The sequence below is a fragment of the Sorex araneus genome, chromosome 4 (assembly GCF_027595985.1).
Source record: "Sorex araneus isolate mSorAra2 chromosome 4, mSorAra2.pri, whole genome shotgun sequence".
Classification (NCBI taxonomy): domain Eukaryota; kingdom Metazoa; phylum Chordata; class Mammalia; order Eulipotyphla; family Soricidae; genus Sorex; species Sorex araneus.
The window spans coordinates 204,787,168-204,924,684 of NC_073305.1; the positions used below are offsets into that span (position 1 = coordinate 204,787,168).

The 137,517-nt window shown below is 55.1% G+C and overlaps 6 protein-coding genes across 11 annotated transcripts; 1 reads left to right on the forward strand and 5 right to left on the reverse strand.

The window, feature by feature from the left end:
* Nucleotides 1-6,920: 6,920 nt before the first annotated feature.
* Nucleotides 6,921-23,882, reverse strand: STX4 (syntaxin 4). Of its 4 annotated transcripts, none has more exons than XM_055136216.1 (12): nt 23,560-23,882; nt 23,271-23,372; nt 23,055-23,154; nt 22,862-22,936; nt 22,134-22,204; nt 19,951-20,059; nt 19,804-19,880; nt 18,577-18,714; nt 16,685-16,795; nt 16,198-16,412; nt 15,923-16,032; nt 6,921-7,078 (listed from the first exon to the last, which is right to left on the reverse strand). In XM_055136216.1, the coding sequence occupies exons 1-12, from the start codon at nt 23,587-23,589 to the stop codon at nt 6,936-6,938; spliced, it is 1,281 nt and encodes a 426-aa protein (XP_054992191.1). In that variant the 5' UTR covers nt 23,590-23,882; the 3' UTR covers nt 6,921-6,935. The 4 variants fall into 4 exon arrangements, with proteins under 4 accessions (XP_054992191.1, XP_054992192.1, XP_054992193.1 ...); XM_055136217.1 differs by lacking the exon at nt 6,921-7,078 and adding an exon at nt 11,475-12,738; XM_004615961.2 differs by lacking the exons at nt 6,921-7,078; nt 15,923-16,032 and adding an exon at nt 16,512-16,607 and having other exon boundaries at nt 16,274-16,412; nt 23,560-23,877.
* A 14,277-nt stretch (nt 23,883-38,159) lies between these two features.
* Nucleotides 38,160-56,906, forward strand: STX1B (syntaxin 1B). The gene is made up of 10 exons (XM_004615893.2): nt 38,160-38,449; nt 47,077-47,151; nt 47,384-47,483; nt 47,569-47,643; nt 50,243-50,316; nt 50,619-50,727; nt 50,886-50,959; nt 53,273-53,410; nt 53,504-53,614; nt 53,873-56,906. Exons 1-10 carry the CDS (start codon nt 38,420-38,422, stop codon nt 53,951-53,953), a joined length of 867 nt encoding a protein of 288 aa, XP_004615950.1. The 5' UTR covers nt 38,160-38,419; the 3' UTR covers nt 53,954-56,906.
* Nucleotides 54,854-60,053, reverse strand: HSD3B7 (hydroxy-delta-5-steroid dehydrogenase, 3 beta- and steroid delta-isomerase 7). Its single transcript, XM_055136219.1, has 7 exons — nt 59,970-60,053; nt 59,526-59,696; nt 59,174-59,329; nt 58,820-58,928; nt 58,561-58,660; nt 58,228-58,390; nt 54,854-57,934 (listed from the first exon to the last, which is right to left on the reverse strand). Exons 2-7 carry the CDS (start codon nt 59,689-59,691, stop codon nt 57,501-57,503), a joined length of 1,128 nt encoding a protein of 375 aa, XP_054992194.1. The 5' UTR covers nt 59,692-59,696; nt 59,970-60,053; the 3' UTR covers nt 54,854-57,500.
* Nucleotides 60,054-60,552: 499 nt separating this feature from the next.
* On the reverse strand, nt 60,553-88,362 carry SETD1A (SET domain containing 1A, histone lysine methyltransferase). 2 transcript variants are annotated; one of them, XM_055136202.1, is made up of 19 exons: nt 87,197-88,362; nt 86,287-86,451; nt 86,001-86,096; nt 83,266-83,536; nt 81,634-81,755; nt 81,048-81,277; nt 79,953-80,790; nt 79,045-79,830; nt 78,452-78,628; nt 78,032-78,119; nt 77,397-77,554; nt 77,008-77,095; nt 74,465-74,806; nt 64,383-65,426; nt 63,636-63,808; nt 63,449-63,559; nt 63,201-63,320; nt 61,427-61,564; nt 60,553-61,350 (listed from the first exon to the last, which is right to left on the reverse strand). In XM_055136202.1, exons 2-19 carry the CDS (start codon nt 86,434-86,436, stop codon nt 61,177-61,179), a joined length of 5,106 nt encoding a protein of 1,701 aa, XP_054992177.1. In that variant the 5' UTR covers nt 86,437-86,451; nt 87,197-88,362; the 3' UTR covers nt 60,553-61,176. The 2 variants fall into 2 exon arrangements, with proteins under 2 accessions (XP_054992177.1, XP_054992176.1); XM_055136201.1 differs by lacking the exon at nt 87,197-88,362 and adding an exon at nt 87,032-87,168 and having other exon boundaries at nt 61,177-61,350.
* A 1,647-nt stretch (nt 88,363-90,009) lies between these two features.
* Nucleotides 90,010-98,431, reverse strand: ORAI3 (ORAI calcium release-activated calcium modulator 3). The gene is made up of 2 exons (XM_004615891.2): nt 96,443-98,431; nt 90,010-91,831 (listed from the first exon to the last, which is right to left on the reverse strand). The coding sequence occupies exons 1-2, from the start codon at nt 96,668-96,670 to the stop codon at nt 91,184-91,186; spliced, it is 876 nt and encodes a 291-aa protein (XP_004615948.1). The 5' UTR covers nt 96,671-98,431; the 3' UTR covers nt 90,010-91,183.
* A 78-nt stretch (nt 98,432-98,509) lies between these two features.
* On the reverse strand, nt 98,510-118,733 carry FBXL19 (F-box and leucine rich repeat protein 19). Of its 2 annotated transcripts, none has more exons than XM_055136212.1 (11): nt 117,868-118,733; nt 116,719-116,919; nt 115,129-115,272; nt 114,955-115,041; nt 114,660-114,878; nt 114,133-114,165; nt 112,395-112,906; nt 102,801-102,964; nt 102,547-102,708; nt 99,043-99,261; nt 98,510-98,953 (listed from the first exon to the last, which is right to left on the reverse strand). In XM_055136212.1, exons 2-11 carry the CDS (start codon nt 116,893-116,895, stop codon nt 98,775-98,777), a joined length of 1,896 nt encoding a protein of 631 aa, XP_054992187.1. In that variant the 5' UTR covers nt 116,896-116,919; nt 117,868-118,733; the 3' UTR covers nt 98,510-98,774. The 2 variants fall into 2 exon arrangements, with proteins under 2 accessions (XP_054992187.1, XP_054992186.1); XM_055136211.1 differs by having other exon boundaries at nt 114,004-114,165; nt 117,868-118,731.
* Between the last annotated feature and the right edge of the window lie 18,784 nt (nt 118,734-137,517).

Below are 137,517 nucleotides of genomic sequence, written 5' to 3' on the forward strand. Positions count from 1 at the left end.
TGTGCTCAAGGATACCTCCTGGTGGGACTTGGGGGAACATACAGGGTTCCCAGGATCCAAGACAGGTTGCTGTCTGCAAGGCCTTACCCCTTGGACCATCTCTCCAGCCCTGAAGCTAATTTTATTTATAACTTCCAGAACTATAAAAGAACAAAGGGGGGCTGGAGCTATAGCACAGCAGGGAGGGCGTTTGCCTTGCACGCAGCGGACCCGGGTTCGACTCCCAGCATCGCATATGGTCCCCCGAGCACCGCCAGGAGTCATTCCTGAGTGCAGAGCCTGGAGTAACCCCTGTGCATCATCGGGTATGACCCCCCAAATAAATAATTAAATAAAATTAAAAATAAAGAAAGAACAAAGGGGGGCCTGCTCTTGGAGCCTGTATTCTGGGAACACACATCTAACCTGTTGTCTCTGCTTGCCTCTGTCCCCTCTGGAGAAGCTGTGTTCTCTGTTGAACACGTATTTCCCTCTTCCTCTCCTCTCGCATCTGTCTTTTTGTTTGTTTGTTTTGTCTTTTGGACGACACCTGGTGAGGCACAGCGCTTACTCCTGGCTCTGTGCTCAGGTATGACTTCTGGTGGTGCTCAGGGGACCATATGGGAAGCTGGGGATCAAACTCCGGTTGGCCACATGCCAAGTTAGCACCCTCCCCGCTGTACTCTTGCTCCAGTCCGCCTCTCATATCTTCCTTCCTTTTCTTTCTTCCTCCCTTCCTCCCTCCCTCCCTCCCTCCCTTCCTTCCTTCTTTCCTTCCTTCCTTCCTTCCTTCCTTCCTTCCTTCCTTCCTTCCTTCCTTCCTTCCTTCCTTCCTTCCTTCCTTTTTTCTTTTCTCTCTTTCTCTCTTTCTTTCTTTTAAACTTTAATTAATTAATTAATTTGCTTTTTGGGTCACACCCGGCAATACTCAGGGGTTACTCCTGGTCATGCATTCAGGAATTACTCCTGGTGGTGCTCGGGGGACCATATGGAATGCTGGGAATCGAACCCGGGTCGATCATGTGCAAAGCAAACACCCTACCCACTGTACCATCGCTCCAGCCCCTCTCATATCTTTCTAAGCAAGTTTCATTCAATAAAAATGACCCGGGGGCTGGAGCAATAGCACAGCGGGTAGGGCATTTGCCTTGCACGCAGCCAACCCAGGTTCGATTCCCAGCACCCCATATGGTCCCCTGGGCACTGCCAGGGATGATTACTGAGTGCAGAGCCAGGAGTAACCCCTGTGCATTGCCGGGTGTGACCCAAAAAGCAAAATAAATAAAATAAAATAAAAATGACCTGGCTTCACTAAATATAAAATTTTAAAAAGACATGGTTTTCTTGTGTGTGTGGGGGTCACACTCAGCAGTGCTGGGGGCTACTTCCGGAATACCATGTGAGACTTCAGCATACGGCGCCTGCACTCCGGCCTGGGAGCATCCCTAGCCCTAAATGCATGTTCGTTTGAAGCTACTAAATTTATGGCGACTTTATCCCAGAAATAGGAATTGAAGACAGTAGGAGTGGGTTAGTTCTCAGAGTGTGCCTGCAGCTGCTGGCGCCCCAGCACTCATTCTTCCAGAAAGGCCTTGCTGCCAGAAATAGAGCCTCAGTCCCCGAGGTTTGTGCGCGAGAAAGCTGCTCAGGGTAATGAGTGTTATTCTCAGCATCCTTTCAGCTGTTCGTGCCTCTGTGACTATATTCTGGCCACTGGGTTCCGAGCAGAATTTGTAGAGTTTCTGCAGTTTAGGATAAAGGGCAAGCTAGTGCCTTTCCCCATCGTGCTTCACGAGGGATTCACTGGAAAGTGGCACCGGCCTTTCTGGACCAGGGAGCCATTCCCCAGAAACAGGACAAGGAGGGGGCTGGAGTGATAGCACAGCGGGTAGGGCATTTGCCTTGCACGCGGCTGGCCCGGGTTCCATTCCCAGCATCCCATATGGACCCCTGAGCATGGCCAGGGGTAATTCCAGAGTGCAGAGCCAGGAGTGACCCCTGAGCATCGCTGGGTGTGACCCAAAAAAGCAAAAAAAAAAAAAAAAAAAAAGTAAGTAAAGAAACAGGACAAGGAGATAATACAGGATTAAAACATTGGGTATTTTATTTAAGTAGTCCAAAGGCAGGGCTGGAGCAATAGCACAGCGGGTAGGGCATTTGCCTTGCACGCGGCCTACCCGGGTTCCATTCCCAGCATCCCATATGGTCCCCTGAGTACCACCAGGAGTAATTCCTGAATGCAGAGCCAGGAGTAACCCCTGTGCATCGCCGGGTGTGACCAAAAAAGCCAAAAAAAAAAAAAAATAGTCCAAAGGCTAGATGGCTCAGTGGCTAATTTCTCCCGCCTCACAAGTGTGAGAACATGAGTTCAAGCCCTAGCGCTGCCCGAGTGCCCCGGGACTGCACCTCGAAATCCTGCTGTCTGGGACCCCCAGCAGCAGAGCAGAGTGTGCAACCTCCAGCACACAGGGGGAAACGCTGGGCTGGGGATGTGGCTCACCACTTGCCCTGTGTATATATTGCTCTAGCCCAGCCCTGCAAAAAATAAATCCGTAAATAAAGGAAAGATCCCCTTTGGCAACGCACATATGCGAAGTTTAAAAGAGAACGTGGGGGCTGGAGTGATAGCACAGCGGGTAGGGCGTTTGCCTTGCACGCGGCCAATCTGGGTTCGATTCCCAGGATCCCATATGGTCTCCCAAGCACCACCAGGAATGATTCCTGAGTGCAGAGCCAGGGTAACCCCTGAGCATCGCCGGGTGTGACCCAAAAAGCAAAAAAAAAAAAAAGAGAGAGAGAGAGAATGTGAGGGGCCCGAGAGGTAGTACAGTGGGAAGGGCACTGGTCTTGCATGGAGCCAACCCAAATTCAATCCCTAACATCCCACAAGGTCCCCTGAGCCTGCCAGGAGTGATCTGAGTGTTACACAGATCCAGGAGTAACCACTGGTGTGGTCCCCAAACCAAAAGAAAGAAAAAGCATGTGTGACCCCAGGCAAGACCGTGAGCCTCGCGGTGACCCCTGCAAACACTTCAACCAGAACATGCATAATCACCACAACGATGGCAGAACCACCTCTGCTGAGCACTGCCCACAGATGCATGACCCCGAGGGAGCACTGCAACAAAGTGAGCGCAACTCCTGCTCACTGCAATGATGGCGACAATAAGGGGAGCAGGAAGGGGCCAGAATGGAGCCCAGCCATAGCGCACTCACCTTCCCATGGACCCCCCCTGAATTTGCTCACCACAGAGAAATGAAGGAGTGGGAGAGGGAGAAAAACATTTTTTTATTATTGATGAGTCTTCATGACTTGATGCAAAGACCCATCATACTAACTTGCATTTTTATGCAATTATGCCAGATTGGTTTAGGTCTGTTTTTCATGCAGTTGGACATGAAACAGTTTGTTTCTGTATACAAACGGGAGACAGAATTACCATTTGCCATCCCTCAGGCTGGGGCTGCTCAAGGGTGTCCTTCTTGCAGTGAAGGCAAGTTTAGGCTTTCCTTCCTGGGGCCAGAAGGCGGCTCAGGGGACTGAGCACACGCAGCTGGGATCAGTCCCGGATACACAGGTGGGGAGAGACAGGGAAACTTTCCTTTCCCTCTTTGTTTCTGTTCTGGCCCCACCTGCTGATGGGGGGTGGGGGGGAACTCTTCCCAACTTTGTCCTGGGGGTTGCTCCAGGGGGTCAGTAATTAGGGGATCAAGCAGAGCAGTGGTCTTCCCAAGCAAAGCATGAGCTTCAGCCCTTTAAGCTCCCTCCCTCCCTCCTTCCCTCCCTCTCTCCTTCCCTCCTTCCCTCCCTTCCTTTGTCAATGCTCTTTATCAGCACTTTATCAGTGCTCAGTGTTTACTCCAGTCTCAGGAATCACTCTTTTGTTTTTTGGTTTTGAGGCCACACCTGGCAATGCCCAGGGGTTACTCCTGACTCTGTATTCAGGAATCACTCCTGGTGGTGCTTAGGGATGCCAGGGATCGAACCCTGATTGGCCGAATACAAGGTAAACGCCCTACCTGCATAATTATCACTGCAGCCTCCTCTTCCTCCCCCCCACCCCGTTTTCACAGTTCAATTCTTTTTGGTTTTGTTTCTTGTTTTTATTTTTATTATTCTTTGGTCACACCCAGCGATGCACAGAGATTACTCCTGGCTCTGCACTCAGGAATTACTCCTAGCAGTGCTCAGGGAACCATCTGGGGTGCTGGGAATCAAACCCAGGTCAGCCACGTGCAAGGCAAACACCCTACCCGCTGTACTATTGCTCCAGCCCCTGGTTTTGGTGTTTGGAGCACACTTGGTGCTTAGGGATGATTCCTGGATCTGAAGTGCTACAGGGACCATAAGTGTACAAGGGTAAAAGCCTTCACCCATATACTGTCAGGTCCTTGACAGTTTTTGGTTTTTATTTTTGTTTGTTTTTTGCACCTTTTGGATCACTCCCTAAGATGCTCAGGGGTTATTCTTAGTTCTGCACTGAGGATTACTCCTGGCGGTACCGGGGGACCATATGGGATGCTGGGGATTTAACCCGTGGCTGTGGGTACAGGGCTGATGGCCCTGGAGGTTCCACTAGTTGTTTTTTTTTCCTTTTGGGCCACACCTGGTGATGTGCAGGGGTTACTCCTGGCTCTGCACTCAGGAGTTACTCCTGGTGGTACATGGGTGGACCATATGGGATGCTAAGGATCGAACTTGGGTCAGCCACGTGCAAGGCAAATGCCCTATTCACTGTACTATCACTCCGGCCCGCAGATTCAATCCTTGTTACCACAATGTCCCCCACAGACCTCCAGGAGTGACTCTGGAACACTGAGCTGGGAATGACCCAAAACCGAGTATACTATCCACCAAAAACAGGAGAAAGATCATAGATAAGACATGAGAGTAAATACCGCTGAACAGGGCACAAACATTCAGACCTAATGGTTATCTGGTATGCCAACCGTCGCTGAAAGGAAAGAGATCTTGATAAGACCAGCACATTGGGAAGAGAGCTTTCATTAGTTAGAATCAAATTATGCTGCACCCCAAAATCTCAAAGGCTTGCAGTAACATGTTCTGTCACCCTTCTATGTCTCCATGGGAAAACTGGAGGCTCTGTTCTATATCACCTTCATTCCAGAATATGGTCTGAAAGAACAGCCTCTCCCCCAAGGAGAGGAGAATGAGTTGATCCCATGATGGCTCTTAATGTTCTCATTCCATTAAAACAAGCCCAAAGCTGACGTCATTAGCATGGGAGTATAGAATCTTTTAGAATGTTGCATGTGTGAGGTCCTGGGTTCAGTCTCTAGCATTGCTCAAAACAAAAATCAACCCAGACCCATAGTGAACTAGAGGGTCCATGTTTTAGTAGGGTGATGGGGCCCCATAGGGAAAACCAAATGTTTTCAAACCGTTGTAAACATTTCTCCAGTCTGCCCTCTTTGCCACAAAGAGTGCCTTTGTGGTCCAGAGTGATAGTACGACAGGTAGGGCACTTGTCTTGCACGTGGCCAACCCAGATTCGATCCTCAGCACTACATATAATATCCTGAGCTCTGCCAGAAGTGATCCCTGAACACAGAACCAGGAGTAAGCCCTAAACACTACCAAGTGTGGCCCCAAAATAAAACAAACAAAGCAAAAATACTGCCTTTGTGTTTTTCTGCCTGCAAAATAAATGCATCGCTTTCCCAAAGGAGTCTGCCCAAATTACCCTCTACTCATGGTATCTCTGTCTCTCCCTGTCTCTCTCTGTCTCTCTCTCCCTCCCCCCCCCCCTCTCTCTCTCTCTCTCTCTCTCTCTCTCTCTCCCTCTCTCTCTGATTTTGAGCCACACCTGATGATGCTCAGAGGCTATCCTTGGATCTGCACTCAGGAATTACTCCTGGTGGTGCTCAGGAGACCATATGGGATGCCAGGGATCAAACCCAGGTTAGCCACATACAAACCTTACTCACTGTACTATTATTCCAGCCCCTCAGAGTGTCTCTTTATTGCATCCAATGGTGCATTCTCCAGACCCAGAAATCTATGACTCCAGGTAAATAAATAAGCCATGTTCTTTCTGCCACCATCCCACAGTCTATCTTCATGTCTCTGAGGGAGAACAGGGACATCGTGAGAGAGGCCAGCACTTCCGTTCAGAAGGAAGAAGGGAGAAACCCTGCAGTCACGGTCCTGAGTCATTATAAAATCCTGAGAAGTGGGGCTGAAGCGACAGCACAGCGGGTAGGGCATTTGCCTTGCACGCAGCTGACCCAGGTTCGATTCCCAGCATCCCATATGGTCCCCCAAGAACCCCAGGAATAATTCCTGAGTGCATGAGCCAGGAATAACCCCTGTGCATCACCGGGTGTGACCCAAAAAGCAAAAAAAAAAAAAAAAAGAATCCTGAGAAGCCCCCAAGGACGACTTTGTCCCTCCCGAACAGTCCTGCCTGTGGACTGCTCCCCTGGTTCGTTCTCCTCCAAGTTCTTGCTTTCACCCTTAGCATGGCCCATTGTTTTTCCTTCATTTATTGAGGGGGGTGGGGTGGATGGGGTGGTTACACCTGGTGAAACTCGGGGATCACTCCTGGCAAGGCTCAGGGGACCATATAGGGTGCCAGGGACAAACTCGAGTTGGCCGCGTGCAAGGCAAGCATGCAGGGCACCTTACTGCCACACCCTCTCTCAAGCCCCTCATCCTTTCCCTTTTTTCTCTATGGCCACTTGAGAAGACGCTGGAGGTCACAGCTTCCTCAGCATGTTTCTTAGTCTCCTTCATTTACCCAGACATTTGGGGACCCTTAAAGGCATACTAAGCTTGAATGTTCTTTCTTTCTTTCCTGCTGAGGATCAACTATATATATGGCCTTACACACATGAAACATGTGCTCTACCTTGCTCCCACACTCATGACTTAAAAATACTCAAACCAATGTCTCTTTGGTCTCCACCTCAGAAGCAAGAAGACAAAGTGGCTGTCACTGTTCAGAAAATGTCATAGGAGCCAGAGCAATAGTGATACAGGGAGATACTTGCCTTGCACGTGGCCAATCTAGGTTCGACCTCTGGCATACCATATGTTCCCCTGAGCACCACCACCGGGAGCATTGCCTGATGTGGCCTAAAACAAAATAAATAAAATAAAATAAGAAGGGGAATTTGATAAAACCTTTTTTTTTCTTTTTTTTTTTACTTTTTGGATCACACCTGGCGATACACAGGAATCACCCCTGTCGGTGCTCAGGGGACCATATGGGATGCTGGGAATTGAACCCAGGTCAGCCACGTGCAAGGCAAATGCCCTACCTGCTGTGCTATCACTCCAGCCCCTTAATAAAACATTTTTTAGGGACCAGAGTGATAGTAAAATGTATAGGGCATTTGTCTTGCACGCAACTGATCCATGTTTGATCCTCAACATCCCATATGGTCCCCTGAGCACCGCCAGGAGTAATTCCTGAGTGCAGAGTCAGGAGTAACACCTTAATTGCCGGGTGTGACCCAAAAAGTAAAAAAAAAAATTTTAAAAAATTTAAACATAAGGTGTGACAACAATCCACACAGGTGCTGCTGCTGTGAGTGCCGAGAGCACCTGCGGCGTGTGGCACCTGGCAGGAAGGGACAAAGGATACCTGGAGCCCCGAGGAGAGCAGAAACAGCATCTGGCATGCAGGCTGAGACCCCCGAGAACCGTGTGCTGAAGAGTCAGGCCCGGACTCGGAGGGGGAACAACACCTGCCACCGGGACAGCTGCTGCAGCATCCTCCGCGTCTTAAGGATCTCAACAACTTGTCGTGTGAATAAACATTCTTGTGTTTTGAAAACTTAAGAAAAACATAATGTATGACTTTTGTGGGGGCCAGGGGGAGGGAGTTGTATTTATTTGATTCTGCTAAGTTCTATAATTCAATTCTTTTCAGGCATGCCTCTCTCTGCATCTATCTTTTTTGTCTGTTCTCTGTTTTGGGGTCACATCTGGCTTTGCCATCAGGGATCACTCCTGGTGGGCTTGGGGTGCCATGAAAGATGTCAAAGATCAAACCTGGGTCAGCTGCTTGCAAGGTAAATGCCCTACCCGCTGTACTATAGCTCCAGCCCAGAGCACCACTCTCCCCTTAAGATTTAATTTTTGGCAAGCAGAATCTACTTTTTTTTTGGCTTTTTGGGTCACACCCGGCAATGCTCAGGGGTTACTCCTGGCTCTGCACTCAGAAATCACTCCTGGAGGTGCTCGGGGAACCATATGAGATGTTGGGAATCGAACCTGGGTCGGCCGCATGCAAGGCAAACACCCTACCCGCTGTGCTATCACTCCAGCCCCAAGAATCTAATAACTCTTTTGGGAGAATTACACCTTTCATCTCTTCTCACAATCACCTTAACTTAAAGGATTTATTAGGAATCATTCGATCAATTCAGAGTTTTATACAAAAAGTATGAGAGACAGACTGTGGAGGGGGGTTGAAAAAAAAAAAGTACGAGAGGCAATTGATGAGGCTCTTGCCACAGAGATGAATACTTTTCTCTCTTGTTCTTTAACCACACCCAGCAGTGCTCAGGGAATCATATGCAGTGCAGGAGATTCAAATCAAGTTCATGGTCACAAGTGCATGCAAGGCAAGCGCCTTAATCTTTGTGCTATCTTCCGGCTCATGTAGTTGAGTTTTTTGTGGTTTTTTTTTTTGCTTTTTGGGTCACACCCAGCGATGCTCAGGGGTTACTCCTGGCTCTGCACTCAGGAATTGCTCCTGGCAGTGCTTGGGGGACCATATGGGATGCCGGGGATCGAACCCGGGTTGGCCGCATGCAAGGCAAACACCCTACCCGCTGTGCTATCGCTCCAGCCCCTCATGTTGTTGAGTTTTGATCAACTATGTGAATTAAGGGCCTTGTTAGCCAAGTTTTACCTTTTATTAATTGAAAATGTAGATCACTTGTCTGGAATTTCTCTATTCTCCCTTTTTGCATGCTTAAAAACGGGCCACAATGGGCTAGAGAGATAGTAAAATAGGTAAGTCACTTGCCTTGCAAGTGTTTTAACTGGGTTTGATCCCCAAATATATGGTCCCCTGAGCATTGCTAGGAGTGTTCCCTGAGCACAAAGCAGGAGTAACCCCTGAACACTACCAGGTGTAGTAAACAAACAAAAAACAGGGGGGAATGGCCAATTACTTCCTCATATCTTCTTTTGCTTTTTTTTTTTTTATCTACACCCAGTGGTGCTCAGAGCTTTCTCCTGACTCAGGAATCACTCAGGATGAGTTTGTGGGACCAGCTGGACGCCAAGGATTGAACCCAGGTAGGACACATGCAAGGCAAGTGCTGTAGCCCCAGCCCATGTCATGCCATGTCTTAAAGTCACTTACAGACATACCCAATAGCAACCAACACATGCACCGTGATACCCCTTTTGCACTTTGTTGTTCTTTTATGTTCTTTTTTTTTTTTTTTTTTTTTGTCCACTGCCTCATGCTCATTTAGTCATTATTTGGTTTCTTGATTATTTCCAACTTCCATTTAAATCCAGGGCTTCACCACTGCCCACACACAACACCATCACTATCTAGCTCCAAAACCAATACACATTATTTCAGTTTAGTTTTTATTTTAGTATTTACTATATAATTTATCTGTCACTGCCACTGTCATCCTGTTGCTCATCGATTTGTTTGAGCGGGCACCAGTAACGTCTCTCATTGTGAGACTTGTTACTGTTTTTGGCATATCCAATATGCCACGGGTAGCTTGCCAGGCTCTGCCGTGTGGGCGGGATACTCTCGATAGCTTGCCGGGCTCTCCGAGAGGGGCGGAGGAATCGAACACGGGTCGGCCACGTGAAAGGCGAATGCCCTATCGCCCTATCACTGTGCTATCGCTCCAGCCCATATAATTTATATTAGCATAAATTAGTATTTAGGGTTTTGTTGTTGTTGTTGTTGTTTTTGCTTTTTGGGTCACACCTGGCAATATACAGGGGTTACTCCTGGCTCTGCACTCAGGAATTACTCCTGGCGGTGCTCAGGGGACCATATGAGATGCTGGGATCAAACCCAGGTTGGCCGTGTGCAAGGCAAATGCCCTACCCGCTGTGCTATTGCTCCAGCCCCTAGTATTTAGTTTTTATTGTTCTATAAAGTAGGTTTGGGCTTATTATGATATGGTAACAATTAACTTCCTTCTTCCCTTCATTCCTCCCTCCCTTCATTCTTTCCTCCTTCTTTCCTCCCTCTGTTCCTCCCCCCCAAAAAAAAAAATTAACCTCCGGATATCAGTGATCACAAGAGCGGTTCCTCACATAAATAATTTTGGGCCAGCCCCGAGCGGCCCCACACGAACAGCTCCTGGACGATCATGATCCTGGAGGCCCACTAACTAATTTTGGAACCCAGTGGCTTCTTGCAGAAATGCCTCTAGACTGTGAACTAAGCTACAGCCCTGTGCCACCCCCGGAGGGGAAAGGTTTTTGTCTCTTGGCCTTTCCTTTCGGCAGTGTGGTGACTGCCATCTTTTAGAGCCCATTAAACAGAGGTACGAGCTTGCAGTGACCTGACTTCTGTTAGAAATTTCTCTGGACTTAATTACTAAGATACCAGAAATCCAAAACTTCATATGCTCTTCATTCTCAGCAATGGAAAACAAATGATCAAATGATGCCTTTTCGGCAGGTCTGATTGTTGGGGGAAAATTCCAAATAATAATAGTGAGTTTTCTGTTGAAATACTGAATGTAATCAAAGTAAAGGAGAGTAAAGTGAAAATCATCAGCCACACAAGCGGGGTGGGGGGGTGTAGGATGGGAGGTATACTGGGGTTCTTGGTGGTGGAACATGTGCACTGGTGAAGGAATGGGTATTTGATCATTGTATGACTGAGACTTAAACCTGAATGCTCTGTAACTTTTCTCATGGTGATTCAATAAAAAATAAAATTTAAAAAAAATTTGGGGCCAGGCTGAAGCAATGTACAGCAGATAAGGCTCTTGTCTTGCATACAGCTGACCAGTGTTCAGTTCCTGGCAACCCAGATGGTCCCCAGGAGTGATCCCTGAGTACAGAACCAGAAGTAAGCCCTGAGGTCAGTCAGGTAAGGCCCAAAAACAAACAAACTTTTTTTTTCCTTCTTGGGTTACACCCTGCGATGCTCAGGGGTTACTCCTGACTATAAGTTCAGGAATCTCTCCTGGCGGTGCTCAGGGGACCATATGGGATGCTGGGAATCGAAACCGGGTTGGCCGCTGTGCAAGGCAAACACCTTACCCATTGTGCTATTGCTCCAACACCAAACAAACAAACAAACAAACAAATTCTAAACTATAGCTCATCTCGTGATTTTAATTCTGGGATCCACGTTAAAGTCTTTTCTTTTTTTCTTTCAGTTCTTGGGCCACAAACAGTGGTGCCCAGGTGTTATCCCAGGCTCTGTTCCAGAGTGTCCCATGGCAGCACTCAGGGGGACCATATGTGGTGCCAGGGATTCACACCAGGCTCATGGCAGAGGGGGAAAAAGAATGAGAAGTGACCAGAAAACTTACAGGTGCCTCAAGCTTTATTTGGAGTGGTATATGTCTACTCACATTCAATGAGCCAATAGTGTTAAATAGAACATGAACATTTAATCCTATTGTTCAGGGCTCAGCAGGAATATTTTTCTGCTTGGACCTTTCTCCTGTGGGGCAGAACCACCAGTGTTTATCCACTTCTCCTTCACACATACCATAGCCACCGGGAAGGTCTGGACTCAAGGTGGACAACTCCTGGACAGATTTTTTTATTTTTTTTTGCTTTTTGGGTCACACCTGGTGATGCACAGGGTTAACTCCTGGCTCTGCACTCAGGAATTACTCCTGGCAGTGCTCAGGGGACCATATGGGATGCTGGGGATCGAACCCGGGTCGGCCTCGTGCAAGGCAAACGCCCTACCCGCTGTGCTATCGCTCCAGCCCCCAACTCCTGGACAGATTAATGTAGCCTGACCTAGAGACTAGATTAAACTAGTCTGGTCCCTGTTCAACCGTGAAATACTGAGTGCAGGAGGCAGGAAGGGGAAAGCGCTGTGGGCTGAACCGAACCGTGGCTGCAACAGCTCGGGGCAAGGCGCACCCAACCAACATCCTGCTCCCTAAAGGTTGGTCTGCGGCAGCCAGGACATGTTTCCATGGAAAACTCTTCAACTTGGGTTGCTTTCTCACAGAAAAGGGTATTGCCACAGGACCCTTGTCTGCTAGGTCACCTCCAAACCTACCCTCACCTTTTCAAAAAACTTCCAATGGTCCCCGCACACCACAGGAAAGTTCACATGAGCCCACCTGAGGTCTCACTTGCACCAAGCCATCTCCTCCAGGAGGTTCTGGACAGCGTCCAGGGTCAGAGAGGTGCAGTGCTTCCAGGCCACGGGGCACGGGGCCACGCAGCTGCGCTGAAGTAGCCTGTTCCCGGCAGATTTCAGAGTCTCTCGGGTCCCAGGAGGTGCCCTGGGGCTGCTGTTTTACTCTGAAGGCAGAGGACGAGTGTGGGCAAAGGTGACCCGCAGAACAAGAATCCACCAAAGATGCAAGCCACAAAGCAGGAGAGGCAGGACCAGGGGACCCAGAGGACCCAGATCCAAACCGGTGTTCCTTTCCCTCAGGGTGCTCTGGCCCTGGAACTTCCCGATCACTCGTGGAGACCTCCAGACTGCCCGCGGAGACCTCCAGACTGCCCGCATACTGCTGAGAACGAGGAGCTCATCCATCCGTGAGCAGGGCAGGTGGCCAGGGCGTCGGTCCCTTCCCAGTCTCCCGCAGCTGCAAATCAACGGTGAGCGGTGGGGCCCAGCCACGTTTTTTCGCGCAATTCCCCAGTCTGCTCTCCCCGCCAGTCTCCCCAGCTCACAGCTTCCCGGCGTGTCCAAGGCCCGCGATCAAGAACTGAACCGCCTTTGGACACCGCGGCAGCAGATTCGCTGAGGCCCCGCCCACAGCCGCAGCCTAGTCCCGTTGCTATTGGAGGGCGCTCAGCCCCTTCCGCTCCGCCCCACTCCTGCTGGCCAATCGGTTTCCAGTTGCGACGGCCCTGCCCCCCAGCCCCGCCTGGCGCAGGCGCCCTGCAACTGCCACGCCGGGGTCACTCCAGGGCCACCGGGAGGCCTTGCCCCCGGCCCTGGACAGAGGCGGAGCAGGCTGCTCGCCAGTGGCTGCTGCCTAGTTCTGCTCTCAGGCCCTCCGCCTCCCCCGCCCCACGGATGGGCGGGGTCCTACACGGTGCCAAGGATGTCATTGCCCTTACACGACTGGCCTCACGCGGGCATCCACGTGTGTGCTGAAGCATCTGGGGTGGTGGCAGCAAGGGGGCCTGGGGGGGTGGAAGGTGGGAAGGAAGCTGGCGGCAGGCACCAGGTCCTGGGCCGAGCTCAATGCCAGAAGTGAGTCAGGAGTTGCTTAACTCTGAAACTGAGTGGCACCACATCTTCGAATTTTGAAGTCCCAAGTTCAGTTCTGTTGCCTCCCTATATGCCCGAGAGCTTGATCCTGGCTCTGGGGACCCCTGAGCCTGCATAAAAGGTGCAGTTTCTAGTACACTACAATCAAGAGCGCAAGCACTCCAGTCATTGCAACAACAACCAACAATAAAAAGGAAGAGAGCCCGGAAGAGGTTCTGAGTTCACAAGGCACAGCATGGCCCCCAAACGCTGCTAGAAACTCGAAGCAAGAAAAGGGAAAGTCTGGGACACGAGCCATAGTACAGTAGGTAAGGTGCTTGCCTTGCCCATGGCTGATGTGGGTTTGATTCCCAGTACCTCATATGATGGTCCGTGGAGCCTGCCAGGAATGATCCCTGAGTGTAGAGCCAGGAATAAAGTCCTGAGCACCTCTGGATACAACCCCCCACGAAGAAAGAAAGAGAGAAAGGGAGAAAGAAAGAAAGAAAGAAAGAAAGAAAGAAAGAAAGAAAGAAAGAAAGAAAGAAAGAAAGAAAGAAAGAAAGAAAGAAAGAAAGAAAGAAAGAGAGAAAGAGAGAAAGAGAGAGAGAGAAAGAAAGAAAGAAAGAAAGAAAGAAAGAAAGAAAGAAAGAAAGAAAGAAAGAAAGAAAGAAAGAAAGAAAAAGAAAGAAAGAGAGGAAGGAAGAAGAGGGAAGAAGAAAGGGAGGAAGGGAGGGAGGGAGGGCTAAAAAGATGGTACAGATGGTTAGGTGCTTGCTTTGAATACAGTTGACCCTGGTTTAATTTCCAGCACCCCATATGGTACCCTGAGCCTGCCAGGAATGAACCCAGAGCCAGGAGTAATCCCTGAGCACTACCAGGAACAGGTCAAACCAAGATTTAACAAAAAAAAAAAAAAAAAAGGAAAGGAAAGGAGGGTTCAGAGGTAGGGCATTTTGGGGCTGGAGAGATAGCACAGCGGGTAGGGCGTTTGCCTTGCACGCGGCCGACCCGGGTTCAAATCCCAGCATCCCATATGGTCCCCTGAGCACGGCCAGGGGTAATTCCTGAGTGCAGAGCCAGGAGTAACCCCTGTGCATCGCCAGGTGTGACCCCCCCCCAAAAAAAAAAAAAAGCAGAGGTAGGGCATTTTACCTTGCAGTGGGCCCAGATGGCCCAAACCCTCCAGAAATAATCCTTGAGCGCAGAGCCAAGAGCAAGCCCTGAACACCACCAGGTATGGCCCCAAAACAAAATAACAACAACCAAACAGTTAAGGAGGAACTAGAGAGTTATTACAGGGGGCAAGGTACTTCCCACATACATGACAAACCTGGATTCTATCCAGGGAATGGCATATGGTCCCCTGAGCACCATCAAGGGTAATCCCTGAGCCCAGAGCCAGAAGTAAGCCCTGAGTACCAGCAGATGTAGCTCAAAAACAAAAAAGAAAAAAAAAAGAAAAAAGAAAAGAAAAACCAGCAAGGATGAGGCTCTTCTGCCTCCCTTCCTGGCCTGGCAGTCAGCCCCAGTCCCTCTCCGTCCCTGGCTCCCCAACTGAATTCTGGTTTAAAAGGCATTGCCGGGGCCGGAGCGATAGCACAGCGGGTAGGGCGTTTGCCTTGCATGCGGCCGACCCGGGTTCGATCCCCGGCATCCCACATGGTCCCCCAAGCACTGCCAGGAGTAATTCCTGAGTGCAGAGCCAGGAGTAACCCCTGAGCATCGCTGGGTGTGACCCAAAAAGCAAAAAAAATAAAAATAAATAAAAATAAAAATAAAAGGCATTGCCTGGGGGCTGGAGTGATAGCACAGCAGGTAGGACGTTTGCCTTGCACGCGGCCGACCCGGGTTCAATTCCCAGCATCTCATATGGTCCCCGCGCACCGCCAGGAGTCATTCCTGAGTGCATCAGCCAGGAGTAAACCCTGTGCATTGCCGGGTGTAACCCGAAAAGAAAAAAAAAGGGCATTGCCTGGGGCTGGAACAATAGTGCAGGGCACTTGCCTAGCACAAGGCCAGCCAGGGTTCAATCCCAGTCATCCCATATGGTCCCCTCAGCACCGCCAGGAATAATTCCTGAGAGCCAGGAGTAACCCCTGAGCATTGCTAGGTGTGTCCCCCCTCAATAAAAAAAAAAAAAGAGGCATTGTCTTGGGACCAGAGCAATGGTACAGCTGGCAGGGCACTTGCCTGGCACACAGCTGGTCTGGGTTTGATCCCCATTACCCCATACTGTTTCCAGGGCCCTGTCAAGTGTGATCCCTGAGCTCAGAGCTGGGAGCAAGCCCTGAGCATCACCGGTGTGGCCCAAAAACCAAAAAAGAAATAAACAAAAAGGGCATTGCCTTTTTCTAGGCACATCACCAGGCCTGCTGGGTTTCCCTCTCTCCGGCAGCTTCTTCCCCCCACCTGCTCCTGTAACTGGCATCTCACCGGACAGGGCACTCAAATGGGGCCGACAGGCCCTACCCGGGCGGCTGCATCCACACGAGTAGCTTCAAGTACTGGTCCTGGCGTCTTTTCCTCTGGGCTGAGGAATGCCCACAGTTGCCACACACAGCTCTCACCTGGGTCACCCGGCCCGGCCGGTGTCAGGGTTAGGTATTCTCGGCCGTCTTTCTCCAGAACGGTACTGAGCCTGATGCGGGGGGTGACCGTGGCCCCGGCCTTCCCGTTCCTGTTGGAGAGCAGAAGGGCCATGCCAGTCTGCTGCAGTGCCGACCGCAGCCCCCAAGCCTGTCCGGGCTGGGCCGGGAGGCAGGGAGGCTGGCTCCGGCCCCCCTTCCAGGAACACACATGCACAGGGGAATCTCCAAGCTCTTTTTTTTCTTTAATTTCTTACAAAACCACATGTCCCAGCCAAAGAGGACACTGCAGGCGCTGCCCTAGGCATTGTGATCCAGGCGGGGAGGCCCACAAATGAACCGCTGCTAAGCCCAGAAGTGTCTGCCTCTCTGCACAGGGCCAGAGTGAGGCAGGGGTGGGCTGGAGGCTCTGGCTTGCCTGCCCCGGCTGTGGGAGAGAAAGCAGACCCGGGGTCCCTGGAGTTCTCAGTGCCTGCAAGGGAAGGAAGGAGAAGAGGGTCTGAGGGGAGGACAGGCTGGGGCCGGGCGTGGGGCAGGCCGGGGGGGAGGGGGGCAGGCCACAATATCTCACCAAGAATGGGTGACGCTCTCAAGTGAATGAGACACTAATGATGACCACCAGAATGAGGACAGTGATGGACACACAGATGGCAATCAACAGTTTCTTCTGTGGGAGAGGAGGGGGTCAGGGAAACGCGGGTTGGGGGACGGCCCGGGGGCACAGCGCGAGGGACGGGCACTCACCTTCCGCGCTTTCTTCTGGTTCTCCAGCGCCACCTTGACGTGCTCCTGCCCGCGCTCCACGTAGTCCGCTGAGCTCAGGATGTTCTTCTCAATCCGGTTAATCATCTCCCCCTGCCCAGAGGTGGGGGGACAGTCAGGAGGGAGAGGACTCAAGGACGGGGCCCAGTAGCTCCTGTCTGCACACCCACGCCCCCCAAGCCCCCAGGCCCCACCGACTGAAGGACATTCCCGGCAGCAAACTCCACACCAACAGAGTTCTGGGGGCGAACCACACTCCTCAGGCGGCTACCCGCCCCCCTCTGTCACCTGGTCCCTTTGGCCTGGCTCCCTCGTCCCTTGCAACCTCTATGTGCAGTGGTGGCTGAGGGGCCTTCCAAGGGTTTTTCCATTCCCTCCAATTCATGCATGCTTCTAGGCCCTCCCTATTCCTGACTCCCCTTGGCACCGCCAGGTCATGATGTGCCAAAGGAAATTCCTTCCTATGACTTCCAGCACCAATAAGCCAGGCCCGCCAGCTTGGGGCTGGGGGACCCCTCATCCTGTCCAGCCAGGCTCGGGGGTGGCAGCCTCCCACCAAGCCTGGGGCAGACTGGAGGGGCTCGTTGTGAGCGGCTTTTAGCAGCCTAAGGGTAGACCCCAGGGGAGTGGCGGAGCTGGGGCTGGGGCGATGCCTGGAGGAGCGAGTCGGAGGGTGGGGTCTGTCAGGAGGAGGGTGGGGTCTGTCAGGAGGAGGAGGAGGGTGGGGTCTGTCAGGAGGAGGAGGATGGGGTCTGTCAGGAGGAGGGTGGGGTCTGTCAGGAGGAGGATGGGGTCTGTCAGGAGGAGGAGGAGGGTGGGGTCTGTCAGGAGGAGGGTGGGGTCTGTCAGGAGGAGGAGGAGGATGGGGTCTGTCAGGAGGAGGGTGGGGTCTGTCAGGAAGAGGGTGGGGTCTGTCAGGAGGAGGAGGGTGGGGTCTGTCAGGAGGAGGAGGAGGGTGGGGTCTGTCAGGAGGAGGAGGGTGGGGTCTGTCAGGAGGAGGAGGAGGGTGGGGTCTGTCAGGAGGAGGAGGGTGGGGTCTGTCAGGAGGAGGAGGGTGGGGTCTGTCAGGAGGAGGGTGGGGTCTGTCAGGAGGAAGAGGAGGGTGGGGTCTGTCAGGAGGAGGAGGATGGGGTCTGTCAGGAGGAGGGTGGGGTCTGTCAGGAGGAGGGTGGGGTCTGTCAGGAGGAGGAGGAGGGTGGGGTCTGTCAGGAGGAGGAGGATGGGGTCTGTCAGGAGGAGGGTGGGGTCTGTCAGGAGGAGGATGGGGTCTGTCAGGAGGAGGAGGAGGGTGGGGTCTGTCAGGAGGAGGGTGGGGTCTGTCAGGAGGAGGAGGGTGGGGTCTGTCAGGAGGATGGTGGGGTCTGTCAGGAGGAGGGTGGGGTCTGTCAGGAGGAGGGTGGGGTCTGTCAGGAGGAGGAGGAGGGTGGGGTCTGTCAGGAGGAGGAGGATGGGGTCTGTCAGGAGGAGGGTGGGGTCTGTCAGGAGGAGGATGGGGTCTGTCAGGAGGAGGGTGGGGTCTGTCAGGAGGAGGATGGGGTCTGTCAGGAGGAGGAGGAGGGTGGGGTCTGTCAGGAGGAGGAGGAGGGTGGGGTCTGTCAGGAGGAGGGTGGGGTCTGTCAGGAGGAGGGTGGGGTCTGTCAGGAGGAGGAGGATGGGGTCTGTCAGGAGGAGGATGGGGTCTGTCAGGAGGAGGAGGATGGGGTCTGTCAGGAGGAGGGTGGGGTCTGTCAGGAGGACAGGCTGTCGGGAAACATGCGACTCCGGGGTCTGGTTCCATGTGGGGAGCTGAGGGCCAAGGTAAGCCTGACGAGGGAGGCTGAGGGTTGCGGGGGTCATGGCAGTGGTTCTCACCCAACACGGGCGCAAGCACCCACCTGCATCTCCACCTCAGTAGCGAGGAAAGTGAAGATCTCGTGCAGCTCCCGGATGCTGCGCTCGAGCTGCTGGATCTCACTGTGCCGGGCAGAGATCTCGTTGAGGGCCTGCCGAGTGACCTGCGTGTCCTTCAGGATCTGCGGGGTGGATGGGATCAGAGCAGCAGGTCAGCAGCCTGGAGCCATGCACCCCCTCAGTCCTGGAGCGGGGACTCACGCATGGTCGAGCACGCGCCTGACGCCAGCACTTGCGAGAGGCTCTGGCTCGCTCAATACCGCAAAAATAAGTAAATAAATAAGGGGGAGGGTGGGTGCGAGACAGCACAGAAGGGCGGGGCACAAGTCCTGCATCACGGTCCCTGACACCGTCCCTCGTCCTGACCCAAGGGGCCCGATCGCTGACGCTTCCACCTCACATCACTCGGTCAAGTACCTCTGGGAATGGCCCCCACTTTCCTGAGCACCACTGGGGAGTCCCCATTTTTTTAAAGAAAATAGGCGGGGGGAACCAGAACATATAGAGGTTAAGGTGCTTGCTCTGCATACAGTGGACCCTGGGTCGAACTCTGCACTCATGGGTCCCTTGAGCACAAAAGTGGGAGTAACCAAGCACAGTGGGTACGGCTCAAACATCCGTCCACAATGAAAATTTAAAAAGACAAGCAGAGGATTCGCTCAAGGATTAGAATGCCTGCCCTGAGAGCACAGGTCAAATCCAGGGTGCCTGACCTGGGCACCATCCCGGCAGCTTGGCTGCTGTGAGCTCTGGCGCCGCCACCAGGTGTGCGCGAGCACCACCAGAAGGGTGCAACTCTCGAGCACCACAGCCAGGAAGTGTGGCCTCTGGGCACACTTATGTGAACTCCACAGTGACCCTGAAGTGTGACCCCCAGTGAGCACCACAGCCAGGCCTGAGTGTGACCCGATCCCTCCCCACCCCCATCTCCCCAAGGACAGTAACAACCTCAACAAGAGCAACAACGAAGGGAAGAGAACTGCAAAAGAAAAGCGGATGGGGAAGATGGCTCACGCGCCCGGGAGGCTGGCTGCAACCCCCAGCACCCCGTGGTCTCCTGAGAAGCACCTAGGGCACCCTCAAGCATGGAGGCACGGGTAACGCCTGAGCATCACCAGGGTGTGGCCCAGACACCAAAGCCCCAGAAGCGGGAAGGGTGCTGGCGCTGGAGTGTGGGGTGCAGAGGGAGGGGGCCGGCGGCGCTAACTCACATTAGACACGAACACCTCGCTCTGGCCGCTGTCCAGCATCTGCTCCAGTTCCTCGTCCGACACCATCCCGGCATTGGCTGTGGAGGGGAGACACAGGCTCAGCGTGGGCTCAGCTGCCCGGCCCGGCGGGCTGGACGCGCCACTCACTGATCTTCAGCTGCCGGCGAATGCGCTCCACGTTCTTCTCCCGGTAATCGGACTGCAGCGCGTTGCACTTGTTGATGAGCTCCACAAACTGCTGGGACAGGATCCCATGCTGCGGATGCAGAGCACAGGTTGGCACACCTCGGTCCCGGCCTGCCCTGGGCCTCGGTCTCGCAACAGGCACGGCAAAACAGCGAGAGCCGTTCAAGTGCCCACAGCGGAAACCGGAAGGACTCACCTGTTCCCTCCAAGGCAAAGCCAAGCCTTGGCAGGCCTCGAGACCCTATCTGACCTGCCCTCCCCCACTTCCCCTCTGACCCTCCCAGGTTCCCGCCTTCCTCCTGCCACGTTGGGCTCCCCACTTCCCTCCACAGGGCACACCACCATCTCCGTGTAGCACCTACACTGTTCGTTCCCCACAAAGGCCTCAAGTCTTCCCCACACAGTAGGAGCCCCCAAGAATTTTTTTTTTTTTTTTTTTTTTTAGCATTTGCTGAACACCAGCCTCAATGCTGAGAGGCATGCAAGAATGCTCAGACATTCATCTGCTGAGGCTGTTCGGGCGCTCAGCCTCCACAGGCTCCCCCGGAAATGCCCTTTCACCCCGTCTCTCCTCCTCACGCCTTACATTGCCTATTTCTTAACAGTTCCTTCCTCAGAGTCCAGAGCAATAGTATAGCAGGTAGGATGTTTGCTCTGCATGCAGCTGACCTGATAGCCCAGGTTCAATCCCTGGCACCCCATTCCTGGCCAGGAATGATTCCCGAGTGCACAGCCAGGAGTAAGCCAGGAACACAGCCAGGTTGAATTCCAAAACCACAGGCCACGATAGAAGACATCATATGTGCTTCATTATCAGCAACAGAAAACAAATGATCTAATGATGTCTTTTTGGCAGGTCTGATTGTTGTGGGAAAATTCCAAATAATAATAGTGGGTTTTCTGTAGAAATACTGAATATAATCAAAGTAAAGAGAATAAAGTGAAAATCATCTGCCACACAGGCAGGGTGGGGGGTAGGTTGGAGGGTATACTGGGGTTCTTGGTGGTGGAACATGTGCACTGGTGAAGGGATGGGTGTTTGATCATTGTATGACCGAGACTTAAACCTGAAAGCTTTGTATCTGTTCTCATGGTGATTCAATAAAAAAATTTTTTAAAAAAAGTTGATTTCAGGGGGCTGGAGCAATAGCACAGCGGGTAGGGCGTTTGCCTTGCACGCGGCCAACCCGAGTTCAAATCCCAGCATCCCATATGGTCCCCTGAGCACTGCCAGGAGTAATTCCTGAGTGCAGAGCCAGGAATAACCCCTGTGCATCGCCAGGTGTGACCCAAAAACCTAAAAAAAAAAAAAAAAAAAAGTTGATTTCAGAAGACAGAGCGATAGGACAGTGGGCAGGGCATTTGCCTTGCACATGGCTGATCCTGGTTCAATCCCGACATGCCATGTGGCCCCCCCAGTTGTTACTGCCAGGAGTGACTCCCGAGTGCATAGTCAGGAGTAACCCCTAAGCATCACCAGGAGTGGCTCAAAAAACAAAATCAAAACAACAAAAGAAGATGTTGATTCAGTGACCTTCCACCCTGGGAAGTTCCCTTCCTTCTTAAATTCTGCTCACGAGGCAAAGATGTTCAGGTCATGTGAGCAGGGAACCTCCCTGTCATTTATGACTTCTCCCTCTTCTTCCCTTGGCAGAACACAAACCATCAAATTCACCCTGAGTAAAGCCTTTTCTACTCTTTTTTCATCCTGGCTACTACAAAGACTGTCTCCACAGCCAAGTTTGGGTCTGGGAAGGAGCAGATAGGACACGTGCTTTGTATGTGGCTGACCCGTGTTCAATTCCCAGCCCTCATATGGTTCTCCAAGGAACTCAGGAGTAGCTCCTGAGTACAGAGCCTGGAGTAAGCCCTAAGCAGCTCCATGTGTAGTAAAAACAAATAAAAAACAGTCAAATTTGGGCCATGTTTTCATTGGAACAAGACAGTTCTAGAAGAGCAAGAGTCAGAAAACCTGGGTTTTAGGCCTTGGGTGCGGTCCCAACTTTCTCTTGTCCTATTGTTTTCACCTGAAAAATCATCAGATTGATCTTGATGATATCTAAATACCCTTCCTTTTTCCCTTCCAACATCTAATGATTTACAGAGAAATTGCCGAAATGCCCTAGTTCTGGGAACAAACTTACTTGGGTTTTTCTCATTCTCGTGTTGATTGAGTTATAGTTCTCATCAGCTTCCTCCTTCTGTGGTTCTATGGCTGTAGGAAGACACAACTGGTGAGGTGGGGGTTTAACCTGCAGCTGCTGAAAATCGTTTTCGGACCAAGGAAAGGGCAGGATTGTAATCCAGTGACACACAATAGGGAGGTGCTACCTTCCATAAGATCCTTCTAAGAAACATAACTTGTCACAAATGACCAATTCTGGGGCCGGAGCGATAGTACAGTGGGTAGGGCGTTTGCCTTGCACATGGCTGACCTGGTTCAATCTCCGCATCCAATATGGTCCCCCAAGCACCCCCAGGAATAATTCCTCCTGAGTGCAGAGTCAGGAGTAACCCCTGAGCATCACTGGGTGTGACCCAATAAGCAAAGTAATAATAGTAATAATAAAAGACAAATTCTGAGTCTCTAACAAAGAGAAAGTTAAATGTTCTTTATAAGTATCAACAAATTCTCACAAGTATACAAAAATTTCCTAACAAAATGTTTGTTTACACAGTGGACAGAATTATAGGAATGCAAGAGTTCACTATAAAGAAAGGAAGCATGGAAAGTCCTATGTATTGGTAGCCAAGTAAGGAGATCGAGACCTGGGACTGTTTTGCGGTCCAGGGCTCTTTCTGGGCACACACCAGGTGTACCAGGACCTGGGCAAAACCAGAGCGCAGGAACTGTGAGGTCCTAAGAGCTCACCCTTCAGCTGAGTGCGAACCTCCCTGCCCAGCTGTTTGATCTCTTCTCGCAGATTCTGCAGGTCCTGCTTCATACCTGAACAAAAGAAGACTCTCAAACATCATACACTCCCCACCACATCTCCCTGGCCACCACTGCTGTGGAACTACAATCCCCACAATCCCTCGGGGCCAGCACCCAGCGCTCCACTCACTCTCCTCGGGAAGGGGCGTGGCCAGGATGGTTATCTGCTGCTTCTCCAACTCCTGGACTTTACTCTCCAGCTTGACCATAGTCTGCCGAATTGTCCGGACCTGAGGAAGGTGACCGTGACGACTGGAGGAGATGTGGAAGTACTCCAGACTGAGCTGCTCCTTGACTCCTCCACTCCAGCCCCCTCATGAATCGGGGCCGTGACCCCACCTCTTACCTTCTGGAAGAACTCATCGTCTGGGTTCCCCAGTCCTGCGGAGCCCGAGTACAGCACCAGCGCCACGCGCTCCTTGTCCTCATCATCCGAACTGTCATCCCCCTGCCAGGGCCAGGGTCATTAGCATCACTTCCCTGCTTTCGCCCTCACCCCACAGGACCACGGGCTTCCGGCTCTTTCCTTCCTGGCCCTCGGCCATCCCTCTCAGGGAGGGAAGACCCCCGAGTCCTGCGTTCCAGCCAGACCCCACCCCACCCGTCCGACCCAGCCCCGCTGCCCGGCTTCTCACCTGCCTCAGCTCGCGGGTCCTGTCCCGCATGGCGCCTGGCGCTGCTTCTCCCTTGCACCGAGGCAGGAGGGCCTCTAGGTCCTAACTTGGGGACGCCGTACCCCACTCGGAGCCTGACACTTCCCTCCGCCCCCGCTCCGCTGATTCCCAGATTCCCAGCACCCCGCGCCGCGAGTTTCAGCGGCTCTGTTCCCAGCACCATCCACAATCCATGGGAAGGAGTCGGCCGCGGGGACCCCCCCAAGATTCCACAAGTTGGATTTCCCTTTTCTTGCCCCCCTCCCGTTCCCGGAGCCTCGGCCCCGCCCCCTCTGGGATGACCCGGGGCATGCGCACGGGGTCGCGTCTCTTCCCCGCCGCAGGCGAAGGCGGAGGTCGGAAGTTGTAGCGCCCCGAACGGAAGCGAACCTGCCAGGAAGCTAGAGCCCGCCTTCGGGCCGGAACTGTGGCGGCTCCCAGCGGAAGTCTCGCGGCCAGCCGGGGTGGCAATGCGTCATTCGTACGTAAGCCGAGATGCTCTGCGTCTCACATCACCCCATAGCGCGCCCCTCGCGTCACGTGACCGGCAGACCCAGCTCGCGGACCACTGAACGTGATGCTGGGACTGTGCTGTGCCGCGTCGCTGTCAACTCCGTTTCTGGAGCACCTTTCTCCCCACGACGTTCCCAAGCTCCGCCCTCACAGGGCCGCCCCGAGGCCTCGGGGACGGGGTGCTGCAGCAGACAGCTCCCTGGCGACCTTTGGGGAAGGGGGGGCGGAAGGACACTTGCTGAATTGGGCTTTAAGAGGAGACCTGGAAGGGAAGATCCCAGGGCCCAGGGGCGTGGGCCGAACCGAGGACTTCGGATTTGGGGCTGTCAGCATCATGGGACCTTGAAATTCAGAAAGGAGTCCATCCACCGTCAGAGAATTGCAGGGTTTTGCCGGCAGACACTCCGGGGGTGGGAAATGACCTCACCCAGGCAGCAGGCTCGGCTCCCGCTCCTGCGCACGCTCGTGGCGCAGCCTCTGCCAGGTGGGCGGCTGGAGCCCGGCTCCTACGCTGCAGCCCCGCGGCCCGCCTCGCTTCCCGCCGCCCCGATAGCTAAGCAGGCAGCGCGGGCTGAGAAGAGTCTCTTGTGCCCCGAGTCTGACCGCCCACTTTCACCTGCGTCTGCCCCCCAACGCCCACCCAAAAAGGCTGCACCTCGTGGTGGTGGGCGGTGAGCTCTGCTGGGCTTGGCTGTTCTCACCAGGATCCCCAGCGCGCGTTTCAGTACCTTGTCACTGAAAATGGACAGAATTTGAGTCTTTCGCGTCTATGGAGATACAGCTCCTGGCTCCTACTAGTCTTCGCCTTGAGCCTGTCAGGGCCACTCCCCTCTCATCCTGGCCCTCTCCTGCGTTTCTCAACAGGGGCCCTGTGCAACTACACGTGCTGTGCTCCCACTCTCTCCCTCTGTTGTATAGGAAGGGTCCCCAAAGATGCGGAGGGAGCCCTAGTGCAGCTGGAATGAGCATCAGATCTCCTGGGCCCGCAGGCTCTTCCAGGAGCTGCTTTTGTGGTGGTGGTGGTTATTGCTTGGTTGTTTGGGGGGCCACACTCAGCAGTGCTGAACCAGGAGGTGCTGGGATAGACCTAATCTAGATGCAAAGCACTGCTGTACACACCTAGCTTTCTACTCAGCCATCTTTCTGGGGTACCACTAGGAAGGTTCAAGTAAGGGAAGAAATAACCCCTCTATGCTCTGGTAAGAAAATGTGTATTCCAGTTACTGAGCTGCAGAGAACTTCTGAGAACACATGACTTCCATCAGGAGACCCAGGTCTGATCCCTGGCATAACTGTCCCCTGAGAAATGCCACGAGTGACCCCCAAGCATGAAGCTGGCGTTACTCTGAGCACCACTGGGTGTGTCCCCACTCCAAATTGGAATAAAAATAGTAATACCAGGTCTAGAGAGATAGTACAGAGGGTAAGGTGTTTCCTTTACTCACACCCAACCCAGGTTCAATCCCAGAACCCCTTTGGTCCCCGGAGCTCCCTCCACCAGGAGGAGTTCCTGAGCGCAGAGCAATGAGTAAACCCTGAGCATTGCTGGGTGTGGCCCCCAAACCAAAATAATAATAATACGAGGCACATTGTTGCTAAGTAAAATGATACTGTGGAGTGACTAGAACAGTGCCCGGGGCAGAATGAGTGTTATATAAGATACGGAATGTATTATGTCATGGCACTGATGACAAGTGGACTTTGAGGGTACAGGCAGCCTGAGGGCCGGCCAGGAATACCACGGGGGCTGCTTGCCAGGTGTCCTTTCTCCTTTCCATCTCCTGAGCCCACTGTGAAGCCAGCAAGTACGAGGCTGGCAGCCCTGCAGCTCCTGTACATCTGTCATATTTCCACGAGGATCTGTCACACTGTAGATGGTGCTCATATATTTCATGTCTTGTCTGTCTGCTTTCCACCCCTCTAAAAGGTGAGCTCGTTCACTGCTGGGTCTCCAGCACCGACCGCCATGCCTACACTAGTAAGTGGGGCCATAAATATTTAAGATCAACATTCTGTCATCTTTGGGGCCAGAGTGACAGTACAGCAGGTGGGGCACTCGGCTTGCAGGTGGTTGACCCTAGTTCCATCTCCAGCACCCCATATGGTCCGCTGAGCTCCGCCAGGAGTAATTTCTGAGTGCAGAGCCACGACTAACCCCTGAGCACTGCTGGGTGTGGGTCCAAAACAAAACAAAACAAACAACATTCTGTCATCTTCATCTGATGGAACTGTGCAGGAAAAGAGCAAGATGGGGCCTAGAGCAATAGTACAACAGATAAGATGCTTGCTTGAACACGGCTGACCCAGATTTAATTTCTGGCACCTTATCTGGTCTATTAGCACTGCCAAGAGTGCAGAGGCAGGAGTAATCCCTGAGTACTGCTGGATGTGGCCCCCAAAGCAAAAAGAAAAAATAATTTTGAAGAGTAGAAAGAACAAAGAAAACATATTTTATGGCAAGATTAAGTCATAGTTATCTTCTCAGGGAAAGGCCTTTGTGGTAGAGTCTAGTTGTATTATTACTGCAACAGGGTTTTACCCTGAAGGGCGGAGCTATCAGCCTGATATTTTCATTGACTAGACTCAATTATATTTTTCCAGTATTTGTGAAAATTCTTGTTAAATGTAGCAGGGAAGGCTGAGAAAATATCTCAAAGGGCTGAATGTACGCTTTGCATGCGGGAAACTTGGGTTCAATTCCCTGCCCCCAAGCAACCCTGAATATAGAGCCCTGCATACTGTGGACGGAAAACAACAAAAGAAAAACCATGGAGGGGCTGGAGCAATAGCACAGCGGGTAGGGCGTTTCCCTTGCACTCGGCTGACCCAGGTTCGATTCCCAGCATCCCATATGGTTCCCTGAGCACTGCCAGAAGTAATTCCTGAGTGCACGAGCCAGGAGTAACCCCTGTGCATCACTGGGCGTGACCAAAAAGCAAACAAAACAGAGCAAAACAAAAAAACAGAGTAACAATGAGGAAAAGTGAATTTCAGAAGAAGGCACCTTTTATTTATTGTTGTTACTTTAATTATTCTGCACTGCTGGAGATAGGCAAAACCAGTGTCTTCCCCAGAGGTATATCAGGGACTGTTGTCATTGTGTCAGGGGGTGTTGGGTTTTAGGGCCTCATCTTGTGGTGCTCAGGGCTACTCCTGGCTCAGGGTCACTCCTGGGGGTATACAAGGGACTCTATGCGTACTGGAGATTGAACTAGGTTCACCGCCTACAACGCAGGCACCTGACCCCCTGTATAATCTCTCTGGCCCCTCCTGAAGTTTTTATTTTGAGCCTCCTAAGTGGTACCCCAGAGGTGCTGAGCCCCTCCTGGTATTCTCACCCAACCAAGTCTCGGGGGTAGTGCCTGAGAATTTTGCAATTTTTATTTGTTTTTGAGCCACACTCAGAAATGCTCAGGGCTTTCTCCTGACTCTGTTCTCAGGGATTACTCCTGGCGGGCTCAGGGAACCATATGAGGCGTTGGGATCAAACCCAGGGCACTTGTGTACAAGGCAAGCACCTTACCTGCTGTACTTTCTCTTTGGTCCCATTTCCTTTCTTTTTTCCCTTTTTGGGTCACACCTAGCGATGCACAGAGGTTATTCCTGGCTCATGCACTCAGGAATTACTCCTGGTGGTGCTCAGGGGACCATATGGGATGCTGGGAATTGAACCCAGGTTGGCCGAGTGCTAGGTAAACACCCTATCCGCTGTGCTATCACTCTAGCCCCCCCCAGTTACATTTTTTTAATGGATAAATTCTCTCTCTTTCTCTATTGTTGTTTCGGGGGGGGGTCAAACCCAAGGTCTTCGGCATATAAAGCTTGTATTCTACCATGAATTGAGAAGATGAGCTTCATTTCTAATCTCTCTCTCTCTCTTTCTCTCTCTCTCTCTCTCTCTCTCTCTCTCTCTCTCTCTCTGTCTCTCTCTCTCTCTGTCTCTCTCGTTGGGTCACACCCAGTGTACTCGGGTTACTCCTGACCAAGCTCAGGGGATCATGTGGGATGCTGGAGATCAAACCTGGGTGAACCATGTACAAGACATGTGCCTTTACCCACTGGACTATCTTTCCAGCACCCCCATCCCCTCTTTTTTTTGAGGGAGGGTCACATCTGGGTGTGCTGCTCAGGGTTTAGTCCTGGTTCTGCACTCAGGGGTCACTTCTGATGGTCCTGGAGGATCATATGTGATGCCAGGAATTGAACTCGGGTTGGCCGTGTGCAAGGCCAGTGCCCTACCCACTGTACTATCAACCCCCCAACACCTCTTTTATAAAATTTTTCCTTGAATTTATTTTTTTCCTTTTTGGGTCACACCCGGCGATGCACAGGGGTTACTCCTGGCTCTGCACTCAGGAATTACTCCTGGCGGTGCTCAGGGGACCATATGGGATGCTGGGATTTGAACCTGGGTCGGCTGCGTGCAAGGCAAACGCCCTACCTGCTATGCTATCACTCCAGCCCCTTTCCTTGAATTTTTATACTGCCTTATTGCTTTAGAGCAATTGGATTAAACCATACATAATCATCTTAATTAAAAGGTTGAAACAGTGAGGCCAGAGAGATACTACAGCAAGTAGGGCCATACCTTGCATGCAGCTGATGGAGTTAGATCCCGGGCATCCCATCTGCCCCCCAAAGCCAGGAGTAAGTCCTAAGCAAAAATCTCAGGGATGAGTGCAATAGAGATGTTACTGGCTCCCGCTCAAGTAAATGGATGAACAACAGGATGACAGTGATACTACATTATTCACTGTATCACTGTCACTATATCACTGTCGTCCCATTGTTCCGATTTACTCGAGTGGGCACCAGTAACGTCTCTATTACACTGAGCCCTGAGATTATTATTATTTATTATTATTAATAGATTGTTATTTATTTATTGCATTAACTAAGATCCAAAGGCTGATAAAACATGCAGAAACAAGATCTCCCATTGTGGATGAAGATAAAACTGATTTAGCTTAGATAATATTAATCAAAATTATAAATGTGTATATACTCTTTATTTTTGGGGGGGATTTAAGACCACACCTGACGGTGCTTAGGGCTTAATCCTGGCTCTGCATTCAAGGATCACTCCTGGCAGTGCTCTGGGAACCATATGGAGTGCCAGAGATTGATCCTGGATTGGCTGCAGCAAGACAAGCCCCCCTGTCTGTTCTCCAGCCTTTATTTTTTATTTTATTTTTTTTTTTTTTTGCTTTTTGGGTCACACCCAGCGATGCTCAGGGGTTACTCCTGGTTTTGCACTCAGGAATTACTCCTGGCAGTGCTTGGGGGACTATATGGGATGCCGGGGATCGAACCCGGGTCGGCCGCATGCAAGGCAAACGCCCTACCCTCTGTGCTATCACTCCGGCCCCTGTTCTCCAGCCTTTAAATGCAAATATACTTTGAACCTGCAATCCCACTTCTAAAAGAATCTATCTGAGAAATATTCCCACTAGATCCATTTGCTACTATCACTTTAAACTACCTCAATACTTTTTTTTTTTCTTTTTGAGTCACACCCAGCGATGCACAGGAGTTATTACTGGCTCGTGAACTCAGGAATTACTCCTGGCAGTGCTCAGGGGACCATATGGGATGCTGGGAATCGAACCCGAGTTGGCCGTGTGCAAGGCAAATGCCCTACCCACTGTGCTATCACTTCAGCCCCACATACATATTTGTGTGTGTATATGTGTATATATGCATATATACATATATATAAGCATACAAAAATCAACCTTTAGCAACATGTTAGTGATCTCTTATATAAGGGCTTAATGGCCCCTGGGTGAAATACAACAATCTTCACACTCTTTCCTTTTTTGGAGCATTTTCAGTGGTTTTTAATAACAAATAATGCAAAATAAATTATTTCAGTTCTGCTTTGGGGCAGAGTTGGTGTTTGGGATGGAAACATCCGAAATATGGTGGTGGGATTGGTGCTCGAATATTAAATATAATCAAATATTGTGAACTACTTTATAGTTTTATATAAAAAAACTAAAAAGAGAATTTTAGTTGCCATATCTATACATGGATGAAATGACACATATGTCAATGTTATTCATTGGATATTATTTGCAATATGTCAGAAACTTGCCCATTGACAGTTTTGAAAAAAGAATGAGGATATTCTTTTTTATGTATAAATATTAGAATGTTTCCAATATCGTTTGTTAAATATTAAGGTGTAAAATGAGCACATTATGCCACTATTGTATGAGAAAGAGTGTGTTTGGGCGAGAAGTGACATAAGGACAGTCATGGATCTTGGACAATTAAGTGGTGGTGAAGGGGCTGGAGTGATAGCACAGCGGTAGGGCGTTCGCCTTTCATGTGGCTGACACCTGTTTGATTCCTCTGCCCCTCTCGGAGAGCTCGGCAAGCTACTGAGGGTATCTCGCCCACATGGCAGAGCCTGGCAAGCTACGCGTGGCATATTGGATATGCCAAAAACAGTAACAAATAAGTCTCACAATGAGAGACGTTACTGGTGCCCTCTTGAACAAATTGATGAGCAACTGGATGACAGTGACAGTGAAGGGGCTGTAACTCTGTGTACATCAAAACCACAAGCCTCAACATTACTAGAATCATATAACCTAAACAACAGCAAAAGAGAGTGTTCATGTATCTGCTTGTATCCTTATAAAGAAATCCTGGAATATTACATAAGAAACTAATAGGGATGGCTCTCTATGCTCAATTTCCAAGGAAAGGTGGTGAGCATATTGGGAGAATGCATTGTTTCACTGTAAACTTTTTTTTTTTTTTGGGCTTTTTGGGTCACACCTGGGAATGCTCTGGCAGGGGTTACTTCCGGTTCTTCACTCAGTAATTACTCCTGGTGGTGCTGAGTGGACCATCTGGGATGCCGGGAATCAAACCTGGGTCAGCTGCGTGCAAAGCAATGCCCTACCCACTGTGCTATCACTCCAGCTCTCATTGTAAACTTTTTATATTTTTTTCACCATGGGCAAGTATTGCCTATCTTAAGTAATTATATCAAAGAAATAATAGTAAATGGTACCTTTTTTTTCCCCTCTCTTTTGCTTTTTGGGTCACACTCAGTGATGCTCAGGGGTTACTCCTGGCTCTGCACTCAGGAATTACTCCTGGCGGTGCCCGGGGGACCATATGGGAAGCCTGGGATCCAACCCGGGTCGGCCACGTGCAATAGTACAGCCCTACCCGCTGTACTGTTGCTCCAGTCCCATAAATGGTACCTTTGAATAACTTTACCTTTGAAAAAAATAAAGGAATCCACTAGCCAACTCAAAATTCTATAAGGAAACACCAGAGAAGGGGGCTTACATATTACCAATTTTTCACAATTGGAGTCTGGAGTCTGGAAGTCGAGATGCTGAGGTCTGGTTCTTGGAGCAACTCTCATCACGGTTTTCAGGCTGCACCTTCCCTCTGTGAAGAGGGACGGAACTGAAGAAAAATCCGAGAGGGTTTATTCCCTTTCTTATCTTCTCCTTTCTTCGCCTTTTTTATTTTATTTTATTTTATTTTATTTTTGCTTTTTGGGTCACACCTGGCAATGCACAGGGGTTACTCCTGGCTCTGTACTCAGGAATTACCCCTGGCGGTGCTCAGGGGACCATATGGGATGCTGGGAATCGAACCCGGGTCGGCTGTTTGCAAAGCAAACGCCTTACCCGCTGTGCTACCATTCCAACCCCCCTTTTTTTTCTTTTCTTATTTTACTGCATAATTGTTGCCACTCCATAACCATCACACTCCGGTTTTACAATCCAAAGACTGATTTGTAACCCTTTAAAAAAACTTCACATAATGATCATACTTCACGTTTTTTGGCAAGAGAAAACGGTGACATAAAACCTGCAATGATCACATGGTGAAGTTCACATCATAAGCCCATCAGGGTTCTACCCACAAGGACTAATTATCTTCTGTTCTCTTTCCTCTTTGTTTGCTTGTTTTATTTTGGGTCACACCTAGCAGTGCTTAGGGATCACTCCTGGTGGGACTCCAGGAACCGTATGGGGAACCATATCGAAGCCGGTCAGCCATGTGCAAGGCAAGTGCCCGACCTGTTGTACTTATTTTTCCAGCCCCAAAGTTTTGTTTTTGGTTTTGGGGCCACAGCTGGCAGTGCTCAGGCTTACTCCTGGCTATGTGCTCAGGGATCACCCCTGCTGAAGCCTGGGTATCATGTGTAGTGCTGGAGATCTAACTCAAGTCAGGTCAGTTACATGCAACTGAGTTCACCTGAGTCCACCAGGAGTAATTCCTGAGTGAAGAGCCAGGAGTAAGCCCCGAGCATCGCTGGGTGTGGTCCAAAATCAAAATCAAAAAACATGTTAAAAACAGCCTGAGAGAGGTCAGCAGGCAGGAGTGCATATTTTGCCTCTGATCCCCGGCACTATGTCCTTTGTGATCTCCAGGCACATGAGATAGGACCCAAAACCTCGAGAAAAACATGTAAATATGTTGTTCTTTATGAAAGAAAACTTAATTTTTCCTGAAAGACATTCAGTAAAATCAAATGCGCTGATAAACATGTAATTGGTAGAAAGATTCAATACCGTACTGACATCGGTTCTCCCAAAATACATCATCAAAGTGGGCACCATGACCCGGTCTCTGCTGGAGACGCGGCTTCCGGTGGGGAGGGAAGGGCTAGAACGGGCCCCAGGACGCCAGTCAGCACAGGAATGATTCAGTATTCCAGGATTCTGTCTTGATTGTCCCGGCTCCTGCCTTAAGCAAGTTATTTAAACTTTTTCGTGCTTCATTTTATCTATAAACAAGGGTAATAATAGCAGTGTTCCTTGACACCACACACAGAGAAAATAACAGCAGAGTATCATGTAGTTGTGAAGATTAAATAAATGAACGCAAATAAGCTCCTTAAAACAGGGCCAGCGAGAGCTCAACCAGCTGCATGCAGGCATTGAACACGGGGGGGGCGGGGGGCCAGGTTCAATCCCTGGCACCACATGACTTCCCAATCCCCTTGGGAGCGACCCCCAAACACTGAGTCAGGACTATCCCTGAACACCATGGGGTGGCTTCTCCAAACCAGAAAAAAGGTTTGGGCTCTAGTGATAGTACAGCAGGTAGGGCATACGGTCCCCTGAGCACTATCGGGAGTGATTCCTGAGCACAGAGTCAGGAGTAAGCCCCGAGCTCCACCAGGTATGGCCCCCAGAAGCAAAAAAAAAGTACTTATAACGGAAGTGGGTACATGATAAAGCAACTATATAATAATTCACTACTACTTTCATTTTTATTATTGGGGTTTTTTTTGGGGGGTGTGGTTTTGGGTCACACCCAGCATTGCTCAGAGGTTACTACTGGCTCATGCACTCAGGAATTACTCCTGGCGGTTCTGGGAGGACCCTATGGGATGCCAGGGATAGACCCCAGGTCGGCCGTGTGCAAGGCAAAAGCCCTGCCTGCTGTCCTATCTATTGCTCTGCCCCATATTATTGGGATTAACATCATCTTCCTTTTAAAAGTTTCTGAGGCTAGTTATTCAAGTCCATGCTCTCCCTTGAACACGTATCTCACTTGCTTGCCTCTGTGTTTCTTTGCTTGCTTTTTCCACTATGGAGAACCCCATGTTCTGTCTTGAACACACAATTCTAAATAAGTTTCAATAAAAACTCCCTTGCTTCACCAAAAAAAATTAAATTAAACAGGTAGGGCATTTGCCCTGCATGCAGCCGACTCAGGTTCGATTCCTCAGTCCCTCTCAGAGAGCCTGGCAAGGTACCGAGAGTATCCCGCCCGCACGGCAGAGCCTGGCAAGCTACCCGTGGCGTATTCAGTATGCCAAAAACAGTAACAAGTCTCACAACGGAGATGTTACTGGTGCCATTTGAGCAAATCGATGAACAACTGGAGATGACAGTGACAGTGAATAAATAAAAGTTTGTGAGGAGCTAGAGTGGGTACAGGAAGTAAGGCATGTTATTTGCATGTGGTGGACCTTGATTCCATCCCAAGCACCATCAAGTATCACTCCTGAGCAGAGAAGCAAGAATAGTCCCTGACACATGGTTTCTGAGTCCCTGACACATGGTGATTCAATAAAAGAATTAAAAAAAAAAATAGTCCCTGAGCGCTACTTGGTGTGGCACTCCTCCTCTGTCCATAGGAAGGGTTTCTGACTGTTTGAACGGGCTCAGAAAGAGTGAGGAGAGGATGTGTAGCTAAATTCCAGGGTTCTGGGGTCAGAACCGACAGTACAGCTGGTAGGACATTTGCCTTGCATTCAGCCAACCCGGGTTTGATCCTCCAAATCTCGAATGGGCTCTGAGTGCCATTCCTTAGCCCAGAACTGGAAATAACCTCTGAGCGTCATCAGGTATGCCCCCCTGCAAAAATAAGATAAATTCCAGGAGCCTGAAAACAAAACCTGTAACGGGAAGTGACGGCTGAGGGTGAGAAGGCTCGCACAGCAGAATAGCAGTGCTCACTCCCAGCTGCTGGAACTGAGTCTCGTGTGGCAAATGGCTGCCACGCTTGTTTCTCGGGAATCATCACACTGGGACTACGAGAGCCCATTTCTTTTTTTTTTTCATTATTTGGGTGGGTGGGGAGGATGTTGAGATCACATCTGGCTATGCCTAGGTGTGATCTAGGTGATTACTCCTAAAACCCCATTATCTTTTCACTATTAGTTCTTTTTTTTTTTTCTTTTTTGGGTCACACCCAGCGATGCTCAGGGGTTACTCCTGGCTTTGCACTCAGGAATTGCTCCTGGCAGTGCCCGGGGGACCATATGGGATGCCGGGGATCGAACCCGGGTCGGCCGAGTGCAAGGCAAACGCCCTACCCACTGTGCTATCGCTCCGGCCCCTCACTATTAGTTCTTTTTGCCACACCCAGCTGTGCTCAGAGATCACTCCTGGCATCATCTGGGGTGCCAGGAATTGAACACAGGAGGCAATGCAAGTGCCAAGGCAAGTGCCCTACCCACTGTCCTGGCCAGCTCATCTTGGGCCTGCCAGGGAGGGTTCTGAGATGGGGTTTGCCTGACTACACTGATGCTTTAGAAAGGACACTTGAGCGGGGAAACTCACAGAAAGCTGGTGTGTGGCCAGGTGCTTCCCCTCACGGGGTTATTGGGTGGACTTTAATCACAGAGGGGACGAGCCCAGAAACCACTGAGCAGAGAAAGGAATGATCATGACCATTACTGGTACATTGCACGCACCTGTGTCCCCCTTTAGCACTGCGGCTAGATTGGAGTTGCAGACATGCGTGGAAGCAATTGTTGGTTTTGTTTTGAGGCCACGCCCAGCAGTGCTCAGAGGTAACTCCTGGCTCTGTGCTTGAGGGGATTTCTCCTGGAGCTACTTCAGGCCCCATGTGTGGCTGAAGATCAACCTGGGCCTCACACACATGTGCTCAACCTATTGAGCCATCTCTCCAGAACCCATTTAAATATTAATTGAGCACCTACTACGTGCCAGGTGCCATAGTGCCATTGGAGAACCAACAATGATCCTGCCTTCAAGGAATCTATTTTCCTTGTCTTTTGTGTCCTTTTTGTTTTGTTTTCAGGCCATACCCGGCTATGCTTAGAAGTTACTCCTGGCTTTGAACTCAGGAATTAACTCCTGGCAGTGCTCAGGGATGTTGGGGATCAAACCCAGGTTGACGCTTGCAAGACAAATGCTCTCCTCACTGTACAATGGCTCCTACCCTCTTATAAGTCTTTTATGTTTGGGAGTGTTCTACTCATTCATGTCTTCAGGAGTGTGCATGTGTGTGTGCATGTGCACGCGCGCGCGCGTGTGTGTGTGTGCTCATGTGCATCATCACTTTCCCATCTTCAGTCAGACTTGGAGCGAACAAGTACTTTGCTAGGGAGAAGCAGACATGAATAAGGGCCAGTCTAGCCTCACCGGCCTTTGAGGGACAGGCCGGAACATCTGGTGTTATAAGAACGGGGCTGGAATCAAAGGTGCAGGAGAACCTTAGCTGACCTGGGGCCCTGGGGCCCTTAAAGGGCCATCCTAGGTCTTCGTTTCCTGATTTTTGGTTTGTTTGGGGGCTAACCTGATGGTGTTCAGGGCTTACTCCTGCTCTGTGCTCAGGGGATATATGTATTAGCAGGGATGGAACGGGGCCAGTCACATGTAAGGCAGGTGTCTTAACTCTCCAGCCCCTGTGTTCGGAGGCTGCTCTGGGCTCTGTGCTCAGGGGTGTCTCGGGAGAGTACTCGGGATTGTATGTGGTGCAGGGATCAGAGCTGGGTGGGCTGTGCTGTGCTGTCACCCTGCCTGCATCCTTTATTTTTTTTGCTTTTTGGGTCACACCTGGCGATGCACAAGGGTTACTCCTGGCTCTGCACTCAGGAATTACTCCTGGCAGTGCTCAGGGGACCATATGGGATGCTGGGAATCGAACCCAAGTCGGCCACGTGCAAGGCAAACGCCCTACCCGCTGTGCTATTGCTCCAGCCCCCATCCTGCCTGCATCCTTGAGAGCAGCCGAGCCCCACTGCAGTTGTGGGGTGACGGGATTTTGCTTCGAGGAGAACCTGGGGCCACTTCCAGTGTGTTCCGGTGCCCTCTGAGCGACAAGCAGACAAAGATGCCCTCTCTGGTGGGCAACAGGAAGAAGCACGGTGGGGCAAGCAAGGGCCCTGCCCATCAGAGTGTCCGGCTCGGGGCAGGTGTGGCCTTTCAGAAGTAGGATCTGGTTGCGATGCAGAGATGTGGATCTTGTGACCCTGAAGGTGACAGAGGAGAGAAAGATGGGGTCCAGGAGGCCTGGGGTTAAGGGGACAAAAAGGGGTCTGGAAGGGGTGGGGAGACATTCAGAAGTTGGGGTGGGGGCAGTCTGGAAGTCAGGTGGGAGCCTTGGAGAGGAGGAGTGGAGGAGAGGCGGCCACCAGGATGGCTGTCTGGGACAGATGCGGGAGGCAGAGAACTACCGAGTGGTGAGTGGTCAGTGGCCAATGGACTTGGCATCCAGAGATGACTGGATGTGGGGCAAAAACAGGTTCAAGGGACATTTGTGGGGTGCCAACTCCCCACGTCAGAATTGAGATGGCGTGGAAGTGCAGCATGGAGAGTGGACATTAAAGAGAGGTGGCCCCAACACCTGCAAGCGGCTGACTCTGATTCAAGCCTCCACACCACACATGGTCCCCGGGGCACGGCCAGGGGTCTCTCCTGAGCACTACCAGGTGAGGCTCCAAAACCAAAAAAGAAAAATAAAGAGAAGGATGCCGGCTGCTGGGACACTCAGGGGCATCCCACTTCCCATCAATAAAAATTTGTCAAAGGTGGGGGCTGGAGCGATAGTACAGCAGCGTTTGTCTTGCATGCAGCCGAATCCTCGGCCTCCCCAGCTCCCCAGGAGTGATACCTGAGTGCATGCAGAGCCACGAGTGAACCCTGAGCACTGTCGAGTGTGGACCCTAAAATAAATAAAAAAGAATTTATCAATTGTGTTATACATGAGACCCTATCATGAACATTACTGTAAACCGCAGTACCTAAAATAAGTTTTTTTTAATCAAAAGAAATAAATAAAATTAAGAAACGAACGGCGGCGGGGGCTGGGGGGGTAAGAATGTCAGCGGTGGAGCTGGGCCAGGAGGTGCAGTGGTGAGCGCCAGGTCCCCGGGGCTGCAAGCAGGGCTGGGAACCCGCCGCCAGCAGGCCCGGCCGGCGGCGACCAGCCCCGTGTCCTTCTCGCATCCCCAAACCTCCGGGAGGGTCAGTCCTATTTCTAGTGTCCGAAGAGCCTGGGCACCCGCAGCGCGCCCCCCGCCCCCAGACTCCCAGGCGCAGAGCGCACGCCGTGGCGCCCCCCGCCTGCGCTCCCCAGGTCGCCCCTTAATTCCTCCCGTCGCCCTCGCCTCCCGCATCTCGGAGCCGCCCGCATCTCCGCCTCTCTCCGCATCCCTGGGCTCCCCGGGCTCTGCCCTTCCCCACCCCGCTCGGGGCCGCTCCGTCCCCTCCCCCTGGGCCCCCTCCCCGGACTACAAGCCCCAGGCGCCCCCAGCCCCGGGGCTGCGCATGCCCCCTGCTCCCCGCCCCCTCCCGGCCCCCCCCTCCTTACCTCCCTCCGCCCCCCTCCCCCGCGCTCCGGCGCCCGCATCCCTCCATCCCAGCCTGTGCCGCAGCCGCATCGCCACCGCAGCCCCGGCACAGCCGAGAGCGGCCCAGGCCTCTGCCCCTGCCCGGCCCCCGGCCCGCCGCCCCCGCCTGCGAGCCCCCCCTCGGCAGCTCCGGCACCCCCGGCGCCCCCAGACCCGGCCTCCAGCACCTAGGCAGGAGGCAGGAGCAGCAGAAGCCCGAGGAGGACGAGGAGGAGGAGGAGGAGCCGTCGCAGGATGAAGGATCGGACTCAGGAGCTGCGGAGTGTGAGCCTGGGGGTGGGGGCGAGGGGGGGGCGGGACCCCGACATTTGGGGAAGGGGGGGAGGCTCGGCAAGAGGGGCCAGCTGGTGAGAGCGGCGCCTGGCCGCAGGGGCGCCCGGGTATCTGGAGGCACCTCACATCTCCAGTGAACCTTTTGGGGACAGTGGCTGGAAGAGGTTGGAGGCCATTAAAGACACAAGGGGGCAGGAGAGGTCTCCGGCCCTGGACACCCCGCATTCCCGAAGGGGCCCCGGGGTCGAACCTGGGCGTGAGCGAGGCTGCTTGTCAGGTGGGGATTGGAGGGGCCGAGGTGCTGGAATGGAAGGATGGGGGCGGTGACTGGGCCCCGGCCTGGAGCAGGACCCAGATTTGGGGCTGCCGTGGGGAGGGCCCAGCCGGGCGCAGAGCGGTGAATGGAGAGTGTGTGTACTCATGGGTGCGCCCCCATCGGGAGGAGGCACTCGCCCAGCCCAGGTGGGAGCTGGGGGTGCAGAGAAGCCGCGGTTCCCGGCCCGGCCGTGGAATTGGGTTGTGTGGTCCGGACTCTGCTCTGTTGGGGGAACTGGGGCACCCCAAGGAGTCAGCCAGCCCCCGAGGGCCCAGCCGCGGGACTTGGGCCCCCGTGGGTTGCGTGGGGTGACCGGGAAGGGGGTGGCACTGGCCTCTTCGATGAGGGGCTGGGGCAGGGGGCCTTGGCAGGGATGGTCTCTGGGATGCTGGGGAGCCCCGGAGGAATGACCCAGGGCCCAAGGAGGCAGCCCTGGCGGCCGGCGGGAGCTCCTGGCTGGGGTGTCCTGTTAAAGGAGGTGCCAGTTCCAGCCATGCCCTGAGGACCCTGATCTTGACCAGGAACCTGGGGGTGGTTCCTCGGGGGTCATTAGCCCAGTTGACAAATGAGGAAACTGAGTTTCAGAGCTAGGCAGGAACTTGTCCAAGGTCACCAAGCAAATGGAGCACCAGGCCGGGAGCACCAGGCTGGGAGCTAGGATTTGTGTCTGCCCAGGTGACAGGTGTCTAATTTTTGGGCCTGTGAGAAAGAAGTCTTGACATGGTGGGGGTGGGGGGGGAGGTGGGCAAAGACCCCAGAGTGTGAGGACAAGAGGAAGGCGCGTGTCTGCGGGGAGATGGGCTGGAGAAGGAAGGAAGGAGAGAGTGGTGCTTGTGGGAAGGTCTTTGAGATTTTGAAAATGTTCAGATTTGCTTCTCGATTCAACTTCTACAAAATATATGCTGAGGCATTGGGGAAAATGACACTAATAAAAAGAAGCAACACTCATGAGCTAGACACTGTTCTGAGCATTTTCTACCAAGGTGGGTTCTCATGGCAGCCCTCGGAGACTGGTGTTACCCCATTTTATAGATAAGGAAACTGAGGCCCAGAGAGGCAAAGACTCCTGAGGCGAACAGTGAAGGAGAGGCAGGTGGGCTCCAGCTCCCCCTTCTCTCACATGCCCTTTCCATTTCCAAATCTCCTTTGGAGTAAACTGAGGCTCAGAGCAGTTAAACAACTTGCTCAAGGTCACAGAGTTGGCAAAGGAGGACTCAGATGTGACCCTAGAGCCCCTCTTACCAGCGTTCTTCCCTGCCCCCCCAAAAGCTGAAGACTAGGAACCGGGTGAGGTGGTGGGAGAGTGGGGTGCAACTGAAGAAAGTGAGAGGGGGAGACGAGTTTCCCTCTGAAGGGGTGGGGGACCCCCGCCAGGACGCAAGCGCTCCCGTGTGATGGAGCTGCTGGGGACAGCCAGGTGGGGGTGGGGGTGGGGGGCGTTGAGTGGATGCTGCTCTGTTAGTCACAGCTCAGGGGAACTGGAGATTTGGGAGGGGGCGGGCGGGGCGGGCGGGAGCTGCCAGGAGCCGGAGTGATGCTCTCGGGCCCCCCGAGAGCTGAGAGGGAGGCTGGGCCTGGGAAAGGCGTGTCAGGGAGTCCTGACTTTTTTTTTTAATTTTTCATTTTTGAGTCACAGCCGGCAGTGCCCAGGGGTTACTCCTGGCGGGCTCAGGGGATCACGTGGGGTGCCGGGGATTGAACCCAGGTCGGCCACGTGCAAGGCAAACAAATGCCTTCTCTGCTGGCTGTGGATGAGGCCCAGGGGCCCGTGTGAACTGACCGCAGAGCTGTGGAGGGCAGATTTGGGAGTCAGACAGCCGGGTTCGAATCCCAGCTTTTCTTTCCATGGCAGCTGGGTCAGTTGCTGACCATCTGCTCCTGTTTCTTCCCCCCCCCACACTTTTTTTTTTTATTTTTGGTTTTGGGACCATCCCCGGCTTTGTTGGAGGGGAACCCCCAGAGGTGCTGTGGGCAGAGCGCCCAGGGCTAAGCTCTCACCCCAGCGCTTCAGGCTCGGGACTGCCCAACCCTCTCCCCCCCGCCCCCACCCTCTGCGAGTTCCTTTCTGTGTGAATTAGAAATAGTAGTATTTGCTTCTTGGGCTGTTGACGGATTAAAATTAATCCCCGTGAAGTGCCAGGAAGGGGGTCTGGGGCCCAGCGCTGCCCTACAGAGGGTCACTGCCCCGAGGACCGAGGACTCATTTGTATCTCTTGAGCGGGGTCAGTCCACCGAGGTGGCAGGATGTGACTGATTGACTTTGGGGTCAGGGCGGGTCAGAGAGGTTAGCTCACTTGCCCAGGGCCGCGTGGGGCGGCCAGTGGCAGGTGGGTTGAACTGTCCAAGTCAGCAGGCATGTTGAGTTGGAACGTGGTGTGTGTGTGTGTGTGTGTGTGTGTGTGTGTGTGTGTGTGTGTGTGTGTGTGTGTGTGTGTGTGTGTGTGTGTGTGTGTGGTCAGCTGTATATTGTGTCCAGGATCCCAGGAGTGGCGGGTTGGTGGTTGTGGGCACACGTGGGCTGACGTGAGGCTGGTGGGAGCGAGGCCAGGGCGTATAGGGGTGGGGGGTGTCGTGTAGTGAGGGGCTAGAATCCAGGCGCAAGGCAGGGCCCAGGCAGCCACCTGGGTGCTCAGCAGTGAGGGCTGAGAGGGGAAGGGGCGGCCCCCCACCTTTCTATCCAGGTTCACCGAGTGCTCCCCGCTCCCACCCCTGCCCGAAGGCAGGCTCTGTCTACACCGCTGTCCCCATCATGAATCCGGGCCCTCCTGGACTGTGGCACTGGTGACTCCTTCAGGATGTGGCTCAAATGTCACCCCCTGATCAGCCTCCCCTTGCCCCACTCCTCCCCGCCCCCCGGGGCTGGCTGCCACCCCTCCTCGGAGACAGGGCCTTCTGGCGCCTGGGTTCGCTGCCGTTTTCTCGGCACCCGAAGACCTTGGCACAGACCCCACAGCTTTGCTGGATGCGTGAATGACTCCGTGGGCCCGGGGAGGGCGGGGGTGAGATAGGTGGGGATGGCAGGTGGGCAGGGCTGTGGGGAGAGGCAGGCGGGCAGGCGGGGGCAGGGTCAGAGACAGATGGTCAGGAGCAGGGGGTGAGGCGGGAGCAAAGGAGGCCACACCCCAGCACGTGTTCGCTGCGCACACGCGCTCCGTGCACGCTTACTCCGCGGCTTTTCGTCACCTCCCCATCTCGCCCCACCTCTGCTTTAGCTGCGCATATTATCCCCCTACCCCCGCCAGGCCTCCCTCACTCTGAGGACCCCTAGTGTTTCTGATGTGGAAGGCCTGGGCCTCGGCGGGGTGTCCTGAGGAGGCCACACTGAAGCTGGAGACTTGGAGGAGCCCAGGGCGGGGCCGCTCCTGGCGTCCTCCCTGCAACGCAGAGCAGCCCCCAGACTCAAACCCAGGGGCCTACTCCTCACATCTGTAGGCTGTTGAATTTTTTGGTTTGTTTTGATTTGGGGGCCACAGCCGGCTATGCTCGGGCTTACTCCTGGCTCTGTGCCCAGAAACTTGCGGGACCATATGGGGTGCCGGGGATTGAACCTGGGTCGGCTGCGTGCCAGGAGAGTGTTCTACCTGCTGTACTGGCGCTCCGGCTTTGACTAGTTAATCTTGGACGAGTTCGTTCATCTCTCGGCGCCTCACTTCCTCCCCTGTCAAATGGAAATAAGAGCAATGCAGTGGCTTTTCATCCTTGGGACACTTTCTTGGCCCCCAGGGGATGCCTGAGCTGTGGAGGACCAACCCCCATAAATATAGACTTTGTTTTTTCCTATATGGAATTTTATTAGGGGGCCAGAGAGCGTGTACAGGAGGTGAAGGGCTTGTTTTACATGCATCTGACCCGGTTTGATCTTTGGCGTGGAATATGGTCCCCTGAACCCCGCTGGGAGTGATCCCAGAGCACAGAGCCAGGAGTAAGCCCTGAGCACTGCTGGGTGTGGCCCCCCTCCAAAAAAAGAAAAAAAAAAACAAAGAAAATGTTTAACTAGGTATGAGATTAACAACAATGCTGCTAACAAAATAGAATAAAACCATTAGAACGAGACACTAGTAGAGGTGATAGAAATAGAGTCTGGCTCACATCTTCTTGTCTGTGTGGTTTCAGGGATCAAAAAGCGCGAGGCGTGCTCTCGAGCTGGGCAGCACCCAGCCCCTCACCTTATCTTATCAGACCTAAAACCTCGTAACCATGTAGATAAGGGTTCAACTGAAACCTGGGGTTCAGTTGGAGGCGGGTTCCACTGAACCCATGGAAAGCACCCCTCTAGCTGGCACGGCTGTCGGCTTCCTGGGGCAGCCGTGATGGTTAAACTGAGCCCACGGGTCTCTCTGCCTGTGGATTCTTTTGCTCTTCATTTGCAGGAAGCTGAGGCTTGAACTGCCCTGATGTCGTTGTCAAGTGGATTGAGCGTTTGACCCTCAGCTTCTCTAGTCTCACTGCCCTGCTTTCTTGCAGGCCGGCCACCTTCTCTCAGTAAGTTTTAGGATTAAGGGGGCTGGAGTAATAGTACAGCAGGGGGGGCGGGGGGGCACTTGCCTTGCACACCTGAGTTTAATTCCAAGCATCCCATATGGTTCCTCCAAGCACCACCAGGAGTCAGCCCTGAGCACAGAGCCAGGAATAAGCCCTGAGCACTGCTGGGTGTGGCCCAAATTTTTGGAAAAAAAAAAAAGTCTTTTTTTTTTTTTGCTTTTTTTGGGTCACACCCGGTGATGCACAGGGGTTCCTCCTGGCTCTGCACTCAGGAATTACTCCTGGTGGTGCTCAGGGAGACCATATGGGATGCTGGGAATCGAACCTGGATCAGCCGTGTACAAGGCAAACGCCCTCCCCGCTGTGCTACTGCTCCAGCCCCCAAAAAAGAAAGTCTTATGATTAAGTGCTATGGAGCTGGGGTCCGAGGACCATCTTAGTTCACAGATGAATGGGGGCACAGAGAGGCATGACCCGCCGAGGGTCACCCAGTTAGTTGAGGAGGTGTGGCTGTCTGGCTTCCTGCCTAGGTTCTTCTGCAGCCCGGCCCCCCTCACTGGTCTTCCTAACCCTGACACAGGCGTTCAGGGAGCCGCGGGGCCAGTGGGGTGCTCAGTGCCGGGAGGAGGCCGGTCCTACCAGCTGTCCAGGCCTTCTCCATCTACACTTGCTGTGAAGCCTTCGGCGAGTCAGGCAACTTCTCTGAGCCTGTTTCTTCCTCTGCTTCCCTGGTGGAGCAGGGAGTCGTCTGCCGTCACCTCCCCCGGCAGTGCTCAGGGCTGCTCTTTACTCCCGACTCAGTGCTCAGGGGACCCTGCAGTGCTGGCCATCAAACCCAGGGCTCCAGGATGCAAAGTGGGTGCTCAAGGTCTTTGAGCCCCTCCACCGGCCTCATTCAGCGCTTTCTCTGGAGATTGAGTCCTTTTGCTGCCTGGACTCGCTTTGCTCTGGGCCCCGCGTGGGGATGGGCAGGCTCGATGCTCACCTTTCAGCAGACACAAAGGTTGAAGCTCAGGGGAGAAGCCATGTGGCCTTCTAGTTGCTAATGCGTGACAAGTATTATTTTTTTTTTCCTCTCTACCTCAGTTTCCCCACCTGGTAAAGGGAACTATAGTAATATCTGCTTTGGGGCCATTCTTAGAACTGACCAGCTATGTCCAAAGAACAGACACTGGCCCAGCGCAGGGCCCAGGTGGCCTGAGGACCAGCAGCTTGGGTCTCGAGTACCAGTATGTTAGCCGAGGGCCCGGCGGATTCCAGTGAAGATGAAATCGGGCTTGAATGCCTGACCCATCCTAGGGGCTGTTCAGGGATCATGTTTTGCTTGGTTTGGGGGTGGGGCACCAGCGCCTCACCCAGATGACTGGTGTAGGAACTGGCCTGAGAAGGAAAATCGCTGGGGATCGTGTGTGGTGGGAGAAGGGGACCGGCTGGGGTCGAACCTTAGGAGGGGCTGTGGGGGACCAGGGCTACGGTTCAGGGTAGGGACACTGACACTTGCCTGTGTGAGGTTGTGGCACGAGAGAGTGAGAGAGAGAGATGGAGAGAGAGAGAGATGAAGGGAGGGAGGGGAGAGAAAGGGAGAAGGAGAAGGAGAGGAAAAGAGGTAGAGAGAGAAGGAGAAAGATGGGGGGGGGAGAGGGAGAGGGAGAGAAGGGGAGAGGGCCGGAGGGGAGGCCGCATGTCCCCACCTGTGCAGGGGGGTGGCATTGGTCCCGCCTGGGCCAGAGCCGAGGATCAGATTGGGTTACAGGTGTAAAACCGTTTGTGAGCCGCGGAGATGGTGAGCGTGCTGCAGTTATTATTCCAGCTCAGTCATATCTGGGCCTTTTGACCTTTTTTTTCCACTCTCAAGGACAGGTGAGGGGCCGAGAGCTAGTACAGCGGGGAGGGCGCTGGCCTCGCACATGGCCCACCCGGAGTCAATCCCCGGCACCCCAGAGGACCACCGGGAGTGGTCCCTGAGCCCTGCCAAGCGTGGCCCCAAACCAGAAAGCAGATGGCAGGGCAGGTCCCCTGCCCGGCAGAGCCGCTGGGGTTGCTGGGGAACACTGGGAGAGCGGGCCCTGCCGGTGAGGAAGGCGGGGTGGCCGGAGCTGGGAAGTCCCGGCTTCTGTCCAGGAAGGCCTCCTGGCCTGTTGGCGCTAGACTGAGGGCGGGGGCGCTGGTACTGGCAGGCAAAGGAAGGATGGGGTGGGGGTGTCTTTTGGCTCCAGGGAACCTTGTGGTGGGGGTGGGAAGGATGGGTCCTCAGAAATGAGTTGGCCTCTCAGCATCTCTCCAGCCACAGCCTGCAGGCTGGCCTCGGTCCGGTGGGGGCTGGAGAAGCCCTGGGTGGCCCCCAAGGTCCCTCTCTGCCCCCACCCCAGTGCCACCTGCCTTCGGGGGCAGAGGGGAGCAGAGGTGATGGGAGCTCTGTTTCTGGTGCTCTGGGGCTCTCCCGTGCCCAGGTGTGTTCTCTCGGGGAGGAGCGAGTGTCCGCAGCGGCCGGGGGGTGGGGAGGTTGAAGGGGGCCCACCGGAGGCCCCATAGCTCCCGGCCCATCTGGCCCCGTCTCGGCTCCGGCGCAGACTTGTCTGCACCGAGTCTCGTCTGTGTGTGCTCGTCTGGTTCCTGCCAGACACCTGGCAGCCTGGGACCCTGTTCTGGGGGCACATCTCCCTTTAGATCCTGACCAGCTGCACCCCCGGGAGGCGCCGGGTGGGGGTGGGGGAATCCTGTCTGAATTGGGGCTGTCAGGAACCAGGGGGAACTCTTGAAATTTCCACTGGGGCCGGTTCGAGCTCCAGATGTAATTAAGCTTGACGTGCGCAGGTCTTGCCCTGACTGTCCGGGCCGGAGGATATTCTTGAGGCAGGAGTTTGGGACTGGGGAGCTCTCCCCGCCCACCCCCCCCCAGTCCACCATCACCCCCCCTCCCCCGCCGGCATCGAACCAGGCACAGGCCTGGGGCTCCAAGAGGCCCCGGGGAGCGGGAGTCGGAGTGGCCCCGCCGAGCCCTGTGTGTGGTGGCGCGGCGTCTCTCGGCGTGGGTGGCCCGCGCCTATTTCTGTGAGCCGCGTGTCAGCCCCCTCTGCCGTGTCACCGGCCTGTCTGGCGGTGGCGGTGGCGGTGTGGGTGGGTAAATCCCTTTGTGTCTCTGAGCCCTGGGCTGGAGGGATGAGCAGCTGCAGGTTGCAACTGGGAAATCCAAGCAAGGGAGAGTAGGTGGGTGGGAAGCGGGAAGCGTTGCCCCAAAAGCCAATGAGCCTCGAGCGGCAGCGGGGGGCAGCAGCGGGGCGTGGGAGGGAGGGAGGGGAGGGAGGGCCCGGTGCTCATCGCTGGACCTCGCTGACCGCTCTGGCAGTGAAGTGAGCCGGTACGGGGAGTGTGGCTGTCGGGGAAAGCTGGAGGGGAGGGCAGGGGAGGGCAGGGAGGCCTGGGCCAGGGGTGGGGTGCAGGGACAGCACCCCAGCACTCTCGCCTGAGCCCCCTTCAGGCGCCCCTCCCCGATGCCTTTTTTTTTTTTTCTTTTTGGATCACACCTGGCAATGGATAGTGATTACTCTTGGCTCTACACTCAGGAATTACCCCTGGCGGTGCTCAGGGGACCATGTGGGATGCTGGGAATCGAACCCGGGTTGGCCACCATGCAAGGCAAACTTCTTACTCCCTGTGCTATCGCTCCAGCCCCTCCCCGATGCCTTTCGCTGGTCCCCTGGGAGGTGTCCTTTCCGGCGCCTCTGCCGATCCCCGGGGTTTGTTCTGACTTCTCCCGGGCCCTCGCCCACCTGAGCCGGCCCTAGGCCGCTCACAGGCGCCTCCTTTCTTGGCTCCCCAGGCAAAAGACAGCGACGATGAGGAGGAAGTGGTGCACGTGGATAGGGACCACTTCATGGATGAGTTCTTCGAACAGGTAACTCGGGCTCTGGCCCAGCCCCAGCCCCAGCCCCAGACCTGCACCAACTCCCCACCCCCGCTCGGCTGCACTCCCCGCCCTTACCCTCCCTTCTCTCTACTCTTGCCCCCTTGGCCTCGCATCCATCCCTGTGGGTCTGGTCAGTTTCCCTGAACTCTGGCTGAGCCCCCCCGGAACCTCCCTGCCTGGCCCCACGACTTGGGAGGCTCTAGCGGGTTTGCTGCCCCAGGTGGAAGAGATCCGGGGCTGCATTGAGAAGCTGTCGGAGGACGTGGAGCAGGTGAAAAAACAGCACAGTGCCATCCTGGCCGCCCCTAACCCCGACGAGAGTGAGTGCCCGCCGGGCGGCGGCGGCGGCAGGGGCGGGGTCCCGGCTCCCCCAGCCTTCTCACTCGCCCCTGGCCCTCCCCTCAGAGACCAAGCAGGAGCTGGAGGACCTCACTGCAGATATCAAGAAGACGGCCAACAAGGTCCGGTCCAAGTTGAAAGGTGAGGAATGCACCCCGCCCGAGCCGCCGCCGCTCAGGAATGTCTGCACACTTCCTGGAGCCAGATTCCTGAGCAATGAGGGCTCCCGAGCCTCACATTCCTCCCCGGGAGAGAGCTCGGTGACAGGGACAGGAGGGAGAGGGTTTCTGCTCAAATGGCATCTGAGCGCCGGGGAGTCAACTCCGTGGACTGGAGCACAGGCGTCACACGCAGCAAGCGCCACCTGTCCCCCTCTGGGAGCAACGAGCCACGGGTAGCTCCTGAGCACCACTGCCTGTGGTGGTCCCCAAATCAGACCAAACAACCCCCCCACCCCCGCCACCAAATCGCATCTTAATAGGATGAGCCACTGTAGACATCAGTGTCCGAGGGCCTTCAGTTTTGTGATGTCCCCGTTTCCCCCGAACGGGCGCCAGGCAGAGCCCAAGGACCCAGTAGGTGGGCTCGGCAAATGCGACTGAATTGGTATCCTCGGCTCAGGACAGATTGGACTGTGTGGCTGACATCAGGGGCTGGCAAGCTTTCAGGAGGCCCTGCCAACTGCTCATGTATTCGCTCTAATTTAGGGACTTGGGTGCTGGTAATAAGCACCTTCCCTCAAAGCATTGTGGGTTGGGAACCTCCTAGTCTGCTGCTGCCAGGGGAGTCTCGGCGCCGGGCGCTCAGCTGCAGGAAGCATTCGCTGAGCACCTACTCTGTCCTGCTGGCTGGCCCTGCGCACGCTGACCTTGATCCAGGAGGTGACAGGACACCATGTTCCCCTGGCCAGGAGGCCTTGAAAGCTTGTGAAAACAAGCCCTTTGCTCTCAGGAGAGTGAGCTAGAATCCATGTGACCCAGTGACCCTGACTGGGAGCGTGTCACGTGCAGATGCAGGAAGGAGCCCTGCCTCCATCGTGTCATTCGGACAGTCACATGCCACAGCCTCTTCTCTGGCACATGAGCAAGGGGGTCGGTGCTGGCTGTCCCTGCAGATGCCCCTGGTTCTGTCCTTAGCATCTGCTGCTCCCCTGAGGGGGTCTAGCCCTGATCATCGCAGGATGTGGCCTCAGTTTCCCATAACAAAAGGGAACTGATTGCACAGCTCTTTCTTCACCTCTTTTTGGTAGGAAAAAAAAAATGTTTTTTTTTTTTTTCCAAATAAATGACATCTTGGCACCAGAGCAGTCGCACAGCAGGTAGGGCCCTGGCCTTGCAACGCAGACGACCCAGGTTCTGGCCCTCGCACCCCACCAGGAGTGAGCCCTGAGCACCACCCGTGTGGCGCCAAAACAAAAACTAGAAATCAGTGAGATGTCACAGGGGCCTGGCGGTGGCTCAGCAGGCAGCAGCAGCTCAGACGTCACATGCGGCAGCCCCGGGTTTCAACCCTGGCACCGCCCAGCGCTGCTCGGAGAGGCCTCCAGTGCGGTGCCGAAGGGCGGAGGCCCAGAGTCTGTGAGATTCGCACACAGCGGCGCCCAGTTTCTTCGGGCCGAGCCTTGACTCCACCCTGTCGCTGAGCCGGGCTCTGTGGTCCCAGGGCCTGGATGAGGAAAGATGCCGGGAGAGCGACGGTCCCCCTACAGGCCGCCTCCTCTTCTTCGTCTTCCTCCTGCGTGTGCTGGCACAGGCGCGGGCTGCGTGCGTGACCTTGAGTCAGTGACTTGACTCACGAGCACCTCAGTTTGAACCTGCTGTAAACGAGGCTGAGGTCACCGAATCCCACCTCTGTTCTGGGGAGTCAGTGCGCCCTGCAGACATCCTCCCTCCGGGCCTGCTGAGGAGCCCCCCCACGTCTAGGACCCGAGAGATTGTGCCTCGCTCGTTCCCGCTGTGGCAGGGGCTGGGGGCCCCTCACTGCTGAGACCGCGGGCGGTGGGGGGGTGCCTGCTGCTCCCAGGGAGGAAAAGGGTGTTTTCAGGAATGGGCTGCGCCTCCGGCGGGGAGGGCCTGGTGATTCATCGCTCTGCATCTTCCCAGCACTGGCGCACGCGGCTGTTTTGGAAAGTCTGAGTGATAGGTGGCAGGAGGGCGTGATGCAGGAGCCGGAATCCCGGCTCATCTGCCGCTTTTCCAGGACGTCCTCTAGCAGTGGGGATTCCCTGGGCCCGGCTCACCTTTGCAGGGCTGGAGATGAGGCTGCTGGGACACCTCCCTGCTCAGCCTACGGCTCTCCTCGGGAGGGGTGCGGGGAGGCCGGGCCCACCTGGGTGTGTCTGGCCCTCCCTGAGACATCCCTTGGCCAAAGTGGGAGGAAGTGCCGAGTCCCCACCACGGGTGGGGGTGTGTGTGGGGGATGGGGCCTGTGCCCCCCCAGGGGTTCGGGCAGGAGATACCGCCTCCTGGACTTTCAAAAACTCAATCCTGGCATCAGAACAAAGCCCCTTCCACGTAGGGGCTGGTCCGCTGTCCGTCTCCCCACCTGCGTCGGACGGACCCTTTCCCCGGAGGCGTCCTGACCCCACTCCCTCAATCCCGTTCTGTCCGTCCTGGCCGTGGGTGTGACATGTCTTCACCTGCCTGGGGATTCACCGCCCGTTGTCAACCCTTCATCCGTCCCAGCCCCCCAGCCCCCGTGCCTGGGGTCTCCTGCCCATCCCTCTGCCCTTCTCCCACAGCGATTGAACAAAGTATTGAGCAAGAGGAAGGGCTGAACCGCTCCTCCGCAGACCTGCGTATCCGCAAAACCCAGGTAGGAGGCAGGGCCCCGTGAGAGGGCCCTTGTCTTGCATGCCCCTGACCCGGGTAAAGTCCCCAGCACCCCCGTATGTCCCCGAAGCCTCCCCAGAAGTGACCCCTGAGCAGAGCCAGAAGTCCTTCCAGAGGAGGGCTGGAGCTCGGGGGTCGTGGAGGGGTGAGAGGAGAGGGGCTGTGTCCAGATTCGAGCAGAGGATGGAGCCTGGTGGCGTTGGCCTGCTTGGGGGAGGCTTGAGGTTGGGGTCTTCAGGAGCGGGGTGCACTGAGTTCGTCCCCTTTCCCTTCCCCTCACCCCAGCACTCCACCCTCTCCCGGAAGTTCGTGGAAGTAATGACCGAGTATAACGCCACGCAGTCCAAGTACCGGGACCGCTGCAAGGACCGGATCCAGCGGCAGCTGGAGATCAGTGCGTGACCCCGTTCTGCTGCTCGGTCTGCCCAAGCCCCCCCCTCCCGGCCAGACCCTCCGTGTCGGGAGCCTGCCTGGCTGGGGGCAGGAGGGGCTCCGGGGGGAGGGTGGGCCCCTGGCCAGCCCCGCCCAGCACGGAGTCCTTTCTCCCCACAGCCGGAAGGACTACGACCAACGAGGAGCTGGAGGACATGCTAGAGAGTGGCAAGCTGGCCATCTTCACCGACGACGTGAGCCGGGTCGGGGGGGCAGATTGGGAAAGTCTTGATTTCGGTCCAAGACTGCGGACTTGGGTCTCCCGTGTGTCCAGGGGGCCAGCAAGGCCTCTGGGAGCAGTGCCCAGGGTCATGGTCACTGCTACGTCATGTCATCCTCCACGCAGTCTGGAGAGGGGACAGATGAGGAAATCTGCCGTCTCGCCACCCCGCCCCCGGTCCCTCTCAGGGCGAGTGACAGCTGCAGCTTCACCCTCTGCCCACAGTGAAGATCCTGAAGATTTCAAAACCAAGCGGAATAGTTTTACTGGGGCAGGGGGCGAGGGAGTGGAGTGGAGTGGGCAGGGCCAGAGAGATGGTGCAGCGGGGAGGGCGCTTGTCTTGCATGCCGCTGACCTGGGCTCAGTCCCCAGGACCCCAGTATGTCCCCAAAGCCTCCCCAGAAGTGACCCCTGAACAGAGCCCAGAAGTCAGCCCCGAGCCCCGCTGGGTGTGGCTTCCAAACGAGACAAAAACAAAAGTCACGGGAGCACATGTCTGGCCCATGTATGACCCTGGATTGCGTTTCTCATCCCCGGCCGAGACCCGGTGACACCCCGCCCCGCCAGTGAGCGGAGGCAGGAGCTGCCCTCGGCTCCGAGCACTGTGAGGGTGGCCCAACCCAGACAGAAACCGGTGTGTGTCGGGAAGTTTCGCTTTGGTTTCGTCTCACTTGGCTTTACCGACATGCAGCGTTTTCAGTTCCTTACCCTTCCGCCTCATCTCTCATGTACGTGGAGGGGCTTTTCCCCACCAGCAACTCTTTCTCTTTCTGAGACGTCTCACCTGGCCTGCCTCACTCTGCTTCTCTTTTTCTCCTTCATGCTATGTCCTTATTAGTATAGCGGCCTTGTTCCCAGCAGTGTGGCTGTTGATACTTTCCGTGTACTGTTTCTGCCCCAACCCTTACTATATGCCAGTGTCCCTCCTCACCTGTCCCACTGTCCCCAGGTCCCTTCTTGTCCACCCCCGAGTGCCTGGGAATCACACTGTGTTGTCCGAGTCCAAGGTTTTATTTTCTTTGAGTTTGAAAAGCGCTTTCTCTGGTTTTTGTTTGCTTTGGGTCCAACTTGATGGTGCTCTTGACCTACTCCTGGCTCAGGGCAGAGGCCTCACTCCTCGGGGGCTTGGGGGACTGTATGGGGCTCAGGCTCAAACCCAGGCCAGCGCCCCACCCGCTGCACTATGGCTCTGACCCCACTCTCTTCACTTCTTTTGTTTGTTTGTTTTTGGCTTTTTGGGTCATACCCGGCAATGCACAGGGGTTACTCCTGACTCTCGCACTGAGGAATTAACTCCTGGCGGTGCTCAGGGGACCATATGGGATGCTGGGAATCGAACCCGGGTCGGCCACGTGCAAGGCAAACGCCTCCCCCCACCACCACTCACCGTGCTATCGCTCCAGCCCCTCGCTCTCTCTGCTTCTGCCGCCAGAGTGTCTCTGGAAAGGGCTCTGGGGCCCGAGGAAAGCAGGGTCAGCCGCGGCTTCACACTGTCAGCAAGTTGTTCTTTTTTGTCAAATTAACTTTGGCAAAATGAATTGCCGGTCAGTTAGCCTGGAGCTTCCACAGCTGCTCTGTTTGGGCCCGCTGGCCAGGGAGTGGCGGAAAGGACAGCACACGCCCTGCCCACGGGCCACCATCACGACAGCAGGAACCCGTCCTCAGTGCCGAGTGGGGGTCGGGGCGCCGCTCCCAGAGCTGCACAGTGCTACAGACAGACCCTCGGGATGTGATTGGAGTCAGGGGAGGCTCCCTGGAGGAAGAGGCTTTGAGTTGGCCTTTGGGGACCAGAACCGTTTGGACTTGGGGAGATGGGCAAAGAGCACCTGAGAGACTGACAGGGGGGCTGCCGAGTCTGAGCCCCCGCCACCGTCAGAGGAGGGTGGGGGGCGGCCTCGCTCGCTTGAGCACTTTGCTAATTCCCCTTCCTCCTGGCCTGTGGGTTCCATGGCACAGAGGGAGGACCCCAGTTGGGGGGCTCTGGAACCCTCTCTCTTCCCCGGGCACCCTAATATGTGCAATAGAGGAATCCCGAGGTACATGTCACGGTCCTTTTTGTCTAACACGCTCTTGGGGGTGGGGGGGGCATCATACCCACTTCGCTCTCACCCCACCTGGGAGAGGCCACTGTTAGAATCCAGGTGTTCCGAGGGGGGGCATTGGGGAAACTGAGGTCCAGGGAGATGTACAGTTAGGACCCGACAGCCAGATCCGAGCAGACTCGGGCTGTGGGATCGGGCTTGCCGGGAAGGGTGACCTGCCGCTGTCCCCGTCCCCGCCACCCTAGATCAAAATGGACTCACAGATGACGAAGCAGGCACTGAACGAGATCGAGACGAGGCACAATGAGATCATCAAACTGGAAACCAGCATCCGGGAGCTGCACGACATGTTCGTGGACATGGCCATGCTCGTGGAGAGCCAGGTACCCCGTCTACTTCGCGTGCATGGCGGGCACCCCCCACGCCCCTCGGGCCCCTCCTGACCCCGCCCCGGGCCTCCCTGTGCCCATCTGCAGGGCGAGATGATCGATCGCATTGAGTACAATGTGGAACATTCCGTGGACTATGTGGAACGCGCGGTGTCCGACACCAAGAAAGCTGTGAAATATCAGAGCAAGGCCCGGAGGGTGAGCGGGGGCCGGGGCCGGGCAGGTGGGGCTGGGCCTGGCCAGGGCCCAGGTGAGTGATGGACTGTGGTGCGAGCCCCGAGCTCTGGCGCTGACCTCTTCCTTTTTCTGTTTTCTCTCCCCGCTTCCTTCTCTTTCCCTCACTCCCCCTCCCCCGCCCCCACCCGTCTGTCTCTGTCTGTCTCTGAATCTCTTTCTTTCCATTTCTCTGTCACCTTCCACCACCCCCCCACCCCCCATCTTCCTTTGTGCCTGCAGAAGAAAATCATGATCATCATTTGCTGTGTGGTGCTGGGGGTGGTCTTGGCGTCATCCATTGGGGGGACGCTGGGCTTGTAGGCCCCCCACCCCTTCCCTCCCCTCCCCCTCCCCCACTACATTGGGAGCAATACCCCCACCATCCTTTTCACTCCATCCCCTGCTCCAGGCTCCCCCCTCAGACAGACCCAGGCAGCCCTCTGTCACCCCTCAGGCCCCGGTGTCCCCGGCCTGCCCCTGCCATGGACCCACCCCGGCCCCGCACGTAGATAGCAGCAGGCGTGATTCCACATGCACACCAACATGCATGCCGCCGGCACATGCTTGAGACGTGTGGACACCTCAGCGTGTGTGTGTACGTGTGTAGACGTATGTGTGTAGAAGCGCCCAGTCACCTGCCCTGCCCCCCCCCACCCCGAGTCCGTGTGTTGTCTGAGCTTCCCCGCTCTCCTGGCGTTGTGGTGTAGACCGTATTCACTGAACCCTGCCGTCTTCTGTGATAGGGGTGTGTGCGCGTGCATGTGTGCGTGTGTGTGGCCACGGGTCTCCGTGGCCGGTTTGTGGACATGGGATTTTTGTGTCTGAGCGTTTGAATCAAATGCAGCCGCCCTTCATGCATGGACACCTTCCCTCCGTGTCTGCTGCCAGCGGGGCGGGGTGTGTGGACCGCTGCTCACATCCTCCTCCGAGGATCCAGCCGGATCCGACCCCCAGGCCGTGGCGGACCCTCCTGACTTGGGCTCCACAGGAGCTCAGAGTGTCCTGGGGACCATGTGTGAGTGTGCTCTGAGCCCCGTGAGTGCAGCCAAGGTGAGTGGAAGGATCCACATGTAAATAGCTTAGCGTGGCCTATATATATGCGTGCTTTCCCCGAGCGGTGGCGTGAGGACGCGTGTGCGTGAGTGTGCGGGACGTGCGGGAGCGTGGGTAGCGCGGCCCCCCCACCCCATCGCATGCACTGGCCCTCTGTTTTGGGTGGGAAGAGAAATCTATATTTCTATGTTATCTGGAGTGCTTGTGCGTGTGTGTGTGCGCGTGCGTGTAGAGGCTTCCTACATAGCGTGTCTGCCCCATGTGTTTGCACACACACTGTTAAGGTTCATGCCCCCTCCAGGTGGGTTTCCCAGATTTACCGGCCCCTGCCCCTGCCACCGGCGGCCACACACACTTGCGCCATCTTCATTGTGCCACAGTAGCTTTCTGCCCTGCGAGTCTCAGGGGTCTGGTGCCCACCGGGCCACATGCTGCCTGGCTCCGCTGTGCTCTGAAACCGGTGCCTCTCAGCGTGCTCGTGTGTGCCAGGCGAGGAGGCCTGGAGCATACGCCCGCAGCCCCGGGCTCTGTGCCCCCCTGGGAGGGCGTTCCTGGGCATCCAGGCTGCCCGCGGCTGATGGGAAATCAGCGCGTTCCTGCCGTGCTCCAGCTCCCGGGGAACCGGGGGAGGCCACGCCGGGCCCGCCGCCGCCGGGTGCTCGGGGCGCTGCTGCAGCACTTGCTGATTGCACAAGTTCCAGAGGGGCCTGGTGGCCTTGGCCATGCGGGCAGGCCCTGGACACGGCCCCGAGCGCACACCTGCTGGGGCCAGAGCCAGGGTAGGAATCAGGCCTGCGTTTCTGACGGCGAGGAAAGGCCGCCGCTCCCCGCTACAGACCCCACACACACGGGAGGCGGGGAGCGGACACTGTTGGACACCCAGCAACACAGACCCCCAGCGGAAGCCTTGAGCACCACGACAGGAGTCTGCCTTGCCCTGGGTTAGGCGCGGGTGTGCATGGGGGAAGGACGGGGCTGAGGCGGGGGTGGGGGGAGACTGTGCAGAGTCCCACTTCATGTGTGTGCATGTTTGCTAGTGTGAATCTGTGCGAGTGAGACCATGGAGAAGTGACCTGGAACAGAGTCCTCGTTCCTGTCCTACTGCAGGCTGTCCTGGGGCGGGGGGGACCTGCCCGTCCATCTCCAGAATGTCCATCTGCAGGACAGGAAGTCCCCCCTCGTGTCTGACTGCAGCCCTTCTGCCCCCATCTCAGGCTTCCCGGGGGACACCAGAGCAGGTCCCACCCCACCCCCGCTTTCCTTCCGGCCTCCCAGCCAGGACACCCTCTCAGGCCCAGGTGTTTCCGGGTCACCAGGAGAGGGCAGAGGCCGGGACGATGCTGCTCCCCCCCACCCACCACCACCCCCAGGTGTTGCGTGTGTAACCGCCCATCTCTCTGGGCCTCAGTTAGACCAGAGGCTCCCTGAGGGTCTGCCTAGCCCAGCTTTCTACTAGGCCCGCACATCGGAGGATGTGTCTGCTTGTTGGTCGCGGTGTCTGTGCCTCGTGGAGTGCTGCTCGGGGCTGGTGTCTCTTGCATGTTCTGGACAAGCGTGTGCGACCACCTTCCAACCATCGACCCCTGTGTGCCCTGTGGGTGGTCCGGGCCTAGCCAGGGCTCGCTGCCAGCCCCCCTCCCTCACTCCCCTCTCCCCTCCACCGCCCCCCCCCCCTGCCCTCGCCCGCTCTCATGAAGCCACCGTGATTTCCTCCCTGTGCCTGCGGGGTGCTGCACGCTCCTGCCACCCTTCCGAGCGTGCGGACCTGACCCGTCTCGGCACCCACCTGCCCCCAGCTGCCCCGCAGAGGACTTGAAGGTGGCCCCAGCGCCCTCCCTCCCACCCCACCCCTGCCCGCTGTGCAGCCCTGTGCGTTGGCGTGTTTCCGTGTCGCTGGCGTGTCACGTGATGTAGCCGTGTTTGCTGACCTGAGCCCCTGCCCCTTCTGTTTCTCCGTTGGTTTCTAGAGCTCTCTCCCTTTCCTCCCCAGAGGGGACAGGACTCCTGGGGCCTGGCCAGGGGCCCAGAGCCAGGCCTCCTCCTCCTGTGAGCCCTCAGAGTCCCATTTCTCTCTATTGGTGACCAAGTTGCAAATGGATCAAACAGGAAAACTCTGCCCCCTGCCCCAGCCTGCATGTCCTGTCCCCGGAGCCCCCCCACCCTAGCCCGGGCCGGGCCGGGCCCGTGGGACGGGAGAAATAGCAACCAATCCAACAGCGGGTGTGCCGTGTACTCACTTCCTTGTCCCCGCGAGGGACGGGCGCCGTGGTGGGGGGTCTTCGCACACGGGGGAGGTGGCGCGAGCGGACAGGGACCGGGCAACGAGGGCCTGGGTCAGCAGGTTTAATGCCGGGCCGGGAGAGGGACTGACACGGCATCTTCAGACAGTCCCTAAACGCTTGCAGGAAGGGGCACGAAAATATGTGCGTCTCCTCCCGGAGGGCGTTGAAGGGTCCGTCTGAGGGTGAAGAATGTCTCCGGGTCCGGAGAGGGTGAGCACCGAGCGAGGAGGCCGGGGGGCCTCTGCCCTCCCAGCCCTGGCCCCGGTCCGGGGGGCGAGGATGTGGGCGGCAGCCTCCTGCCCTCTAGGCTTTATTTTATTTTATTTATTTATTTATTTATTTTTTTGCTTTTTGGGTCTCACCTGGCGATGCACAGGGGTTACTCCTGGTTTTGCACTCAGGAATTACTCCTGGCAGTGCTCAGGGGACCATATGGGATGCTGGGAATCGAACCCGGGTCGGCCGCGTGCAAGGCAAACGCCCTACCCACTGTGCTATCGCTCCAGCCCCGCTGTCCTCTAGGCTTTAAGCGCTCAGGGGCCTGGGCTGGGCCGCGCTGACCGGTCCCCCGAGGCCTGCACCCAGCGGATGGTACGAGCCCGGCTGTCCTCCCAGGAGAAGAGAGGCGTGTAGCCAAAGTGGCGCTGAGCCTTGTCGGTGCTGACGGTGAAGGTGGTGTTGGCCATGGCCAGCGTGTAGGGGTTCAGCAGCGGCGTGTAGAGCAGCAGCGGCCGCAGCAGCCACTGCAGGAGGGCATTGAGGGCAGCCAGGATTATCAGGAGCCAGTAGGGCAGCAGCGGCCGGGTGCCCACCAGCTGCAACCCACAGGGCCCCAGGAACTCCATGTTGAAGTCCTCGTAGCTCTTATAGGGCGACTTGTCGTAGCAGAAGTACACCTGGCCCCCCATCAGGGCGGGTCGCCGCTCCAGCTCCCGGGCCGCCAGCACGTGCATCCAGGCCACGTTGCCTGCCGGGGGAGGGGAGTGCCCCTGAGTGCCCCTGGCGCCCACACAGGTGTGTTCTGGCCAGCCCCGGAGCCAGCAGCTCCCCTGCCTTTGGACCCCGATAGCGCCGCTCATAATAACTCCAGCCCCAGCAACACTCCCGAGCTCCCGGGCCGGTCCCTGTGATCCTTGTTCTCTGGGGCTTGGCCTCCAAATGCCACCACATAGTCATCTTGACTCGAACTGGGTGCCCTGAGTTCTCTGCCCCTCTCATCCCCCAGCCACAGGGCCCCAGCCTGCGTCACGCGGGCCTCACCCACATAGACCCGGCCGTGCTCCACAGACGCTGGGATGGCCCGGAAGAGCCGCCCCCCCATGCGGAGGCCCTGGCTGTAGAAGTCCTTTATGATCTGGTGTCCTTCACCGTAGATGCCAGTGGGGCGCAGGGCACATGTGACCAGGGGCAGCCCCCCACGCACCTAGGAGCAAACAGGTCGACGGTGCTAAGACCGAGAAGCTGGTGGACACGGCCTGCCTCCGCAGAGACAGCGCTGTCTTCTCTGGCTGGACAGAGCGCAAGACGCGCAGAAGCCAGGCCGCTGGGCCGGCCCTGCGTAGCCCTCCTCCTGCCCCCGTCTCGCAGCCTCACCTTCCTGCCATTGGCCTCCAGAACCAGCTTCTCAGCTAGGGACTTGCTGCGAGGATAGGGGTGTGAGTGGGCTACCTCATACGGGGTGTCCTCGTTGCCCCTAGTGAGGAAAGGGGAGTTTGGGGCACTCCTTGGCCGTCGGAGCAGGCACACAGCCCTCTGAAGTCTGGCCCCGCAAGGGAAGTCCAGTGCTGTGGGGATTAGACTTGGGATGAGATGGGCTTCTTCGAGCACTGGGGGAGGGGGAGCCTCGGCTCACCTGTAGAACGGATGGCCTTTGTTGTTGGGCCCCAAAGCTTCCATGCTGCTCGTGTAGACCAGGAACTGTGTTCCGGTCTGCACACAAGCGTCAATCACATTCTGTGTGCCTGCGAGAAGGCAGAGCGTTATCTCAGCCGAGGCTGGCCCCTCTCCCTCTTTCCCCACCTTTCCCCAAGTCGGACTTCCTTCCCAGATCAAAGGAAAAACACAGCTGGGCTGCTAACAGGTTCAGCAGCTCCACAATGACGGGAGTGCCGCGCAGGTCAGGCACCGTGGGGCTGGACAACACACAGCCAAGCGACGTCTGGTCGGGAGTGGGAGTGCCACTGCACACAGCCGGCGAACGCCTCACCCTGCACGTTGATCTCATGGATGGTTTGGGGACTGGCCTTCCCAAACACGTCCACGAGTCCGGCTGTGTGGATGACCACATGGACTCCAGCCATAGCCGCTGCCACCTCATGGGCCTGGGTCACGTCACCTTGGATGGGAGTCACCAGCACAGGTCCTGGTAGGAAGTAGGGGCAGCCAGAGGCAATGTCAGAGCGGTCAGCTGGCCAGCTGCTGGGCTCAGCCGACACCCTGGAGCGCCAAACTCCCAGTGTGACTCATCCGTCCCATGCATGCTGCCCGGGAGCAAAGCAGGCTCTGTGGGTTCCACAAGAGGAGTCCGCCCCATCCCGTTCCCTGACCGCTGCGGTTACCAGTCTTCAGCTCCTCCAGCCAGGGACCCAGATGCAGGTCAAAGACCCTCAGCTCCTGCAGCCGCGGCTCCTGCTGTAGCAACAGTCGCACCACGTGCTCCCCCAGGAAGCCACAGCCACCTGTGATCAGGTATACCAGCTTCTGGGGTTCTGCAGAAACTGCCATCCTGGCTGGAGAGAGATGCAGCTCACCCAGGTCGCCTGCTGCCACCCACCACCGCCCCTGTTCTTCCTAGGTGGGATCCCGGGAGCAGTGACCCGCGTCAGGCTGCAACCGGGTACTGAGATAAGGTGATCAGACTGTTTGGGTTGCTTCTGAGGTCAGGGTTTGAGTTAGGAGGGAGGCTTGGGGCGATGAGAGGAGTAGGGGAGAACAGGCAGAGGTGAGCAGGAAGGGCTGGGTCCAGGTTCAGAGGCTTTAGGCTTTGGCATCACCCTGCCTACCTGCCACCGTGGTCCGCTGTGGTCCGGAGCGCCCGCACTGGCCGCAGGAGAGGCCTTCTTTCTGTCGCCGCTCCTTCCGCTTGCTCCGCCCTCTTGACCAGGAACCAGCCTCCACCCCCCCAGCTCCAGTTTTGCCCACAGCTCCCCCTGGTGGCCATTCAGTATAGTCTACTGGTGGTCCGTTCCTGCAATGAACCTGTGCGAAGGTGCAGAAGGGGCCAGGAAGCCGGGGTGTCCAGGGCCGGGTGAGGCCTCGGGGCAGGTTGGTGCAGGGTGACCTCACTGCCACCGAATGTCAGCCCTTCCCTGTTGCTGGGTCCTTGCAGTGACCAGGAGCCCAGCACAGCTGTGGTTCTGGGAAGGGAAGCCTGACCTTGGCCCGGAGCTGGCTGGCCTTGGGGGAGTTCTGGATGTCCCAGAGTGATGGTGACTGAATCTGCGGTGCTGGGCTCTGACCCAAAGCCCTTTTACCCACCCCAAACTTCAGCCACCCACTTCCTCCACTCTTCACCTGCCCACCCCTCATTCCATCCCTCTCATTCCCAAGGACACCGAGTCAGCACTTTTTTTTGTACAATAAAGTTTAATCACAATTATAAAAATGTGGCGTTGGGTTTGCACTATTAACATATGTACAATCCAGCCCATCAGGAAGGTCCGCCACCCACTGGCCTGGCCGAGCTGGAGCTTCCAGACAGCAGTGGGGGGGGCGACCCTCGGGGTCTGGCAGAACAGAAGAGGCAGGGTTCCAGGCACGGAGTCCCTAGGACTGGGGGCGCAGGGCCCCCCCCAGGGGGAGAACATGGCCACTGCCCCTAGAGACCCCTTAGACTGGGAAGGGGTACACGCTGGGCACAAAGGGAAGTCCCCATTAACACAAAGCAAGAGGCCGTGCAGCCCCCCAAGAACAGGATCTGTACAGGCCGGCACCCCAGGTTTCCACAGGAAACAGCTGCTGGCAGCTATGAAACATTTACAGCTTCTTCTCCGCAAAGAAAAAAAATTAGGGGATAGGTGGGGGGCGGGGGCAACAGGAGGGTAGAAGTTGCCTCAAGGGACTGAGCATCCCTCACTGGGCTCGGGGCCCCCAAATTTGTATTTGGAGGTGGGGGTGTGTGGGCCCTGCCAAGCCCACCAAGTGGGGGCGCTGGGAGCTCCGGGCACCAAGGAGAATAAATAGGGGGACGGGCACCAGTCCTGCCCTGCCTCAGTTGAGGGAGCCCCGGCAGCTCTCGGTGCCGCACAGACACGGGATCTTGTTGTCCTCCAGTGGGAACTTATAATCGTAGGTGATTTCCTCGTCCACGCCGATGGGCTGCTTGGAGTAAATCACGATCTTCTTCTGGGACTCAATGGTGATGACCTTGGCATAGCAGTTAGGCTGCAGGAGGGGGGCCGGCATGAGCAGAGACCACCCCCCTCGGCCCTGCCCCGCCCCCGGGCTGCCCCCTGCGCACCGTGCAGCAGTGATTGATGAACCTCGCCAGGTTGCCACACTTGGTGGCATCGATGATGGTGTCATGATCCACGCGGAACAGGTAGCTGCTGCCGATGCCCTCCTGCACGTAGCGCTTCTCCCGCATGTCAGCCACCATCTGGAGGGGGACACGGGCGGGGCCTTTCCCTCAGTTTCCTGCTCAAGCACGCCTGACGCCCTGCGCTCTCATGAAGAGATTCCCATGGTCTCATGGAGGGTCAGCCTCCAAGCACTAGGACTGGCCTGCGTGCTTCCTGCGTGCTTTCTTATGGCACCATCCTCTGGCCACCATTCTGCTCCTGCCACCCCAGGGGGGCCAGGGGAGCCTACAGTGCCACTGGGCAGAAGCCGCAGTCAGACTCTCCCTGGAAATGTCTAGAGCGGACACAGTAGGCCCAGGCAGTGATGGGATCCGTGACACTCCGAGACTGCACCCTCCCCCCACCGGCCCACCTCCACCGCGTGTGCAGAAAACGGTGTTAATTCCCGATCCAGCGGTGAGGACCCTGGGTGAGCTCGCTCCCTCCCAGACCCCCCTAGCCCAGAGCCACCTCAGGGCAGCTGTCAGGCCCCTCTAGAGTTCCCAGGCCCTGACACGAACCTGTCCTGCCTGCCTGTACCACGATCTGCTCCTCCTGACTCCCCAGCTCACAGCCAGCCCCACCTGCCTCCTGCTGCCAACTGGCCTCGCCTCCCTCTCCGGAGCCAACTCTGCTCCGTTCTCGCAGCGACTCTGCACCCAGGCTGCTCCCCGGCTGCCACAGCCGGACCAGGGTACCCCGCTGTCTGCTCTAGCCCTCCTGGGGCTCCAGCTCTCTCCAGCCAGGAGTTTCACCTCTCAAGTGCTCTCCTGCTTACTGCCACCCAGTCCCGCCCCCCTCCCCTCAGGTTCGATTTTACTAATTACATTTGCAGGGACCAGAACAACAGGACAGCAGCTAAGGTGCTCGCTTGCATACGGCCAACCATGAGCAATGCTGGGTGTGACCCCCCAAACAAAACCACTGTAGCCAGCCATTCTCCAATCTCTTATTGCTGCCATTGGCCAAGTTCTTCCTCTTTGCCCTTCTAAGACTGTCCCACCCCCAAGTCTTGGCCTACCTTACAGTGGAAACACGCTTCCCTCACTGAGCCTGGAAATGAAGCCTTCAGTCCGGCTTAACCCCATCGTGATCATGACTGCCTGCCCAAACGACCCTTTTTCATACCAAACACCACCATCCTCATCGAGTTTGCTGCTAGCAATGTCTAGCTCCCCACTGATTTTTTTTTTTGCGGGGGGGGGCCCACACCCAGCGATGCTCAGGAGTTATTCCTGGCTCTACACAACAGTGCTCAGGGGACCAAACAGGATGCCTGGGATCAAACCCAGGTCGGCCGTGTGCAAGGCAAATGCCTTCCTCACTATACTATCGCTGTGTCTCCCCACTGAAGTTCTTAAAGGGAGAAAGTGTTAGTGGTGTGTTTTGTGAGATAATTAACACCTAATTAACTGGAACCCATTACTGTTGAGGGAAGAAAAGAAAGAACATGCAAGTCTCACTGCGTCGGCGCAGGGGGGATATGGGACTTGAGAGAGTTTCCCAAAGTGGGTGAGATCACCTTGTAGGGATGACTCGAGGGGCGGGACTGGGACTATCTGGGGGGCATTTATTTGCTCCCTTAAAGAAGGCAATTTCCAGGGGGACACTAAGCCAGTGTCTTCTGGAAAGGGGAGTCTTGCACATGCGCATCAGAGCAGGAGCGGCCCTCACCTGGCGGATGTTCTGACCCACGTACTCGATGACCATCTCATCAGCCGCGATGGGCTCCATGGCAAACAGGCCCCACTCGTGGATCCGGCTCCGGCCAAATCGAAGCTTCTTCTTCCGGAACTAGAGGGCAAAAGGCAGACCCAGCTGCTGGCTTCCTCCCACAACCCAGCCCTTCCTGCAGACGCCGAGGTGGGCAGGAGAGGGCTCCGGCCACCCGCTCCCCCCGGCCAGCCTTCTCCCCTTCCCACCTTGAGCTGGTTGAGCTTCAGCAGGTCACTGTCCATGACGGCTGAGGTGCCGATAGCGCTCAGGAGGCGCCGCTGCTCGGACCGGCGCTCCGAGAGCACTCGGTTAGTCCCCTGTGGGGCGGGGGGAGGTTAGATCCCGCGGGAAGGAGTCGGGCAGCTCCAGGCATGTAGCAAGGCAGGGCCTCACCTGAACATCTGTTCCTTCCAGCTGTCGGGCCGAGACGGGGCACACATCCAGGTACCTGTCCTTCTCCTTCTTGCTGATGGGGTAGTAGCCTTCGCTGCGGGCCGAGCCCGTCTGGTGCTCACGGGGCCCATCCTGGGGTCTCCGCTTGCGTTTTGGAGTGCTCAGGTTGGTGAGTGCAGGGGGTTAAGGAAGGGAACGTCTTTCTCACTGGCTGGCCTTCTGGGGTCCCAGCACCCGCCCCCGTCCCAGCTCAAGGAAAAGCCGCCTTATCTCAGCTGGTGGCCCTGAGCACACACAAATGCGTGGAAGACAGAAAGAGAAATGACCCTCAGGCCCATCTTTTCTTTCTGTTTTTTTTTTTTTTTGTGCCACACCTGGCAATGCTCAGGGGTTCTGCACTCAGGAATCACTCTTGGTGGTGCTTGGGAGTCCATATGGGATGCTGGGGATCGAACCCAGGATGGCAGTGTGCAAGGCAAGTGCCCTACCCTCTGTACCATCGCTTCTGTCCCTTAGTCCCATCTTTTTGGTCAGAAAAACGCTGTCAGGCACATAAAGGGGTAGGAAGCAGAGAAGTGGGGACAGAGGAGAAATCCTGAGGCCAAGCGAGGAGGGAAAGTGGACAGGTCAAGTACAAGCACTGGGAGAGCGACAGGGCGGATGCAGGGAGGCACCCCAGCCCGCCGCCCACGTCCACCACCCGCCGCGCCCAGCCTGCCTCCCGGGGGCTCGAGAGGCTCAGGATATTGGTGTGGTGGACCCAGTGGGTGTCGTTGAGCCAGTCGGCCCCACTGGTCTGCTGCAGCAGCCGTTCATACGTGAGCCGCAGGTAGCTCATGTCCTCCAAGTCCAAGCCCGAGTTCCAAATGTCGTAGAGGATGGTCATCTGCTCAAACTCGCTGCGAGGCTCGAAGGACGGCGGCGGGGGCCGGGGCGGGGGCGGGGGCGGCCGACGGCGCCGGGCGTGGGAGCGGAGGCTGCGGCGGCGCACGGCGCCCTCCCCGTCGCTGCTGCTACTGCTGCTGCTCTCAGACGACTCCGACTCCTCGTCCTCGTCCTCGTCCTCCCTGTCCCGCTGCTGCAGCGGCGGCTGTCTCGGCTCCTCTGCCTCGGCCACCACCACTTCTGGGGCCTCCAGGACCTCGTCGGCGGGGGAGCTGAAGAGGGCTGCTGGGGCGGGCGCTGGCTCCGGGGGCCGCGGGGCCGGCGGGCAGGGCGGGGGCTTGACGGCCAGGGCGTAGTTGTGCTCCAGGAGGATGTGGCTGAGGAGGGGCGCTGGGTGGTCGGCCTCGTCCGCTGTCTCCACGGCCGGGGCCTCCAGGTCCTCACTCGGAGGCAGGGCGGGCGGCCCGCGCCTGGCTGGAGTCAGGGCCAGGTTGGCCAGCACGGCCAGATCCACTTCTGTGCCCGGCTCCGCCTCCTCATCCTCGGTGGAGCGGCCTCGGCTCCCGGCCCGGCTTCGGCCTCCGCGGGCCACTTCCTCGGGCCAACTCTTGACCAGAGAAGCGTGGTCCAGGGGCAGGTTGCGGATGGTCCGCTCCACGGCCCGTGGGGCTTTGCGGGAGACGGGGCCCGGAGACCTGCCCTGCGGTGGGGCCGTGGGAGCCGGTTCGGGGGCCGGCACGTCCTCCACAGCGGAGAAGGAGACAGTTTTCCGGCGCTTCTTGGGTGGAGGCAGGAGGGGGATTGGAGAGGAGGGGCGCTCATCGGGGCGGGGAGTAGGGGCTGGGGGTCCCGCCGCAGGCTCGGTGGGAGGCTGGGGCACACTGGGAGGTGGTTCCTCCACAGAACCTGGGGAAGAAGCACACGGGGAAAGGGGGTCAGCCCTCAGCCCTGCAGACCAAACTGAGATGAGTTAGGGCCAGCGTCACTGGGAAAGCACAGCCCAGTGTCCTCAGCTCTGACCGGCGCAGTCAGCTCTCCTCAGCACGGCAGGCACCCTGGCAGCAGGGGTCTTGGCCCTGATCGTCCATGCTCCTAACATTTACTGACCACCCATTCTTTTTGTTTGTTTTGGGGCCACACCCAGCAATGCTCCAGGCTCACTCCTGGCTCTACAACTCAGGAATTATTCCTGGCAGTGCTCAGGGGGCCATCTGGGGTGCCAGGGATCGATCTTGGGTCAGCTGTGTGCCAGGCAAGCTCCCTCCCCACTGTGCTATCGCACCGGCTCGGAGCAGCAATTCCCGTCAGGCCAGGGAGGACAGCACCAAGCAACTTCACTGCCGTGCCCCGGAGCTGAGCGCCCATGGGAGACGCATGGTACACGGAAGGCTCTCGAGCCCTGCCAGGTGTAAGAACTGAGCACTGGATGTGACCCAAAAACCCAAAGGCACATCCCAAACTGAAGAGAGTGGGGGTGTGGTGGGAATGCAAAGGAAGAACATTTGGACTTTTTTTTTTTTGCCATGCCCGTTTTGGAGCCCAGAACCGTCTCAGACACTCGAGGCCAGTGCTCTGCAGCCGAGCCCCAGCCTGAAACATTTGGGAAATGTGTCTTGCGCCTCAGAGGGAGGGATGCTGGCACCAGAACTGGCGGTGCTCAGGTATTCCTGGCTCTGTGCTCAAGAGTGACCCCTGGTGGTACTCAGGGGACTAGACAAGGCAGGTACCTGAACCCTGTCATCAGTGTTTTTCTTTTGTCTTAGAGCCACACCCTTGGTGCACAGGGATCAATCCTGGTGGGGTCTCCTGGGGGGACCATATGTGGTGCCAGGGATTGAAGCAAGATGAGCCACATACAAGGCAAGCACCTTAGCAGGTGTACTATCTCTCTGTTATGGCAAATGTTTCTTCTTTTTTTTTCTCCTTTAACTTTCTAGTCTTTTATCGAGATTAGTAGTGACATACAACAACTAGGCACAGACCAATACAATCTTTTGCTAGCTGGGATACAATTAGCCACACTTGAATCAAAGTATCCATTATTTCAACCACAAGTTACACTATTTAGTGAAGTATAAAAGATACAATGTAAGAAACTTAAAACAGCACCTGTTCTCCCTTGAATCTCTCTCCCTTTCTGTCCCCTCACACTTCTCTAATTTATCTAAATAAAACTATTTTGGGTGCCAGAGCCATAGCACAGTGGGCAGCTACACCCCACCAGAAGTGATTCCTGAGTATAAGCCCTGAGAACCTCCAGGTGTGGCCCCAAACCAAGCGAACAAAGCATAAATAGAACTATTTGACTTCAAAAGTTTACCCTTTTCTCTCTGGGGAGTGGGGCGTGGGGGGTGATGCCAGTACTGAACCAGGGCTTCACAGGTGCAACACAAGTGCTCTCACTGAGCCACAGTCCCGCTGAAATAGTTCCTAAAACATGCCTTCCTCTCCCCTCCTGTCCCACTGGTGATGGGATTAGAGAAGTCTGTTTTTGTCGTTGTTTGGGGGCCACATCCAGCAGTGTTCAGGGCTTATGCCTGACTCTGCATTCAAGGATCACTCCTACCGTGCTCGGGGTGGGCGGGGGGTTGAACCCAGGTCAGTGGCATGCATGCCAAGTGCCCTAATGCTCCGCCAAGATGAATACTGTTTTTTTTTTTGTTGTTGTTGTTGTTTGCTTTTTTGGTCATACACAGCAATGCTCAGGGGTTACTCCTGGCTCTGCACTCAGGAATTACTCCTGGCGGTGCTTGGGGGACCATATGGGATGCTGGGGATTGAACCTGGTCAGCTATGTGCGAGGCAAATCCCTACCTGCTGTACTATCACTCCGGCCCCTGTATATTATTAACCCCATATTGCAGATGAAGAAACAAAGGCAAAATTGTTAATTGCCTGTCCGAGGTCACATGGTTAAAGAACGGCAGGCCAGACCTGCACGCCGGGCTCCTGCAGTACATGCCCTGTCCTCTCTGCCGCACTGTGCTCTCACACCTGACTCCTGCACTTAAGAGTCACTAGGCAGCCGGCTCAGGGCCTGTTCTAAGGGGCAGCGACCACCGGGTAGCCAGTGCTCAGAGTCCGGCTCCCTTGCATCTGAGTCTCAGGGTAAATAAGCCAATTCTATAGCCCGCTCACCACAGGCGCCTCGAGTTCCTAGGAGCCCCTTCACCGCTGGGACACCCGCCTAGCCTGACCCACTCCAGAAACCTGGACTTGAAGAGCCTAATGGCTGTTCCGTTTCGTCACAACTTCCCTTTGCTTCCTATCCCAAAGGGAAACTACGCCAACCCCTCTCACTTTTGGGAGAGGAACACATGTGCATGTGCGCGTGCGCGCGCACAGACAGACAGACACACAGACACAGACACACACACACACACACACACACACACACACACATGCACGAGAGCCAAACCCGGTGTGCTTGGGAGTGACGCTATGCAGCGCCATGGCCGAGAGAGCCACACCCAGAGCCTCCAGTCCCATCTTCTGAGCCCCCAGCCCTTTCACAGTGTCGTTATTGGAGGCTACACCTGGCGAAGCTCAGGGATTCCTCCCAGTTTGTGCTTGTGGTTGTCCTGCCAGCGAGTATGGCATCTGCACACACTTTCTCAGCAGGACCGGCCGGTTGCCTGGCCCCATCAGACTGATTACCTGACCCAAGCCAGCCCGGGCAGACACTTCCTTGAGAAGGAACAGAGGGAGAGAAGCGTGTCTCCGGGCAGAGAGACAGACACCCTCTGCGGCAACGGAGAAGCAGAGGACGCCCAGCTGCCAGAGAACTAACGAGAACACGGGGGAGACGTCCCCACAGCAGCTGGGGCTCTGGCTGGGTCCCTTCTCGGGTTCCACACAGCAGCCCTGTCCCGGCCTCCGGCCCTGGCAGCACAGTCCTCTCTCCAGCTGTGTCCTTGGTAACTTGAACATCCTTATCATTCTGCAAAAACCAAGGGAACTGCCCTAATCTGCTCTTTCCCCACCCCTTCCTAGGGGACTTGATTCACATTCTCACGTGTTGGTGAGCTTCACTTCCCCCACCAGTCCCGGTCACCCGGTCACCCCCTAAAATGACCTTGGACCTTACATTCTTTTATTTTTTTCCCCGCTTTTTAGGTCACACCCGGCGATGCACAGGGGTTACTCCTGGCTCATGCACTCAGGAATCACTCCTGGCGGTGCTCAGGGGACCATATGGGATGTTTGGAATCAAACCCGGATCGGCCGCTTGCAAGGCAAATGCCCTAGCTGCTGTGCTATCGCTCCAGCCCCGGACCTTACATTCTGACCCTGGCCCTTTCCCATGTCCCCATGCCTGCCCTACTCTACCATTTCAACCCCCCATATTTCATTCTCTCCAGCCCATCTCCTTTCTTCTAAATTCAAATTCACTTTTGGGGGGCTTTTTAGGGCCACATTTGGCAGTGCACAGGGCTTACTCCTGACTCTGCGCTCAGGGCTCACCCCGGTGGTGTTTTGGGAGACCACATGTAGTACCAGGGATTGAACCCGCGTTGGCCACGAGCAGGGCAAGTGCCCTGCCTGCTGTACATAGATCCAGCCCTACACTTTTTTTTTTCAGTGTTCCCAGACCACACAGGGGCTGGCTCTTACCTTACAGGGCTGCCCCTGTAGGTTCAAACTTCTTACCACATCCACCCACCAAGAAGGATGCCCCGGCGTGAGAGATGTACAGCAGGGAAGGTGTTTTTGCCTTGCACAGAGCTGACCTGGGATCAATCTCCAGTATCCCAGAGGTCCTCAAGCACTGCCAGGAGTGATCCCTGGGTGCAGAGTCAGGAGTAACTCTTGAGCACCACCTGGTGTGGCCCTAAAACCAAACACTAAAATCCTCCTCCTCCTCTCCCTTCTCCTCCTCCTCCAATGAGGCCCTCCAAGTTTATCCTTCTCAACTACCTGCTTTCTCCCCTTCACCTCAACCCTGAGCTTCAGCCGGGCTCTGTGCTGCAAGATCACCTCTTAGCCCACTCCGCTCGCTTCGAGGCACCTTCCTACTCAGAAAAGGTCCTCACTGTTCAGGGGAAGAGAGACAGTCAGGCGGGACATCGCACAGGGGCTAAGGCACTTGCCTTGCCACTGCCGATCTGGTTTGATCCCAGCACCACAGATGGGATCCTGAGCACTACCAGGAGTGACCCTTCAACAGAACTAGAAGTCCTGAGTACCCTTGGGTGTAGCCCAAGACCTCTCCAAGGGGCTTAAAAAAAAAACACCTTTCCAGAGATGATGTCCATCAGACCTGGAATCCACCGTCCCCCTTTCCTGTCACTCAGCAACTGTCCCTTCCTTTCCTGGCCGTCAGCAGAATAGGAAGTAGTCTCTCGGGTCCCTATTGCTCTCAGTACATCCACATGTTCAAGTCTCTGGAAAGCTAAGCCTCCATCAAGCCTGCCCTCTTTTCTTGCTCTCTAACTTCAGCTGGATAACCTGAGCATCGCATGAAGCCACCCACTCCTTATTGGCAAAACGATATGAGGGATGCTGCAAGCACACAAGACAAAGTGACTCTGCAACACAGTAGGTCCAAAAGGCCTGAAGTCTGATATGGAAAATTACTCAAGAACAATTAACGAGGGGAGAGGTGCGGATCGCTAGTATAGTGAGTAGTGCACTTGCCTTGCACATAGGCAATCTGGGTTCAATCCTCAGCACCCCATATGGTCGCCCAGGCCTGCCTAGAGTGATCCCTGCTAGCAGAGCCAGGAGTAAGCCCTGAGCACCACTGGGTGTTTCCCAAAAACAAAACAAAAACAGTTAATGGGACTGTGGTGACAGTATACAGCGGGGGAAGTGCTTGCCTTGCACAGTCCACCTGGGTTCGATCTCTGGCACCCAATACAGTTGCACCATACCAGGAGTGATCTCCGAGCACAGAGCCAGGAATAAACCCTGAGCATCTCCGGTGTGGCAACACACACACACACACACACACACACACACACACACACACACCCTTGTTAATTGTATTAACAATTTTTAAAACACCTCAACACACACACTCTTTATCTCCCTGCCCCCTCTGCTCATTTCTGGGCCACACCCAGTGTGGCTCTGAGCTTGCTCCTGGGTAGGTTTGGGGGAATCATATGTGGTGTCAGGGATCAAACCCAGGTAGGCTGTGAAGAAACCAGAGACTGAGATTATCCTTGACATTCTTGCCTGCGGTCAGTTGGATTCAATAGCTCTCCAAGGACACCCTGCCTTAGCAGCCCCTATGCTGCCACAGGCCACATGATCTTTCTGGAACCCTGGGCTTTCTGATTTCTTTCCATCCCTGACCACTCCTCAGTCTCCTCTTTGCCCATCTTAATCTATAAGGCTACGACCCATTTGTCATTCCATAGCCAACCTTATGTAAGGAAATAAATCTATTCTTCCATTACTCTCACTATCGCTTACAACCTGCTGACCTTTGAGATGAGCAATGCCTGAGAGCTACTCCTGACTCACTGCTTGGAGGCCAGCTGGTGGTGCTCTGGGGAGCATAAGGTACCAGGGATTAAACCTCGGGCTGGGGCCGGAGAGAGAGTTCAGCAGGCAGGGCACGTGTCTTGCACGTGGCTGACCCAGGTTAGATCCTTGGCACCCCATATGGTCCCTTGAGCACCACCAGGAGTGATTCCCGAGTGCAGAGCCAGGATAACCCCTGAACACTGCTGGGTCTAAACCAAAAAATTTAAAAAAATTTAAAAAACACGTACCCCAGACCTGAGAACTACCCTCCCTCCCAAAGCCTTTTAGTTTGAGGCCTGGTGCTTGGAGATCACTCTCAGCAGTGTTCCAGGGGCCACGGGGTGCCGGGGCTGCTCTTCCCTCAATTGTCTGTTTCTATCTGGAGGTCCTGAAGTATCTCAAACTCAACCCCAACTGAACATTTCCATTTCCCCCTAATTCTAGTTCTCCTTCTTGGATTTCCTTTCCTGATGTTTAAGCAAATACTTCTATCTCTGAAATTTCTCCCAAATCCTCACCCCCCTTTGACTTTTGTTGCCTATTTTTACAGGTCCTACTTTGGTTCAGGCACTTTACTTAGGGCTGCAAAGACAGCTCAAAGGGCTGGAGTACATGCTTTGAATTCAGAAGGCCCAGGTTCAACTCCTGACACTACGTGGTCCCCTAAGCAAGACAGAAAGTCAGGAGCAGCCCCTGAACATCACCAGGTCTGACCCAAAATACATCTCCTTTAGCTGTCAATCTCTCCTTCACCGTTTCCAAATCCTTCCTTCTAGAATTGAATAATCCTCTGAAATGCAAATCTGACATTGTGGCAGTTTTCCTTCTTACCCTGCTGACAAAGACAACAAAAAAACTGACAGGCCCCTTGACCTGGGATTCCACAGGCTCTTCTGCTCCCCAAGAGGTATCTGGCGTATAATAAGAGATTCCCCCACTTGCCTTCTAGGGTTTGTGTTAGGTCTCCATGTGGTTATTGCCTTGATTATGGCACCCACAGATCCCCAGCACCGTTCAAGTGTGAGATCTGTGGAAGGCTGTTTGCAGCTTTCAAGTATACCTTGAAAACTCAACCACTGGTCCAGAGAGAGCTCAAGGACTAAGAGCACATGTCCTGCACGTGAAGGCCCGTGTTCAATTCCTGGCATTACATGGTAACCTAAGTGGTCAGGTGTTACTCCCAGGCCTCCTGAACACTGCTGGGGAGAACACTTTCCCTCAAATTACAAAACAAAATCAGAAAAAACTGAGCTACTGGTCAAAGAGAGAGTACAGGGCTAAGGTGCTGGCTTGGAGTGATAGCACAGTGGATAGGGCATTTGCCTTGCATGTGGCTGACCCAGGTTCGATTCCCAGCATCCCATATGTACTCATATGTACCCCCAACCCCCCGAGTACCGCCAGGAGTAATTCCTGAGTGCAGAGCCAGGAGTAACCCCTGAGTATCGCTGGGTGTGACCCAAAAAGGAAAAAAAAAAAGGTGCTTGCCTTGTATGCAGTAGATCTGGTTAGATCCCAGTACCACACATGGTCCCCCAAGCACTGCCAGGGGTCACTCGAGCACAGAGCCAAGAAGAGTTCCTGAGTGCTTGATATGGCCCCCAAACACAAATAAATAAAACTGAGCTACTATCTCCATCACAGAAATGCCATAGTCCAAATTCCCACTGCTAAGTGCATTATTAACTGCAAAAACCTCGTAAACATCCCTGCATAAATTCGGGCCCCTCCAAATTTTCTCTGCATTCCATCTTTTCAAAACACATGTTATTCCACTCCCTCATCTAAATTCAGACCAAATTTCGAATGCAGCCTACTCGGCAAGCACGGCCCGGTGAGCGTGGCCCGACCCTTGTGCCCGCCTGAGTTTCAGCCACCTTTGTCCTCCCCATCCTCAGAAGCCTCCTTTCCATTCCCTGCTCTGTTCAGGAAGGCCTTTGCAATGCTGATCTCTCTCTCTCATGCCGCTTTGCCTGATTCTAGCCAAAAGTATCATCAGGGAAGACCCCCCCAGATGTGCTTGGCATCTCAGAGTAACCCTTCTTTTCCCCATGATGCATATCACAGGTATTTTTTTCTTTTTACGCAGCTCTTCCCATAGGCTGTATGAAGGAAAGGTTCTACAGAGAATAGCAAGAATCCCTTGCACCAACTTAAGCACGTTGCATAAATGAACCTTTCACCTGGCAGTATGACATGTACGTGCTCTAACAACAGTGAGGGCCCAGAGAGCTGGCACAGGGGTCAAGGTGCTTGCCGTGCATACAGCTCACCATGGTTTGCCTCCCGGCACCACATGATCCCCAGCACCATCAGGTGCTGTGGCTTCAAGACCCCAAAACCCAAAGTAAATCCATTAATAATAACATTAAATGTAAAAATCCACAAAAGAAAGCAAAGCCTGAATCAAGCACCAGGTAAGAGTTCACTCATTGTTGGGGCCAGAACGACAGTATTAACAGGGAAGGCGCTTGCCTTGTATGCAGCCAACCCAGGTTCAATCTCCAGCATCCCATAGGGGCCCCAGAGCCCACCAGGAGTGATTCCTGAGTATAGAGCCAGGAGATATCTCTGAGCATCGCCAGGTGTGGCCCAAAACAAAACAAAAATTATTACTATCTATTTGTCCTTCTGTCACCTGCAAGCCCATCAAAAATTGGGCTTTAGGGGTAGAGAGATTATAATAGAGAAGTTAAGGGCATGCCCAGCATGAAGCCAACTCAAAATTATTCCCGAGGGCTGGAGAGATAGCACAGCAGGAAGGGCGCTTGCCTTGCCCGCGGCCAACCCGGGTTCGATTCCCAGCAGCCCATATGGTCCCCTGAGCACCGCCACAGGTGATTCCTGAGTGCATGAGCCAAGAGTAACCTCTGTGCATCACTGGGTGTGACTCAAAAAGCAAAAAATAAAAATAAAAATAAAATTATCCCCAAGCACCACATGGTCTCTTCACCATTATCAACTAACTGTAGGCCTGAAGGCCCCAAAGCACCAGCAGAATGACAGGGTGATGTCCAGCACAGGGGACGCATGTAGGACTACATCCCAGAGCCCTCACTTTCAATGGCCAACCAAACTGGCTGAAATTGCTTGGAGAGGTCACTTGGTCCCTTTGAGAACTGGGAGCCCCTGACCTCAGCCTTCAACACAAACCCAAAAAAAGGGCTTTGAAATAGTAGTAGGCCGGGGACGTGGCTCAGTGGTAGAAAGCTTGTCTTGGGTGCAAGAACACCCGAACTTTATCCTCGGCACAGCAAAGGGAAAACCAAACAAGAACTCCAAGTCACAGTATTGCTAGGAGGGAGCCAGAGATGCAGGACAGAGACTCAGGAGCTTGGTTTGACCCCGGCATGGCAGATAGTGCCCCGAGCACTGCCAGGAGCGACCTCCAGGCATGGCCCTACATGTCCCCCAATCCTTGGCTATCCTTCCACACACACTGGAAGACTGTCCGCGCCCCCGCAGCCTACCTGGGGACCTGGCTGGAGACTTCTCCTGCTCGGGGAGGGCCGTGACGGGGGAGCCCGCCGCTTTCTCCGGCGTGGGCTCCTCCACAGGCGCGGGCAGGGGTGCAGGAGCTTCTCGGGGGGGTGACGAGGCTGAGGGTACAGTTGCTGGCTGCTCCTCTTCCTCTTCCTCTTCCTCTTCCGAGGAGGACTCCGATGATGAGGATGACGATGATGATGAGGAGGAAGAGGAAGATGAGGCGCAGGATGTGCTGCTGCTCTCAGAGTCCGACGTGCTCTCGTTCTCGCCATCTGAGTCAGCATACAGAGAACATTTGGAGGACGAATCGCTTTCCTCGTCCTCGCCTGGAAATCCAGAAGGGGCAGTCAGGCGAGGGGGAGGACAGCTCCTCTGTCGAGCCCGGTCTGGACGCATTAGGCGCTTCACCAAGGACTCATGGGCACTACCCTTAGGGGGTTGCTCAAGTAGCCCATTTGGTCAGTGTCATGGGCATGAGCAGGAAGGGCTGAAGCCTGTGTATGGCGTAAAGGAAAAAATGCTAAGAATCTACCCAACAGGAGAAAATGGTATAATTGGAGACCACTCCAACAGGAGAAAATGGTACAGTTGGAGACCACTCGTCCCAATGCAAGACTTTAGGGATGGGTTTTCAGCAGCCCAGCTGCAGCCTGACAGTCAGCGGGCAGGAAAGAGAGACCAAACAGGGACTGGAGTGATAGTACAGTGGAAAAGGTGCTTGCCTTGTACAGGCTGATTGGCTTCAGTCCTCAGCACCCCATTTAGTGCCCTGAGTACTCACAGGGCCAAGAGTAAACCCCAGGCATGACTAAAAATCCAAATGAGAAAGAGAGAGAAAAAAAAAGGGCGACCGGGGCCAGAGAGATAGTATTTCAGGCAAGATGTCTGCCTTGTACACGGCCAGCCTGGGTTTGATCCCCGGCATCCCATAGGGTTCCCTAAGCACCGCCAGGAGTTAACTCCTGAGTGCAGAGCCAGAAGTAATCTGAGCATTGCCGGGTATGACTCAAAAAGGAGAGGGGGGGTAGAGAGAGCGAGAGGGAGGGAGAGAGAGGAAGAGGGAGGGAGAGAGAGGGAGAGAGAGAGAAGGGAAAAAAAGGAGGGTAGGGGGTAGGGTTGAAGAGATAATACAGAGAGGGATAGGGGTCCTCTATACTAGCAGTACCAGAGCACAGACCTGGGTTCTATCAATCCCCAGCATCACAGAGAGTCAGGAATAGAACGAGCATTAGACTCTGTCGTGAACAGACAGAGCAACACTGGGTATGGCCCCAAAACTAAAACAACTTTGCCTGAATGAAAACAATTCAGATGTCACATGTCCATCTACCTCTGGGAGGCTGTAAGACATCCAAGAATGGGACCAGAGCAACATATAGTTGTAGGGCACCTGCCATGCACATGGCAAACCTGGGTTCAATCCCTGGCACTAAATATGATCCCCAAATCTCTGCTAGGAGTAATTATTGAGCACAGGATAAAGAGCAGCCCTTGGCATGGCTGAATATGACCCAACCTCCTCCCCCTCCCAACAAAGTATCATCTAAGGAATCACCTTGCAGAAAAGGAGTCAAAAGCCTATGGAGGAGAATAACAGGTGTGCATTTTATTTATTTATTTTTGCTTTTTGGGTCACACCCGGCGATGCACAGGGGTTACTCCTGGCTCTGCACTCAGGAATTACCCCTGGCCATGCTCAGGGGACCATATGGGATGCTGGGATTCGAACCCGGGTCGGCCGCGCGTGCAAGGCAAACGCCCTACCCGCTGTGCTATGGCTCCAGGCCCAGACCTTTGTCTTTTTTTTTTTTCAGGTGTGCATTTTAGAGATGGAATTCCCTTAGCAGAAGGGAAGTGGACTGGAATCCCGGAGGAAGGATGGAAATAAGGAAGCCAGTCAGAACTGTGAGTTTCGAATCTAAGCAAGGAAGGCGGGATAATAGGAACAGATAATGGTCTTTTTTTGGACTTATTGTGATAATTCCATTTGTCATTCCTTTAAGTTTTGTTGGGGCAAGCAATATGAAATAAATTTGCTACATGTCTGCCGGGGGACAAGCTGGGGGGTATAAGGGAATCTGGGGACACTGATGGAGGGAAGGTCACACTAATGGAGGAGAAAAAAAAAAAGACCAAACGATGTACAATGAAGATGGAGAAATGAGAAGAGAATTGTATCTGGTGATGGAAGCGTGGGGAGGGGATGGAAGCACAGCCCAGAGTAGAAAGGTCCAGTATGGGAGGACCAAGGACAGCAGAACACAGGTCAAGGGCTTGAGGCAACTCGGCTCTGCCGGGCTGTCTTCCGGGACAGCAGTTTGAGGTAGAGGCAAGCAGGAGGGAACATTCTAGTTATTCGGGTTTACAATAAGCCAAGGGAGCCAAAGAATGCGCATGAGAGTTGCGCCTGGGATGGCCAAGGCGGACGATCAACCCAGCGAAAGGTTATCTGGGCCCAGGAGAAGGCTGGGGGAGCTGCACCCCTCTGACCTTAAAGAGAATCCAATTTCATTACATCTGTGCCTACCGTCTGAGGCCTCTGTCTCTTTCTTTGTAGTATCCATGGCTTCCTCACGTTCTTCATCTTCCTCATCTTCCTCCTCATCCTCCTCGTCCTTAAAGAAAGAGAAAAACAGGAATTAACAGAGAAAGGACAGGCTCGTGCAGTAGCACAGCCCACAAGGCACGCAGCTGGCCGGGTTCCATCCCCAACATCCATACGGCTCCCCTGGCCCCAACAGGAGTGATTCCTGAGTGCAGAGCCAGAAGGAACCCCTGAGCATTGCCAGTGTGGCCTCTCCCCCCACCAAAAAAAAGGGAAAAGAAAACTTCTTTCAGAGGGACAACTGCTGTCCAGGAGGCAGAGACTGGTGGGTGGGGTCAGGAAGAGGCACCTGGCCCTGGCTGCCTGCTCACCTTGTCCGAGGAGGACTCCTGGGATGCCTCCTCGCCTTCGCTGTCCAGAGCAAAGGCCTTGCGGTGCTTGCCCGGGGTCTTGCCACGCTCTTCGTCTCGCTTCGGAGGCTTGGGCCCTGCGCGTCCCGGCTCTCCCGGCTCCTTCTCTCGCTCAGGGTCTAGGCCCAGGTGAGTGGTAGTGAGGACAGTTGACCATTGACAATAACAACAACCATTCCCCTACCCTGCGAAAGGAGCTGCGCTTACACCACTGCTGATCTTCCTGACAGTCCCGAAAGACAGGCCTCACGTTAAGAACCAAAACTGAAGCTCAGCAGAAAAACAAAAAATTCTAAAGTTACTGAATACTTCATACAGGTTTAAACATATCACGCCCGGTTTAGCTTTCATCCTTTTCTGGGCAGCCCAAGGAAACAGTCAGAAGGCCAGTGGGTCTCCGAGGCAGCAGATCGGACTCAACAAGAAACTTCCCAGCCATGCAGGCTGTTAACTGAGAACTTGGACAAACTGGCAGGAAGGTTCCACAGGAGCTAAAGTGTCTGATGCCATGCTGTGGCTCAGAGATGCCTCCTACCTCTCGGACCCTACGCCAAACCCTCTGCCATGACCTGGCAACATCTTCCCGCTTCACTCACCATCTTCATCTTCCTCAGCTGGAGTTGAAGGCCGCGGTCTCTTTTCCTCACTGGCCTCTGAGATCTCTGACGGCTCTTTTCGTTTCACCTGGATGGCGGGGAGAGGTTCCTTTATTTATTTATTTATTTACTTATTATTTTTTGCTTTTTGGGTCACACCCAGTGATGCTCAGGGGTCAGTCCTGGCTTTGCACTCAGGAATTACCCCTGGCCGTGCTCAGGGGACCATATGGGATGCTGGGAATCGAACCCGGGTCAGCCGTGTGCAAGGCAAATGCCCTACCCGCTGTGCTATCGCTCCAGCCCCGGAGAGGTTCCTTTAGAACCGAAGACTCCTGTACCCCAAAGCCACTCCCCTAAGGAAACGAGCTCTCTCTCCTTTCTCCCCACGCTAATCGGCAAGCCCACGATTCCCAGTACCTTGAAAGATGGCAGCCGCAGGGCGCCTCGAAGCCCTGAGCCGAAGGTGAAGGCCTCGATGCCCGTGGTGCCCCCGCTCTTGGCCCAGTCTACGAGGGACAGCATGCCTGGTTCTTTGAGCTTCGTCTTCTCTTTATCCTCCTCCTTGGCTTGCTGCTTGGCCGCGTTCTGGAATGGCTGCAGGCAGGAGGGGGACTGAGCCCCAGAACCTGGGCGCTCCCTCCCGCCTGCTGCCCGAGGATTATCCCGGGCCCCAGGAATACAGCAACGCCTCCGCTCACGCCTCCACACGCAGCTCTAAGCCACAGCCCACTGTCAGGCCCTGCACGCCTCGCGGAACTCTCAAGACCTCTCCCCACCCATAACCTTCTCGACTATTCCCACTCGGAAGCCAGAGAAACCGATGGCGGACATCCAAGGAAACTGAAGCCCGGCCACTGAAGCACGCAGCGAGACCAAGAGAAAGCTCTCCTGGCCACCAGGCTCTGTCTGCTCCGCTGTAAGTGCCCACCCTGCCTGCCTAGCAAGACCCCCAAGACTCTCTCCTCTGTTCTGTGCAGCCCGGAAGCCCAATCCCGGACAGCGGCCCTCACCTTGGCCTTCTCCTCCTTGCTTTCCCACCACTGGTCAAAGGCACCGAAGGCCACATTTTCCACCATCTTGCGGTTGAGGTCTCTCTGCATGATGCTCTTCATCTCCTGGACAAGGGTGGCCAGCACGCGGCCCACAGTGCCGGCCGCGGGCGAGATTTTGCCCTCGGCCTGCTCACTTTCCTCCCTGGGAGGCAGCCGGGCCTCTTCTCCTGAGACGGAGGAGGAGGGCAGGGGCTCGGCGGCCATGGGCAAAGGCAGCGGGTAGGCCTCCCGGGAGTACGCCCCTCGGCCTTCCTGCCCTTGCGTGTACAGAGCATAAGGCAAACCATAGGGTGCCTCCTGTGGGGGCGGGAATGGGAGGAAGGCCTCCCCGAAAGCTGCACTGGGGGGGGCAGCGGAGGCAGCAGTCAATCCTTTGCCCTGCCGCAGCTGATGGAGTCGAGTTAACATCTGGGTCTGCATCTGGAAGGACATGGGCATCCCTCCCCACTGAGCCCCAAGTCGATCCATGAGCTCTAGGGAGTTTACAAAGTCGTAGATGTGGGGGGGTGGCGGAGGAGGTGGTGGGTACTCTGGAGGGGGCGGCCCCTCAGGCCGGGGCGGGAGGAGGTAGGCAGGCTGGTGGGGAGGGTAGCCGAGGGGAAGGGCAGCCAGGTAGGGAGGTGGAGGCGGGGGTGGAGGTGGGGGTGCGGGAGGCTGCTGGGGGGGCGTGGGGGCCGGAGGGGGTGAGCCACCCCTGTCATCATCGGAGATCTCCATGTCCTCTCCGGAAGAGCATGGAGAAGCCTGTGGGAGAGCAGAGGGTCACGGGCAGCCTCTGCTCGACCTCCTGATTCCCCTCCTCTCCCCCTCGGCCCGGCCCAGCCTCCCGGGCCCCGGGCCCCTTCGCTGGCCGACCGCGACCTCACCTGGCTCTGCCCATTGGCCTTAGGAGACTCCCGGACAGCCCCCGGGTCCCCGCTCCCTGTAGGTGCCACATCCTCAAAATTAGCTGGAGCTGGAGGGGGCGTGCAGGGCCCGTGACTGGCCCCCGAAGGCACCTCGCTGCCCGCTTCTCGAGTCCCAGGGCCAGTGCTGCTGTTCTCTTCCTCTTCCTCTGTGTCAGAGGCCAGAAACGAAAACTTGGAGCGCTGCTCCTTCAGCAACATCTCAATGCGGGAATCCAGGCTGCTGTGCTGGGCGAAGGGGACGCTCTCATTGGTGGTCTCGGGGGCCGGGGAGCCTGAACGGGCAGGTGAGGCCGGGCGAGGGGAGCTCCGAGCTTCTTCTCTCTCAGGGCTGGGCCCCCCACCACCCCCACCTCCACCAGGTTCTGGAGGCTCTGGGGGCGCAGCCTCAGAGACGGGAGGCCGATAGTCCTGGTCAGAGGCCCGGCTGGGTTCGGGGGGCAAGTAGGAGGTGTAAGAAGGTGGGAAGCGCTCAGCTGTATTTTCAGCAAAGGGGGCCCCAGGGGGCTCCTCTCGAGTTGCCCGGCGGGGTGGGTAGGAAGCATGGCGTTGATAGCGATTCCAGCCTTCATAATATGCTGGGTAATTTGCGTCAGAGCCACGAAAGTGGGAGGATGAAGATGACGAGGAGGACGAGGACAATGAGGAGGAAGAGGCAGAGGACGCGGCGGGGGCTGCAGTGGTGGAAATGGCTGCAGAGGTGGTCGTGGGGGCGGAGGAGGCAGAGAAGTGGCGGCGGGAAAAGGAGTCTTGGTAACTGTTCTCTGACCGCCGGGGCTTGAAGGAGGTTGAAGTGGTGCTGAAAACAAAAAAAAGTGCAGGAGTTAGCGAGGCCAGCTCTGCATGTCCAAACCTTAGCCGGTCTCAGAGCACCAAACCCCAAAACGTCTACATGCTGCTGAGTTCCAGTCAGAGACTAGTCTCGGAATGCAGGGCTTTCTCGGCGGAATCCAGTCGCCCCCAACCCTCTGCCCCAGGCCCTGGGTTTTCTCTTTCCCAGTGGGAGCTCCCAGAATCAGCTGCCAGTGGCAGCTCCAGAAAGGGATCACTCAGCACCTGCTGGAGTAGGCAGAGTCCTGAGAGTAGGGGGTGCTGCCCCGAGACGTGTAGGGGGTTCCTTGGGAGGACTGAGGGGTGAACTGGCCGAAGGAAGATGGGGTGTCCTGTCGGCTGCTGGAGAAGCTTGTATCCTGGGAGCAGGGGGTGCCATTGCCAGGCGTGCCCACCACAGCAGTGCCTGCTGGGTAGGCAGACGTGTCCGTGGACGAGCGGCGGCGGGACTCAGTCTGCAGGCAGCGTGGAGCAGAAAGGAAGGATGAGAACAAATGCCACCTGACAACCCGCCCCTCCTCAAACAGGATCCCACCTTCCCGTCTTTCAAAAGCGTCTGGGTAAGACCAGAGCAATAGCACAGTGGGTAGGGTGTTTGCCTTGCACGCTGCTGACCCAAGTTCGATCCCTGGCATCCCATATGGTTCCCTGAGCACTATTAGGAGCAATTCCTGAGTGCAGAGTCAGGAGCAACCCCTGAGAATCATTTTCTTGACTTTTACCATACTCATCCGTAAAACTCGACATGTCCCAAACACCTCCTAGCACCTTGCCCACGTGCTGAGGAGAGCAGCAAGCACAAGCTTCTCACCGTCTCAGTGGATCCACCAGAGCCCTGGAATTTCTCACTCAAGGCCTTGCCTCCCGTGGGCACCGTCTGAGGGGTGTAGGAGCCGTTGACTATCAGTTCATAGTACTTCATTCGCTGTTGTCCTGCAGGAAAGAAACAGTAAAGAAACAGGTGAATCCAACAACTCTGTCCTGATTTGTATCCCCAGTTCTTTCCCAGGCCTCAAACTTCCTGCAATTTCTCGGAAGTTTCTGAGTTTGGGGATATCAGTTCTAATGCTGGGTGTCCTACCTAAAACTTACCGCAAATGACATAATGTATGACACTTGACAGCTTTTTTCCCTTTCGGGTGAATGGGGGCCCTCCCTCGTTCAGGAGTAGGGCTCAAAGGGGCTACTCCTGGGGCTACCTGGCTGAGCAGCGCACGCTGAGCAATCAGAGACACACCAAGCGGGGGCACATGGTGTAAGGAATCCCGCAGGCATGGTTCCACCTTCCCATCCCCAGCATTTCGGTTTATAAAAACACTTTACGCTTATCTCTATGCTAGGTGATTACCAGATGCATCAGTAACCCTGCTTTTCAAGCTTAGAGAAAGCTGACCTGGGGCTGGAGTCATAGCACAGTGGGTAGGGCGTTTGCCTTGCACGGGGCCGACCCGGGTTCGATTCCCAGCATCCATATGGTCCCCTGAGCACCACCAGGACTAATTCTTGAGTGCAGAGCCAGGAGTAACCCCTGTGCATCGCTGGGTGTGACCCAAAAAGCCAAAAAAGAAAGTTGACCTGCACAAAGTCAGTGCTGGTCAGTGGTAGAACTGGAATCAAAACCAGCTCATGCGATGCTAGATCCCATCAGGTTTTATAAACCATAAACTAAAGGTTGCAAAATAGCAGTCTAAAGGGTCAATCCAGACCACAGTTGTGTTTCATTTGCCCCATACACTGACTTAAGAAGATGGGAGGAGGCCGGGGTGATAGTACAGCGGGTAGGGCTTTTGCCTCACATGTGGCTGACCCAGGTTTGATCACCAGCATCCCATATGGTCCCCCGAGCATAAGTAATTCCCTGAGTGCAGAGCCAGGAGTAATCCCTGAGCACTGCTGAGTGTGACCCCCGCCCTCCCCCAAATAAAAGAGATGGGAAGATAGGCAACAATTTAAGAACCATGAGATTTCACACAAACATCTAGATTTATGGTTCAGAAAGAAAGATTATATACCAATATTAGCTTTGGACTTCCCTTGCAAGGTGGCTACAGCCTCCTGACAATGATGTCCTCTCGACTTGGCACTGCGCTCCGCCGCGCGCCACACTAAGGCCTCCCACTGTTCCTCCGCACAGAAGGAGCCTAGGAATTCATTCCCCAAAGCAGACCCCAGCTCACAATGCAATAGACTCGTCCTCACTCATCCTGTAATGGGTAAGCCTCCAAGTTTTCTCAGCAAACGCAGCTATGTAGTATCCTAAGACTGCTGAAACACGGAACAAACCATACACGCAACACATCCCTCAGGAAAACGCTTATTCCAGAAAAACACATGGCGTCAAAATATAAGGAAGCCTGAAGGCAGTCGCTGGCTGACTCCCGAGGCACTCACACATATGATCCCATGGGTGCCCAGCCATGTCCACGGTCAAAGGCGTGCTCACCTTTGATGTCAAGCTGGGCATGGATGATGTTGCCCATGACGGAGGTGAGGTGGAGGTTTTTAACCGTCTCCTTGGCTCCTCGAGTGCTGGTGAAGAGCACGCGGGCCAGGCCCAGGTGCTTGCGGGTACGGGGGTGAAGAAGGATCTCGACCTCTTCCACCTCACCATACTTTCGGCACATGTCCTTCAGGAAGGTCTCTCGCACATTGTCATTCAGCCTTGCGAAAGTCACTTCCTTCAGTGGGATCTGTCCGATGTAGAACTCATCCAGCTGTGGAGGAAATAAGCTTTAATCTGGGCTCTCACTGCTGTTCACTATTCCTCTACCTTTGAGAAACGTTAGTGGGAGCCATGGCATCCGGCGAGACTGGACTCAAAAACTAAGTAACAAGGAAATAGGGAAAATGGCCCCAACTAAACATCTGGGATTTTTGGGGAACCACACCTGGCAATGCTCAGGGGTTATTCCTGGCCTTGCACTCAGGAATCACTTCTGGCAGTGCTCTGGGGACCATGTAGGGTGCCAGAATCAAACCCTGGTTGGGATGTGTAGCACAAGCATCTTAAGTATCTCTTTAATCCATCCCTTCCCTAACCTCCTCACCATGGTGTTAACAGCAAAATTTGAAAAAAGAAAAAAAAAGGATCAAAAACATATAAACTGTGCAATAAGCATAAACATAAGCTGGGTTTGGATTTTTTTGGGGGGACAGGCTTATCTGTTTGGATTTTGGGCCACACTCAGCGATGCTGATGCTCAGGGGTTACTCCTACGTCTGTACTAACTCCTAGCAGTGCTCAGGGGACCATATGGAATGCCAGGAATCAAACCAGGGTCGGCCATGTGCAGGGCAAGTGCCCTATCTGCTATTTCTCCAGAACCGAAGAAACTAATTACAGGTAAATAACGCACCGGCTTGGTTTTTACTGAATTACCACGACTGAGTTCCATGAATCCAGAGACGGGAAAGGTTGCTCTTTAGAAAAGTAGATAACAGGGCTGGAGAGATGGTACAACAGGCAGGGCGCCTGCCTTGCACAAAGCCAACCCAGCTTAGATCCCCAACAGCCCATATGGCTCCAGGAGTCCACCAGAAGCAATCCCTGGCTCAGCAAGCCGTGAGCACTGCTGGGTATGGCCCCCAAACCAAACCCAAACCAAAAAGAAGAAAAACAGATGAGACAGACATAGTCACGTGATGCAACAAGTGGGGCTTTTTTTTTTGGGGGGGGGGGACTTGGGGACGGTGTGGGACACACTCCTGGCATGCCTTGGGGGTCATCTGAGGTGCAGGGGATCAAAGCTAGATCAGCCATATGTACTATCTCAACTGAAGGTGGTACTTGGGATCCCAGAGAGGGAAACCTTTGCTCATAATGGAGGCTGGGAAGAATTCAGAAAGACGTTATTCTCAGGGCTTATCAGGTAAACAGGAGTTTGCAAAAAAATGGTGAGGACTTGTTGGGCATGAAATCTGACATTTCCCAGAAACTGTTACATAGGACAAAATACTGCAATAAATATCAAGGAAGGAGATGAGGCTTGGCCAGATCACTAATCATATGTGCCAATGCACAAATGCTAAGTAAAATAACAACAACCGAAGAAGACAGCATCAGTAGAGTGGTGTATGAAATGATAAAAGAAACAAAGAAACCCAGTAAAACAAATAGAAGAACATGAATTAGACAAATTTAGATATATTTAGGAAGTCAAAGGACTTCACAACAGATTCTGTGACAGATAAAGGAGAGGAGAATCACAGGATGATCCCGAGGTTTCTAGCTTGTTCAGCTGGAGCTATCATTCATTAGGGAACAGAAAATGAAGACAGTAAAATTAAGATGTAAAGAGAATCTCTGAGATGCCTGGAGCCTCCAAAGACATCCTATTTCTCCACCAGACATCTAAGTCAGAGTTCAGGAGACTAATCTTAGCTGGAACTAACAACCTTGGGTAACAGGTTTGAAAGAGACAGGTTGAAATCACAGATGTGAAAGTGGTTGTCCAGGAAAGTGTATAAAGTAAAAAAATGGGGTAAGGAAATCCTGTACATGATTTACTTAAAAATGAAGAGGTGCTGGAGTGATAGCACAGATACCAGGTAGGGCGTTGCACGAAACCAACCCGGGTTCAATCCCTGGCACTCAAGCGCAGCCAGAAGTGATCCCTGAGCACAAAGCCAAGAGTAAACCTTGAGCACCATCGGGTTTGGCCCAAAAACCAAATAAAAATTACAAACTACAACAAGAAGGAAGAAACATAAAGCATTAGTGAAGGCAACAAAGAACTTTAAAACTAAGCTTTAAAGATCTAAGAATTATCCTGCAGAGATTGGGAAACGGAAATGCTACGAAGAAAGAAGACAGAATATCAAAGAGGGCAAGGAATAGAGGACTACAGAACAGACTCCCTCCAAATGTCGGGAAACTGCGGTATTACACGATCATATTCTGATGCTCTGAATATACAGTGACAGGCAGAGCAGACACACTAAACTTTTCTTCCATCCCTCAAGCCAAGGTCCATGCTTGGGATACCTCACCAGTATCTTTCTAGAATGTCTACTGCCTGCCTAGAACAAGTCAGCCTCACAACCTGAGGCTGTTAGATTTTGACAGCGATTCTTTTTACTGAAAAAGACCCTTCATTACATGAAGTTAAGACTGAAGTACTAACCAGAATCCCCTCAGCTTCCAATGGGCACCCCACAAAGAGAGTGGCAGACACATACCTTGAACTTAGGAACAGGGAGGGAGAAGTCTCTGTTTTTCGATCGGACATGGCAACGAGGATCTTGAAGGTCTTCGACGGGTATATACTTTGAGTCCTAGGAATGAAAGTAGTAACAGAAAGAGAGCTCAAGGTGAAACCCTGTTACTGAGTGAGACCCACAGGCAAAAGTGCCAGGCTCTGGCTGCCTGGCAGGTTATGAATGGAATTCTCAGTGCTGAAGCGGAAACAGGTGAGTCGGGCCATCGAGTCCACTAAGATGGCAAGGACAGGTCCGGGGCACTCACGTTGACACTGAAGTGGATTCCATCATAGCGGTACACCTTTTGAGAGGGCCTGCGCAGGGCAGGGTCCAAGGCAGGATCCACGATGAGCTTGTAGTTCCGCCACTGGAAGCTCGGGGCCTTCTGCCCATCTCCCCCACCTTCTTGATCCATCTTTGCTCATTTACACTGCGAGGTAAGAGACACCACGTAAGGGGCCTCAGGACTCAAGCCTGACTCCCCTTGCCACCTACCTGCCCACAAGCTCAGGCTCCAGGGTCTCTCATCACCCCTTTCTACCCCTTACCACGACCAGCGGCTCCTCCTGATGTCCTCCCCCCCAGTACCTCCCTCCACAACACCCCATTCTCTCTCCACCTCCCAACTCTCCCCAAAGGCCCCCCAGGCCCAGCTCGCGCCCCCTTACCTTCCCGCTCTCCCCAGCTCGCGCCCCACTTGGCCTCGGCGCAAGACCCCTCCCCCGCCCCCTGAGGCCCCGCCCCCTCCCGCCTCCTCACCGGCCAGCGGCCCGGGCCGAGCCCGGCTCCCGCTCCCACACACCCGCTCCCGTCCCCGTGCCCGGAGCCTCTGGCCAAGAGGTGGCACCTCTTCGGGGCGTTGGAAACACCGCGAGACCGAGCCCGAGACCCGGCTTCGGCCCCGAATGCGCGCGGGGGGGGTGGGGGGCTCGCGCGCCGCTGCCCTCTCCTCCCGCTCCGGCGCCTTCGGGGCCCCCATCTCCGCGCACGCGCGACGCGGCCCCACTCACCCGCTCGCGGCGAGCGGCTCCCCTCCCCCCCCGCGCGGCACCTCAGCGGCGCGAGGCGGCGGCGGCGGCGGCAGCAGCGCGAGACCCGGCCCCGCAGCGGTGGCGGCGGCGGCGCCCCCCCACCACCACCACCTCCCCGGCGCGCGCACCAAACACCACCGCCACCTGCGAGAGGCCCAGCGGGCTCCGCGTCCACATTCGCACTTTCGCCACGGGCACCGCCGGGAGACGCACGGGCCCGAGGAGAAGCGTTCCGCCTCGGCCGGCGCCCGCTACGGTTCGAGAGTGGCTGCTCAGGGGACCTGGCGAGGGGCCGCATCCCCCGGAGACTGGGCTCCCCCGCCGCTCTCCGGCTGCTCCGGCCCGGGGTCCTTGACGAATCGGCGGCGACGAAAGCGGCGGCTGGTCCCCGAGGAGGAGGGGGCGGGGCCGGGGGGGCGGCCGGCCAGGGCTGGGCAGAGCCGAGCGGCGCGTCCAACAGGCGCAGATTCGTCAGGCGGGCGGGCGGGGCGGAGCGGCGGGCAGGATGCGCGCTCCTCGCTCCTCTTCCCTGCGCCGGCCGGGCTCGGCCCGCGGGCGCCGGAGCTGCAGATTCGCCACGGGTGCGGGGCCGCGCAGGTCGCTGTCCCTTCCCCGGCCGCGGCGGAGTCCGGGAAATAATGCCCAAGCGGGCCGAGCCGGCCACTTGTCCTGGAGCTTTCTTATCAGCGCCACTCGGGGCACGGGCCCGTCCCCACCCGGCCACACGCTCCCCTCGGAGCCGGAGGCGAATTTTCGGCCGAGGAGCGCGGAGCCCGAGCAACCCCGGGGAGGGGCCCCGCGCCGCGGCCCGGCCTGTGGGCGGGGCCCGGCGCGCGGGGCCGCTTCCTGGAGGACCCGCGGAAACCGGGCGGGCTGGGAGGGGCGCCCGGAGGTGGAAAAATACCGCGCACCGCGGCCATCCAATCGGTGTGTTGGGCGCCTCCTAGAACCGTTATCCCCTGGACCTCTAGCTGCCTCAGTTGCCCATTTGATGGATGGGGAGACTGAGGCCTGCAGAGGGGGCTCGCGTTTTTCGGATGCTGTTGCAAAGTTATAAGCCTGGGAGGGCGTCGAGGCCCCTGGGACGGGGCTTGTAAAAAAAAAAAAATTACCGACTAGGGGCGCTGAGGATGCAGCTCAGTGGAAGAACGCGAGCTTCGCGTGCCCGAGGCGGGGTACATCCCCAGAACACCTCTCCTAAAGTGACCTGCGTGGTAAAGGGTAGGCCGAGCGAGTCTCCGGCAACGTGGTCCTAGTGCCCGCTGCCTTCCGCGGGCCGGGGGCGGGGGACACCCGCTTGCTTACATGATCTTGGCCGCTAGAGGGCAGCAACGGCCCGAGGGCGCTAGTGACCCGGGGCCTTACCTTTTTCTCTGGCTTGAGCGCCCGACAGGTTGGTCGCCAGGTGCCAGCACGCCCAGGAGAACCTCTGGCCTAGGCCGAAGTTCCAGGTTCTCTACATCAAGCCTTTGATGGGGGACTTTGGGCAAGTCGTTGGCCGCTCAAAACTTGAGCTGCTTTCTTTGAAAAGTTCATTCTCACAGGACTATTACAGAATCAGAACAGTGAAGGGAAACTCTCTAGGGGCCTGGTCCCTGGAAATTAACAAACAGGAAAGGGCAGCTCGGCAGAGGTCTCATAATGAAATAATTGAGCAGCATTAACATTTATGAGGCCTAGCTGAGAGATAGGGCAGCAGGGAAGGCGCCGGTCTTGCACAAACTGATTGGTTCAATCCCCAGTATCCCCTATCTTCCCCAGAGTACCACCAAAAGTGATTCCTGTTTGTATGTTGGTAATCCCTTATCCAAGGGCTTACTGGCTCCAGGGGGAAATACAACAATCTCCATACACTTTCCTCTAAGGAAACTTTTCTGGATCATTTTTAGCAGATTATTCACAACAAGCAATCAATGTCACTGTCATCCTGTTGCTCATCGATTTGCTCGAGTGGGCACCAGTAACATCTCCCTTGTGAGACTTGTTGTTACTGATTTTGGCATATCGAATATGCCACGGGGAGCTTGCCAGGCTCTACCGTGCAGGCGAGATACTCTCGGTAGCTTGCCGGGCTCTCCAAGAGGGATGGAGGAATGGAACCTGGGTCAGCTGCGTGCAAGGCAAATGTCCTACCGCCGTGCTATCGCTCCAGCCCACAACAAGCAATACAGAATAAATTATTTTGGGGGTCAGGGTGGAAACATTCAAAATGTGGTGGTGTTGGTGTTGGAATATTAAATGTAACATTATTGTGAACAACTTTTAAAAATAAAATGATCCCTGAGCAGAGCCATGAGTAAGCCCTGAGCACGACTGGGTGTGGCCCAAAGACCAAAGAATTCATGAGACAATTATAAATTTATGGAAGCATGGTGCTTATACTGGATTCCTTTCTCTTGTCCCAGGTGAAAGGTCCTCCTTTCTCACACCAGACAAATGTGATGGTACAGGTAATCCAAGATATGTGATCTGAAGCAAGATTCAAACCTTTTGGAATCCCGCTTTATCTTAAATAGAAACTACCAAGACTTGTTTGGGGGTGGTTGTGAGGATTAAATTATAATCAGTGTAACTGATTGGTCTCAAGAAATAAATGGAAAGGCGGGTAGCTCAATGGGCTGAGTGCAGGGTTCGCATACAGAGGCCTCGGTTTGATCCCCAGCACCGCATATGGTTCCCCAAGTACTACCAGGAGCAACTCCTGAGCATAGAGTGGGAGTAGCCCCTCAGCGCTGTCCAGTGTGGCGCCCAAACAAAACAAAAACAGAAAGAAACATCCCCAGGGGAAGAGAGATTTCTGGCATGACAGCAAGAGTACCAAGGCCTTGGAATAACTTTCCACTTTCCGAAGCAACCTATCTGCACCAGGGGATCAGACGGGAGCCCCACTCATCCCTGTCCCCAGACGACACGCTTCCACTGGCCTCGTGTGGGAACAAGTCACCTCATCTCCGGGAAACCACTTTACCCCATTCACAGCCACAGGGACATCTGTGAAACACATTTTATTATACAAAATGATGCATCAAAAACGCCGTGTTAGGGGGCTGGAGCGATAGCACAGCGGGTAGGGCGTTTGCCTTGCACGCAGCCAACCCAGGTTCGATCCCCAGCATCCCATATGGTCCCCCGAGCACCATCAGGAGCAATTCCTGAGTGCAGAGCCAGGAGTGTCCCCTGTGCATCACTGGGTGTGACCCAAAAAGAAAAAAACCAATGCAGTGTTAGAATATCGGTGTTCCAAGGGCTAGGGACTGAGTCTTCTCAAAACCGTTTCTGGGCCATAGAGATACTACAAGGGTGGGGCACTTGCCCCTTACTGTACGCAGTATCCCTGGCACTGCATTTGGTCCCCCAGCCCCACCGGGAGTGATCCTTAAGCTCAGAGTTCAGGAGTAAGCCCTGGGCTGGGCAGAGCCAGGTGTGGCCAAAAAAAAATAAAATAAAAAAAAACTTTTTCCAAACCATGCTAGGAGATCGGCTGGGTACACAGAACCCTCTCCTCTCCAGCATTGGTCCTGGAGTGAGAAACAGAAGCATAAATATGGGTGTCGGGTGTGGGGGCAAGCATTTGAACTCCCCGAAATAGGGAGACTCCTAGGAAAGGTTGACCCTCTGCCTGGGATACACCCAGATTTGGCACATCCAAATCCCTCTTGCTGGAACTGAAGCAAGAGGGGGGACCCAATTAAAATTTGGGAGCGAGGAAAAGTTTCTCACGATTAAATAGATTCTGCAAAGATCAAGCAAAAAATGGACATCATCTAGGCATAGAATCTTTGACTCCTCCTGGGTAGGGGTGCGTGGCCCAGAGTCAGCACCCACGTTGACAGGGTCTCCGAGCGTTACCTCTACACACTTCAGGAGCTTCAGACCTTTGCTTCTTCCAGCGCAGGCACGCAGTAGAACTTACAAAACCCAAGGAGAGAAATCTCTGGGAGTGTGGGTGCTGCCCCGAGCCTGGGCGCAGGGCCTGGAACGGGAATCTGTGCCCGAGAACCGCCGCTCCTCCGGGTGGCTCCGGGCAGGGCAGCTTCTGGCCAGCCCCAGAGCGGGGCAGTGTTTGCAGCAGCAGCAGCAGCAGCAGCAGCGAACACCAGCCTCACACCTCGTGCAGTTCCCCCTGCAGCCTCACACAGCCTGCAGTTCTCCCTGCAGGCGGCTCAGCTCCTCCAGCTCCTGTTTGTGGCGGTCCGTTTTATGCGCCACCAAGGAGCGATAGAAATGCAGGGCGAAGGCCACAAACACAAGCCCCACAGGTACCATGATGGCGGTGGAGGCCATGGCCGCCTGCCAGCCCGGCCCGTGGCCCCCACCATCTCCACATACCCTCGGGGGCGGGCAGCCCCTAGGCAGCTCAGACGGGGCCACAGATGGCTTCGAAGCTGGGCTGAGGGAGGGGGCCAACGGGGGCAGAGTCCCAGGCACCTGGGAGGCAGGCACCACCACGGGGGCCGGGGTGCCTACGGGGGCCCCGATGGGCACGAACTTGACCCAGCCAACCAGCACAACTTCGGCCAGGAAGAGGAAGGTGCCCAAGGCCGTGGAGAAGCCCCAGGCCAGCTCCACGTAGCGGTGGAGTCTCTGGTGTGGAGACTGGTGGACAGAGTTGAGGTTGTGGATGTTGCTAACGGCTTCAATGTGGGGCAGCAGACACGTGGAGACCATGAGTGCAAAGAGGTGCACGGCCACGAGCACGGTGGTGCAGGCACTGAAGGCCACCAGCAGGCCCGGCGGGTATTCATAGTTGCTCTCCAGCTGGACCTCCACCATGGCCACCTGTGGGGACACAAGTTCGTGGATTGAGTCCCTACGGCTTCAAAAGGGAACAGGTGGCAAAAAAGTATCTTTTGCCCATTGGCATCCTTCAGGGTAACCCCTGGGCCCAGAACGGTGCCTGGCGTAAGGTGGTACATCATCTTTGCTTGGTGGGGGGAGGGGGCGGTGTGCAGTCAGGGCAAGGCGGTCTGGTTTGGGCTCTCAGTTTCCCACCTCCCTGAGATGGCCTGGTTCTGACAATGTCGCCTGTCAGTGGGGTCGAAGAGCACATAATCCAGGCGGGGACATAGCTCAAAGGGTGCAGTGCATGCTCTGCATGAAGCTCCAAATTCGATCCCCGGCATCACCTGACACTTGATCCCATGTCACCCCCACCGACTGGGCATAGCCCTTGTGGTACTCAAGTAATACTGGGTTGCCTCCTTTATTTTTTGCTTTTTGGGTCACACCCAGCGATGCAGAGGGATTACTCCCGACTCTGCACTCAGGGATTACTCCTGGCAGTGTTCAGGGGACCACAGGGAATGCCGGGGGATCGAACCCGGATTGGCTGCATGCAAGGCAAACGCCCTACCCACCAGCCTTTCCTTTATTTTTTTGGTTTTGGGGCTACATCCCATGGTGCTCAGAGCTTCACTCTTGGCTCCGCCCTCAGGGATCACTCCTGGTGGTTTGGAGGGACCATATGGGGTGCCAGGGATCAAACCTGGACGGCCGTGTGCAAGGCAAGCACCCTACCCATGTACTATCCCTCCAGCCTTTCCTTTATTTTTTTGGTTTTGGGGCTACATCCCATGGTGCTCAGAGCTTTACTCTTGGCTCTGCACTCAGGAATCACTCCTGGTGGCTTGGAGGGACTATATGGGGTGCCAGGGATCAAACCCTGGTCAGCCATGTGCAAGGCTAGTGCTCTGCCCACTGTACTATTTCTCCAGCCCTCTGAGCGTTTTTCTTTTTTTTCTTTCAAAGCACATTCTGAAATGAAGGTTCCTTTTCAGTTCTACAAGCTGTAAAGTCCTTTTTGGTTTTGTTTTTTTAAGGTTTGGGGGCCACACTCCTCAATGCTCAGGGCTTACTCCGGGCTCTGCCCTCAGGGATGAATCCTAGCAGGCTCGGAGGGCCACATGAGGTGCCTGGGATCAAACCCAGGTCAGCTGCGTAAAGGCAAGTGGATGATCTCTCCAGCCCCAACTTATGCAATTTTGACTTTTATTGCTAGGCCTCAATGTCCCTCATTTGAAGAACAGGAAACTTAGGTTCCAGAACAATAGCACAGCGGGTAGGGCACTTGCCTTGAATGCAGCCAACCCCAGATTCCATCCCTGGCATCCTGTTTGGCTCCCAAGCGTCACCAATCCCTGAGCATCACTGGGTGTGGCCCAAAAACAAAGTAAGTGGGGGGTGGGGGGCTTGTTTTAAAACAGCACCTACCTGCCCTACAGAGTGGTGAAAATGGAAGGAGATAACATAAACATAATAAGCAGTAGGTGTCTGCCTTTGTTAAAGTTAACACTAAAAGCAAAGGATAGTTTGCAAATTGCACAAAGCTGAACCTAAGCCAGCTTGCAGACAGATTTTGCTTGGCTCAGACAATGTTATTTATTTACATTTGTTTATTTTGGCTTGGGGGCCACGCCCAGAGATGCCGGGGTCTACTCCTATTCCTATCATGGAGCTTGGAGGTCACTCCTGGAGGAACTCTGGGGACAACACCATGCCTGGTTGTGCTGGTCCCAAGTTGTCAACTTTTAAAACTCATGACATTGTATATAAATGAGGCCAGAGTGATAGTACAGCGGACGGGGCGCTTGTCTTGCATGTGGTCAACCTAGATTCTATCCCCAGGAATTCAATATGGTCCCCCAAGCACTGCCAGGACTAATTCCTGAACACAGAGCCAGGAGTAACTCCTGAGTGTCACCAGGTATGACCCAAAAAGAAAAAAAATTGAGATTGTGGGGCTGGAGAGATAGCACAGCGGGTAGGGCGTTTGCCTTGCACGCGGCCGACCCGGGTTCAAATCCCAGCATCCCATATGGTCCCCTGAGCACCGCCAGGAGTAATTCCGGAGTGCAGAGCCAGGACTAACCCCTGTGCATCGCCAGGTGCCAGGTGTGACCCAAAAAGCAAAAAAAAAAAAAAAAAAAAAAAAAAAAATTGAGATTGTATGCAAATACCCCAACTCTCCTGCCTGGTCTTTGCAAGCATCTCAGTTACTGTATAATTTAAGGTGCATATAAATTTGGACTCTAGAACAAGTCTGAGTCAATATTCTGTCACTTCCTTGCTGTGGGTTCATAGCATGTTTTTTAGCATCAGTTTTCTCAGCTGCAAAAGAGCCACAGCTGCAGTGTAATAGCCAGATGAGGCGCCCTGGGCTGGAGAGATAGCACAGCGGGTAGGGCATTTGCCTTGCATGCAGCCGACCCAGATTCGATTCCCAGCATCCCATATGGTCCCCTGGTCCCCTGAGGACCACCAGGGGTTACTACTGAGTGCTGAGCCAGGAGTAACCCCTGTGCATCGCCAGGTGTGACCCCAAAAAAAGCAAAAAAAAAAAAAAAAAAAAAGATGAGGCACCCAAAAGCCCCAAGCACAGGGCTGATGAGACAGTACTGCAGAGACATCTCCTGCATTGCACATGGTTGACCTGGGTTTGGTTCAATCTCCAGCACCCCATACGGTCTCCCAAGACCAGAGCCATGAGCTCTGAGCAGCCCCAGGTATGCCCCTTCCTGCCCCCTCTCTCAAAGCCCTATGCACAGTGGCTAATCAATACTATTCCTAGACTATTATTATCAGAGACAATGCTATTATTAGAGACTAATCAATACTATTTGCATGATATTTTAATCCAGGCCACCTGGATCCTAGAGTTTGGCTCTTTCACGATGGCCAGGCATGGCTTATTCTGCAGGACCCACTGGACGGCTATGGCGCCTGCAGGGTGGTGCTAGGAGCCAGGCCGAGCGTTTTGGTAAACTGGGCCAGGTGTCAGCGGGCGTCTTCCAGACAGGCCTAGTCCTCACCCCACTTCTCCCAGTGCCTGACCCTGCCTTGCTAACCCAGTAGGAGCGGGGCCAGAATCCACTGCTCTGAACTCTGGATCCTGCAGAGAAGGTGCTGGCCCTTAAGCTGTCACCCTAGCAACAAGCAAGACTAGCAGCAAGTCGGATTGTCCCCCGGGGAACCGACTGGACCATAGGGCAGCGCAGAGCGGGGAACTGCCTTCAGACAGCTACCATGTCCCTTTTCTCAGCAGTCTGTCCTGCAGGAAGGGAATCAGCCTGTCTCCAACGACACCCTGTCAAGAGGCCAGGCTGACAGAAAACCCAGGCCGGCGATGCTGGCTCTACACTTCCCCCCTCACCTGCACACACAGAGGCTGTGGAACTGAGAGCTAACACAGATCACCCGATTTTACGGCCCCTCTAATCTGGAAATCTCCCCTGCGCGCAGTTCCTGAGCGCTGCTTCCAGCCCGCTTCCTTCCTCCTGCCACGATGGAGAAACCCCGGCTGCACGTTCACTCTGTGCCCTTCATCTCAGCGGCAGCCCCCATCCCCCCAGCCTCCACGCCTGTGCAGCCAACAGGTCCATTTGCGCCCGAGCCCGCGGATACGAGTTCTGTTCTGACTTGCTCTGACCTAGGTTTTTTTTTAGCCTAAGATCTCCTTTCTTCCTACTTTTTTTTTCCTTTTGGTTTTTGGGCCATACCCAGCAATGCACAGGGCTGACTCCTGGCTCTGCATTCAGGGATCATATCTGGCGGGCTCGGGGGACACTTTGCGATGCTGGGATCAACCCCGAGTGGCCCAAGTGCCTTCCCCACTGTACTACTGCTCTGGCCTCACGAGGGTCCCCCTTTAGAAGAAAATTACTCAGGCCCTTCTGGAAATCTACCTTCTCCAAGCAAACACCCAGGAAGCACCCCCTCCACTGCACCCCCACATCTCTCCAGTGCCCCCAGGTGGGATCACCACCACTCTGGGAAACACTGGTCTAGGGTTTGAGGACAAAACCACAGTTTGCCCAGGGTCAGTGTGTGGCAGTCCACCAGGTGTGCATGGGTGGGAGCTCGTCCAGGGTCACGGTGCTGGCCACAGCAGGAAGGAACTAGAATCTGTGTCTGCAAGCCCTCATCTGGGGAGGGGGGGGCTTGTCCTACTTCCCGCCGAGGCTCCGCACCTGCAGGTCTGCCAACCGGTGACCGCACATCTCCCCAGGCTCCTTCCAAAGCTTCCCGGGGTGCAGGCGCGCGGGAGCAGTGCCCCTTCTTCCCCTTGGGGGACCCCTTGACCTGTTTACCCTCCTGACTGCCCCCCCAAACTGTCTTTGAGCCTCTCGTGGGTTCACTTCTGGGGACTACGCTTTCAGGCTGTCCCCATCCTTGCAGATGCCACCCTTCTGGTCACTTACCTGCTCCCGCACGTGTTTCCTGCTACTTCCCCCCAGGTCTGCGCACAGACATACCACAAAGGAGGAAGCACAGTGGGGAAGCTGCTTTGCACCTTCCTGTGCCGCCAAGAACCCCGTCCTCCCCTGCCCGCCCTGGGTCCGGACTCAGTTTCCCCACGGGGCCTCCCCCACCGGGGACCCTCGCCTCCCTCACCATGGCGAAGCCCGACAGCAAGGCGGATGTGCGGCTGGAGGCCTTGAGCTTGGCCCGGCTGAGGTAGAGGCGGCGCCAGCTGAGCGCCCGCAGCGAGTGCTGACTGGCCCCCATGAGGTCCAGGTAGCCGCGGTGCACGAAGTCCCGGTAGGTGGCCGAGCCCGCGGGGCTCTCGGCCTCGGGGTTCAGGGGGGCCTGCTCGCCCGCGTCCCCCTCGCCGCTCTTCATCCTGGGGGCTGCAGCACCGGGCGGGCTGGGCGCTCACGGAGGGGCTGCGCGGGCTCGGGGGCCCCAGCAGGGCCCGGGCCGGGGCGGGGCGGGCCCCATCGCCCCGCGGGCCGAGCGAGGATGCGGGCGCGGGCGGCCAGGAGGCGGCGGCCCGGCGGGCAGGAAGAGCCGGCGTCGGCGGGAGCCCTCGGGCTGCAGCGGGACAGCAGCGGCCGAAACAGGAACTGGGGCGGAGGCGGAGCCCCGGCGGCCACATGATGGGGTGGAGTCGGGGGTACCGGGAGCCGGCGGCACGAGTCCCCGGGGACCCCAGGATTCCAGTCTCCGAGATCAGGGTCGGTGCCCAGCCGGCCGGGGCCTGGACACTCCCGGAAGAGCAGACTCCCCAAAACTTGAGTTCAAGTCCGGGAAGGCGAGCCCCACCGTCGGCAGGGGCGCAGCGGGGGCCCGATGCTCAGATGCGGGACATCCAGGGTGAACCCGGCAGACAGGCCCCTCCTTCGAGAGTCCCATGGGCGTGGGGACACACTGTTGACTCCCGTCCACTCCCAGACCCCCACGCCGGAGACAGACACACGAACTCGGCGGCCCCAGCTGGAAGATTTTGAGTTTTATAGCAAACCGTATTGTACAGACCCGGGGCCCAGGGGCCCAGCCCGGCTGGGTCCCCCTCTGGTCCCTCGCCGGGCTGCCTCCTCCCCCTCCCCCAAGCGGTCCCATCCTCAAACCTTTCGCGACCCCCAGGATCCCCTCCCTCTGGCCTTTGGTCCGCCCAGTCCCTCCCCCCACCCGCGCACCTCCCGGTTACCTGAGGTATGTGGATAGATCCCCCCTCCCCTACATGGTACAACCCGGCTCCCCCTCGGAGGCCCGGGCCAGGGGGCGGGACCTGGCCCGACCCCGCCCCCGGCCACTAAGCTCCGCCCCGCACTGGAGGAAGGGGCCGGGGAGGGCCAAGAGCCTGTTACTAAGTTCCCATGGCAACTAAGAGGGGCCATTTCCAGCCTTAAACTGGCTTTGGGAGGTGTCCATTGGCTGCTATTTCCATGGCAACCAGGAGTGGCAGTTCCCTGGGCAAATGGGATACAAGTTTCCATGACGATGAAAGCGTGGAAAGAGCCAAGTTGGAGTGCCCTCTTCCCCATCACTGGGCTGGCACCCCACCCCACCCCCCCACCCCAAGTCAGGAGGGCTGGAGCTGCTCAATACAGTAAAACAACAGCGAGCCTGGGGTGGCCCAGTCCAAACTGGGTGGCCACCAGTCCAGTCTCAGTCCAATCTGGTCCTGTCCCCTCACACTCCGGCTCCCTCAGGTCCGAGGTTCCCCCAGTTCAAGTAACACTTCAGTACAGATGAATGTTCAAGTATTGTGCGGGGAGGCAGATAGGGGGCTGGGGTACCCCTCACTACTCCCCTGGGCCGCGCTAAACGCGGGGAGGCCTGTGGCCCCACCCCTAGCAATAGCTGCCATTGTCAGTGACGTTCAAGGAGTCAGGGTTGGGGGGAAGGAACTGGAATCTGGGGAGAGAGGAAGGAGAGGGCTGACCCCGAGGGGCCCCTCTACCCCCATGCCTGCTCTTGTCCCAGCCCCCACTCAGCCCTGGCTTTTCCCCGCCGTCCCCAAGTCCCCCAGCTCTGACAACTGGATCCCCAACTGCTCCTCTTCTTTCCTCTTGTGGCCCCCCCCCCAATCCAAGTAAGTAGCCTCTGTTCCCTGAACCCTTGGTGGTCTGCTTTCAGCCCCTCCCCCAGCCCCTCCTCCACCTCCCCCAGCCCCCTGACTCCCAGTATCCTTTCCCCACTTCCCCCCCTCCAACTTGCACCTGACCCCCCCTCCCACCATCCCTTTGGCTCAGCACCCCCCAGTACCTCTGACCCACTCCCCCCAGGGGATGGACAATGAAGCAGGTAGAGGGGGAAGGGGATGGGAAGGAGACCCCCAGAGATATCAGTGCAGGGGGCAGAGAGGGGGGAGGCTGGCTCGAGTCCCTGGGCAGGAACCCCAAGTCATGAGGTGGGTGCCCGGCCTCCTGGCAGGGGTGAAATGAAGGCCTGAGGTCCAGGCTCCGAGGAAGTCCTGGGGGCAGGGGGGGGCACCCAACTACTAGCTGTCCTTGAGAAGCAGCTTCTCCTCGGGGCAGCGGAAGGGGCCGGGGGGCCCAGCGGCTGCCAGTCGGGCACAAGCTTCAGGTGAGAGCTGGCGGCAGGAGCGCAGGTCCAGGCGGCGCAGGCGCGGGCAGCGGCGGAACAGCGGGAGACAGTGGTCCGTGAGGCGGTGGCAACCTGGTGGGACAGCGGGCGCTGCCTGAGAGAGGGCAGGAGTGGGGGGCGGGGCCACGCACGGGTCCGCCATGACCGGACAGCGCGCTTACCGGCAAGATTGAGGTGTACCAGGGTCTCTCGGAGTGGCGAGGTGGGGGCTGTGAGGAGGTGGACGCTGGGGTCCCCGACGTGGGCGCAGTGGCTGAGGTCCAGGGCGCTCAGCTGGGGTGCATGGCGCAGCAGGAGCCGCAGGGAGGCGTCTGTCAGCTCCAGGCCCGCCAGGCGCAGCTCCGCAACCCCCTGCAGCCGACCCCGGCTCTCCGTTTGCCCTGCGCGGGGAGGTTAGACGTTAGCGCCACTGGCTGCCCGAATTCCTCATCACCCCAAGCCTACTCCCCTCCCCAGGGAGCCCCCTTGCCTCTCTGCATAGCCTGTTCCTTCCCAAACATCCCCACGATCCTGGATCCTGTCCACGGCTCACCCCGTCTCCTCAACGAGAACTTCATGTTTCCTTGCGTGGAAACGTGGGCACCCACTGCACCCCTATCCTTTCCTGTGCTCTTCTGTCTTTTTCTTGGAGGTGGGGGTAGTGCTCCAAGCAGTGCTCAGACTTTTTTTCCATTCTCACTGCCTGACATCTGTGTACTTTTCCTCTTCTTCTTGGTACACAATACAGTCACTCATACAAGAAACATCTCTGAGGACGGAGGTTACTTTCTGGTTTTATTTTGTTTTGGGGACAAAATGTTTGAGCCACTTCCAGTGGTCTCAGGAGTCACTTCTGACAGTGGCCTTCTGGGGGACCCTTGTATGGTGATAGCACGGTAGCACTATCGTCCCGTTGTTCATCGATTTGCTTGAGCGGGCACCAGTAACGTCTCCATTGTGAGACTTGTTGTTACTGTTTTTGTCATATCAAAAACATCTTTTTTCTTTGTCTATCCTTAATCTTGAATGTTCCATTTTTTTTTGGGTTTTTTTTTGGGGGGGTCACACCCAGCATGGCACAGGGGTCACTCCTGGCTCATGCACTCAGGAATCACCCCTGGCAGTGCTCAGGGGACCATATGGGATGCTGGGATTTGAACCCCGGTAGGCCGAGTGCAAGGCAAACGCCCTACCCGCTGTGCTATCACTCCAGCCCCCTGTTCCGGTTTTTTTTCCCCAGGCAGCTCTGCCACTCTGATAGGTCAAAGCAGTGACATTTCTGTGGCAGATGGAAAAAGCGCCCCCCCCCACCCCGTGCACGGTGCTGCAGCAGGGTGCAGAGTGAGTCTTCAAATGCTTTGTTTTGGTTTTAAACTAATAAATAAAATAAAATCGACTTTAAAAAATAAACTAAGTGCCTGGGCCCGGGGGGTGTTGGGGGTGGGGGAGAAGGAACCAGCAGCCTGCAACTGAAGGCTCACTGAAGGCCAGAAGCCCACTAACTGGCTGGCTGACCTGAGCGGGAAGCCCCCGCGTCCCTAGGAGGGTGAGTTCAAGTGAACTGCTCGCTCCACGTGGGAGGGAGAACTTAGAAGAGATCTAATGTGGAATCTCAATTTTGCTAAGAAGTTCTCTCGTGGTGGGGCCAGAGTGATAGGACAGCAGGGAGGACTTTTGCCCACACGCAGCCACGCCGGGTCCAACCCCTGGCACCTCCTATGGTTCCCCGTGAGCCCAGAGAGCAGAGCTAGGAGTAAGCCCTAAGCGCCACCAGATGTGGCCCCCAAACAAAACGAACAAGTTCTCCGGTGAAAGCGATGCTGGTGGTCTGAAGCCACAGACCAGGCCACACGTTCCCTCATCAACATTCCCGTTTACAGATGAGCAAACTGATGCTTAAGTCTTTAGGCAATCCAAGCAGAGAGGAACAGAGCCGGGACACCGGACCTGGTTGACCCCCAAGTCCAAAGTCTTACCACACAATCCTACCAGGCCCGAGGCTGGACCCTGGGTAAACTAGAGACCCGATGTTACAATGAAACAAGCCTACAGTATTCTTGTCATTACTGTAGCCTTGGGGACTGCCACACCCAGTGCTACTCAGTACCTATTCCTGGCTCTGTTCACTAGTGACCCCTAGTGGAGCTCAGAGTTACATACATATGCAATGCCCAGGCTCAAACGCTGTGGGCTACGGGCCCAAGGCAGCACACTAGCAAGGCAAGCGCTCTACCACAGAGCTGTCCTCAAAGGACACAAGGACACCCTGCAAAGGGCCTATTTTCTGGGGCGGGGAGGCTAATTCGGGCCACACCTGACAGTGCTCAAGGGCTACTCCTGTGCTCAGGAGCGACCCCTGGCAGTGCTCCAGGGAGGTAGGTGGTAGCTGGGACTTGAACCAGGGTTGTGGCAGCTGCAGCCACACGCAAAGCGTCTTTACCTTCATGCGCTCTCTCTCCCGACCCTAAAAGGGCTTTCTTGGTCTGTTTTTCGTTTTGGGGCCACAACCATTGTTGCTTGGGGGCTGCTCCCCACAGTGCACAGGGGAGAACCACGCAGAGCCAGAGAACCATGTCGGGCTGGGGATTGAACCTGGGGCTCCCGCGTGCACACAGCATGTCTCCAGCTCTGTGAACTCTCTCCCTGGCTCCCTGACTCAGAAGGGCTTTCTGGTTAACTTTTGGCTCATATCTAGCAGTGGTCAGGGATTACTCCTAGCTCAGGGGGCATTCCCAGCAGTGCCAGGAGTCAGACCCATGCATTCTTCATGCGAAACCTGCATTCCAGCTCACTGACCCAACTGAATGTATCTGCATAAAGAAAATTAGGACCAGTCTCAGATCTCAGCATCACCTCGCTTAGAAGGGCCAAAACAGCTTATTCTGCCCAGCACGTTTCAAGGAAAGACACACACACGCACATGGGCACACGCACACATACACCCCTCCCTGATTACAGTCACCACACTATTTCTGTGTCTCCACTGGACTTGGGTTCCACCAGGGTGGGGAACAGGACTGGTTCCAGACCAGTCTATGAGTCTAATAGTAACGCCGATCCTAGCGGGGTACCTGGCCTTAACTTGGGGGGACAGATTGCCAGTCTCCACGTACTTTTTCCCCCAGGCGTCCTCCTCCAACCAAATCTTCATCCCTTCTAAGGTAAGAGGGCCCGGGGGTCTAAACTGCAGCTCAGCCATAGTTTGACTGGGTCCACACATGAATGTTAAAAGAATGTTAACTAACTGCCATCATTTGAAAACCAGATTTTCCACCACAGTTCTGTTTTTGGCTCTTGAGGCCAGGCTGCGCTGACGGGCCACACTGCATGCAACCACGGCCACAGCTGCAGTTCCCCTCTAGAACATTCTCTGAGAGTGCCCACCACACCCAGACTGTCCTCAGCGGTCCTGCTTCTCCCAGAACTCATGTCATCCTCCTGTGATGGCATTTTGCCACATCACCCAGGCTTTCCCGGCTTGCAGGGGCTGTGCCCTCTTCACCGACTCCTCCGACCGCAGGGCCGAGTGTACAGCGGGGACGTGAATGCGCTAGTCACACAGGCCCTACAGACTCAAACCTACGCGTTCCGTCCTTTCTCCAAAGCCCTAACGCCAATGCGAGTTAGGAGAGACTGCGGTCCCCGCCTCGCCCGCCCCATTCTACACGAGCCCACGAAGGTGGCACCTGGTTTGGTATCTGGTGGAGGCAGCAGCAGCTCTCGGAGCTGGGAGTCTTTGACATCCTCAATCCAGCGGAGGTCCAGGAGCCGCAGGGCTGGCAGTGGGGCTGAGCCCAGGGCAGAGACGGAGAGCCAGGAGCAGCCAGAGAGCACCAGCTCCTGCAGGCCTGGGGAGAAGCCACAGAGCTGGTACTAGGGGGATCCCGTCCCGAGCCCGTGGCCCTCCTCACCCTGTTCCCACCTCATCACCCCACCCTACCTTGCAGACGGTTCAGAAGCCACATGAGCTGCTTCTTGGAGACGCCTGTCCAGCTGAGGTCCAGGGCTCGAGGCTGGCGACGAACTACACCACTGAGCATAGGCGGGGTCAGGGACTTTCGCCGGCTCAGGTCCATTCGAGGCCACAGACGCTTGTCATAGCACCTGCCGGCCACAAGGGGAGGACAGAGACCTGAGCACTCGGTTCTCACACGCAGACAATGATCTCCCCGGGGAGTCAGGCAGGGAACAAGAAGCTCCTGGTCCCAGGCCAAGTGCTCTTGAGTCTGGGGCTCAACTCCACCACTGAACTGGATGCAAGACCCTGGGCAAGTCCATTCCTCTCCCCAAGCCTCAGAGGCCTCATTTATAAAATGAAGATAATGAGTGGCTGTGAGATCAAATGAGGTCATTATAGTTTGTGGGCCTTACAGTTTACAAGGAATTTTGCCAAACACACACACACACAAGTACCCTACACGCTCTATTTGATGTAACACCAAAGGCTTATGTCAGCAGCCTCCACCCCAACTGAGGTTTCTCAGATCACGCTGGCTAAGTTACACGGGCACTTCTCAACTTCTCCTCCATTAATCTCTGCCCTGAATACACATGGCCCCACCGTTTTATACGCATTTTGTTTGGTGGTGGCTGGGGATCAAATGCAGGATTCATGCACGCAAAGCATGTGCTTTCTCACTGATCCACATGCCCAGCCCCCGCATCATCTTGAAGTGGTCCCTGGCCACACGTGGGGGGACCACGTCGTATCTCATGCCAGAGATGTGAGCCAAGATCAGCTGTAAGGCAAGTGCCTTAGTCCCTTATCATCTCTCTGACTTCCTATTCTGGCTTTTGTTTTAGGGTCTCCCAAGCAGTGCTGAGCCAAAGGACACTAGACCTCAAACTGGGGGTGCTCTGGAGGCCAAGTGTGCTGCTTGGGGTCGAATTCAGGGCTCTATGCATACAGTCCAGCTCTCTGAACTATCTCTCCGGCCCATATCGCCCCATCTTAAAGGCCAGCTGCCCAAGGTTTGACCACAGCCCTGTTCTGTTCTCTTGTTTCTGCACCAGGGGCTACTCCTGGCTTATAGCTGCGATCCCTCAGGGGATGCAAAGCACGCGCTCGAGCTGGCTGAACGTTCTCTCTTCAGCTCTCGCTTTCGTTTCCGGGCCATACCCGGCAATGCTCAGGCAGGGGTTACACCTGGCTCTGCACTGAGAAATTACTCCTGGTGGTTCTCCAGGACCGTATGGAGTGCTGGGGATCAAACCGGGGTCAGCCACAAGCAAGGCAAGCACCCTCCCCGCGGTCCTATTGCTCCAGCCCGTTTTCTCTTTGTGATGACTCTGTCCCTCCAACTAGAATGGAGCTACGCCTCGCACAGGTGCACAGGGCGCTGCGCATTTACTGAATGGCTGAGCAGCCTTATCAGTGCAACAGTCGAAGTCCTGCATTTGCTCCTTCAGCGTTTCTGGGTTTCTGCAGGGCTTTACTTTCCAGCACCCTCGTTAGAGCAGTGATTCCCAAACCCCAGTGGCGGCACCTGGCTGCAATTTCGTAAGTCTAGTCTGTTCTATTTATTAGGAGTAATCAATTGAGATAAAAAACGGTACTGTTTTCTAGAGCAAAGAGGAAGTCACTCATTTATTCTTCTGCGCTCTGGGTCACGCCCAGCAGTGCTCAGGGGTCAAGCCCAGTGGAGCCTGGGAGACCGCGCAGGACAAAGGGTCAAACCCATGGCTCCCACAGGCAAAGCACATGGTGCGGCCCTGTGAGCCACCCCCCCCCCCCGTGTGTGTGTGTGTGTGTGTGTGTGTGTGTGTGTGTGTGTGTGTCTTCTCTCTCTCTCTCTCTCTAAAATCACATTCTGCAGACAGGAGATAACACAGAACTGGGGTTTGCGAATCACTGCTCTAACCTAGGGTGCTGGATCTTCAGAATAGGGAGTAGTGGGGGGCAGGGTAAACAAGAGCACCCTGGTACCCCCTGGCTGCTTCTGACACAGTGCATCTCGCAGGTGATCCTCTGGTTTAAAGATGCTTTCTTAAACAGGAGTAAGTACTACAGAAGGTCAAATACAATAGCAACCCATGGGGAGACTATTTTGAAACCTGAGAGACGGGTAAGTTATGTGTCTGTGCGACTTCAAACCAGGGCTACTCAGAGCCCCTCTGTGGCATTTCAGGGACTGCTGAAGGCACCGGCGCTTCACTCAACTTTATCCACCTGCCACTGCCAACTCCTCAAACACCACTTCCCCCCCTTCTGGCATTCCAGTCTCGCCCTCTCTTGGGGTCTTTTTTCTTTTTTCTTATTTTTGGACCACACCTAGTGATGTTCAGGGGTTACTCGGCTCTGCGCTCAGGGATTACTCTTGGTAGTGCTCAAGGGACCATATGGGATGACGGGGATTGACTAGAGGTTGGCTACATGCAAAGAAAGCACCCTACCCATTGTACTTCTCCAGCCCCATTATTTTTCCTTTTGGAGGGGCCCACAGAGTGTTGCTCAGGGCTTACTCCCAGCTCTGTGCTCAGGGGTCACTCCTGATGGCACTTGGGGAACCATATGCAAAGCTGGGAATCAAACTGAGGCCGGCAGCAAGTCACCTAAACTATCTCTTCAGCCCATTCTGGGTCCTTCTTAATCAACAAATCTTTTCTAAGTCTCTCCAATTCTAAAAAGGGGGAAAAAAAAACCTACCATAATCTACTGTCAGCTCAGCTACAGGCCCTATCTCCTGCCACCTTTCCCTATCTACTCAATGAAATTCTGCTCCATTCCAAACTATCTCCTCACAGGTGGAAGCGACAGTCCAGAGGGTGGGGCATTTGCCTTGCACAGATGACCAGGTTTGATCCCCAGCATCCCATTTGGTCCCTAGAGCACCACCAGGAGTAATTCCTGAGTGCAGAACCAGGAGTAAGCCCCAAGTATTGTCGGGTGTGGTCCCTTAACCAAACGACAACCTATCTCACCACCAAAACAATTTTTTTGTTAAGAAGTTATTTGGGTCACACCAGGCACATCCTCCTGGGCAGTGCCAGGGATCAACCTGGGAATCCTGGATGCAAAGCATTGCTCAGCCCCACTGAGATATCTCTCCAGCCCTCACCCCCAATTTTTTTTTAAATAAAAATCATGAAAAAATAAACAGAAGCCAGAGACATAGTGTAGCAGACGAGACAATTGCATTGCATGCAGCGCACCTCAGTTCAATCCCCAGCACCACACACAATCCGCAGGCACCAGCCGGAGTGATTTCCAAGCAAGGCAGCATGGCCCCCAAACAAAAACAAGCAAGCAAACAAAAATCTGTCAACTCAGACCCAATTTTGAGTCTTAACTCCAATATTGCTGCCACCAACAAGAAGCCTTCCGTGGCCACCCTGCTAGACAGGAAGCCTCCCTTTCCAACTGCTCCTGGATCGTGCTCCTCGAGAGACCACCGGCCAACCTCCAAGCGTACAATGCTGTGTGGCCCCACCCAGCCCAGACCTTCCGAGGCTCAGCTCAGCTCCAGGGCCAGACAGTGCTAGGGTTAAGGTGCCCTGCCCTGCATGAGGTAACCGCATCTGATTCCTGGCCTCGAAGAGTCCTCTGAGCATCACCAGACACAGCCCTGGAGGCCCCAGCACCGTGCAGGGCCTGAGCACGAGCACTGAACTGCAGGCCTAGTTGGGGGAGAATCCTAAGGGAAGTGCCCGGGGTTCCTGAGAACCACTGGGATGGCCCCTGTCCCCCCAATCATGGACAAAGCTCCGCACCAGTGACTCCTGTCCCAAGACTTAACCTTTGCCTGTTCATGGCTGAATTGTGTGTCCATCTGCCACTGGGTGGTCAAGGCACCGGGTTTAAACCTCAGACTTGGAAACAGAGAGAGTGTTCAGTCTGACTGAGTGCATACTCTGCATGCAGAGCCCACGTGGGCCCCTGAGCACCACCAGGAGCAATTCTTGAGCAGAGACAAGAGGAGCCCCTGAGCCCCCCCAGGTATGGCTCCCAAACCAAAAAGAGACAAAGCCTAACAAAGCTCGGAGTGGCTGCCAACAGTCAGCCAGGCCTTACTGTCTCCACTGGGCACAGAGCAACACGGACTGATCCGCAGAACCAAGGCCGAAAGAGACGTCACAGCCCATGGGAGGAAAAGAACAGAGGCCTCCCGAGGAGATAATGCCTGGCTGGAGACCGAGGAATTGTATCAAGGGGAGCAGAGGGGAGGCAGCGGGCGTGCATTCCAGATGGGGAGGAACCAGGTCCAGGCACAGAGAGAAATCGGAGAGCTCTGAGAATCTCAGGCAGCAGGAACAAAAGGCGATTCATCATCCCATCAAATAACGAGAATAATGATGATGGTGACCACAGCACTAATAACTGGTGTTTATTGAAGGCTTACTGTGTGCCAGCAACAACAGTTCCTTACGTTACGCACTTAACCTCCCAACACCCCAAGGAGGTGAATACTGTCATTACACACCTCTTTTTAAGGAATTAGGAAATTTAGGCCCAGAGAGGTTAAGGAATCCCCCCTCTCCCCCAGGGCCACATTTGGTGGTGCTCAGTGGCTACCCCCAGCTTAGTGTTCAAGGGGGGCCCTGTAGTTCCAGGGATCGAACCAGGGCTCCGGCATGCAAAACATGCATTCGTCTTCTCCTCCAACCAGACACTTCAAGAGGGAGGCTGGGAGATAGCTCCAATGGTCAGAGCAGATGCTTTGCAAGCATGAGGCCAAGACTCACTCCCCAAGACCACACGGTCCCCCAGGCACCAGAGGGAGCGTCTCTCAAGCGGCACTGCACAGGGAGTAGCCCCTGAGCATCACCAGACATGACCCCAAAACAAATTTAGAAAAACAAAGGTAAGAAACTCAGTCAAGGCCCTACATGTGCTAAGTGAAGCTGAGCCAAGGACTTGCACCTAGCTGGTCTGGCCGGAGAGCCTGAGTGCTAAGTGGAGAAGTGACAGGGGAGGCCCTGGGGTGCCATGTCAGAGAGGGCCAGATGCCAGGCTGGCCTGATGTGGTCAGAGCCTGGAGGAGAGCAGCGTGAGTGGCAAAGGTCTGTATCTCAGTTCTGCCAGAAGGGAACTAAAGGCACGTCACTGGTCTACAGCAGACCTCTGCCACACAAGATGCGGTGTCAAAGGTTTGCGGCACGGGAGAAAGGAGGCAGCAACGGGGCGCTTGGTATACCCCAAAGTCTAACAAGATTGTGGAAGGCCCCGTGAGGAAGACCCTGGAAAGGGTCTGTATTTGGAGGGAGGGGATTGGGTTGGGTTTTGGGGTCATGTCCAGTGGTGTTCAGGGGACTGACATGGTGCCAGAGGTTGAAGCAGGAGTCAGCCACATGCAAGGTCGATGTCTTCATCCCTGTACTATGTCTCAGGCCCCTGGGAAGGATTGAAGCTATGGAATGACATTAAAGCTAGAGGCAGGAATAACTCTTAAGAGGCCAAGGCATGCCCTCATCTAGGGGAGAGCTTGAGGTCCAAGCTCACTAACTCATTCACTTTCTCCTTCACTCCAGCCACCCTGGGCCCAGTCATCAACCTACTGAATCCACCTCCAAAATCTGTAATGTCCACCCAAAACCAATCTGCTGAGGGAGCCACTAGGGACACAGACAGTCCAAACCACCGCCTGCAAAGAGTCCACAGCCTCCGAGGCTCCAGCCAAAGCCCACTGTCCACTACAGTCCCATCTCCAGGCCTAGCTGGCCTTTAGCCTATATCCTAGTGCTACGTCCTAGTGCTTTCCTTGCCCTCTTAGCCACGTCCTCCAAAGTCCTGACACTCCAACTCAGCTCCTCCAAATCACTTCTCCTCACCCCTATCTCCTTACTCTTGGTTAGTTACTTCACCTCCGGGTGCCTAGAGAACAGGGAAGCCACCAGACAGGAAAGCCTGCAACCTCCTGCTTTCCTACCTACAAATCTCTCCAGCTCCACCCTCCCAGCCTTTCTGCACTCCATCCTGATTTCCTCACTGTCACTCATTCGACAAGTGGCTGTAGTACCAACCGCATGCCAGGTGTCACCTTAGAAATCAGAGGCCTCACCGCAAAGGGACCAATGGCCTCCCCTGGAGGTAATGTCCTCAGCTCTGTGTGACCTGACTTTAGCCCCTCCTGCAGCACAGCCAAGGTACTAAGGCCTCCTTGTAGCAAATGCAATTGACACTCTGGCCTCTCATCTCCATGACCTCCTACCAACACCCAGGACGTTCCCATTCTTTAACTCTCCCATCTTTCCTTTCTTTCAACCTGGGTGAGCACTGCCAGAAACTTCTTGGATTCACATGGTTGAGTTTGAAGCTTTGGGCACTGAGCCTTCAGTAACCTTTCACTGTTGTCAATTTTTTTCATGATCTCCACATTCAGTTAGTCAAGTGAGCCAAGGTTAAGACCACAGCTTGCGAAGCTAGACTTTAGGGCATACTTCTCCCCTAAAACTCTTTATCTCACTCGCAAATGTGGATGTCCCGTCTTCGGCCCTCCTCCTTCAAGCTGAGGTCAAAAGCTCCCATCAGACTGGACATTCCGTTATCCGGTCTGCTAGCTCTTCTTTAACTGGCCTACCCGACAAAGGTGAGCCCTTTCCCACTCAGTGGAAAGTCACCCTGTGCGCCCCCCACCCAAGACATTCGGGTACCAGATTCAAATCATGCTGCTGCTTGAACAAGTTCTCACCCCGCGTCTCTCCTCCCCACTCCCCTCTGCCTGTGTGCTCCTGACTGTTCTCACTGTGCCTCCCAGACGACTCTCAGACTTCTCACCAAAACCACCTTGTACTAAACGCTTTTGCCAAGAATCAGTTCCTCGAACCTTCCCAGCAAGGAATTGCAGTGAACCCGGCGAAGACTGAGACCCTGAGAGGGAAAGTGCCCCACGCGCTGGAAATCACACCGCACTCTCTCCATCCGCCTCCAGGCTGCCGCCGCTGCTGCTCACAATGGTTGGCCTTGATAGAGGCCTCAGCAAACATTTCCTCAATTAATACATGAAGCAGGGCTGGGAATCCCCAGCAACTGCTGTAACTATTTGCTTCAATGTTGCAGGTTGACTGGGAGCTCAAGGCCACAGATCTAAGTCCTATGACAGTGCTTCTCAAGTGCAGGGGACCGTGCCAGTCTCCTCGTGCCAGTCTCCACGGGTGAAATGCACTGAGTGAAAAGTTAATGCTGCTGCACATAGGGCACACCTAGTTCAAGTATATGGACTATAATAAACATATAAATATTGGCATACAACCGGGGCGGGGGGGAGGCACACTTGGTGATGCTCCGGGAATCACATGTGGTGCCCGTAAGGAATGCGGGTCGGCTACGTGCAAGGCGGGCGCCCTACCCACTGCACCATGTCTCCAGCGGTGGGGATTTTTCTCTTTCTTTGTGGTGCTGGGGATTGGCTTGTACAAGACAAGACGCACAAACACTCCTTCTGTTGGGGGACCGCCGCCAGGGACTCCGGGACTCCCAGTGGTCCAGACCCACGGTGCGGTGACGGGGTGGAGCCTGGCTTCCCGCACGCAGCGCTCCGGCCTGTCGGGCTAACCCTGAACGTTATTGGAAATAGGAATTTTTATTTCTGCCTTTCTGGGCCACAAAATAGTTGTTCTACTCTCACAGGTCTGGAGTTGTCTTAAACAATTAAAAAAGAAGCTGAAAACCGCTCTTCTAAGCATGTCCTGCAAATAAGTATTCGTAACTGATTGCAGTTAGGACACGGTAGTTTCTCTCTCAGGTTCTGACCTCAGTTCCTACCTACGGAAACCATGAAAGCTGGCTGGAGAGGTAACTCAAAGGACTGCAGTGTATGTTTTGATTTCGATGTTTTTTTCTTTTTTGGTATTCTTTCTTGAGGGGGAGGGGTCTCACCCAGCGGTGCTCAGGGCTTAGTCCTGGCTCTGCACCCAGGGATCTCCCTTGGCAGTGCTCAGAGGACCATATAAGTGTCAGGGACTGAACTCATATCGGCAAGTGCCTTACTTGCTGTACGATCTCACTGGCCCCTGCAGTGTATGGGGTTGCGTGTGCAAGGCCCAGGTTGATCCCTGGCACCACTGGGGATAGCCCAAAAGAACAAACACCAAAAAAAGCCAGGGCTATGGTTATCTTGGTTCTACAGGTGAAGAAACTAAGAAACTAAGGTACCTGCTCTTAAGAAAATGGTCAACAGGGCCGGAGCGATAGCACAGTGGGTAGGGCGTTTGCCTTGCATGCGGCTGACATGGGTTCGATCCCCGGCATCCCATATGGTCCCCCAGGCACTGCCAGGAGCAATTCCTGAGTGCAGAGCCAGGAGTGGCCCCCGAGCATTGCTGGGTGTGACCCAAAAAGCAAAAAAAAAAAAAAAAGAAAAAAAAAATGGCCAACAGCACGATGTGATCAGGCAATGAAGGACTTCCCCTCCAGAGTGCTGGGGGGGGTATCCCCACCCCCACCGCCAGAGGGGAACTAGAGCCCACACCAGAGTTCACAAGGAAGAAGACAGACACCTGGCATTTGAGTTCAGTCGCCAAGGTGCACTGTGACGCCCCACGTCCCTCGTGCCCTCAGGGCAGCCATCACAGAGAACAGATCCTTCGGCTCCAGACCATTTACCAGCACACTCTACCTGCGCAAGAGCCGAACTGGCTGACCGACCAAAGCATTCTGAGGCCCTGCACTGCCCGTTTCTGGGCACACATGCAGGAAGGACAGATAAGTGATGGGAACATAGAAAGGAATGAAGGAAGGCTCGTCCACGTACGCGCTGTACCCTCTAAAGAGAACAAAGTGCCACAGAGCTTGACGGCAGAGGGGAGGAGTCGGTCACGAGGCAGGAGAGAGAGGAAGAGCGGGGAGGGTGACTGGCACCTGTGAGCAGATAAGGTTCTGGACACCCCAGGGAGATCGAGAACAGGCAGAGGATGCGGACAGTGGTCCCAGGGCGTGAACCAGTCATCCGAAAACTCTGGCTGGCCTCAGGATCCTCGGAGAGGCCAGGGTGTCTCTCAAAGGGCTTTCTGAGGGCTGGAGCAATAGCACAGCGGGTAGGGCGTTTGCCTTGCAAGCGGCTGACCCAGGTTCAATTCCCAGCATCCCATATGGTCCCCTGAGCACCGCCAGGAGTAATTCCTGAGTGTATTGAGCCAGGAGTAACCCTATGCATTGCTGGGTGTGACCCAAAAAACCAAAAAGAAAAAGAAAAGGGGCTTTCCGAGGCCTTGAGAGGACCAGAGTTAAGGGTGTCAGGAGTAAAGAAAGTCGAGATGACAGCTGGACAGCCAGCACTATGCACTACGCTCGGCCCTGGCTAAACACTCATCAATGCTAGTTACTGAAGCCAGAGGCCAACAATCAAAGTTCTGGTTCGGCTGCTTCCCCTCACGTGACCTTGACCCCAGTTTCATCCACACAAAGCAGTAACAGTCCCCACCTCACAAAACTATTATGAGGATGAAACAGGACTGGATGTGATCGACAGAGAAATCCTGCGATCCCCTATCATGTCCGTGCGAGGGAGGTCGCAGGGACACAAGAATGAGGGCAGAAAGATCACACAGCAAACAAGGAGTACTGAGCCTCAGCACCAGGCCCATCCGGGCCACTCACCAGCGGCTCCAAGTCCGGCAGACTCGCATGCAAATGCACAGCTCTCGGGGGCTGAGGTGCTGGAAGACACGGAGCCAGGCGGCACGGGGCAGGGGGTGGTCGGATCCAGCGGCCAGTGGCAACGTGTCAGGCTCCGGGCTTCGAGGTGGGGGCCGGACCACATGCCGCTCCAGCTGTGGGGGCCGGGGCGGTGGGGCAGGGCCCAGGGGCCAGCTGAGGAGGGGCCCCCCACTGCCGGGGCGCACAGCCCGCCGCCCCCCTCGGTTCTCCTTCTCGCCTGAGCTGCCCCGGGCCGGCCGGCGCCCGTTCCGGGCCTCCCCAGGGGCTTCATCCTCACTCAGCGAGGTGCCTGATGAGTCAGAATCAGAGTCGGAGTCTGAGGAGGACGAAGAGGTGTCGGGCACCCGCTCCAGCAGCTGGCACATCCGCTTGAAACGTTCAAGCTTCTCCCTCTGCGGCGATGGGGTCGGCACGGCCGGGCCCTCCGCGGAGGCCAAAGGTGGCTTTGGTTTCTGCAGGGAGACAAGCGAGGTTGCTCTCGAGGTCTGGCCGGTGTGCACCCACCCTGCCGCCCCCCCCCCAGGAGTGGTCAGGGATGAAGAGCCCAGGGGAGAGCCCTGACTTCCAGTACTGGCCGTGCTCCGGGGGGGAAGGGAACTGAGGCCACGCCATGGCCTGCTCTGAAACCGTTTCCTCAGCTGCCACGTGAAGGTGCCACAGAATTAAAAGCCACGCGGGTTTCGTAGTGTCTGAATTTCCAAAAGCGCCGAGGCGTGAAGATTTTGAAATCTAGTTTTGAGTACTGGCTTGGCAGTCAACTGCGTGTGACCAGAGGAAGCCCGCGCCTTGTCATCTACCACACGGGACACTGGACAAGATGGGGCTAGTGTGAGGAAGCGTGACCTTGGGACAGCGGGGGTAACCCCCTGGCGCTAGGCAAGGGTCTCCCCTACGCAATGCCCCCTCACAGACTCCACGCTTAGGGCCAGGGGCAACTTGCATGACTTGTTCTTTTCAAACCTGAAGGAACAGGCTCAGAGATTAAGGCCCAAGGTTACAGATAGTAAAAGGGTAAAGGCAGGGTTTGAACACAGACCCTAATGAACGGTGCCAGTGCTAAATGACACCGGAATTCTAGCTTTGCTGTGTGACCTTGGGCAAGTCTTATAACCTCTCTGGGCCTAGTTTTCCTTGAAGCTGGGTATGTTTTAGTTTATAAAGCTCCTTTATCATCATTAGATTGAAGCGACTCTGTGGGGTAGGTGCGGGAGGCCAGCGGTACCATCTCCATTTCGTGGCTGAGGAAACGAAGGCTCAGAGCAGCTGGCTTGCCAGCGCCACCAGGGAATAATCGGAACACAGCTGTTCTCCCTTTGAAGGTTGGTAAAGATGAGGCAAACGGGTCAGATGAGTTCAAGGGTTCGTGGGACATCAGGGACTCCTGTCCTGGCCCCAGCCCCCTCTCCCCGCTACTCTCCCAGGGATTCAAACACCCCTCGTGGCCAAGTGGGGTTTGGGCAGGCCAAGGTGAGCAGGAAGGTAATCTGTCTCTGGGTGGAGGGTGGGGCAAGGGAGGGTGGAAGGGGGAGGGAGGAGGTCCCCGGCACACCTCCCAGTTCTCGGGAGGGAGCCCAGGGTGGCAGGACGAGAAAGCCTGGCTTGGATTCAGAACCCTGGGGGGCAGAAGGCCTGGGCCGCCTGGGTCCGATCCTCGGAGGAGGCAGGCATCTCCACCCACCTTCTTCAGGTGCCTTTCCCGGCCTCCTTTCACCTACCAGGGTAAGAGGAAGACACGAGGAACGGAGAGACCCCATTAGCCCCTCATCCACAAAACTAAGATCCATGCACTCGTCTCAAGACTACAAATCCCAGAAGCCCCCATCTCAGGGAGAACTCTGAGCATGCTCACCTTGCAACCAGCGTCTTGGCTCACTGAGCATGCTCTCATCTCCTTTTCCTTCCCCCTCAGGCCCTTTCCAGCCCCTCCTTCCTCTTCTGTGGCAGCTACCAAGAGCATGCTCTCTCCCTCCTCCCTAATGCACCCAGGGCTGCCAAAGCTCCCCTGGCCAGCGCTAGCTGCCCTCACCTGTGCCTCTCCCTTCACAGTGAACATGCTCCATCCTCCCCCTCCCCCCCAACCCAGTACCATATCTCCCTGGGGGAAAATCCTAGGAGCACAGCCTGCCAGGCCCACCCTCCCCCACCCCAAACTACAGCTCCCAGAATCCCTCGGGCTGGACCTAGTGAGCATGCTCCCCGGCTCACCTTTTTTCTTGGGGTAGGGGGCTCATTCCCTGCCTCCCTCTCTTTTCTTTTGGGGGGCCCAGGCACGTCCTCTGAGGGGGGCCCAGCAGGTAGGGGGCCCTTACGCCTGGGCGGGGGTGGTGGAAGCGGAGGCTCCTCCGTCAGCTTCCATCCACTCCCCAGGCTGGCGCCCTCCTCGCCGTTGTCAGCCCTGCGGCGGCCTGGTCCCTCACCTGAATCCTGGGAAGATGGAAGCTGGGGGTGAGGCCCTGTACCACTCCCCGACCCCGGGCCCGTCCTTAAGCTCTGCCCCTACCTTGCTGGTCCGGCCTTCCTGGGTACAGCGAGGGCATTCCCAGCAATTGGGGATCTCCGCATTGATGACACCCTCAGCCTTCCCCATCTGTGGGCAGAGGGCAGGGGGTGGGTGGAGGGCAGCGGTCCCAAGTGAGCTGCCCCACTCCCGACGCCAGGATCCCCGGCCCATCACCTTCAGGCAGCCGGGGTGGACGATCTCGTTGCAGATTGTACACTCCATGAGGCTCAAGCCAAATTTCTCTTCCTCTCCCTCCACTGTGTCCTCCTTCCCAGCCTCCCCACACAAGAGACACACAGCTGTGTGTGGGAGCACGGGCTGTGGGGAAGAGTGGAATCAGGGACCCTAAAGCAAGCACGGGGCAAAGACCCTTCCTTCTGGGCATCCTGACCAGCTAATGAATGAGCTTAGGAATTCAGGGTCTGAGGCCGGAGCCACAACAGCGCAATGGCTGGGGTGCTTGCCTGGCACACAGCTGACCCAGGTTCGATCCCCCAGGCCCCCAATAACAATGTGATCCAACCTAACCCTCCAGGAGCCATCTCTGAGGCAGAGCCAGGAGTAAGTTCAAGCACTGCTGGGTGTGGCCCAAAAACAAATAAACAAAAGAAACCATAGGCACAGTTGAGTCAAATCCTGAACTGTGTGATTTTTTGGCAGTATGACCTTAGACCTCGGGTTTAGCCTTTGTGTCTCTGCCCATATGGAAACTGGTGCAGAGAAATTTTTCCTTGTAGAACCTTGCAGGGAGGAGAAGGCAGGAGGTGGGCATTTGATACACAGTTATCACTGCTGCAATTTTTGTAGCCAGATCCAGGGCCTCCTTGACCCTGAAAGCTGGCTTGGGGAGAGAACCTAAGCAAATGTGACAATGATAGACAGAGAGCTGGAGCTGATGGTGCAAATTGTTTAGGGGTAATTCTTGGTCACTCAACAGGCGACCGGGGCTGCTCCAGACCCCACAGAGTTCAGTTTTGGCAAGATCTTGGGAACACCAGGGCAGCTGGCTAGTACTAAGGAGAGCAGGCTTGTGAGACAATGTGACTTTGGGAAAGGTAAATCCTGAGTAGCAAGCTGGGAGGCTGAATGTTCTAAGTAAGGACCAAGGAAGAATGTTCTAGAGCAAGGGAAGAAGAAACAGGAAAGCCAGGTTAAGGACTGGGGGAAAGGGGAAGGAAAGGGAGACGGTGGGTGCAGAGACCCGCCAGGAAAGCATGGCTGGTGGGGGCAAGGCGCTGCTGCACCCAGGCTGCCCAGAGCGCCTGGAAGCTGGGAAGAAACCTTCATGGGTGCAGGAGCTGCGGGGGCCTTCCAGGGCCACCTTTGTATCTCTGCCATTGTTTCAACTTTACAGCTCCGCAAAGGAAACATTCTACAGACAGGGTCCAAGGAGGTTCCAAGTGATTTGCTCAAGGTCACACAAAGGATAAACCTAGCCTCAAATCCCGGGGTCTACTGCAGGGATGAGGGAGAGGTCCGAGGCGGGGAATATCCTGTCACAGCCGCCAGCTCCGAGGAGGACCCCTACACCGGATACTTGTAGCCCCGGCGGTCCTGTGCCTCTGAAGACTAAGATTCAGAAGGGGGGTGGGAGAAGCAAAAACTGTGCACCCCAAACTGTGGACGAGACTGGTGGATGTTCTCACGAGCCAGGGGGCGAGTGAGGAAAGGTAGCGCTCCAGCACCATAGGGGGCCACCCGGAGAAGCATTTGGGCCAGCTGGGGAGGGCTGCTCAGCTCCAGGGGGCGGGTGGGGGGACTCACGGCAGTGCACTGCCGGAGCAGGCACGACTGCTTCATGCGCCCGGGCCCCCCGAACTTCTTCATGTCTCGGCAGAAGTGGCAGTCCCCGCACTCAGTTCGCACACAGGCCCGGCAGCGGCGGCAGCGGGTTCGGCGTCGGCGCGCTCCGGCCCCCGGCCCCCGGCTGCTCGACGACATTGGGGGCGTCAGCAACGCCGAGGGCTGTGGGTGAATGGGGATAGGGTCAGTGAGCCCCCCGGGGCTCTGGCCTGGGAGACTCCGGGCAGTCCGCCCCCCCCCAGCTCCCCTCTACTCCCAGCCAGCCACAGCTTGCCGACCCATCCAAGAAGAGAAGATGCAGGGAGGTCACCCCTCCAGCCAGAGGGGCACCCCCTCCCACCTGGTCCCCTGGCCTCCATCAGGGAGACACAGGGGCCGGCATCCTCCCACGGACACCCCCAGCCAAGCTTCTTGTCCCAGAGTTAGGGGATCCCGAGTCTCCCCATCATCCGCACTCTGTGCACCCCAAAAGCCCCAGGCTTCTCCCCAACATACCCACAGATCCCTGGGGTCACCAGCCCTAACCCCTTCTCCTACACCACTACCACCCGGTCTCTCTGGCCCCCAAACCTAGATCTGCTGCTCAGGTGCAAGGCGCGTCCTGCCTCCCCGGAGTCTCGGGACAACTGCCCAGCCTCCCAGAGTCCCTGGATTCGAGAATCCGGCTTGACACGCCACACACCTCCAGGTGGGCAGTCCAGCCCACCCCGCCCTCCAGTCCCCAGGCTGCCTTCCACCCCTAATGGTCCGAGTCCCCAGGGCTGCCCTTCCCAGGGAAACCAGATCCTCCAAGATCCCATAGACTCCGCGGGCCTGGAGGGGCTTACCCCAGTGGCCCCCTCTGCAGGGACTTCCAGACCCCTCAAGCGCTCCAGGGGAGGGGCCTGGAGGGCGGCGACTGCGGGCCGGGACGGGGGTCTGCGAGGGGAAGCGGGGTGTAGGAAGGAAGGCCGGCTCCCCGGGGCGCAGAGGTAACAGGAAGGCGGGCCGGGGATGGGAGTTCGAGCCCCGGGAGGGTGAGGCTGGGGGCGGGGAAGGGAGGCGAGGCCGGGCCGAGGATGAATGGGAGTGGGAGCTGCCCGGGGCTGGGGCCGAGCCGCAGGAACCCACCTCACACGTGTCCCGGGAGCCATCTCTCCCTTCTCGGCAGCTCCCGGCGGGTCGGCGGCCATCGGCGGCGGGGGGGCCGGGCGGCGCGGGGCGCGGAACGCTCAGAACGCCGGGGTCCACGGCCCCCCGAGGGCGCTCGGCCCCTCCCTCCGGCGGAGGCCGGGACGGCGGCGAGTGGAGATGGGGGGCGCCGGGGGCGAGGCCCTCCCACGGGCTACGGCGCGGCCCTTCCAGGGGGAGGTCCTGCTCTGGGGGGCTCAGTCCCTCAGCCCCCCCAGGCCACCGGGGGCTCCTCGGGCGCAGGGTGCTTAGCTTCTGCCCGGGCCCCACTCCGTCAGGGGTCCGAGTCCCAGCTCCCCTCCCCCCACCCCGCCTCTCCCCGGACCTTTAACTGGCCCCTACTCGGCCCCCCACAGTCCAGGGGTCCAGGGCCAGGCCCGGACCCCCCACCGTTTCCGGGGTTCAAGCCCCGCCCACCGCCGGTTCCCGGGGAGGGGGGGGTCCCTGTAACCTGCCCCCCTCCCCTGGGCCCGCCCCTGGACTGCGGCCCCCTGCCCTACGCCTACAGGGCGAGAAGAGGGGGGTGAAGGAAGCTGCTCCGGCCCCGCCCCCCCGCCCGCGCGCGCCCCCGCCCTCTCCCCCTCCCCCCAGCGCGCGACCCTTCGGAGAGAGGGATTTAAATAAAATTTGAATAAACCCCCTTCCTCAGGCAGGAGGGTGGAAGGAAAGGATGGAAGGGGGCAGGGAAAGGGGGAGGGGGCAATTAGGGTGCCTCAGCCCCCCTGGTCCCCCGGCCCCGCGCTGCTCCGGCCCGGGGCCCTGGCCGCCTCTCTCATCCCTCCTGATCTCCTTCCTCCTTCCTCCTCTCTTCCCCCTCCCCTCCCTCCTCCTTCCCTCCTCCTCCTCCTCTTTACTCCCTCCTTCTCCCAGAGGAACCCCGCCCCCTGCCCCCACCTTCCCCACCACCTCCACTTTCTAGGACGGGCACGCGCAGGGCACGGCGGAAGCCGTAGTCCTGTGGACGCTGATGCTACCGTGGAAACAATGGGACGCTGAGGAGAGCGGGGACTACAAACAAGATGGCGGAGGGCGTGCCGCGCCGGGAGCGGGGCATGCCGGGAGTCGTAGTCCCGTGCCCCGAGGCTCCCCGTTGCCGAGCATAGAGGAGCGGGAACGGTGACTACAAACAAGATGGCCCTCTCCCTCGACCCGACCTCCTTCCCAGGCACTCACACGCCCTCCTGTCCACAACCCTCCGCGTGTGTGGTACCTGACGGGAGTCGCAGTCCATCTGCTGCCTTACCGCTGCCATTTCTACTTGTCAGGAACAATGGAAAGGTGAAAAGGAACGAGGACTACAAGCAAGATGGCGGAAGAGGGGTGTACACCTGACTAGTAGTCGCTCCTATGAGGTGCGACGGGAACAGTAGTTTCCTAGCCTTCCAGTGTTCCTTCAGAACGGCAGGGTCGGGGGGCGAGGGAGACTACCATAAAGATGGCAGGCCACCAGGGCTCTCCCTGTAGCCTCATTCTGCCACTCTGGGCGCCTCGCCCGCCTGGAATATCAAATCTTCCCCTCCGTCCCGGTGGCGCAGGGCCCGACGGGAATTGCAGTTTTCCGGGCTCCCCTCTATTATCAGCGAGCGAGACAATGGAAGAGGAGAGGGGCGGGGAGTACCTGCAAAGATGGCGGCCGCGGGGAAGGTGCGCCGGCGCCCTGGGACTTGTAGTCCGCGCGCCAGGGCTGCTCGCTGCAGAAACTGGGGAAAGAACTACAGCGAGGTGTCAGCCCGTGGCGAGCCCGCGGAGCCAGTGCCTGCCGGGGGACGTAGTCCCTTCCCGAGCCGGCCCGAGAAAGGACGGGGGCCGTGGAAGCGTGCATCCCCGCGGGCACGCCGCCTCGCTGAGCCAACGGAAACCCAGAGCCCCATCTCTGCGGCCCCACCACCCGCTTCTCGGCGGCTGCCGGGATTTGTAGTCCTGCGCCTACGCTCGCCCGGGGAAGGAGAGGAATTTTTTGTCATCTTGTGGAGATCGTTGTGGGCGAGGGAGAAGGGCGTCTGGGCGATCGGGGTGCACATTACGACCACCTCCCTGGGTGGCGGGCACTCTGCTTCGGGGATGGCCCAGCGGTCGGTATTGTCGCGACCCGGGAGGCGTGGTTTCCTCCCACCCCACCCCACCCCCCGAAGAACCGCCCCTCCCTCGTGCTTCTTCCCAAACCTCCGAGAATTAGAATCTTCCAGGTCCCACAAGCTCCAGGAAAAAGACCGAAGTCATACAAAAATCTTTTTACCCCTCGCTGGGACGCCACGAAACCATAATTTTCTCGTTTTTTTAAAAAGAGATGTTACTACCTCGGCACTGATTTAGGACTTTGTTTTTGGTTTGCTTTTTGTTTGGGGTGGGGGGGGAACCTCACCCGGCGGAGCTCTGGGCTGACTCCTGGCGCTGCGCTCAGAGATCTCTCCTGTTGGGGCTCGGGGAAGCGACCCGCGTGCACGGCAAGCACCTCATCAGGGTCCTATCTCTGCAGCCCAGATTTAGGCGTTTGAAGATAATGTTCACGAAAGTACCCAATTTAGGGCCTGGCGCGGTGCACGTGTTAGGAATTCCTCACGTGAGCTCCCAGCACAATTGATCCCCAGGAATTCGTCGAGCATCGGAGCTTCCCACTGTGAGGACGGAACTGTGCTTGGCAAGGATACCCCCCACCTGGAACCGCACGCCACTCCGCAGCCCTCCCACAACCGTTTCTGGGGTCCTGGGGTCTTGTAGCGTCCACTTCCGAGTACGGCTCCCAGGGGGCGCCCATTCTCCGCTGAACTAAGGTCCCACGGCTGCTCCCGCCCTGCTCTGCAGCCCGCCGGCCGCCACCTGTGTGCCTTCTCCATCTTTCTTCCCCGCCTAGAAAACCACCTCCTTTGGGCCCTCAGCGTTCTCGCTGCTGTTTGAGGAGAGAGTCGGCTTGCTGTCGTAGCAGTGTCGCAGGACACGGCTGTGAAGGCCCCAGGTGTGGGCCGCGGGCTGCCGTGAAGGAGGCTCCAAGATTCAGGAAATCCTGGGCAGAGCCTGGCACTGTGTCCTGAGAGTGTTTGGCCGCGGCCTGCAGTTTCCTCCGGCTTCCGGAAGAATTGCTTCCTCTACCTGTTTCCCCTTTCCCTCTTTTGCTCCCACTTCACCCAATCTTTCATGTCTGTTCATTTATTTATTTATTTATTTATTTATTTTGGTTTTGGGGCCACACCCGGTGGTGCGCGGGCAGGGATTACTCTCCTGGTAGACTCGGGGCCCCTATGAAGGGATGGGATCAAACCCAGGTTGGCCGCGTGCAAGGCAAGGGCCCTCCCCTCTGTCCTGTCACTCCAGCCCTCTAGACTGCTTAAATGTCACGGCCTTACTGAAGCCTTCCAGTCATTCTCAGATGAAAATTGTTTGGCTCTTCCAGTGAACATTTGTTGGAGGCGGGTGGGGAGGGGTTAGGCCACTAGACCCTGTGGCATGGTGCCTAGGTAGGGGCTCCTGGAGGTCCTGGGAGGCCAGGCACTCTGTGGTTCAGATCAGACCCAAGGCTCCCACACAGCCATGAGCACCAACCCTTTGTGCCTTGTCCCCAGCAACTAGATTATAAACATACAGGGAATATACGTCACACATTAAGTTAGGATAGTGTTTGATCTTCATAAAAATCCTATGAGGGATGCGGCTGGAGCAATAGTGCAGCGGGTAGGGTGTTTGTCTTGCACACGGCCGACTTGGGTTCGATTCCCAGCATCTCATATGGTCTCCCGAGCACTGCCAGGAGTAACCCCTGAGCATCGCCAGGTGTGACCCTAAAAGCAAAAAAAAAATAAAATAAAATAATTCCGATGAGGGAGGTCCAGTTCCCTTTCATAGATAAACAGAGGCCCAGAATGGATGATTCAGAGAGCCAGGATTCTAACCCAGTACTACAGTATTAACAAATTGCTTAGGGTCAGAGTTTGCATGGTTTCTCTCTCTTTTTTTTTTCTCTTTCATATACATATTTTTTTAATTTGAAGGGTTTATTGGTATCTAGGGTTTTTTTTTGGTTTTTCTTTGAGGGGGCAAACTTGGAGGCTCTCAGGGCTTACTCCTCCTACCTCTGTGCTCAGGGATTACTTGTGGCAGGGGTCAGGGACCATATGGGATGTCAGGATTCCAACCCAGGTCTGCTGTGTGCAAGGCAAATGCCCTCCCTCATGTACTTTTGCTCCAACCCCCAAAGCATGTTTGTTTCATTTGCTATAGAAGTTGGGGGGGAGTGTGGAGAGATGGCTCAAAGGCCTGGGCACACGTTTTGCATGTGCGGGCCCTGGGTTTCATGCCTGCCACTGCCTGGACCCCTGAGCAGTGATCCTCAAGCACCGCCAGATGTGGCCCTCCAACACTCCAAGGAGACCAAACAGCTGGATTTGATTGGCTGTCTCTTTGGGCTAGACATTTACTCCCCACTTCAGCACAGACCCAAGTCAAGTTGCTGGGATCCTGATCTGAGCACTGTTAGCACCATCCATTAACTGAGATCACTAGGATAAGCCCAGGGGCACAGAAACCACTGATGTACATATTGGGACCCAGGTATTGGGCCAGAGAGAGAGCTCATGGGCCTGGGTTTGGTTCCTGACATTCCATATGGTCCACCAACACTGCCAGGGGTAATTCTTGAGTGCAGAGCCAGGAGTAACTCCTGAGCATTGCCGGGTGTGACCCTCCCCCACAAAAAAAGTATTTGATAACCCCTTCCAAAAATGGAGAGAAGAGCTGAACAGAAACTTTTCCAAAGAAGACATATGGATGGCCAATAGGTATATGAAAATGTGCTCCTAGTTGCTCATGATTAGGGAACTGCAAATCAAAACAACATTGAGTTATCTCATGTCAGTGAGAATGGCACATATCAAACTTCTGGAAACAGCCAGTGTTGGTGGAGCTGTGGTGAGAAAGGAACCCTCTTCCACTGTTGGCGGGAATGTCATCTGGTTCAGCTTTCATGGAAAACAATATGGAAATCTCTCAGAAAAATAGAAATAAAGCTCCCATATTGACCCAGTGATGTTGTTCTTGGCATTTATTCCTCAAACACAAAAGCATTAATTGAAAGGCTACATGTACACCTATATTCATCGCAACACTTAGTACAATAGCCAAGACCCAGAAACAACCCAAATGTCCGACTATGAGTAAATGGATCAAGAAGTTGTGGTGCAACAGCTAATTAGAGAGAGAAAACAGAAGGGAATGCCTTGCCACAGTGGCAGGGTAGGGTGGGGGGGAGATGGGATTGGGGAGGGTGGGAGGGACACTGGGTTTACGGGTGGTGGAGAATGGGCACTGGTGAAGGGATGGGTTCCAAACTTTGTATGAGGGAAGTATAAGCACAAAAGTGTATAAATCTGTAACTGTACCCTCACGGTGATTCTCTAATTAAAAATAAATAAATTTAAAAAAATAATAAAAAATAAAAAAAAAAGAATAAAGATTGCAAATACCTTTCTTCTATCACCCCTAATTTTTACTTATTACATATCTTGGGAAATATTTGTACATATTCAGCCATATTTGCTTAGAGTAAAAATGTATAATAGACCTATGGAAGAGATTGTACTAGATGTTACCAGAGAAACATGAAATGGAGCATGAAAAAGTTAATATTTTGCAATGATTAAAAGCCATTTCACAAAAAAGTAAAATAAATTAAAAAAATAAAATAAAAGCCATTTCACTCATTTGTTGCACAAAAAAAAAAAAAAAGAAGTTGTGGTGTATCTACACAACAGAATTACTATGCACCTTTGCTGTGACTTGGATGGCACTAGAGGATATCACGCTGGGTGAAGTCAAAAGGAAAGGAACAGATTCAGAATGAGCTCTCTCATACCTGGCACTTAAATATGCACAGCAAAGTAGTAACCAAGAGCCCAGGATGGCACCAGGAGAAAACTGATCCATGAAACTGAGTTTTAGGGAGGTGGGGGTTGGAAGGGAGGGGCACTTGGATCCTGGGGCAGGGAGGCGTCTATATTGGTGATGGGTATCATGTTGGAATCATCACTGTCACTGTCAATCATCCTGTCACTCATCAATTTGTTCGAGCGGGCACCAGTAACATCTCTCATTGTGAGACTTATTGTTACTGTTTTTGGCATATCCAATATGCCACGGGTAGCTTGCCAGGCTCTGCCGTGTGGGCTTGATACTCTCGGTAGCTTGCCGGGCTCTCCAAGAGGGGCGGAGGAATTGAACACGGATCGGCCACGTGAAAGGCGAACGCCCTACCGCTGTGCTATCACTCCAGCTTGTTGGAATCACGTACATGGGAAATCAGCATTAACAATATTGTAAATCAGAGCTGGGGCAATAGTATAGTGGGTAGGGCATTTGCCTTGCACGCAGCCAACCTGGGTTCGAATCCCAGCATCCCATATAGTCCCCTGAGCACCGCCAGGAGTAATTGCTGAGTGTAGAGCCAGGACTAATCCGTGTGCATTGCTGGGTGTGACCCAAAAAGCAAAAAAAAAAAAAGTTTGTTTCTGGGTCAGACCTGAGTTACTCAGGGGCTGTTTAGTGCTAGGGGGGGCTTGGGGGACTATCTAATGCCAGGCATTGAACCCAGGTCTCCTGCATAGATAGCATGTACACTTACCCTTTGAGCTATAACCTAGGCCCCAATTGCACAAACTTAAAGTCTGTTTTTATAGCTTAGTGTCAGATGGTTGGACATTAACATAAACAGTTATTTATTTAAAACTTTTAATTAAATGAGGTGCTTTGATTTACTATATTGTTGTTGTTATTGTTGTTTTGCTTTTTGGATCACACCCAGCGATGCTCAGGGGTTACTCCTGGCTCTGCCCTCAGGAATTACTCCTGGTGGTACTTGGGGGCCCATATGGGATGCCAGGGATTGTGCTCTCGCTCCAGCCCACCAGAAACAAAATTTTTAATATGTGGAATCATATTATCATGAGTGCTCAGGAAACAGCGCACCAGGAACCTTCTAAATCCGAAGCTGTTTCTCGCATCTTGTCTTGCTTCAGAGCCTTTCTGTGAGCGACTTCAGACCTCTCATTGGTGGCTGTCCATGGGAGGGCCTGGGCTGGGGTCTGATGACCAGTTTTAGAGAGAGTTCAGAGCATCCAGTCCTCACTGGGTTACTGCCGAGGAGTGGAGGGGACCCGTCTGCCTTTCAAACTGTCCGCATCCTGCGGGAGCAGCCCGTCACCCCAGCAGTGTGACTGCTCTTCCTTCCCCATCACTTCTGGATCTCTCGATAAACTCATCGCCTTCCTATGAGCCAGGCCAGGGGAGATTATGCTGCAGTTCCACGGAACTCCCAAGGTGACATATAGCAACTAGGGTCTTTTCTTGCTCGGGCTGTATGTCCAGTTTTTGTCGGTGGGGGATGCCTGCTCACTGGAGCACTGTCACCATCCAGCCGTGCATGGAAATGGGAAAGAGAACTGTAGCTTTGTAGCTGTAACTTTGTAGCTGAAACTTTAAAAGTTTCTGTAGCTCCTGCCCAGAGGTGACCTATGAGTAGAAGATCTGCCACAGTGACAGTCATATTGAAGCTGCCTTCCCTCAGTGCAGGCAGAGAAGGAAGCCTGTCCCACAGCCGGTATAATAACTGTCATGCATGGCAACAGCCCAGTGACAAGCCCAGTTTCCTATGGGTTCCTACGGATTCTGGAGGAGATTGTACTCCAGAGAAGATTTTCTGGAACGATAGTAGAGGGGTGAAACCAACTGCCTTTCATGCAGTCAACCCTGGTTCAATTCCCAAGCACCTCCAGGAGTGATCCCTGAGTACAGAGCCAGAAGGAAGGAAAGAAGGAAGGGAGGGAGGGAGGGAGGGAGGGAAGGAGGGAGGGAGAGAAAAGACTGGAGGGATAGTCCAGTGGGTAGGGCACTTGCCTTGCACATGGCCAACCCACGTTCTATCCCCAGCATCCCAACCTAGTTCTCCAAGCATCACCAGGAGTAATTCCTGGGTGCAGAGCCAAGAGTAACCCCTGAGCATCATGGGTATGATCCAAAACAGAAAGACACAAAAGACAGACATGGCGGTGGGGAGGGGGGAGGATTTTCTGGCAGATCGACTGACCTGTCCCCCACCCCCATCCTTATCCTTTGCTGTTGCAATGACAAGGTATTTCATACTGCTTCTCACACCTGTGGTTGGGGTGTGCCAGATCACACCTGGTTGTGGCACTGGGGATCACAAATAGTAGCGTGGCCAAGATCACACTCGGTTTGTGGAGTCAGTGCCACAACTGAACTCGTGGCCTCACGCTGGCAAAGCAGGCACTGTGGCACTGAGCCACACCCATGGGCCCAGCTCCTTCGGGAGCAGCACCCTGAGCAGCACCCAAAAAAAGTACTAGAAAAGGGATAGAGCAGTTGCCTGTGTGACCCTGGGCTTGATCCCTGCCCCCCCCCCCGCCCACAAACACACACAGGCGGGATTGGGAATGCAACCTCAAAGGGAATAAAATTAAATTCTCAGGGTTGAGAGACACAGACTGAACACATGTTTTGCTTGTACGAGGCCCAGATTTATTGTTTTTGTTTTGTTTTGTTTGCTTTTTGGGTCACACCCGGCAATGCACAGGGGTTACTCCTGGTTCTACACTCAGGAATTACTCTTGGCGGCGCTCAGAGGACCATATGGGATGCTGGGATTCGAACCCAGGTTGGCCGCATGCAAGGCAAACACCCTACCCGCTGTGCTATTGCTCTAGCTCCCCGCCCAGCCCTACGAGACCCAGATTTGATCACTGGTCTCTCATGCTCCAGCAGGAGTGACTCGTGAGCACCACCAGGTGTAGCCACAAAGAAAAATTTTAAAAGCACAGCAGGTAAGGTACTCTCCTCGCATGCAGCAGATCTAGGGTCAATCCTGGAATCGCACATGGTCCCCTGAGTACCCTCAGGAGTGGTTCCTGAGCACAGCACTGGGAGGAAGTCCTGAGTGAGCACCACCAGGTGTGGCTCAAAAATGACCAAAAAATAGATCAATGAAAATCCATTTGTGATCATGGTTATGTCTCATAATGGTGTTACTAAGGCCATTGTCTGAGAATTTACTGCTGGTTGGTGCTGGTTGAGCCTTTTGTCCTCGCTCACCGAGCATGGTAGGCTTCTATGCAACTGTCCCATCCAGTTTGGGCTGTTGAGACTGTGAAGCACGGAGGAGGTGTCTGCAGCCGAGAGCCGAGGAGCCGAGGAGCCGAGGAGCCGAGGAGCTGTGCTGCTTCCATGTGAGAGGAGGTCAGGTGTGGCGGTGCTGGGCCTGAGTTTCTGAGGTGCCACCCATTTCTGCAGTGCACCTGTCATTGTGGCTGGAAACCACTGGCATCACTGGGGATCACCGGCAGCACAGCTGCCAGGATTGTACTGGGCATGCGGACTCTGGGGCTTTGAACTCATCACCTTACACTTGCAAGGCCGGCATCTACCCGCTCTACTATTCCTCCAAGTCTGAAACGAACCCTTTTAAAAACATACCCCTGGAGTCCACCTCCCATGGCTGCTGATAATGTGAAGTCACTCACTGGCCCTGCTCCACCAAATGCTAATTGAATATCCCAGGAGATGCACACCAAGTAGCTAAACCTATGCAATCACCGGTCCCTGTAGCTAAAAATCCCAGGGCACCCATGGGAGGTAGGCAGGAGCAATGCTGGCCAAATCAAGGCTCTGGCAGCAGCAGCCACCCCAACACCACAGCTATGCCATGGACTCAACTTTGCAGAGATACCAATCTCCAAATAATTTCAGGCACTCAGTTCCCGGGACAAAAACGCTGTTCTGTTTTGTTTTGTTTTGCTTTTTTTTTTTTTCAGAGTCAAGGTGGGTGCTATCTCCCTTTCCCCTCAGACTTCTGGAAACCCCAGCAGCTCTGAACACCTCCCACATCTTTGACCCAAACCACAGATCCAGAACTGTCTGCAATTTGCTGTGTCGTGGAAAGTACCAGGCTGAGTGAAATCAGCCAGAAGAGAGAAGCAGACTCAGAATGATCTCTCTCATATGTGGGCTACAAAGAAACCTCACAGGGGAATATCAAATGCCAATGGCAATAGAAACAAAGAGCAGGAAGTAACTGGGACCTGCTTCTGTAAGGAAACAAAGTCAGCGACATCATCCAGTGTCACCAAGATGAGGTCCTAAAACTGTGACTTCCAGGGGCTGGAGCAAGAGTCCAGTGGGTAGGGGGCTTGCCTTGCCTGTGGTCGACCTGGGTTTTATCTGTTATATCCCCTGTGGTCCTACAAGCACTACCAGAAGTAGTTCCTGAGTGCAGAGCCAGCAGTAACCCCTGAGCATCATCGGGTGTGGCCCCCAAACAAAAATAAAACAAAATAAAAATCAAACTTGTGACTTCCAGCTTCTCTGCACTTTCTGCTCTTCTTGGCTTCTCCCATGAGAGCAGATGCCCTGCTGTGAACGGCTCCAAGGCTGGGTTCCCTAGAAAAGACTGAGAGCCACATTCGTTGCCAGCCAAAAAAGTAACAAGCCACAGAGGATCCAACTTCCGCTGCTGCCCTGTGACGGAACTTGGAACCATATTCCTAGGTGATCGCAGCTCTCACCTTTATTGCAACCTTGTAAGAAGTCCTAGTCTCAGAGGCTAAAAGAATAAACAATGTTTTGGTGGTGTTCAGGTCTTTCTCCTGGCTCTGCGCCAAGGACCACAGGGGATACCGGGGAACAAACCCAGCTGGCCACGTGCAAAGCAGACACCTCTCAAGTCCCTCTATTTGTTCTCTTAGCCCAGATTCACTCACCCTCTTTCCTCTTTGAACTTTGTTCATGCCATTTAGGGGTGCTTTGGTTTGGCTTATTTGCTGCTTTATTTCTCAGCTTCCAGGCAGAGTTGAAATCACACAGTGTTAGGAACCTCATGAAATCTGAAAACAGGGTTGGAGTTCTTCTGGCCGCCCGACGTCACTCAGTGTTGTGGGGGATCGTGGGCTTCACCTCTTGGAAAGTTGGTTTCTCGTGGGTAAGTGTCGGGGTTCTAAGAGAATTGTCCTGGCATCTTGTTGCGCCTAGCCATCCCATCCCCCACGTCTTGTTTTTTTTTTCTTTTTTTCTTTTCTTTTCTTTTTGGGTCACACCCGGCGATGCACAGGGGTTACTCCTGGCTCTGCACTCAGGAATCACTCCTGGCAGTGCTCAGGGGACCATATGAAATGCTGGGATTTGAACACGGGTCGGCCGCGTGCAAGGCAAACGCTCTACCCGCTATGCTATCACTCCAGCCCCCCACGTCTTATTTTATGAATTTTCTCTTCAGAGAGAAAGGAATCAGGTTCTAGAGAGGAGGGCGATTGGGCATGGGGAGGTCTTGCATTCAGCGTGGCTGTGTGCATGCCACACCCCAAACCCTCGCATGGAAGTGACAACTTGGCTCTTCAGTTTGCTGAACCAAGGTTTCTTCTACACACAGAGGCTCGCATAGCTAGGGCGATGCAACACAATGTGTGGGAAAACGAGCTCAGTTGCACATGAAGTGGTGAAGATTTAGGACATTTTAGGAAGTCGGAAACGTCTAGTACTCCTTTATTTCACTTTGTGTTATAAAATGAAGTTCGGAATTATTTCTTTAAATAGTTGCTGAATCGGGTCATTCCGGTGTTTTGTTTTGCTTTGCTTGTTTTCTTTTTTTCCTACCTACTTTCCTTCCTTTACTCTTTCCTTCCTTTCCTACAATATTTTCTTATTGTTGTGGGGTCAGATCCAACTGTGCTAGAAGGGGACCTGAGGAGCCAGGAATCAAATCTAGGGCCATGTGCGTGCTTGGCAAGTGATCTATCTCTTGAACCACATCCCTGAAACCTCAATAGCTTTTCATGTTCTACCATACATTTCACAGTCCATATTTCTTTTTTTTTTGGGGGGGGGGTGAAGAGGAGGTTGATACTCAGTACTGCTCATGGCTTACTACTGGCTCTACATTCAGTAATCACTCCCGGTGGGGTTCAGGGGAACAGATGGAGTGCCAGAGACCAAAGCCTGGTCAGGCAGGGGGCCTATTTGCTGGAATCTCTCTTTGACCCATGTTTTGGTTTTCTATTAGTTCCTAATTTAAATCACTTACGACAGTAATCAGGTTGGAGCTGGATATGTGACTCAGTGGTAGAATGCTTGCCTCGAATGTGCTAGAGCCTAGGTTGGATCCTCAGCACTGTAAAGATAATATCAATACAAAACAATAGCAATAATAACAGCAGTCTTTATGACTCATGCCTTCTGTGATGAGCAGTTGAGCGAAGCCACTGCAACTATGGCTTGGCGCATGAAAGCTGGGGGTTCACTGACTCCTGTGTGCGACTATTGATGCACAGGGCCTGGCTGGGTCCTATAAATCATAGCATCTGTGTATGGTGCGAATTTCTTACAACCTGGATAAGTACCTGTAGGATAACATAGCCTTAGGTAGTTTAGGTCTATTGTGTTACTCCTATCACAGTGCTCCCATCCCTCTGTGTTTATTTGTAGCTTCTTTTTTAGTGTTCTGTTGACTTGTATATATTGTTTTTCTCTTCTCCTTGAGTCCTTTGCATAGTTTATTCATTCAGAGCCATGTCCTTTTGTATGGACACAGGAAGACTGTAGCAAATGCTATGCTTTTGTAACCTGGGAGTCATTTAACTCTACATGATATTTTCCCCCTGGGCATCTGTTCTCTCGACCTAAGCCTCAGCTGCCCTTACTTCCTAGCACCCCAAAAGCAGGGTCCTGATGAGGGACAGGACAGACCCAGGGCAAGCGGTGAGTTCTGTGCTACCCTGGCATCAAGATGGGCCTGGCCAAAGCGCCTAATGCTTAACTATAAGTTAAGAGCTTGGTCACGGACAAATGCTGTCATGATCCAAAAAGTAATAACTAGATTCGGACCCTGCTAGGGTTAGGAATGATTAATCTGGCCTGAGCGCTATAGTCTGAGTCTGGCAAGATGTTGCCAGGAGAGCTGCCCTACAAGCCTCAATGTATTTCTTAACTGTGTCCATACAAAAATAACTAGTATTATAAGATGTGAATAAGTTCTTGGACTAAGGAAAGGAGAAAACTTGATCTATTCCCCCAGTCTAAATTGTGGATGCATTTTATTTTATTCACCCCTGCACCACCATCTCTACCCCACCTTTTGTTCCTGTCCTTCTGTTAATATTGCAATGACTAGGGGTCACTCACAAGCATAGCTGTAGTGCTTGCCTTGCACCTGGCTGACTTGGGTTCAATCTACAGCACCCCATATGGTCCCCTGAGTCCTGCCAGGAAGCCATCCCTGAGTGCAGAGTCAGAAGTAAGACCTGAGCACCTCTGGGTGTGGCCCAAAGAACAAAAACCAAAATGAGAAGGCTGGAGTGATAGCACAACGGGTAGGGCATTTGCCTTACACTCGGCCGATCCGGGTTCAATTCCCAGCATCCCATATGGTCCCCCGAGCACCGCTAGGAGTAATTCCTGAGTGCATGAGCCAGGAGTAACCCCTGTGCATTGCCAGGTGTGACCCAAAAAGAAAAAAAAATGAAATTAATGAAAATATCAGTAGACACATAACCCAGTAGTGCTCTGTGCTGTGAGAATGCTTGTCACTAGGCATGAGCCATATTTAACCACCTTTTCCTTTCTCCCTGATGGGTGTTATGCTTTGTTCCATGCTTTAGAAGGCTTATCTTAACCCAAGCTTTTAAAAAGTGTTCTATATTGTTGCTTAGTCATTTTAGAGATCACTTTCACATTTAAGTCTTTAACCTACAATTTATTTGTTAATGGTGTTAGAAAGGGATCTGCCTTAGATCAAGTTCCCGAGAAACGGAGCCCAGAATGGGGATTCTTGACCAAGCGACTAAAGGAGCGCGGAGGAGGGAGGGGAAGCCAGCAGGGGAGAGGGTGAGCAAGAGCGTGGTCTCAGCGGGCACCGAGCGCCAGCCTGAGAAAGCTCTGCTCGGGCTCCCAGACTCACTCCAGCTGGAGGCACACTCTGCCTTTTAGCCATTGTGCCAGTCCGTTGCCTGCCAAGGAGTTCCAGGAGGACAGAGGCTGAGCAACTCTCCAGACGCAGGGGTGACTGAGGGAAGGATGTGCGGGGCGTGAGGGGAACTGGGAGAGAGACAACAGCACTGAATGGACGAGTTTACTTGGCTCTGCTCAGACCCACTAGCTTCTCCCATTAAGCTCATCCCATCCATGTGAAACTTCCTTAGGTTCTGATTGGTCACGCAGAAGGTTAACTTAGATGCAATAGTACAACAGGTAAGGTGCTTGCTTTGCATGTATCTGGCTGGGGAGGGGCTTTGATCCCTGGGACCCCAATATGATCTCTCAGCGCAGACAGTAATGATCCCTGAGCAGAGCCATGAGTAAGCCCTGAGTACCACTGGGTGTAGCCCCACTCCAACACACACACACACACACACACACACACACACACACACACACACACAAAGGGAAAAAGTAAGAAAAGAGGGGGGAAAGGGAAATGAGTTGTAGAGCCTTAACTGTGACATTTGTCTCCTTCCTCTGCCATCCACTCATTCAGGCAATCTGCCTCCCCTTCCACTTCTGGCTTTGGTAGCATTTCTTGTTCCAGATAGCTTGGTGCTATGTCGACCCCAACTTCCATCCCTGAAGACAGCCCTCATTAACACCTCCTATTGGGCCTGACTACAGTTTTTGCCCATTTACAAATAAAACTCTGGAGCAATAGCACAGCTGGTAGGGCATTTGCCTTGCACGCAGCTGACGGGGGTTCAATTCCTTTGTCCCTCTTGGAGAGCCCAGCAAGCTACTGAGAGTATCCGGCCTGCATGGCAGAGCCTGGCAAACTCCCCATGACCTATTCGATACACCAAAAACAGTAACAAGTCTCACAATGGAGACATTACTGGTGCCTGATGAACAACAGGACGACAGTGCTACAGTGCTACAAATAAAACTCAGTCTGTGGCCTTGCATGTGTGGGGCTCTGGCTTACCTCCCCAGTGCTTCAAAATAAGTGTGTAAGTATCCAAATAACTAAGTGCATGCACACATGCATGCATGCATGCATGCATGCATGCATTCATACTTACGTACATCCATGCACGCATACACCTCAGCCAGGGCTCTCCTGGAGAGAACCCGGGTCGGCCACTTGGGCTGATGGAGCGCCCCAGTGCAGCCTGGCCCTTGCCTGCCCCGTGGAGCAGCCCTACCTCCTGCTCATTTCTATGACCCTGGACAGTTTGGCGAGTCAGGTCTGTGCCTGAGGGTCTCCTGGAGTGAGGAGGCCAAAGAGAGCAGGCCAGAGAGCTCAGATTCACTAGGACCCTCCCCGGCCCCCGAGACCCACTGGCCCAAATTCCCCAGGCGAAGAGGATAAGCAGGACCATTCCCGCCTCTGCTCCTGGGTTCCCAAATTCATGTATCTGTTCTTGGGGACAGTGTGGCCAGCTCGCCACTGCTGAGGGCCTGGCCGGCATCCTGAAGAGTGGCCTTGGCCTGACCTCTCAGCTGTGCCTTCCAGCTATTCCATGATGCTACACAGCCATAAGTGTCTGGATTTTGCAGCAAGTAGTAGCTCATCCACCCCTGCACGTCCATGCTATTGAGTAAGAGAGAGCTGTGACACAGCTCCCACCAGCAGGGGGATGGATGCGTGGCCGATGAGGGGACCTAGGGGGGACCCCAACTGCATTCACAACAGGGACTAACTTAAAGGCGTTCAGAGAATTTCCCAGCTAGTTCAGCTTGCATTGAACTTAGTAGCTTAGCCATATCCTCCTTTTTTTTGAAATTATTTTATTTTGATAGACAATCTCAATTCCCATTTCTGTGCAGTCTTTCCCTTCTGTTGTGTTACTTGCTCGTTAGTTCTTATTTGGATCACGGCGTAAGGCTGAGTCTAGTTTAAAGTCATCTGGTTAGGTGGAGTCTTTACCCAGCTGACCGTGTAGCCCTTCCTGCCGGGAAGTTCAGGTCACAGAGAAATTCTGTATGAATTGCTGAACAGAAGACAGCCTCCATGGGCGCGGCTGTGCTTTCTCCGGATCTATTTATAATTTAACATTTATTTAGGATAAATAACACAGCAAGTAGAGTGTCTGCCTTGCATGCGGCCCACCCAGGTTCAATTCCTCCATCCCTCTCGGAGAGCCCGGCAAACTACCGAGAGTATCCCGCCCGCACGGCAGAGCCTGGTAAGCTCCCCGTGGCATATTCGATAAGCCAAAAACAGTAACAAGTCTCACGATGGAGACATTACTGGTGCCCGCTCGAGCAAATCAATAAACAACAGGATGACAGTGCTACAGTGCATTTATTTAGGGCCTCTCCCAGCAGCAGTGCTGGGATCAAATCTTCCCAGCCCGGAGGCCAGAGATAGTACGGTAGGCAGAGATAGTACAGCCTGCACCCCAGCAGGTGATCTCCCTGACCCCGCTTAGGGTGCCCAGAGAAAGGCCAGGAGCCTGAGGGTTCCAAGTGGGGCTCTGCAAAGCCGAGCCCTAGTCCTTCTTCTACTGTGTAACGGTCCTGCCTCCTCGTCAGCACTGATGAGGGTCTGGCTTTGTCCAAAGTTCTCTCTGCACGCTAACGATTCAGATTGCCTTAACGAAACTGCATGCGCTAGGTTTCCCCTTCACACGCGAGGAAACCGAGGGCCAGCGGGGCGAGTTGGGGTTCACGCAGCACCAGGGATGGAGCCCAGGTACAGCTCCTTTGCTCTACCAGTACCTGCCCCACCATCTGTCCCCCTGCTAGGGACGGGAGGGCACACCACAGGCCAATGGGAGACATTGTGCACAGGACTCTGCTCCTGTCCTCAGCTAGCCCTTGGCCGCCTCTGGGATCCGGCAGTTTCTGCCTTGCTTCAGGCACAGCACTAGGCTCCGCGGCAGGAGCAAGGAGTTGGGGGTGTTTTAAAACTAGAGAAATGAGGGGGCTGGAGCAATAGCACAGCAGATAAGGCATTTGCCTTGCATGCTGCCGACCTCGGTTCGATTCCCAGCATCCTATATGGTGCCCTGTGCACTACCAGGAATAATTCCTGAGTGCAGAGCTAAGAGTAATCCCTGTGCATTGCTAGATGTGACCCAAAAAGCAAAAAAAAAAAAAACCCTAGAGAAATGAGCCTGAGAGACAGTATAGAAGCAGGGTTCTGTGCCCAGTATTCACTTGGTTCTCCAGAGACCTTCCCAGAGTGATTCCTGAGCACAGAACCAGGAGTAAGCTCTGAGAACAGCCAGGTGGGCCCCCCCAATCAAAACCAAAACAAATAGACAAAAAAGAAAAATTGGAGAAACGTGGGCTGGGGAAAAAAATTTTTTTTTAATGTCATGCCTGACCCAGCAGTGCTTAGTGCTTACTCCTGGCTCTGCACTCAGGGATCACGCCTGGTGGGCTCAGGGGACCGTCCGGGGTGCTGACCTGCTGGCGCCTGAGAGGGGGCTCAGTCTTGGCTTCCGCAGAGCCCCACTTGGAACCATCGTGCTCCTGGCCTTCTCCGGGCGCCCCTAAGCACAGCTGGGGAGATGTCCTGTCCCCTTGTGTCAGCTGGGTGGGGGGCAAGAATGGCTATTTGAGGTGATTGGGAAGTGGATGGGGAAGCTGGTAGGTGGCGAAGCCGAGGGGAAGCCCTGACCCAGTAGCAGTTAGAGGAGACAGAAGCGCTCCCCAGGGAGCCCACAGCACAGCGCCCAAAAGCTGGGCTCCCGGAAGGGCTGTGCTGGTGCAGAGAGAGCAGGAGAGTGACCCGCCAGGGGCCGGGGTCCAGCTGCCTTTGTGGCCTGGATTGTGAGCTGAAGAAGCAGGTGAGTGAAATCTAGTGACGACGAGGTGGCACAGGCCCGAATGCAGAAAGAAAAACAAAACAAAACCTTTTCTCTGGGGGGCTATGGGACCAAGGAAAAGTAGGACGTTATCAGGAGGGGCAAAGTAGTCCTGGGACCTCCCCCCTCTCTCATTTTTTACCAACAAGCCCTCTGAAGATATTCTCTCTCTCTCTCTCTCTCTCTCTCTCTCTCTCTCTCTCTCTCTCTCCCCCCCCCCTTGCTTGTTCCAAAATCTGCTCCATAGACTTTTTTAAAATTCCAGTTTTGGGGTCACACCCTACGATGCTTAGGGGTGATTCCTGGCATCGTGCTCAGAGCACCATTCGTGTGAGAATTTGCACCTTGGAGCCTCTCCAGACGAAGCCCTCTGAGCTCTGACCCTGCCCCCGTGAGAATTATGATCCCAGTTTCCAGCTGAGGTAACGAACCATCTCAGCAAGGGAAAGTAACTGGCCCGTCGGTGGGAGATGGAGGGCACAGGAAGGCTGGCGAGCCCGTCAGTTGGCTCCCCGGGCTCCAGCTTCTGGGGGGCCCGAGCAGAGATGGAGCTGGACTGAGAGGTGGGTGGCCTCTGCCCTATCAAAGGTCACAGGAAGCGGAATCTTGGTTGGGATGGGGACCAAATCCTCCAGCTGTGAAGGGCACCTGAGGTCCGGAGAGAGAAAATCAAGACCCTAGGAGAGGTAGGAGGTGCAGGGGTCGGTGAGGGTGAGGCTGAGGCTGGCCCCACGTACACCGTCCACCTGTGAATAGCACCAGATCGAGTATCTGCCTCCCTCCTGGCCTCCTCCTCCTCCTCCTCCTCCTCCTCTGCTCCACTCTCGGGCCCAGCCACGCCTCAGTGCACCCGCTCAATGGGCACAGTCTAATCCCCTGACATCACCGCCTGCCTAGCACAGCCCTGCCTGCGGCCCTGGTAGCCCCCAGCCCTGAGGCCTGGAGGTCCTCTGTCGCAGAACCCCTCATTCCCTCCTCAGTCTCTTTCGTTAGCTAAATTAGGGGCATCTCAGATCTGGTACCAAGCTGGGGGCCAAGAGTCCAAGCACTGTCCTGGTCATGCTGTGTAGTTCCAGGTCAGTAGCTGTCCCTCTCTAGGCCTTGGCTTTCTCGTGTAAGTCTTTTCTACCCAGTGCTAATGACATCAGCCTGTGTGGACTTCTTAGCACTTTGTCACTTTAGGAAATTTTGTTCTCGACCCACTGCCCCTTTCCTTTGTTGTGACGACAATGTGGGGCTCGGATGCAGGGCTGAGGTGCTCGCTCCTCTTTCACTGGGATGTTCCCGGAAGTCACACACCAGGTCGCGGGCTCTCTGAGAGCTGCCTTTCACGGGAATACAGCTTACTCAACATCTGGGTTCTTGGACGTAGATGCTTTGGGGGTTCACACCTGGCAAAGGAATTTTTTGCTCAGGAGCTATTCCTAGGGATGGGAGGACCATGTGGTACTATTCCATGGGGGTCTTATTTGCAAGCCATGCCCACTGAGCTATCCCCAGTTACCCTCCTTCACTTGCAGGTGCCAGCCCAGGGTCACCCCTCAGAGGTGTTTCGGGGCTTAGCACACAAGCCTTCTGAGTTCACCAGGCCCCATCCTGTGTGCATGTGTGTGTGTGCATGCTTGTGTGCAAAGGTGTATGCATGAGTGTGTGCATGTGTGCATGCGTGTGCATACATGTGTGTGCATATGTGTATGTGTGCATTTGTGTGCATATGTGTGCGTGCATATGTGTATGTGCATTTGTGTGCACACATGTGTGTGCATATGTGTATGTGTGCACATGTGTGCATGCATACATATGT

Bases quoted from the DNA above. Each gene is read 5' to 3' on its own strand.
- STX4 (XM_055136216.1), bottom strand. From the start codon at position 23,589: ATGCGGGACAGGACCCGCGAGCTGAGGCAG. The intron at 16,796-18,576 runs GTGGGTGCTTGC...ACCTCTGGGCAG, and splicing joins CTACTGAGGTGGAGATGCAG to GGGGAGATGATTAACCGGAT. The intron at 7,079-15,922 runs GTGAGAGCTGTG...ATTTTGTTTTAG, and splicing joins GGCCGGGCCGGGTGACCCAG to GCCACATCAGGCAATGCTCC.
- HSD3B7 (XM_055136219.1), bottom strand. From the start codon at position 59,691: ATGGCAGTTTCTGCAGAACCCCAGAAGCTGGTATACCTGATCACAGGT. The intron at 58,929-59,173 runs GTGAGGCGTTCG...GCCTTCTCGCAG, and splicing joins CCATGAGATCAACGTGCAGG to GCACACAGAATGTGATTGAC. The intron at 58,661-58,819 runs GTGAGCCGAGGC...TTTCCTCACTAG, and splicing joins AAAGGCCATCCGTTCTACAG to GGGCAACGAGGACACCCCGT.
- ORAI3 (XM_004615891.2), bottom strand. From the start codon at position 96,670: ATGAAGAGCGGCGAGGGGGACGCGGGCGAGCAGGCCCCCCTGAACCCC. The intron at 91,832-96,442 runs GTGAGGGAGGCG...GTGTCCCCACAG, and splicing joins TGCTGTCGGGCTTCGCCATG to GTGGCCATGGTGGAGGTCCA.
- FBXL19 (XM_055136211.1), bottom strand. From the start codon at position 116,895: ATGTCGTCGAGCAGCCGGGGGCCGGGGGCCGGAGCGCGCCGACGCCGA. The intron at 115,273-116,718 runs GTGAGTCCCCCC...TCTTCCCCACAG, and splicing joins TGCTCCGGCAGTGCACTGCC to CCCGTGCTCCCACACACAGC. The intron at 102,709-102,800 runs GTAGGGTGGGGT...GCTTCTCCCCAG, and splicing joins GCTTCTGAACCGTCTGCAAG to GCCTGCAGGAGCTGGTGCTC.
- SETD1A (XM_055136202.1), bottom strand. From the start codon at position 86,436: ATGGATCAAGAAGGTGGGGGAGATGGGCAGAAGGCCCCGAGCTTCCAG. The intron at 81,756-83,265 runs GTGAGCACGCCT...TCTTTCCTGCAG, and splicing joins TGCCCAGCTTGACATCAAAG to GACAACAGCGAATGAAGTAC. The intron at 80,791-81,047 runs GTGCTGAGTGAT...TTTTGTTTTCAG, and splicing joins GACTCTGCCTACTCCAGCAG to CACCACTTCAACCTCCTTCA.
- STX1B (XM_004615893.2), top strand. From the start codon at position 38,420: ATGAAGGATCGGACTCAGGAGCTGCGGAGT. The intron at 50,728-50,885 runs GTGCGTGACCCC...TTCTCCCCACAG, and splicing joins CCAGCGGCAGCTGGAGATCA to CCGGAAGGACTACGACCAAC. The intron at 53,411-53,503 runs GTACCCCGTCTA...GCCCATCTGCAG, and splicing joins CCATGCTCGTGGAGAGCCAG to GGCGAGATGATCGATCGCAT.